Below are 108,677 nucleotides of genomic sequence, written 5' to 3'. Positions count from 1 at the left end.
TTTCTTTCTTTGTTTCTTTGTTTCTTTCTTTGTTTCTTTCTTCTTTGTTTCTTTCTTTGTGTCTTTGTTTCTTTCTTTCTTTCTTTCTTTCCTCCTTTCTTTCTTTCTTTCTTTCTTTCTTTCTTTCCTCCTTTCCTTTTTTCTTTTTCTTTCCTTCTCTCTCTCTCTCCTCTCTTTCCTTCCTTTCTTCCTTCCTCTCCCTCTCTCCTTTCTCAAGAATGACAGACAAAACCCCTAATACAAAAGTAACACAAGACAATTTGAAGTACAATTTATAGAAATTCTGAACAAGGAAAAGGTCACGATGCCATAAAATACAGTTTGAGGCTAACAGTTACTTAATATTTTCTTAAAACTACTCAATTCCATCTTTGTCTATTTCCTTCAAGAGTACTCTGTTAATAAGAGACATTCCCTTCGAACAATGTCCGAAGGCCTTCAGGAAGGGAATAAAGGGTACTGACCCCTCTTCCCTTGGCTTCTATGACTTTCCTCTCTTAGTTCTCCTTTTAACCTTTTAACTGTCTGATTTCTCCTTTGTTGCACCTTTATCTATTTCCACAAACCACCCCTACCCCTCTCCCCAGAAACACAATTCTGTTATTTGACAATATAACTATCACCTCCTGCCAAAGGAATACTTTCTTAAAAGAGAGTATAATTAAACAATAACAAATTAACATGTTGACCATATCGGACTGTGCATGTCTCATTCTGTTTCTGTAGGCCCCACTTCTCTACTGAGGTCCTCTGTCTTCAGTGCCAGTGCTGTCACCTACAAGGAAACCTGTTCTGATCCTTCTAGCTATGAGCTTTCTTTCTGTCCCTAGAACTTTGTATTTACTTATCTGAATGTGGAAGCATATTTAAAAACCTTTGTCTCTCTATAAATATTAAGCAATACCATTCTTTTCCAAAGGCAGCCAGTGGTGCAGTTGATATACTGCTCAGTCAGGAAGATCTCAGTTAAAATTTGGCCTCAGACACTTAAAGCTCTGTGACTCTAGACAAACATTTAACCTCTGACTGCCTCGGTTTCCTCAACTGTATAAAATAGAGGTAATAAGAGCACCTACTTCCCAAGATTATTATAAAGATCTAATGAGATAATATTTATGAAAAGCTTAACTTGGCACAATATCTGCTATATAATAGGTGCTTATTCCCTTCTCTCCATTTCAAGTCCCTTAGAAAGGTAGGTGATAGGAAAAGGACCAAAAGGTCTTTCTTAGAATTAAGGACATTCTGGGCAGCTGGGTAGCTCAGTGGATTAAGAACCAGACCTAGAGACAGGAGGTCCTAGGTTCAAATCCAGCCTCAGACACTTCCCAGCTGTGTGACCCTGGGCAAGTCACTTGACCCCCATTGCCCACCCGTACCAATCTTCCACCTATAAGTCAATATACAGAAGTTAAGGGTTTAAAAAATTAAAAAAAAAAAGAATTAAGGATATTCTCCAAAAAATTTTAACATAGAATAACTCTTGACTTATTTATATTATTGCCTTCCTTAACCCTGATGCCAATGGGTTACTGATTCATCCTAGGGCAATCCTGCTTATCATTAGACCCACTCTTCTCCATTGAGATAGTCTTAACTTAACAACTTCAGGAGTGCAGTAAATGGATGGAGACTTGGTTACTCAACAATTCCAGAATGTTAATCCAAACTTTAACACATCAATCCAAACTTTAACACATTTTTAACATATTTGTTCAAGATTCCTTTAACTATTGCTTGAAATTTTCTTGGGGCAGCCTCATGTCAGAAAGCAATTGAGTCCATGACAGTTTGGATAGCTCTCTTTCTAAGGGAGAAGTAGTTTGGATATGGAAAAATGGAAAATTAAATAAAATTGTTTCTGACAGATGAGGTTGAAAATACCCAGCATGGGTTTAGTATGAATGGTTTTTCTTTAATGTAAGCATATGTAGTATCTTCTTAGGATTCTCTGAAACTGTCCTTTCAGTCATTTCTTACAGTGAAATAATATTCCATTACACCAATGTACCCTAATTTGTTCAGCCATTCCTCAACTGATAGGCATTGCCTTTGTTCCCAGTTTTTGGTTACTGCAAAAAGAGGTGTTATAAATATTTGTATCCTTATGGGCCTGTTTCCTCTTTCTTTGTACCCTTTGGGGGTATAGTCCTAATAGTGGTATTACTAGGTCAAAGGGCATGCAGAATTTAGATTTTGGGGCTATAGTTCCAAGTTGCTTTCCAGAAGGGCTGGACCAATGCACAATTCTGCCATTCTCCTGATGTGCCTCCTTCCCCACAGATCCTCTAACAATTGCCATTTTTACATTTTTGTCATTTTTACCAATCTGATATGTATGAAATAGAATCTCGGAGTTCTTGAACTATTAGTGATTAGGAGCACTTTTTCATAGGTCTGTTGATAGCTTATATTTCAGTCTTTTATCTTTTGACCATATATTTCCTGAGGAATGGCTCTCTCTCTCTCTCTCTCTCTCTCTCTCTTTCTCTCTCTCTCTCTCTCTCTCTCTCTCTCTCTTTCTCTCCCCCTCTCTCTCTCTCTTTTTTTTTAAACTTTTACCTTCCATCTTAGAATTACTACTGTGTATTGGTTCTAAGGCAGAAGAGCAGTAAGGGCTAGGCAATGGGGGTTAAGTGACTTGCCCAGGGTCACACAGCTAGGAAGTGTCTGAGGCCAGGTTTGAACCCAGGACCTCCTGTCTTTATGCAATGCTCTCTTTCCTCCTCCTACCTTCTACAAGGGCCTCCTGGTCCCACCTTCTACAAGAAGCCTTTTCTGATCTCCTTTAATGCTAATGCCTTTCCTCTATTGATGATCTCTGCCTTATCCTGTATATATCTTGTTTGCATAGTTATTTTTATATTGTCTCCTTTCAATTGTGAGCACCTTGAGGGCAGAGACTGTCTTTTGCCTTTATAACCTCAGTGCTTAGCACAGTGCCTGGAACATAGTAAGCATTTAATATATACTTATTGACTGACTCTCCTTATCATTTTATCATTAGGTAAGTGTCTAAGGCAGGGGTTGGCAACGTTGAGCCATGTCTGGCTCTTTTGAGGGCCAGATATGGCTCTTTCTGCAGGAGCCATAAAGTCAATTTTTTTTCGGGCACTGTTACAGGAGCGCACTGTGAGCACTGTAGGGCTCTCACGAAATTACATTTAAAAAAATGTGGCATTTATGGCTCTCACAGCCAAAAAGGTTGCCGACCCCTGGTCTAAGGTCTCTTCTAGCTCTAATTCTCTTACTTGTATGTCACAGCTAAGTGAGACTGGTTCTCATCTGAAATCCATCAAACAATTAACCAACAAATTTTAAAAAATAAGCACCCATGATAAGGTAAGACCTTACCTAGGTCTTAGGAATACAAAGATAAAAATCAAACAGTCCCTGCCCTCAAGAAATGTATGTTCTGTTAGGAGAGACAGCACTAGAACAATAGAATAATTCTATATAAATTCTATACAACAAATCTATACAATAATAGGATAAATAATTCCATACAAATTATATACAGAATACAAATAGGATCATCAATCTAGTGGGAAAATAACCTCAGAGACTGTGTAGTCCAATGTTATGATTTTACAGACGAGGAAACTGAGGCCCAGAAAAGTTAAGTAATTCACTAGGCCAAGGTCACACAGGTAAGTGACAGAGGTGAGATTTGAATTCAGATCCTCTGAATATAAAGCTAGTGCTTTCCTTACCATGTTACTTAGCAATATATATTTATATAAGATAAATGTAAAATAAATAGAAGGTCATTTTGGGGTGGGTTGGGGCTGAGAAATACCTCACAGAGGTGTCAACTGTGCAATTTCGGAAGAAACAGGATTCTAGGAAGTGGAGGTGAGATGAAGTGAGTAGAGAGCATATGCTAGGAATGGGGGACATGGAGGAGCAGGGAACAATCAAGACAAAGGTGTAGAGGAAAATAGAGTGTCACATATAAGGTTAGTTTGGCTGGGCTTGAATAGCTTATATTTGACCCAAGAGGCATTATATTTGACCCAGCGAGTTTACTGAGTAGAGGAGTGACCTCATCAGACTAACACTTTTTAGAAAATCACTTTGCCAGCTTTGTGGAGGACAACTTGGCCAGGGGAGAGATTTGCATCAGGGAGAACAAACAACCGCTCAACCAACAAATATTCATTAAAAAATTTTAAAATAGTATTTATTTTTTCTCCAATTGCACATAAAACCAATTTTTAACATTTGAAACTTTTTCAATTTTAAAAGTTTTTCAATAAAAAAATTGAGTTCTAAATTCTCTCCCTCTCTGTCCTCCCTCCCCAGATGGCAAGCAATTTGATATAGTTTATACATGTGCAATCATGCAAAATATCTTTCCATATTAGTGATGTTGGGGAAGAAAACACAGACCAAAAAAATAAAGGCAAAATAAAGAAAATGAAAATTCATATGCTTTGATCTGCACTCACACTCTGTCAGCTCTTTCTCTGGAGGTAGGTAAAACCTTTTTCATCATTGGCTCCTTTGGAATTATCTTGATCATTGTATTGCTGAGAAGTCATTCACAGTTGGTCATCATACAATATTGCTGTTACTGTGTACCATCAACAAGTACTAAGTGCTTACTAGGTTCCAGACACTGTGCTAAATCTAGGGCCACAAAGATGAAAATGAAGCAGTCCTGCTCCTCAAGAAACTTAAATTCTAATAGGGTTGGCCAAATGTACATATATAATATATGCCAAATAATACATGGCAGTTTGGGGAGGCATGTTATTAGGAAAATCTTCATATAGAAGATGGCACTTGAGCCGAATCTTGCAGGAAATCAAGAATTCCAAGAGACTAAGATAAATAGGGGGCAGCTGGGTGGCTCAGTGGATTGAGAGCCAGGCCTAGAGACTGGAGGTCCTAGGTTCAAGTCCGGCCTCGGACACTTCCAGCTGTGTGACCTTGGGCAAGTCACTTGACCCCTATTGCCCACCCTTACCACTCCTGGGCCAAGGACGATCCCTAGCCCGGATGAAAAAGGAGGAGGGTTGGGCGTGGGGCTAGCAAACCCACCCTGTAAAAACTACATCTGCTAAAGAAACTGCAACCTAAAGTAGGGGCAGCTGGGTTAGCTCAGTGGATTGAGAGCCAGGCCTAGAGACGAAAGGTCCTAGGTTCAAGTCCAGGCTCAGACACTTCCCAGCTGGGTGCCCCTGAGCAACTGTGTGACCCATTGCCTACTGGTTGTGGTCCTATGCTCCTAGAATGGAGTCCCAGGATAAAAAAAAAAAAAAAAAAAAGATAAATAGAGAATAATTTCAGGCAAGGGGGAAGAGTAGGTGCAAAGGCAGGGAGACGGGAAATGAAGTGTCATATGAGAAGGAAGGAGATAAACATTTATTAAGCACTTGCTACGTGCACTTGACAAATATTAACTTGATTGATCCTCAAAAAAAAAAAAAAAACCCTGGGAAGTAGGTACTATTGTTGAGGAAACTGAGGCAGATAAGAGATTAAATGACTTGTCCAGGGTTACACAGCTAGTAAGCATCTGAGACTGGATTTGAACTCAGGTATTTTTTTTAAATTTAGAATATTTTCCCATGGTTATATGATTCATGTCCTTTCCCTCTCCCCCAAATCCCCTCCACCCATAGCCGATACGCAATTCACTAGGTTTTACATGTATCATTGATCAAGACCTATTTCCATATTATTGATAGTTGTATGAGGGTGATTGTTTAGCGTCTACATCCCCAGTCATATACACATCAACCCATGTGATCAAGCAGTTGTTTTTCTTCTGTGTTTTTACTCCCACAGTTCTTTCTCTGGATGTGGATAGTGTTCTTTCTCACAAGTCCCTTAGCTTTGTTCTGGATCATTGCATTACTGCTACTAGAGAAGTCCATTATGTTCAATTGTACCACAGGGTATTGTTGTGTGGAGATGGAAAGCATGGAATCCCTGCAAAGTTACAGGGACAGCCTCACCCAGAATTCCAGGGGACCCCCCCTGGAGAATTTTGGGTGAGGGGGCAGTTGAGAGGAATTGGCAGTTACTTTGTGGAGGTTGAAGTGAACAGACACCCTGCTTACTACTCCACACTTGGGGGTTCACTTGAGAGGCCATAGTGGCATAGCTAGTATGATTACTACATAAGGATTAGCCTGTTTAGCAGGGTTAGTTTATATCAACTTCAATACAACAATATTTAATGATTAGAGAGTAAAGATATTCATTAATAGCAAGAGAGCTAATTTTAGTTAAGTGCCTCATCCCCTCCTGTGAGGGGGCAAGGGCAGCTTCAAACTAACAGTTCAGGGTCACCTTTCATTATCCTAAACCCTTCATTAATCTCTCTAGTTTACCTTGTTATTTCCTAATACAACCTATACCTTCAAATCTGTGCCTGGTAATTATTTGGGGGAATACTCACAACTCAGTCTGGACATCTAGTTTGAATCCTGTCTGTTGCCAGTTTTAAGATCATCTCTGTCCTCAACAGTTATATAGCTAGCTTCTGTTTATTCATCTATCAGACCTGTGAGGAATATAAATTAAAGAAAGGGAACATCATTGGGGTTTCAGCCATAACAGAAACTTACCAGAAGAATCTCATTCCTGTCTTCATTACCAACTGAAACCAGCAACTGTTTAGGGGGGAGGGGTTTGAGAGCCAGGAGTGTTTTACCCCCTCCTTCCTCAATCAATGGCTCTTGACTTGAAGCTCTATTTGGCCCTGACACATTTATCTGCTTCTCCAAATTATCTGTTATTATCATCATAACAGTATCAGTTTCTGTATAACACTGTTCTCCTGAACTCAGATATTCTTGATACAAATTCATGGTGATTTCTTTGTTCCTCAGTGCTCTATCCACTTTGCTACCTTGCTGCTTATATTAGGAGTGAGAACAGGGAGTAGGTCAGTTAGGAGGCTATTGTAATAGTTCAGTTATATGTAGAAAAGAGAATGGATACGAAAGCTATTGTGGGAAAAGAAATAAATTTAAATTTATATTTGGCAACTGATTGGATATGTGGGATTAGGGAAAGTAAGGAATCAGGGATAATGCCAAGTTCAAGAAGGTGGGTGACTACGAAGGAGAGTGGAGTACTCGACAGAAACAGATGCCAAGGCACAGTTAGGTAGTAGACAAAGCACTAGGCCTGAAGTTGGCCTGGGTTCAAATCTGGCCTCAGATATTTCCTAGTTGTATGATTCTGGGCAAGTCACTTAACCTCAATTGCCTAACCTTGCTGCTCTTCTTTCTTGGAATTGATTCTAAGATATAAGGTAAGGGTTTAAAAAAAATAAAAGAAATAGATGCTGGTGGAACATCCAGTTTGAAATGCTTAATGGGCAGGCAGTAGGTGATGTGGGGATAAAGCTCAAGGGAGAGACTAGGGCTGGATATATGGACTTAGGAGTCATCGTTAAGGAGATGATAATGGAGTGTGGAGTTAATAAGGTCAACAAGAGAGAAAGAAAATAGAAATGGGTTCAGGCAGATGTTGGAGCACCCAGCATTTAGGGGGGTATGAAATAGAAAATGAACAAGCAAAGGAAAATGAGAAAAAGCAGAAAAAGAAGGAAGAGGAGGAGGAGAAGGATAGGGAGAGGAAGAAGGAAGAATGAGAAGAAAGAAGGAAGGAGGAGGAGGAGGGGGAGAAGGATGAAGAAGGGAAAGAGGAGATGAAGGTGATATCTAGGAATTCAACAGGATGAAATGGAGCAGAGGTCAAGAAAGAGTAGGATTAAGAAAAGGCCATCAGATCAAGCAATGAAACAATTAACTTTGGAGATAGCCATTTATATTGGATAGGGAGGCAAATATTTGAGAGAAGAGGGCGATAAAATGTTAAAATTTTTAACTATGGAGTCAAGACTGGGAAGGAAGGAAACGCAGGTTAGGGAATGGGAAAGTATAAGGTATGGGAAGGGTTAGAGTTTGAAGACTAGCTTTAGGATGGGGTAGGCCTAGGGAGAGACAAAATGGTAGCTGGTTATATGCCAAGAGGATTTAAGAGATGAAAGGTATGACCATCCTTCCATATAGCTGAGTTTAAGTACAGAAATAAGTTACCATAATTTTGAAGACAGAAGAAATAGGCGATTAAGATGTTTGAGAGGATGTCAGTATGAATATTGAGTCTCCTAGTCTAAGGGGAGCAGTTGGGGTACAGAGGAAGATTAAGCCAGTCACTGAATTTCTTAAGAAGGAAAAAAATGTTGAGGACCAATAGATAACAGCTACTAGAATCCTGATTGTTGTACTTCAGTTGTTTCAGATTCTTTGTTTTGGGGGGTTTTCTTGGCAAAGAACCTGGAGAGGTTTGCCATTTCCTTCTCCAGCTCATTTTACAGATGAGGACATGGGGACAAACAGGCTTAAGTGATTTGCCCAGGGTAAGTGTCAGGTTGGATTTAAACACAGGTCTTCCTGACTGCAGGCCTGGGGCTCTAGAGATTTACTGTACTATCTAGTTGCCAGAAAGGAAGAAGACCTGGGTTCAGTTTCCTTGTACTGACTCTGGCTGTGTGACCTTGGGCAAATCACTTAACCTTTTCATACACTAGATTATAAATTATTATAAGTTACTCAGAAGGTGCCAGTCTTCACTGGCATAGGTAATGTCCTCAAACCAGAAATTCCCTCTATCAATCAGTGAAATCACAGGTCCCTCAGGGTTATTCCCCCATATTCACTCTAAAGTTAGGTCCTCTATGGAATTATCCCAGGTTTAAGGTACTCTGTGAGTATACATTCCTAAAATTATAGCTCCCAAGCTTTTACTGGTGCACTTACTTTTAGTAGACAGTAAATTCTTGGAGTCAGGAAGACCTGAATTCAAATCTTCTCTCAGACATTTATTTGCTGTGTGACTCTCAGCTAATCATTTAATTTCTTTATGCTTAGCTTCCTCAACTGTAAAATGGGAATAACACTTGCCTCCTAGGGTTGTTGTGCGGATAAAATGAGAAAATATCTTAAAGTTTTTAACACAGTGCTTGGCCACAGTAAGCAAATTGCTTTCCAGTATGATTAGTTTCCAGCTACACCAACAATGCATCAGTAGACCTATTTTCCCACATGCCCTCCATTTTAGTCATCTCAGTCAATCTGATGGGTTTGTGGTGGTTATCTCAGAGTCGTTTTAATTTGCATTTCTTTAATTTAGTGATTTGGAGCATTTTTTCCTACTACGGGGATGACACCTTTGTTTTTTTCCTCTGAAGCCCAGAGGGGGTAGTGACTTGTCAGCTTCTAATGCTACGTCATCAGGCTGGCGTCCACACTAGGTTCTTTGTCTCCAAACCCTTGGCCCAGCACCGTTCTTTTAAGGCTTCAAAGACTGCGGAGTGTAACAACTTGGACAGCGAACACGGTAGCGTGCATGCGACTAGGCAGGCACGGCTTATTATAAGGGCGATGAGCCTAAAAATAGGCTACCGTGTCTCTCTAGCCACCAGCCTCGTTTCTCTATGGTCTCAATTCCAAGACGTTCTCCAAAGCCACCGAGAATGCAGCGAGTGGTGCCTAGAGGGGCGAATGAAAATCCATTCAGTGGCTCTTGTTAGCCGTGGGGGTGGGACTGACAACCGGAAGTCCAGATGACCCTTCTAGTCCACTGGTGGTTGGGGGTGGGACTGACAACCGGAAGTCCAGATGACCCTTTTAGCCCACTGGCGGACTCTATGACCTTGGAGGACCGCGCAGGCTGAAAGTCCCATGAGGTTGCTGATGACTTGGTGAAGAGCTGGGGTTGGGGAATTGCAGTGAAGGGCTAGGGGAGTAGGGGGATAAGGGGTTAAAGGGCGCGGGGTCCCTCTCATCCCACCCCTCTGGTTCCGTCTCCGCCGAGGCTACTTCGGTAGCCCCCCAGGGGCCATCGGTATGGCGGGAGCCCTAACACCTGCCTTCTATCCTAGAAGCCTTGCCCACCACCCACGAGCCTACCTGGGGTGGGGGGTAGACACCGAACTTGACCGTGACTTGGCTCCCCGTGACCTGCGATGACCGCTGATGGGCTGCAAGCTTGCGCTGCTGGGCGTGCTGTACCTGGTGCAGGGCTTGCCCCATGGGCTCCAAGCCGGGCTCCTACCACTGCTGCTCCGCTCCCATGGTCTCTCGCTGACCCGCGTGGGGCTGACCCGCGCCCTGCACGCACCCTGGCTGCTCAAGGTGGTCTGGGCCCCGCTGGTGGACCGGAGCGGCTCTCAGCGGGCCTGGCTGGCTCTGAGCACAGGAGCCTTGGGGCTCCTGTGCTCGCTCCTCGCGGCGCTGCCCCCTGTCTCGGGGTCTGCCTCCTCGGGGATGCCGGCAGGGGCGGCTGTGCTGCTGCTGTTGCTGAATGCTGGGGCCGCGGTGCAGGACGTGGCCTTGGACGGACTGGCCGTGCGACTGCTGGCTCCAGCTGAACTGGGCCCAGGCAACACGGTCCAGGTGGTGGCCTACAAGCTAGGAGCGGCCCTCGCTGGTGGGGGGCTCCTGGCGGTTGCTCCCGACCTCACGTGGGGGCCCCTCTTTCTTGGGCTTGCCGCAGTCTATGCACTGACTGCTGCTGTAGCCTGGTGGGCCCCTGCTCTGCAGTTCCCACCCCTGCAGGCCCAGGAGAGCCATTGCTACCCATCTCGAGGGATCCGAGCCCTCCTGGCTGTGCCAGGGACTCCTTGGACTGCTGGCTTTGTCCTTCTTTATAAGTTGGGTGAGTGTCAAGGTCTTATCCCTGGGCCACACAACTTTTGGGCTTTAGTTTCCCCATTTGTAAAATGAGCAGTTTGGTTGGGGACAAGTCTTCCACTGGTAGTCAAGTGACTAACCTCAAATTTGACTCTAATTTGCTGTGTGATAAGCAAATCCCATTGAGCCTTGGAACCTTGGTTTTCTTCTGTGAAATGATGAGTTCGACATATTGGTCTTTAAAAGACTCCCATCCCCATCCCTTAAAACCTTTACCTTCTGGGGGCAGCTGGGTAGCTCAGTGGATTGAGAGCCAGGCCTAGAGACAGGAGGTCCTAGGTTCAAATCCGGCCTCAGACACTTCCCAGCTGTGTGACCCTGGGCAAGTCACTTGACCCCCATTGCCTACCTTTACCACTCTTCCACCTATAAGTCAATACACAGAAGTTAAGGGTTTAAAAACAAAACAAAACAAAAAAACCTTTACCTTCTGTCTTAGAATCAATACTGTATATTGGTTTCAAGGCAGAAGAGAGGTAAGGGCTAGACAATAGGAGTCAAGTGACTTTCTCAGGGTCACAAAGCTAGGAAGTTTTCTAGGACAGATTTAAACTCAGGATATTCTAGGACTGGTTCTCAATTTACTGAGCTACCTAGCTGCCCCTCCCCCCAAAAAAACCCCCAAACTTTTCCAGGCCTGATTAGATGACCAATTTTGAGATTCCTTTTATATAGGCAGAAGCATGGTAGAATGAAGAGCACTAGATTGGCATCAGAAGACCCAAGTTTGGATCCTGGCACTGCCACTAAGTAGCTGTGTGCCATTGGGCCAATTTTGTAAAACAAAGGAATTGGCTTCTGATCTCCTAAATTCTGAGATTCTCTAGCAGTGAAGGAAAGGTTCCTGGAGGAGGCTGGACTTGACTGTGAAGGCCAGGCAAGTGCCAAGACCCACTTTTGGGGGGGGGAAGGCTTGCTCAGCTAACCTTGTCCCATGTCTGTCCCATGCCCAGGTGAACAAGGTGCCATCAGCATGTTCCCTCTCTTTCTGCTGGACCAGGGGGTATCAGCTACAGAAGTGGGGCTGTGGAATGGCATGGTGGCCGTGGGCTTCTCCATTGCTGGCTCTTCCCTGGGTGGTGTCCTTCTTGCCAGGCACAGGTAAGAGAAGCATCACGGAGGGGAGGGATGGAGGGGAAGTTGGATCAACGTTGACCTGAGCCCTCCCTCTCCCCCTCTACCTAGGCAGCCCCTGCCTCTCCTGAAGCCCCTTCTCCAACTGCGTATTGGGGCCCTAGCCTTCCAGATGGCTCTGCTCTTCTGCTTCCCTAGCTCCAGCCTGGGGAGCCTTTTAAAAGGTGAGCAGGAATGCAGGGTCTTGGCACAGGCAGAGGTGCTACAGAAAGGGACTGGTTTGTGGATAGTGGTGTCCCTCAGGGCAGATTTTGGGGAAGTGAAGGACAGAAGGGGACTGTTGACTGGCACTGACCTTTCACCTTGTCAGGAGCTGCCCTGGTGAGCCTTGGCCCCCAGCACTTTCTGAGTGGCACTGTGACTACTCTCACCTTTGCTCTCATGATGCACTGTAGTCAGCAAGCACACAGCACAATCCAGGTACTTGGCAGGGTGGTGGTGTGTGTATTGGGGGTAATCTTGGGTCCCCCAGCCTGATCAGGCTCCTTTAGATGGAGATGAGGGCTGCTCCTTCCCCCGAGATGGCAAAGGTTTAGTATAAATGGCAGCTGAGGCACTCCCCAAATGGCAGAGGACTCACTCTAGGAAGCATCTATATTCTGGGACTTTGCAGCACTCAGGGGAGCCCTGTCAATGTGGGAAGGAGAGATGCATGCTACGAATGGTCATTTTTAGGGGAAATTGTGGTGCATTGTGGGGCTTTAGGATCCCTTTAGGCTCTGCCCTCTCTTCTCCCTAGTCTACTCACTACAGCTTCCTGGCCACACTGGAGCTACTGGGGAAGTTGCTGCTGACCACAGGGGCTGGAGCCCTGGCAGATGGGCTGGGCCTGGGGCTATGTTTCACACTCTTCCTTGTCCTCTCCCTGGTAGCCCTGCTGTACTTGGACTTAGCTCCCAGTAACCTGGGTTGAACAGGGGGAGAAAATGAAGAGAACACTGTCTCATTTCCTGCTTCCCACACCCTAAACCAAGGCTAGACCCTGGGATCTATTTTCAGTATCAATAAAAATATTGAACCTTTTATTTTCTGCTTTGAAGATTGTCCTTTCTCCTTTTAGAAAGTAAATGGTAGTTGGGGTGTGTTTCCAGTCTGGTACCACATGCCTTTTTCCTGCAGAAAGCAGGAGGTGGGCATCTGATCAGTCAACTCTCACTGAGGGTGGCAGCAACTTTCTGATGGGAATGATGGGATGAGACCCTTTCAGATTCATTTCCAGGCAAGAATCTCTCTTGTGGCTAGGCGGAGGAGGCTGGGGAAGCTCACGTGCAGGTATTTCCGCCAGAATCGACGGTCCTTTCCATAAACCTCTGCTGGGTAACAGGGGCTTCCTGTGGGCATGAGATGGGGATACAGGGGCATGAGATCCAGGATGGAAAAGCTTAGTACCCTACTACACTGGGACTGGAAATGGTCCTGTCTATGCCAATGCCAGCAATGGGCCCAGAGAAAGTAGGAATTCCTCTCAGGGGAGTTGGGTGCTGAGAATGATCCCAGGGACGTTCAGTTGGGTCCTAGTGATGGGGAATAATAAGAAGGCAAAAAAGCAGGAGGCCCATCTCTCACCAATGCCATGAAAGATCCTGGCAAGAGCTCTGCCTGAGAACTTCTCCTCCTGCCGGATGGATAGCAAATGGCGGATGTCAGAGCAGATTGAACTCTCCCAGTCTTGGAGCTGTGTAACATGAGGGTAAATAGTGAGGAGGAGTTGGGCCAGGCCTACCAGGCTGTACCAGCAGCCAGAAGATTCAGGGCTCTAGGCAAATGGGCCAGGTCAAGCTAAGTTCTCATTAAAGAAGATAATGCTTAATCCACAATCCTCCCCAACTCTCCTCAGCTTGCAGCAGGGCTGAAGGTCAAGCAGATAATGGAGAGTATCTTAAAGAACAATCTCCAGCTTAATAATAACGAATGGCCCCAGTTTACCCAAATTCATTCTCAGTAGGCCTCTGGTCAGACAGGTCTCATGGTCACCTCCCATGGTTACCTCCCACTGTTTTTTCTTGTCTCTGCACCTGTGAAGTCTACCTTCTGAGATTCTCTGACCATGGCACACATTTCAAATGTCTGAAGTGGGTAAGTAATGTCTCTCGCTGAGGGGATGGTCTATGTTTCTCCCTTTTCTATCTCCCACAGTGCATCCAAGCCTGGGTTCTTTTCCAAGGGAGGGATGTTGACTTTGGAGACTAGTGACACTTACTCTGGCCTGACCAAAGTCATGATTCTGCTCACTCTCTTCCCTGAATTGGTCTTCAAAAAGTGCTTCTGTCCCCTCCTCAAAGTAATGGGTAAGCAGGGCCTTTAGTTGGTCACTCCTTTCTTCATCTGCATGTTCCATGCAGAGCCCACAGTTGGGGAAAGCCACCCTAAGAAGCAGAGCAGGACACATGATAAAATAATGCAGCCAAAGCGACTTCAAATGATGTCTGCCAGTATGTGCTGGGGGGGAGGGGGTTCTGCCTTCCACCCTCTAGGGTCCCAGCCTCATGAATTGTGTTGAAGGAGGTAGGCTTCTCCTTGTAGTAACTAGTAACAAGAAACCCACTTCAGCCTCCAAGGAGGGGAGAAGGCTTCCAGGAGAGGTGGGGGCCAACACCATCTTCAGTTCCTGGTTCCTAATTTCCCCATACCTTTGGAAGGCCTGGAAAGTGGCCCGTAGCTGAGCCAGAGCTTCTTTTTCTCGGGCTTGGATTCGCTGGTGCAGAAAGTCACAAATTTCATCCTGCTCAAAGGCTGTCAGGCCTGGGGATCGCACATGGAATGACAGGTCCCTAAACTCCACCAGGATCCCTGTACGACGAGGAGCTCCTGCATCAAGGAGGGAAGAGGGGTCATTCAGGTCACCTAAGAATGGTTAGACTTTTGCTCTTAACTAGCCAAAGGTCCTGTCCCAGACACAGTCCCTTTCCTCTATTCTCCTTGCCCCCAGGCCCTGCCAGGAAGTCTTTCTCATTGTGAGGTATACATATTTAGGGAAGAGGAAGCCTCATTGTAAGACACCTTTAACAGGGTTAGAGGCCAAGCTGTAGGAGAGGAGGCAGGGTATATATAGGGGGAAGAGCCCACATATACCCCCTTACCCTTTCCAGGAGCCACTTCCCATTGTAGCTGGTTCAGTGTTCGCCGGACGAGGGCTGATTCCCAGCCCATTGAGTCAGCCAGCTCCACCACGTTGAAGTCTAGGGAATTCCTGCCTTTGGCCTTGGCTGGCTGCTGTTGAGTCAGGCCCATAGCCACAGGGGGGCACCTGACATGGGGCAGAAGGGAGAAAGAGGCCTGCTTTGGCTCCTTGGCCCCTAAAAGACACATTCCTGGACTCCCACCATCACCTATAAAAAGGTGCCTGCCTTGGTCCTCAAGGTGATGCCAAATGTAGTGAGTAGGTCTTAGTTCTACCTTTTTTCAGTGTATCCTTCCATGCAAAGCCACTAGCCTGAGGCTGGATTTCAAGCCAGAGGTAGAAGTGATTCAGATCCATCCAACTCTTGTGGGATATTGGTCACAAGATCTCCTTACCTCTTGGCCAAGGCCTGGAGCTGCGGGGGCCCACCATAGCATTTCAAATGGCAAGTGGCAAAAGTCGGGGCCAGCAACTTCAGCCAACTTCTAGGGTGGAGCTCCAGGTAGCAGAGCAGTGTCTCAATGGCTGGCAAAGTGCAAAAGGGAAATAAGTCATGAGAGACCTGAGGCATCTTGACCCCAGGTCCTGCCCTTTCCCATAGGCTAGGGTCAGAGATGATGTGTGCTTCTAGTGTCTGACTGGTGGCCAGTTTCATGGGGAAGATGGAGGCTAAAGCAGGGTAAGAGATGGGATGACCAACTTCCTCATCTCATTTAATGCAAAATGAAGAGTTAGAATTCCAGTCTCCTTCATTGGGTCTCCCTTCAGGTTATACCAACTAACTGGGGGTGCCTTCATCAGTTCCTGTAGATTCAATTATCTCTGGGCTAATTATTCAGATGTACATATCTAGCCCTAATCTTCAGTCTTGCATCTTCAAACTAAATGTCCTATGCATAACTTAAACTCAACATATCCAAAACAAAACTCAATTTATCTTTCTTCCCAAACGCTTCCCTTCTTCCTGATGTTCCTATGTTGGGGGGGTACCTTTGATAGTACCATCTTCCTTGACACCCTAACCCTGCATCCTGGGTTTCATGCTCAGCTCCTCACCCTCAATTCCTATATCACATCTGTTGCCAAATCTTGTCAATTCTACCCTCATGATATCTCTCATCTCTCCTGTGACACTGCCACCAGCCAGGTGTGGGCCCTCATCACCTCACATCTGGATGCTAGCTAGTTGGTCTCCCTGCCTCAAATATATGTCTTCTAGTTCATCCTCTTCTACTCTGCTGTCAGATTGGCACAGATCTGACCACACCACCTCCCCTATTCATCAAAAATCCAGTGGCTCCTTTGTTTGATTCTAGGATCAAATGTAAAATCTGTCTTCATAACCTGACTCCCTCCTACCTTTCCAGTCTTATATCTTACTACACATACTCTGTGATCCAGTGACATCAGCCTCCTTGCAGGTTCTTGCACATGACATGCCATGTTCTCCATGTCTGTTTTCACTGTCTCCCATCATTTTCCTTCCCTGGCTTCCTTCAGGTCTCAGATTAAATTCTACTTTCTATGAGAAGTTCTTCCTGATTCCCCTCAGTACTAGTGCTTTCTTTTTGTTGATTATTCCTCATTTATCCTGAATATTTCTAGTTTGCATGTAGTCTCCCCATTAGCCTGTTGAGCTTTGTTTTTGTTTTGTTTGCCTTTTTGTTGTATCCCCAGTGCTTACTTAGCACAGTGCCTGGCACACAGTAGCTGTTTAATAAGTGCTTGTTGACTTGTCTAGATGATCCTCGGGGCCTTTTCCTGCTCCAAAATCTATGATCCTTTGAAATAATGAGTAAAGCTACAACGTGGGGATAAGAACATTGTCTCAGAAGACAAGAAAATGGGGAGTTTTGAGTCCTGTTTCTGACAGTAAACATGGGCAAGTCATTTAACTTTCCAAGCTAGCCTCCATTTTCTCATCTATAATACTGATATTAATTTGCACAGGATTATAAGAACTACAGAAATAGAAGAGAGAGCTAAGAGAAACCAGGGCCAGGGCTTGCTTGTCCAGCAGAAAGAATTTCAGGGTCTTACCCTCCTCGCGCATGTCCAAGGTCTCCACCATCTGCTGAATAGAGAAGGCACGTTCATGGCCTGGGCAGGCTCTCGGTACACTGGCAGGAACCTCACTTTCTTCCTGGGGACCAGTCTTCTGTGCACCCTCTCCTCCTGAGCTGGGTATTTCCTGCATCTCTTGACTGCAGTGGGTAGAGCTCTCTTTCTCCAGTGCCTCCAGGATCTCCCCATCATTCAACTCAGCATCCTGCAGAAAGACATCTCCCCACCCCAAAAAAGTCACCAGGGCTCCCCAAGTGAATATCCTTCCCCAGTGGGCACAACATATAGGACCAGGGATTGAAGAAGCTCCTGTGTTGACCCCCTAGTCCCCCACTCCACACTGATCCCTCTTGTTTCCAAAGGCTCAGCTTGGAAAGAGAGGGGTTATGGGCTCCTCTAATGATAGTCTTCTGTCCTCAAACCCACCAGCACCTGTGGCTGTTGGAGCTGCTTTAAACAGGTGCATGGGGGAAACAGCCTCTGCACCAATTTCTTGAGAGTCAGGTAGTCTACAGTGTCAGCGTAGATGTGTTTGCGCAGTTCTCGAAGGTCTTCTCCCTACAGTGAGGAGAAGAGTAGGGTCAGACATTTGTCTTTCCAAGGGCTCGTATTGAAGAGGAGCCAAGGAATATCCCAAATTACGAAATCATAAGCAGTGTTGTGGGTTGTGGGATGAGGCTCAGGTAGAGGGACTTAAAGGGGGAACCTGCCATCTCCATGCCCCCCAGGGCTTACGTGGAACTGAGGGGCAATACCAAAGGGTGCAGACTAATTCTGGAGAGTCTGAGCATTGGGGACTGACCTGGGGCTGCAGGAAGAGGTGGCAGTGGGCAGGCAGCCCATCTCGCCCAGCCCTCCCAATCTCCTGCACATAGCTCTCAATGCTTCCAGGAAGCCCATGGTGCAGCACAGCTCGTACATCTGGCCGGTCCAGTCCCATTCCAAATGCTACTGTGGCTACCACCACCCGAAGTCGACCTTGCATGAAGGCCCGCTGTACCCGCCGCCTCTCAGAGGCTGATAGGCCTGCATGATATGCCTCTGCCACAGCCTCTGGCAGGCGCCCTGCAAAAGGAACAGGGAAGCTGGGAGGCAGGTTTATTAATAACAACTCCATGCATACATGCAATAATAGCATTTACTTAGCTCTTTTAGGAAAAAAATTTTTTTCCACTTGTAAAAATTTTGAGTTTCAAATTTCCTCCCTCTTTCCAAACCCTCTTTGAAAAGTCTAGCAATTTGATATATAGCACTTTTTTTTTTTTTTTAAATTTTAAACCCTTTACTTCTGTGTATTGACTTATAGGTGGAAGATTGGTAAGGGTAGGCAATGGGGGTCAAGTGACTTGCCCAGGGTCACACAGCTGGGAAGTGTCTGAGGCCGGATTTGAACCTAGGACCTCCTGTCTCTAGGCCTGGCTCTCAATCCACTGAGCCACCCAGCTGCCCCCTGATATATAGCACTTTTGGGCAAATAGATAATACCATTTCCACTTAACATGGTATGATACAGATTTGGAGGCAGGCCTGGAATTTCAGAATTCAGAGACCCTGGAAATCATCAAGTAGAAGCTCCTTTTTTCACAAAGGGAGAAGGTGATGCCAGAGAAGTGAGGGGACTTGTCTATGGTCACATAGCTGGTAAGTGGTGAGGCTGGAATTCAAACTCCTGTCTTCTGATTGCAAGGGCAAGGCATCTTACAAGGTCACACACTTGGTGTGCTAAAACTCAGGCTTGGGTGCTTTGATTTGAGTTCTGGCACCTCTTTCCACTACATAATGGTGACTAGAGGCCAGACCCAGGAATAGGAAGGATTCATTGGGGTTCTGAGGAAGGATCAGAGCCCATGCTTTGTGGGAAATGCCACTGTGGGAAGTGAGGGAGCTCCCTTTCTCCAAAAAGACTGTGCTTGGGCTTTGGCCTAAAGCCCTGGTGGCTTTAACCTAAGGAGAAATGCTTGGGGGGGGGGTCCAGTAGTCAGATTAGGACATGGGGAGCTTGGGTTTTGGGATTCTATTCTCATTTTGTTGTGCATGTATACCTGGTTTCTCTTGAAGCAAGGACTGGAAGGACCAATCAAGGCTGATCCTTGTTTTCCCCATTCTTGACCTTAAGTTATCTTCCTTTTCTAGATTTTGGTTAATTGATCTGTCAAATTACTAGGTAGTTGGTGGTACAGCGGAGAGAGTGCAGGATCTTAAGCTGGTTAAGATCTGTGTTCATATCTGGTCTTTACATCATACTAGCTATGTGATACTAGGCAAGTCGCTGAACCACTTTCTGTCTCAGTTTCCCCAACTATAAAATGAGGATAACAACAGCATCTACCTCCCAGTATTGTTATAGGAACCAAATGAGAAATTTGTTAAATGCTTTGTAGATTGAGGCACCATTATCATCATTGGTCCAATTTAGTTCTAAATCCTGTGATTTCCTAATGCTGAGTCCCCATGCTTCTCTCAAGGCCTTACCTCTGGGTCCTGGGGAGTCCTTAGAAGGTTCTAGGCGCCAAGACTCTTGAAGACAAGTCCTGATTAGGGCAGCCACACGTACAGTCTCATCCCTCCGGTTACAGTACACGATGATGGAGCTTAAATCTCTAAACCGCTCTCCCTGTAGCAGACTCACAAGGGCCTATGAAAACAAAGGACCTTTCTCTTAGGGCGGGCTGGGAATTAGACCTTGGGAAAGCATATTAAAAACTCCTTTTTAGTTTCTCTAGAAATATGAAATACTACTTCTTTAACCTAAAACCCTTTCTAGGCTTTTTACACAATTGGTAGAACAAAAGCTAAAGCTTTTTTTTTTTTTTTTTTTTTTTTTTTTTTAAAGAGAAATGGCTTAAGGATGATGGCCAAATTTGACATTAGATAAGATCTCTGTCTTCCCCATCCATGAAGGGATAGGAAGCATGGATCCACTTAGGGGAGTTTCCGTCAGCCACTGAAAGGCAGTTTTTATTCTCAGTTTGGTTGAACTTGTACACTTGTCTTCTCTTGGGGAGGGGCTGAGACTAAGAAGGACCAACCAACATTAGTGAGAATAGAGTATTTTCCCCTATTCTTGACCTTTTTGTGGGCTGCTAAGGAGCCGTACAAAATCAAAAGGACATGGAAACAACAACTAGTTGTTTAGTATGAGACTCCCTTTCAGATAAGACATATGAGTTGCTTAGATTCAGAATTATGAGAAAACACGATTATATCCTAAATCAATCTTCAGGCCATAACCTAGGTCCTTGGCAGGGGGGCCTCTGAGTAGAAGGGCTTCAGTTTCCCAGTCACACACTGGATTAAAACAATGCTAATTTTCCATACTTGCTGCCTTCCTTAGAGACTGCAGAATCAGGCAAAGGTAACCTGAAGTTACCCCAGGGTGTTTAGCATATCATTAGCATTCTATTTACATTTCAGTTTGCTCCCCAGAAGTGGGCAAACAGCAAATCATGGGTAAGGCCACAAAGACCAAAGTGGATTGTGGGTAAAGCAATATCAGTTCCTTGAAGAGGACAAGTCAACAACCCAAATGTCCCCTTTCTTAGTAACTAATCAAGATAAAGACTCCACAGTGCCACTCAATCACCACAACCATACAACTGCCACCCCTCCCTAAAACAATAAAGCTTACTGGCCATGGAGATTGCCCGAGTCATTCATTCTTTGGACAAGACCTCCCTCCCCCACTCCCCGCCATCAACCATAGGCGAGTTATCTCCCTCCTCAAGGCTTTGGTTAACTGACCTGTCAAGTGAGAAGGTTAGGCAGCTAGATGGTTTAGTGGATAGAGCGCTGGGTCTGGAGACAGGAAATCTGAGTTCAAATCTAGCCCCAGATATATATTGTTTTGTGACCCTGGGGAATTCATTTAACCTGTTTGCTTTAACCCACTGGAGAAGGCAATGGCAAACCACTCTATGATCTTTGATAAGACAAGCCCATATGCATATGGACTGTATTTGTAGTATTTATCTGGTAGAACATGGAGGATGGATGGGTGGGTAGGGGAGATATTAGGAGGCTGTGGCCAGAATCCCAGGAAAGAAGGGGTCATTTTCCTCGGTAAGGTAGGTAGTCTAGTTTGGCTGGAGCACAGAGTAGTAGGAAATAGGCATTAGCTAGAGATGAGGGATTGGCCTTAGGAAGTCAAATAGGGCAGGGAGAGCAGCAGAGACATACATCATTTTTACTTTTGGAAGACAGCCAGCTGGCAGGCATATCACCTGTCCCAAGAGGAGCTCTGTCTTTTCTAGGCTGGAAGATCAGAAGACTGATCACAGCTGTACCAGTGGAAGAGGCTGAATGAACACTCTAAAGCAATTGGGACCAACAGATATGAAGGAGATTTACTACCTATAAGGTGATAGTAACTCCTGAAGGGTAAGAAGCAATGGCTGGGCGCAGCTAAATGGCTCAGGGGATAGAATGCCAGGCTTAGAGATAGAAGATTCTGGGTTCAAATTTGACCTCAGATACCCCCAAGCTGTATGACCCTGAGCAAGTCACTTCACCCCCATTGTCTAGCCCTTACCACTTAGTGTCAATTCTAAGAAGGGAAGTTTTAAAAGTTTAAAAAAAAAAAAAGCAGCAGCAATGGCTGCCAGTAGCAGGCATCCTGTGTTTCCCTCTTAATTGGAGTAGCTCATGTGCCTTAGAATCTGCAAAGTACTTGGTTCATCACTTCCTGGTCAGGTTGCTGCTTGTGTAAAGACTATTATTACCTCGACTTTACAGACAAGAAAGCTGGGGGTCAAAAGAGATAACTTATCACCGAGCAGAGACCCAAACCTAGGCTTCCTAACTCCAATTAAAAATATTATATAAATTTATGTAAAAAAAAGTTATATTAAAAAACCTCTGACAGAGAATGATACTCAAAAGGATTCTCTCTTAACGCCTTCCTAGAAAGTGGTGAATCTCACTGTCTGGGACAAATCGCAAGTAAAGCTGGGATGGGAAACAACTATAAATTGAAGGAGATTCCATCCCATGAGCCAAAGAGGTTGCCAAATGAGATCATGAAGCTTGTTACTATTCTGGGAAGCTGAAAAAGTAGAGAAGCCACAGACTAGAATGGGTGACCCACATGGATAGTAAGCCACACTGAAGGGTGAGGGAATCTGGGAGCATTTCAAAGATTAGAAAGTGTTCCTGGCTGATGGGGGCCAGAGTGAAGAAGAACAGATGCACCCACGGTCCTAGAAGGAAAAAGGAGAGTGCATTTCATGAATAGTTCCCAATCTAAGAAGGAAAGGAGTTTCTAGCTGGTTAGCCTGGTTATACTGTCCAGATAAGGTGGGGGAGGGTGTGTGTCTGCACGCGTGCACGCAGTGCATATCCTTTTCCCAAAGCTATGGTTAACATGAAATCCCAAGGAGTACACTTTAGTCGAAAGAAGAAACCTAGTACAGGGTCCTTCTTAGAAGAGCTTTTCTATCCTAAGTTTTTCTTTTCTATCCTTCAGTAGAGTTTTAAGTTCATACTGTGTACAGGACACTTTGCTAAGTAAACTCTGGGAATACAAAGGCAGACATAATACAAATCTTGTTCAAGGAGATCACAACTAATTAAGGCCCAGCATACAAATCATGATGATGCAAGGGACAGAGTGCTATGAAGAATTTGACCAGTGCCCCAATAATCACATTACCAAGGAGAACAAAAACAAAAAGGCCTCCCTTATATAAAAATATCAATGGCACTTTCTATGGTATCAAAAGACTGAAAATAAAAGGAATGCTTAATGATAAGGAACAGCTGAACAATCTGGATAGGGGAATGCAACAAAGGAAGGGCCTCAAAAAATTATAACTTCCCAGTGAATGGAGAAACCACTGGGCCCAGATGAAGTGAATATTTATCATACCATTACTCCGGGCTGAGATCTTAACTTTCCTTCCTTACCAATCTCAACCATATAATTAACAAATACTCCTCTTCTCTTGAAATCTTTCTTCTCTTGTCCTATCACTACTTATCCCTTTTTAAGATTGGATTACTCCTACCATCTGCATCTTCAGCTCTTACTCATGTGCTACTGAATGGAATTGAGGGAATCACAATTGAGTTGCCTGGGGACACCATTAGTTTATGGTTTCCATCTTTAAGTGGGCCTCTGTCGCTGCCAGGCAATACTTTTATTCTTCTTTAAATGATTCTCTATCTCATTCTCCATAGAAGTTATTCCAAACCTCTTTCCTCAAGTCTCCCACACCTTTCCTTCCCCCCACTCCCACTCTTAGTTGAGTTGGCTCCTTACTTTATTAAGAAAGTTGAGGCCATTTAACAAAAGTTCCTTCTTGTCTCAAAAGTCCTTGACATTCATCATTCCCCATTCTACTCTCCTTTTTTTCCAGACTGGTGAAGAGGTGACCTTTCTCTTTGCCAAAGTCAATCCCTCTCTTACATGTACCCTTGACCTCATTTCTTTTCTTCTCCAATAAGCTGCCCCCTCAATCACTCCTTCTTCTTTAATACTGAATTTCTATCTACTAGTTCCTTCCCTACTGCATTCAAACATGTCTAAGAATCCTCACCCTCAAAAAAATCTTTTATTAGATCCTACCATCCTGTTAAGCTAGTTTCCTGTATTTGGCTTCCCTTTCTCAGCCAAGCTCCCCCTGATACTTATCTTTGGGTGACTTTGGGCAAGTCTCCTGATCTCCTTGGGCCTCATTCTTCTTGTTTATAAAACAAAGGGCCCCTGAGGTCTATAATGGGGAAAAACCAGAGAAGGTGCCTTAAATATTAAATATGGGCTCTGTGGGGTGGATAGGAGACAGGAAGGGACAATGGGAAAGACTTTACAAGCCAGGGAACCAGGTTTAACTACAAGGGAAAGACCATTGACTGAAATGACAGTTAAGCCTGACCAACTGTCATTCAGCCCCACCCAGCCTGGAATAAATACAGATTAATACATACACACAATGAGGACCTAAACTTACTAAAACCACACAGGGAATCAGTTTAATAATAATATGAGGGGATTGGCAAGGGGGTTAGGTAAACTATGGCTAACAACCCAGGACTGGAGTCAAAAAGGGTAAGATCCCAAGCCAACCTGGCCTCTGCCAGGCTTTGACAGCTTGGCTAAGGACCTGGGGAAGAGGGCTTGAACTTGGGATCTCACAACTCTTCCAGGGATGTTACAGGATGCCAGGAACCAACTCCTCCAGAACTGATGTAGCTAGGTAGGGATTGAAGTCTGCAAGCTATCCACCAGATCACAGGCCACTTCCCTACTCAATGCTCTCTTGCAGGATTGATATCCTCTGCTTTCAATCGTCACCACTCTCCAGGATCCCAGGGAATCAGGGTGCAACTCCACTAGCTCTGAGGTCTCCCAGGGTCAGTTACAGCTTGTCCTAAACACTATGGAGTCTTTCTCAGAAAGAGAGCAAGTCACTTCCTGCTTCCCCATTCCATGTGGAATTCTCCAGCCCTTCCTGCTAAGTCTTCTACATAACAACTAAATAATCTTCCTCACCACAAGTCCCTTCCACCTCTAAATCTATGATTCTGTGGTCTTCTCTTAACTTAGGCAATGGTAGGCTAAAAATACTTCTTTAGAAATGGAATGAGAGGGAGTCAACTAGGTAGCACATTGGATAAAGTGTCAGATCAGGGACTAGGTGGATCTGGGTTCAAATCTGACCTCAGTCACTTCCTAGCTGTGTGACCCTCAGCACGTCACTTAACCGCAATTGCCATAGCTTTTAACACTCTTATATAACACAACCTTATAACTGATACTTGCATTGACTCTTAAGATAGAAGGTAAGGATTTTTAAAAAAGAAATATATATACTCATTGCCTCCACCTCCAAATTATTGCTTAAGTAAAACTGTTCCCTCCAAAGTTACCAGAGATCTCTTAATTGACACATCAGAGGATCTATTCTCAGGCCTTATATATCTAGATCTCTCAGTTCATTTGATATTGTTAATATACCCTTTCATCCTGGTTATTCTCCTTAAGGGACACTGTTTCTCATCTAATCTATCTCACTACTCTATCTCTATCTCCTTTGCTATCACATCAACCATATCACACATCCTGTGAGTGTTCCCCAAGGCTCTGTCCAGTAGCCTCGAATCTCTCTTTAAATTTTCTCTTCCTGATCTCATCTCAAACAGAACTCTCATGGAGTTAACTCCCATCTCCACAAAGATGACTCCTAGAACTCTCTCTTTTGAGTTCTAGACCTGCATCATCAATTGCCTGTTAGACATTTCAAAATAGTTATCCTATTGGCATCTTAAATTTAACATGTTCAAAACAAACTCATGATCTTTCCCTCTAAACCTAACCCTTTTGCAAACTTCTGTTAAGGGAACCACTGTACTATAATATCCCAGGTTTGGAACCTTGTCATATCATCCTCAAACCTTACTTTTTTACTTATCCTACATATTATCCAACTAGTCATCAAATCTTGCTAATTCTATCTCCACATCATCTCTTGTATCCAATCATTTCTCTTTAAAAAAATTTCCCCTATTGCATGTAAAAATAAAATTTTAAAACTTTTTTTAAAGTTTTGAGTTCCAAAGTCTCTCCCTTCTTCTGACCTTCCTTTACTTCCCTCCCCCATCTGAGATAGTAAGCAATCTTATACAGATTTTACATGTGCAATCCCATAAAACATTTTTCCACATTAGTCATTTTGTGGAAGAGATCTCAAATGAAAACCAGAAGAAGAAAGAAAATGAAATATAGTATGTTTCAGTCTGCATTCAAACTCCATCAGTTCTTTCTCTTGAGGACAGATGGCATTTTTCATCATGAATCTCTGGGATTGTCTTAGAATCCTACATTTCTGAGAATATAACTAGGTCATTTGCAGTTGTTCATCAAGAAATATTGCTGTCACCGTGTCTAATGTTCTTCTGATTCTGCTCACTTCACTTTGCATTAGTTCATATAAATCTTTACAGATTTTTCTGAAATCATCCTGTTTTTATTTTATAGCACAAATGTATTCGATCACTATCAAATATCACAACTTGTTCAGCCACTCCCCAACTGATGGACAGTCCCCCAATTTCCAATTCTTTGGTACCACAAAAAGAGCTACAATAAATATTTTTTGTATGAATAGGCCCTTTTGTCTTTTTAAAAATCCCTTTGGGATACAGATCTAGAAATGGCATTGATGGATCAAAGGGTGTACACTTTTTTAATATTCTTTGAGCCTAGTTCCAAATTGCTCTCCAGAATCTAACCATTTCTCTCTATACACATACAGCTGCCACCTTAATTCCAGCCTTCATCACTTCTTAACTAGATTACCAAAATGACCTCCTGACTGATCTTGTCTCAAGCTTCTTTCCACAACGATCTGTCCTCCAACAAAGTTGCCAAAGTGCTTTTTCCTCAAACACAGATCTAACCCTGTTAATTGTCTAATTCAATAAACTCCTATTGCCTTCAGCATAAAATAGAAATTCCTCTGCTTGTCATATAAAAGCCCTTCACAATATGCCCTCAACCCATTTTTGAGCATTATACATCATTCATCCTTCTGTATTCTGAGATCCAGCTAAAGTGCTTTTCTCTGTTTTTCATACATCTCATCCCATCTCCCTACTTGAGGGCTTGGCACTAGCTATATCTCATACTCACAGAATGCCATCCTCTTCATCTCCTCTTCAGAAAATATCTCACTTCCTTCAGACGGAGCTCAAGCACCATCTTCTACACGAAGACTTTCTTGACCATCTCTTCCCAATTTTCCAACAGCTGCTAGTGCCCTCCCTTCCTAACTGCCAGGTACTTACTCCCACATGTATGTGTTGTCTCCTTAGAATATGAGCTCCCTAAGAGGAGAGATTGTTTAATTATTTTATTTTTGTATACCAGCACCAAGCATCTTCTTGTCACCATAACAGTAGTAGTAGTAGTAGTAGTAGTAGTAGTAGTAGTAGTAGTAGTAGTAGTAGTAGTAGTAGTTGTTGTTATCATTCTGGCACACATTAGATACATAATAATTGCTTGATTAATAAATTATTCTCAAGCAGGAAGAGCACACTGATGAAGAATGTTATATAGCATCTGCTTGGAGGGAGGGCTGCCTGGGAAGTCCCCCGCTCAGTCCTCCCTCAGGTAGAGCACCCTGTAGCTCTCTAATGCACTCAGTACTAAAGGATGTAGTGTTACACTTCAAGGAAGTTGGGAGGCTACCCAAGGCTTTGAAGCATTTGCCAGAAACAGAGAAACCGGATCGAGGCTGTGAAAAGCTGAAAACGGAAGAGTGGCTGAAAAAGAATGACCTGCCAAGTTGTTTCTCCTGTCCAGAAACAAGCAAGGGAAGCCAGGAATGTGCTGGGAACAGTGCTTCCTTGTGAAGTGCAGAGATGCCTGTAGATGAATGGATTATATAGCTCAGGGCCAATCTTTCTTTGGACAGAGAGAATGCAGCAGCTTGAAGTGCTTGGATTTTCCAATTCCTATGATAACTATATTTTGGGGCCTGGATTTGAAAAATTCCTGACTATGCTGAGAAATGCTGTTTGCTGGAGAAATGTCCTGTCTTAAAAGATTCACTTGCCAGCACAAGAAGCAATGAGAATAAAACTCCAGAGGCAATTTGATCAGAAACCCAACCACGCCTGATCATCAGTCAAAGAAAGTAAAGTTCCTTCTCACTAAGGGGAGGTGGGAAACTGAGCTCTGCAGATTAGATTTATAAAAGATGAAGGATCATCATGGAGAGCTAGGGGGCTGTAATGCTAAAAAAAATTCCTAGAGACTTTGGGCTTGAGTTCGGGTTTTGACACATACTAGTTGTTTGACAATGGGAAAGTCCCTTCTTCTCTGAGTCTGTTTCCTTTTTATTTTATTTTTTAAAATCTTACCTTACCTATCTCTAGGCCTGGCTCTCAAATTCACTGAGCCACCCAGCTGCTTTCCTGTTTCATTTTTTAAATGTTTCCACTGCTAAGCACACATCCTAAGGAGGTCCTATTATACACCAAAAAATTCACAGCACCATTTTTTGTGTAGTAAAGGTAGTAGGTGGCCATTGGGGAAACCAATGGCTAAAGAAACAAAATACATGCATATTACTATGCCCTAAGACAGTGATGGGCAAACTATGGCCCTGCAGGCCAGATACCCCCTGAAATGTTCTATCTAGGCGGGACATTATTCTAATCTGACGAATACAACGAGTAGGACACAACACAATGAAACTTCCAAAGAGTTGCCTTAGAAACAGACTGACAGATGAGCATTTCCTTTCCTTTGGCCCCCTCTTTAAAAAGTTTGCCCATCACTGCTCTAAGAAATAAATACGAAGAATTCAGGGAGGCAAGGAGGCCTTCAGTGAATTGGTGCCAAGTGAAATAAGAAGAAACAAGATGACTATATATACAGTGATTATAACAATGCAAATGTGGAAAAAAAAAACAAAAACAACCCGAATACTGTGTATTTATAATGAATAGGATTGGCCCTGCAAGAGAGTTGAGAAAAATGCATCTCCATTCTGTCACTACACAGTTCCAGGAGGGGACTATGGGTCTGAGATATTGCATACAGAGGCAGTATATTGGCTAGTTCTGCTGAACTGTTTTTTTCTCTTTCCTTTATTATTCATTTATATTTATCCTTTCCATATCACAGGGTTTAGGGGCACAAAGTCCCTGGGATTTGAAAAATCTACATAAAATGTTTTGGCTTTCTCTTTGTATCAGAGAAGAAGTTTGATTTTTTTCTTTTTCTTTTATAAGGCATTTATGGTACCTTATTGTAAAATTTGGGTTAAGTATGTATTTCTGAATTTTTAAACTTTTTCTGTGTTGTCTGCTGGCCTTTGTGTGTCGTCTGTGGCTTCTACAAAACTCCCCCAAACTTCTCATGTAATTTCTTATGCCAACCTGTGATATATGGAAATTGTTATGGAGAAAGTAGAGATATGAAAGGAATAACCACACCCACATACCCACACCCACACCCACACTCTCACTCTCACTCTCACTCTCACTCTCTCTCTTACTCCTTACTTTTTGTCTTAGAATCAATAGCAAGTATCATTTCAAAGGCAGGAGAGTGGTAAGGGCAAGGCAATTGACGTAAAGTGACTTGCCCAGGCCCATACAACTAGGACATGTCTGAGGTCCCATTTGAAGCCAGGATCTCCCATCTAAAGATCTCTATCCGTGGAGTTAACTAGCTGCAATTTTTGATTTCTCTTAAAATCTCTGATATAAGGGATGATTTTCTAGGTAGGGCAGGGGGAGAAATATATTCTGAAACAAATGTGATATAAAAACAAAAGACATCAATAAAAATAAGGCAAAATTAAAAGAACAATTTTTTAAAAGATAGAATGAGTAGGAATGACTCCTAAAGTTTATTGTATGGTTATAGATATAGACACACACACATATGTGAATACATAAATATGTATATAATGTGTGTGTATGTATAATTCAAATGGAAAGATCCTTCCAATTCTCTTTGTAAATGTTTTTTAATATGAATAGCCTTTTATCAAAGGTTTATAAAAATATAGGAAGGTTTTTTTTAATAATGAGAATGAAAGTATATTTACAGATGTTTAAAAAAAGCTAGAATAGGATTGTCAATAACTATACTACTTACCTGACAGGGTTGTTATGGGGAAAGAGCTCTTCAAACCTTAAAGCATTAGAGAAATGACTATTGTTCAGGGAGGATGAGTAACTCCCTTGTCTTTGAGAGGAGGAATAAATGCTGAGATGGCTCTTCCTTCATCCTTGTTAGGAATGTTATGTGTGGACGGGCTCAGACAATCTTAGAACTGGAAGGGACCTCACAAAACCAGCTCTGGGGATGTCAGGGAGATGAGTTACAGACCTCAAAGCAAACTCTGGTCAGGTCCTGGGATATCCACTGCAGCAGCAGGTTCCCTCACTGTCTGGATTCTGGCTGGTGATGACTCCACATGGGTGGCTTAAACAGAGAACTAACTCTAGCCAGGTTCAGCCTGTCTTGCCTCTAAGAGGAACAGGGAAGGATCCTACCTGGTCCTTGTCTCTATCCAGGGAGACTGAGAGGTGTAAATTGGAGGGGATGGCGGCCAAATGTGCCCCAAAGATGGCTTCCTCCGGAATTCCCAGGTGCTCCCCCACATCCCTGGCAGTAGCACAGGTGGCAGTGGCCGTAAGGCCCAGGAAGCAGCGCACACCCAGACGCTCCCGCAACACCTGACCAAGGAGAGTGGGAGAGTGAGCAATGACTCGGAGGTGATCCCTTTCTCTGAAGCGCCCAGCCCTGGGCTCTTCGTCCAGTTCTGTGAACTGGCTTCTCAGGGGGACCCCGATCTCTGTAATTCTACACCCCCTCCCTTCTAGTCGCCTCTTTGACCCTCCCCTATTTCCCAGGGCCTCACCTTACAAAGCCGTAGATAGCAGGGCCGGAAGTTGTGGGACCACTGGGAGAGGCAGTGAGCCTCATCGATGCAGGCAAATGCCACAGGGGGCAGCCGGGCTGCAGGTGGGAGGCAGCTGAAGCCTCCAGCCCCAACCACTGCCTCTGGGGACAACAGCAGCACCTGCACCTTGCCAGTCATCACCTGCAAGGGCCCCCATTCTAGTTAGTCAGTCAGACAGGCAGACAGACACCAAGTACTTCTCCCCCTCAGCCCTCCCCCAGTAGGATTTTAGGAGCCTGAGCAAGGCAAAGGGCATGGGGTCTACAGGGTTTAGGGACCATGGTAACAGCACTCGGGCCAATGACCCTCAGAGTTTCATCTTCTGGCCAGGCTGGAAGCCTGGGAAGGGAGGCACCAGCCAGCAAAGAAGCTCAGGCCAGGTCCACTTGGGGCAGAAGGCTGAAGCACCTTTCCTTTCTAACTCACAGATTACTGACCTTCTCCATGGCTGTCTCTCTTTGCTTCCTGGTCATGTTGGAGTGAACACAGGCAGCTTTTAATCCTGGGGGCAGTCCTGACACCTGTTGGTGGCACAGGTTCTCAGTGGCAGAGTCCAGGGAGGGTCCTGCTTTATTCCCACCCTAGGGAAACTCAGAGAGGCAGGGACAGAGCCAAAAGTTCCTGGCCTTGTAGAGCTCAGTGCTTTGCTCTGTTCAGACTGACTAGCCAAGTCTCAGGTTCAAAGATCCTGGATGTGAAACAAATCAGTGGCTTGAGGCTTCCCAGCCCTCTCCCAGGCCATAATGGGGAAGCAAAAGAAATATAGAGACCTGGTCTCTGTCCTGAGGAGCCTGCTATCCAGGTGAGATAGATAAGATGAGGATGTGTGAAGAGACACATGCATATGTCCTGAGAAACGTGGAGATAAATGTGAGTAATGAAGAAATGACAACCAGAGGCTCTTAGCACTAGGAAGCTACTGCTAGAGAAGGACAGGCTGCTTGTAAAAGAAGGGCCTTGAGCTGGGTTTTAAAAGAGGTGAATGCTGTGAATTGGCCAGATTTGGGGAACCATGGGCATAGCACCAGTTCCTTGAGAAGTCCTCCCCACAAGGAGGGTCTAATTAAAGCTGTATAAGAAGTTGTCAGAGAGAGGAGAACCCTGGCATGGTGGAAGCTTTCAAGAAGTGAGTGTTTTGGGGGCAGCTGAGTGGCTCAGTGGATTGAGAATCAGGCCTAGAGATGGGAGGTCCTGGGTTCAAATCTGACCTCAGGCACTTCCTAGCTGTGGGACCCTGGACAAGTCACTTAACCCCCATTACCTAGCTTTTACCACTCTTCTGTCTTGGAACCAATACACAGTATTGATTTTAAGATGGAAGGTAAGAGCTTAAAAAGAAAGAGTGAGTGGTTTGGCAAGCAAGTGGAAAGACTGTGTGAAACTGGATCTGTCCTTCTCTTTGGAGACTATGTTGAGAGGTGGCTCTGTAGAGTGCCTCAAGTCAGGAATTCCTGGAGTAAGAGCTTTGGAGGCCATGGGTATCAGGATAGGGCAGGAAGCAGACAGAAATACAGGGAACTAAAGGACACAGAAACTTCTAGGGTCCTGACGTTGTCTGGGAGGCCTTTTTAGGACAAACAAGGTATAAGCAAGGCTGGACACCATGCAGTTTGGATAGGGGCCTGGCTCTGGGATTCTCCCACCTCAGGGATGAACAGTTTGGTGCTTGTGGCTTACCTGATCATCCATGAGTGACACCAGGGGTGACACAACCAATGTAATGCAGCAGCTGCGTTGGGCATAAAGAAGGGCTGGGAGCTGATAGCACAGGGACTTTCCCATGCCAGTGGGTAGCACGACCAGGGTGGAAAGGCCTGAAACAGACCACAAGGACCCTTCCCCCTGAGGGATTGGAAAGCAACAGCCCCCAGGTCCCTTTATCACAGAGGCAGCAATGTCCAATTATCTCTATCTGATGCCTCATCCCAAATAAGCCTCCCCTGAAACCATATCTTGTTTTCTGGATCCCCCAGTGCCAGTTTAGAGTATGGCCCCTTTCAGACCCAGTAAGTTGTACAACCTGCTAGGTCTAGGGAACATCTTTAGATCCCTTGGTTGCCTCCTCCCAATTTATCTTTCAGGCCTCTCTGTTTGGAGAGAAAGCAGCAAAATGAAGGACTGGGGAAGGGTCCTAGTGCCAATGCCTTCTTTGGTCAGTAAAACTGAAGGGGATGTTTCTTGAGGGATAGGAGCCCATGGGCCTATCTCAGTTCTGGAGCTCTCTGGTTCCAAGGAAAGGACTGCCTAATACCAGGGAGATTCTGCCATTGAAAAGTGCTCACCAGAGAGGATCCTCATAATGGCAGCCTCTTGTCCAGGGCGGAATGTGTGGTAACCAAACTGAGTCAGAGTCTCAAATACTTCCAATGGGGTCTCTGCAAGAAACATGACATCAACAGGGTTCAAGTAATTAAACCTGACAAAGCAACCTCACCCTGTAGGCACTCTGCTTTGAGGCCAAGGGGAAGAGGAAGAGAAAGGAAGAAGCATTTATATAGTATGTATTATGTGCCAGACACTGTGCTAAATACTTTTCAAAGATTATCTCATCTGATCCTCACAACAGTTCTGTGAGATAGCTACGGTTATTATACCCATTTTATAGTTGAGGAAATTCTGACAAACAAGGGTAAGAGACTTGGCCAGGGGAACATAAGCTAGAAAGTATCTGAGGCCATAGGAGAGAAAAAGAAAATGATAAATAGTGGAGGGGATGTGGGAATATTTGGGACCCTAATGCACTGTAGGTGGCGTTGTGAAGCAATCCATCCATTCTGGAGGGCAATTTGGAACTATACCCAAAGGGTCATAAAACCGTACATACCCTTTGATCCAGTAATATCACTACTAGGTCTATTTCCCAAAGAGATTTAAAAAAAAAAAAAGAGGGAGAAATATATTTATCAAAATAGTTGTACAAAAATATTTGTAGCAGCTCTTTTAGTAGTGGCAAAGAATTGGAAATTGAAGGGGTGTCCATCAATTGGGGAATGGTTGAACAAGCTGGGCTATATGATTGTGATGGAATATGATTGTGCTGTTAAGAAAAAACAAGTAGAATGCTTTCAGAAAAACCTGGAAAGACTTAGATGAATTGATAACAAAGTGAATTGAGCAGAACCAGAAGAACAATGTTACAGTAAAGCAATATTGTTTGATGAACAAATATGAATGACCTGGCTATTCTTAGCAATACAATGATATAAGAAATCCTAAAGAGTCATGATAAAAAATGCCACCCACTTCCAGAGAAAGAACTGATGGAGTCTTAATGCAGACTAAAACTTGCTTTATTTTAATTTCTTTCCTTGCCATTTTTTTTCACTTCTACATTTCTTTCACAAAATGACTCATCTGGTAAAAATACTTTACATGATTGCACATGTCAAATCTATATCAGATCTGAGAGGAAGACACCAGGTAATGGGGAACAAGAAAGGCTTTCAGTAGGAGATGCCCCCTGAGTTCAGCCTGTTATAGGAAACATAGATTCAAAGGTGCAGGAAAAAAACAGGGAAAGCATTCCAGGCATGGGGGCAGTAGAAAGGCATGAAGATCTGAGATGGAATATTGTGTGTGAGGGAGAAAGGCTAGCAGGGCTGAGGAGCATGAAGAACAGTAATGTGTAAGAAGGCTGGAAAAGGATGATGGGGTCAAGTTTAATCAGTTTTAAAATCTAAAGTATTTAATCCTAGTGGTAACAGGGAGCCACTGGAATTTACTGAGATGGTGGGTGGTTGGGTAGGGAGGACATGGTCAGAGCTGTGTTTTAGGAAGATCATTTTGGTAGCTATATCAGGGTGGAGAAGAGAGGTAAGAGGACCAATGATCAGGAGGTAAATAGGGCCTAAACTAGGTTAGCAGCTATTGAGTGGAGAAAAAAGGGCATGTGTGAGATGTAAAGCAACAAGATTTGATAACTTATAGGTGGTACAATGAATAGAGTACTGGGCTTGGAATCAGGAAGACTCTTCATGAGTTCAAATCCAGCCAAAAACCCTGGGCAAGTCACTTAACTCTTTTTGCCTCAGTTTCTTCATCTGAAAAATGAGCTAGAAAAGGAAACGGCAAATCATTCTAGTATCTTCGCCAAGAAAACCCCAAAACGGAGATCACAAAGAGTTGGACACAACTGAATGACAACAAAAATATTTGGAGTGAAGAAAAGAGAAGAAATGAGGATGATACCTTGAGAAAGTTAGGGAAAGGTGGGTTTGGAGGGAAGATGAGTTCTTTTGAACATGTTAGGTTTAAAATGCTTACAGAATATCTATTTTGAAATGTCCTATAAGTGGGTGGTGATGAGGGACAGAAGATTAGGAGAGAGACCAGGGCTGCATATGTCAATCTGAGAGTCACCTGAATAGAGATTATAGCTGAATCTATGGGAGCTGAGGAGGTTACTGGAGGAAACAGTAGAAAAAGAAGGGAAACCAGGTTGGGGGTACGGTTAGGTGGCCTGATGTGAGTAATGATCCCACAAAAAAGACTGAGAAGGGGCCACAAGAGAGTAAATTGGCAGGAGCTGAACCAAGAGGGAGTGATGTCACCAAAACCCAAAGAGGAGGAAGTGCCCAAGAAGAGAGGGCCCTCAGCAGTACTAAATGCTACAGACAATAAGAAGGATAAAGACTGAGAAGAGGCTGTCAGACTCTGCAATTCAGAGATCACCAGGAACTTTGGAGAGAACAGTTCCTGGCAGAGTGAAGAGGTCAGATGGCCCAGGGTTCTGAAGAGACTGAAAGATGATGAGAGAAAGCTTTTTTAAAGAAGTCCAGCTAAGAAAGAGAAGAGAGATACAGAATGGTAGATAAGGGGGGAGACAGGATCTAGTGAGGGATTTTTTAGGATGGGGGAAGAAAGGTCTATTCCTCTCAAAGAGATTTACTGCAAAGAGAACAGACTTGGACTCTTGGGTTTGAATATAATTCTTAGGTTCCTTCAATTAGCAGCCAGGCGGTTCTGGGTAAGTTACCTCACTTATACGAATCTTGGGTTTTCTCAACCATGAAAGGGAGTTAATGATTCTGGGTACACCAGGAAATTGCTAATAATAAAAGCTAATATTTACATAGTGACTTAAGGTTTGCAAAGCACTGTACAAATATTAACTCACTTTATCCTCACAACTGCTCTGAGAGGTACCCGCTGTTATTATTTCCATTTTATAGATGAGGAAACTGAGGCAGATAAAGTCACTTGCCTAGGGTCGCAGCTACTGTGAGCACAGTTGAAGCCACAGCCCATGGCGCCACCTAGTGGCCACTGTGGTTGTGACAATTGAGTGAGAGTGTCTTCCCAAGAGTGCTCATGAGTGCATGGTGCTGGGCAGCCATGAGCCCTGGATGGGATGCAGCCTGCCCTTTGGGGCCTCTGTGGCCCCTGCAGATGCAGGGAGAACATCACATCGTCCTCTCTCCTTTGCATCCAACGAACGCTATACGTCTTACCTGCCACTTGCCCAGAGGGTCCCAAGCTGTACAATGGCTCCACGGAAGAGGGAAGCTCGAGGGCCTCGCACTCAGGCCCTTTTGGGGGCACCGGCTCTTCCGGCTGAGATTGCCTGCTCTGCTTCTTACTCTCTGGGATAGAGGAGAGAACAAGAGAGACAGCTTTAAGCACCAAGCAAGCCACCTTTGGAAGCCAACTCCTCGAACCAGGGTCATTCCTTTAGGAAAAGTCACAGACACAGAGGCCCACGATTCCCAGAGCCCAGGATGTGCCATGGGGGGAAGGGGCACTGAGAGAGGGCACTCCCCTTAGGCTAAGAGCCCTCACAGCCCAGAACATCCCCATAGAGAAAGGCCAGCTCGAGAGCCGGGGAAGGACACAGAAATTCACCCCTCTGGTCCATGGACCCACAACCCTGGATCCTTGATAGGGTTGGAGACAGAGGGGGCACAGGGCTCTGAGTTCCTGAGTGAATCCTGATTTCGGGGAAGTAAAGGGGCCAACTAAAGTCTCCCTCCCCCTCCCCAGCCCTGCCTGTCCAGCTCCAGGTACCACAAACAGCTCACCAAGGTCCCTGCAGGCAGCAGAACTGACTCTCTGGGCCACCTCCTCCAGTGTGGGAAGGGGGGGCTCCTCCTCTTCCTGCTCTTCTAGGGTCTTACTGTCTCCCTCCTCAGAAGACTGGTAAGAGGTGAGAGCTGCACGGGAAGGAATGACCTGCAGCACCTCTCTCACCTTCCCTTTAAGCTCTCCCCCCCATACCCACCCACTAACACTGTGGTCTCCAAAAATGTACTTATATTTACAAATTAGACAAATATATATTGTGAAATTCACTCTGTTCTGTCCAGACCAGAAATGGGGGCACAGGGGTATGGGTCTTTTACCCATTGGTCACTGTCCCCAAGGGCAAAGCCTGCCCTGTTGAGGGCACCTGCCATAGCCATGAGGTGATGTGGGGCAGAAGGTGGGAAGGGGGAAGGAAGGAGATTTTTTCACAGTGGTTAAAACTGCCTGGAGGAACTGAATTTAAGGGAAGAGGAAGGAAGGATTTAGAGAATTCACAGCAAGGCAGGGTCTAGAATGGGAGGTGTGTGTGTAGGGGCAGTATAGGTGAGGGATGGGTGCAATTGTGTGAGACACTGACTGTTGCAGGGAGGGCAAGATTTAGTTCGCTTCCCACCCTCTGGTGGATGGCACACTGTCGGGTCAGGCCACTGCCACTGCTTGGAAGACAGCTGCTTTTTTCTGGCACAAACCCAAGGTCTGCTTCTCCTCCTGAAAACATTCCTAGGTAGGTCAAGACAGGACACAGGGCAGGGGTCCCTACAACTGGTGCACTGCCAGAGGAAGGAGGTGGCCTGCCTTCTGCCTTCTCTTCCATACGAGAGGCTAAAGAAAAGGTCCTTATATATTCCTTCTAGTTCTGGCATGCCGAGGACTTGTGTACATCTGTGTCTAATGCACTAGCCTATCATGTTCCCTGAATGAACTAGACTGTAAATTCCCCAAGGGCAGGAATCATGTCTTGACATGTGTCGCCTTTGCCTTTTATCCCAGAAACTAACACAGCAGTAAGGCAGTATAGTGTCCAAAGGAAAAAGGACTTGGAAATATGAGGCCTGGGTTTGAGTCCTGGGTCAGGACTAGCTATGTGACCACTGGTAAGCCATCTCCTCTCTGAGCCTCAGGTTCCTTTATCTGTAAAATGGAAAAGAAAATCCTAGCACCATTTGCCTCATGGGCTAATTTTAAGAAAAACAAAAATAAGAATTATTACCAGAATAGAACAGGCCTTCAACAAGCACTTGTTGAATTGAACTAGTTCAGCTCTGCTGATGCCCAGCTCAGAGCCAGCCTCTTCCCAGGACAGCCTCCTGTGGCTGGAACATAGGCTTCCTTCACAAAGAGCCTCTGCCCTTGGGCAGAAGAAAGGATGGGACGAGTGGCTATTCTAGACCAGAGTTTAACCAGGCCTGGCAGAGATACCTCTGTGCAGTCCTGCCTCGGCACTCCCTATTACCTCTTCCAGGGCACTGTGAAGCCCAGTGCCCAGCGCCTCCACATTTGAAGCAGGATTCTTTACCCCGACCTCTGGACCAGCCACCCCCAAACTGCTCGCCTTTCATCTGCCACTTCTTCTTCCATATCTGCAGGTGAGGAGACACAGGTGAGATAAATCTAAGCCTGTCATCCTGCCAATGCCTCTGGAACAGATATTCTTGAGATACACTAAGGTCAATCTCCCATTAGGTGGTCAAATACCCTTGTATCTCCAGCCTCTTTGAATGGGCCTGAACTGAGGACAGTGGCTTACCCAGGGTCAGAAATAGAGGCTGAGGACCCCTTACCTGCTTACGGAGGTGTTTACCCCGCAGAACAAAGCCCCTAGTATAACATTTCTTCTTTAAGTTGAGACGTACAAAGTTATCATTGGCCTTAGAGAAAGTCCTGAAAAAGACCCAAAGACTCAGGAGCTCCGCCACCTCTAGGACACAGTTTCCCAACCAATCTTAGTGGACTCTGCTTCCTGCTGAACTTTGGGCCCTGACACAGAGTGACCACCATGGTTGGAAGTCTGTCTCCCCAACCTAACCCGTGAACATTACCTTGGGGCTTTGGTCCCAGTGACAGTCTTGGCCATCCTCTCCATGACCATTTCTCCCAGAAGGTCTTCCTTGGGGATCTCCAGAGCTGCCACTCTCCCAGACTCCCTGTTACGCTCCCCATTAGACTCTGGTGAAGACTTGCTCCTGAGCTTCATCTTCTTGGTGCCAATTTTCTGGTGCTTCAGAGTTCTGTCTTGGCTCTCATCCCTCTGTCTCTTCTGAATGGGATTTCTCTGCAATGTTCTGACCTCACTCATTGAAGGGGTGTCTTCCTTCTCAGGGAGGCTGCCAAAGACTGGCTTTGTTGTCAGGATCTCAGGCAGTGAAGCACCACTGAAATCATCATCATCGTTAAAGATTACTCTCAGATCTGTCTCTGCAGGGTGCTGGGATTCTGTGCACTTCTGCTCTGGACAAGGCTCTTGGGCCCTTGATGGTGAGCTCAGGGAACTGGAATGTTCTATCCTTTCTGGCTTCTCCTTGGCCTCATCCTGGCACCTCTGCAACCAGCCAGGATCCAGGGAGCTCAGCCTCTGGCCCAGGGTATCTTGTAACTGCTTCAGCTTCCCAGGCTGGGGAATAAACTTTGGTCCACAGCCCCAGGTAGGTATGGAAGGCTTGAGCATGACGATGTCTCCTTCACAGGGACTGGGTATGACTTCTGATGGAGCAAAGGGAACTGACAAACGAGACTTGGCTGATGGGCATGTCTTTGGCTGTTGTCTGCATGGAAGCCGAGGTATTTGGCCTGAGGAGGGTCCTACCTATGAAAGGAAAGAAGTGTCTCAGTTTCCTTTCCATACCCAAAAAGAACAGTCCTTTGATTTCATAATCATACCAATTCCAACCCTTCTGACTGGGGCCATGACCACTCCTACTACCATCCTGAGAGGATTCAGGGACCTACTCAGGACCAGAGATATCTATCAAGAAAGAAACCAGGCCAGATACATCAGTGTATTTTTTTTTAAACCCTTACCTTCCGTCTTAGAATCAATACTGTGCATTGGTTCTAAGGCAGAAGAATGGTAAGGGCTAGACAATGGAGGTTAAGTGACTTGCCCCGGGTCACACAGCTGGGAAGTATCTGAGGCCAGATTTGAAGCCAGGACCTCCCATTTCTAGGCCTGGCTCTCAATCCACTGAGCCACCCAGTTGCCCCCTGATACATCAGTGTATTAACAATGTACTACAGGTGAAAATTTGGTAGGTGAAAAGTTTAGAGTACGCTGTGAAGACCCAGTTCTTGAAAAATTTCATAGCTTCCTTCTCTCTGGTCCAGTGTTTCGGCCAATCATTCCTCCGAACTCCCACCTTCTATAAACCTCTAAGTCATAGTATGTTGTCATAAGACTCCTTCCTTCCTGGGTTCCCCCAAAACACACCTGTAAGGCAGCTTTCAGGTTAGACTTAAGCTTCTTCCCATAGGACTGTGAAGGCACCTGGAGGGTGGCTGTCTGAGTAGGCAATGGTGGCTTGGTCATATTCCTGTTCAGATGTGCACCCCAGCAATCCAGCTCTGGTATCTGTTGAGAGGAGACAGAGAAGAAAACAGGCTGAAGCCAAAGCAAGGTGGATGGAGAAAGAGTTGGCAAGGTGAAACTGCAGAGTAGGCTCTCACCCTGAGAGACTAAGTGTGATGTGGAATGGCAGCCTGAGTAGTGGACAGTATGTACATTCCACCCCAAAATCACAGATCTGGGTCTAGCTTCTAGCTCTGCCACTCATTAGCTCTGGGTCCTTGGTGAAAGAAATCCTGAGACCTCTCTCTAAGTCTCAGTTTCCTCATATGTAAAACAAGATGGTTGGTTGTGATCGACACTTGTCTTTACTAGCTTGAACATTCTACAAATCTGTGGCTAAAAGGGAGACCTTTGTTTTTGGGAAGCAGGTCTATGCACCATATGAAGAAGGCAAAGAATGCCTTAGAACCTCACCCAAGACTACCACCCCTCTCCCCTACTCCTAAGCAGTCCTGAAACCCTCCTATAGGACCAGAGTCAGTCACAGAGGGGAAGAAGCATCTTAACAGAACCTTCCTTACTGCCATACTTAAAGGTGAGATGGCCTTGGAGGCTGCTTCTTAATCTGAGACTGAGATTCTACAATGCCTTTGAACACAGCAAAGAACATAAGAAAGGGGAAAGAAAGATATGATCGTGTTTGAAGGTCACCTTTTGCCTTTCTAAGATTTAGTCTCCTTGCCTATAAAATCCAATTGAATCAACACTTATTTAAAATAGGAAGGGGCAGCTGTATATAGCACAGTGGATAGAGCACCAGGCCTGGAGTTGGGAGGACCTGACCTCAGACATTTTATAGCTTGGTGAACCTGGGAAGGTCACTTAACCCCATTTGCCTAGCCCCAGTAGGGGTATAAAAGGATAGGTGAGACCAGGAAAGGAGGTCAGCTGAAAACAGATGGATTGCCTACCTGTTGTCCTTGTGTCTGCAAAATATTGAAAGAACTAGAGAGGCCTCCCATGTATTAGATTCTTTGTGACAGATTCATAGGATAGTCAAAAAACACATTTGATGAAAAGGTACAGATGGGTTGTAATCTGCATCAGTGGAGAGCATGGCTCACTCTACTGAAGTATCAGAGAACTCTCCCTATCTAGATCTCCAAGTGGTGTGGCGAGGAGCAAATGAGATCCTGAATGGAAAAGTGTATTATGAACTATAAAGGGCCACAGCAATGTCAGGAAGGAGGATTCAGATTAATTAGAGGGGCCTATGGTAGAAGAAAATGGAAGCCCAGGTGAGCTAGAAGTTTACACTGGAGTGGGAGGAGAAGGAGGCTATTAGAAGGTTGTTCAGTCCAAGCCACCAGCTGGGACACTTCAAAAGCATCAAGATGAATCCAAGGCCACAGCTGGCTGCCCATCTGCCAGTCTTCTGGGAGTCTGGCATAGACAGGGCAGAGAACAAATAAGTTGATTACTCACTGCCTTAGCAGCTCAGCACTCAACCCTTTTCTCAAACTCTCTCCATGCCTACAGTCCTCTCCCTCCTTGCCTCTGCCTCCTGGCTTTCTTTAAGTCTCAGCTAAAGTCCTCCTTTCTGCAAGAAGCCTTTCCCAGGCTTCATTCATTTTAGTTTAGCCTTTAATTTAGCCTTCCCTGCAAGACTATCTCCAATTTACACCACACATATATTGTTCATAGATAGTGGTTTGAATGTTGTTTCCCCAATTAGACTTCGAGTCCCTAGAGAGCATGACCCCTGTTTCTGCTTTGTATCCTCAGGCCTAGCCCAATGCCTAGCACACCGTAGATGTTTAATAAATGCTAGCTGACTAAGAAAGAATGAAAGGTCAAAAAGTTGTAGTTTACATGGAAGTCTTCTTCTACCTTTATACAATGAACATTTTCTTTGTGAAATGACACTGTACATTGGATATGATCAGCACTATAAAAGATAAAATGGATTATGTTTAAACAGAGAAGTAAAAACTTGCAGTTGATTCTCTGGGAGTTATTGTTATTATTATTATTATTATTATTATTATTATTTTTAAACCATTCCCTTCCCTCTTGGAATCAATATGGGTATTGGTTCCAAGGCAGAAGAGTGGTAAGGGCTAGGCAATGGGGGTTAATTGACTTTCCCAGGGTCCTACAGCTAGGAAGTGTCTGAGGCCAGATTTGAACCCAGGACCTCTCATTTCTGGGTCTGGCTCTCAATCCACTGAGCCACCCAGTTGCCAACCCCCCAGAGTTATTCTTGAATCAACTATATATATATATGTACTGATCTGTGTACTCAGATCACTAACATGTCAGAACTAAGATCAAGATTAGTAATAAACTAGCAAGTAAATAAACAAGAAAAAAATTAATGAGCCAAGACATATGACATATGACCAAAACAAATCGATCCTGAAGTATGTATCAAATATGTAATTTATAATCAGAAATGAGAAACAGATATGACACCAATGATAATAATTTTATCTAGAAGTTTAAACAACACAAATTGCCACAACAAGGAGACCAAGAGCCCAAAAAGTACCTCAGTCAGCACATATCTGACCTAACTGGCCAAATGGAGAGGAACGGCTGCCAAAAGCAACACTGGGTTAGAATAAAAAGTCTTACAAAGAAGAAAGATGGGCAGTTGTGATGCATGTCCTTTCATAAAGCAGAAAGAATTCTAGAGTTTAGCTAAAAAACAATTTAAAGAAAGCACAGCAAAATATCCAACTAAGCAAAGAAACCTCAAGAGATTTCAAACATGAAAATGGAAGGACTATAAAGAGAAGAAAAATGGAAATGTGTAGAAATCATTATAACATCTTCTTTTTTTTGCCAAGGAGGGTGGAAGCACTGTGCTTGAACCCTTATAAAGGAGATGTGGAAATAAGACTAAAAAGAATGAACGGGAAAAGCAGATGTTTTAGACCAAATACATATTAAAGAAATCTGTGCTGTAGGCAACATAATTCTGAAACCATCAAACAACTGACAGTGAAGGAGGGAAAAACATCAAAAGTGTGGAAAAAACTTTGGCTCTCATTAACAATGAAAAAAGCTGATGAGAAAAATAATACTGACCTTTTTGTTGGTGCAAAAAAATTTTTTTTAAACCCTTAACTTCTGTGTATTGGCTCTTAGGTGGAAGAATGGTAAGGGTGGGCAATGGGGGTCAAGTGACTTTCCCAGGGTCACGCAGCTGGGAAGTATCTGAGGCCAGATTTGAACCTAGGACCTCCTGTCTCTAGGCCTGGCTCTCAATCCACTGAGCTACCCAGCTGCCCTGGCACAAAATTTTAAAGAGTAGCATGGTGAATTGAGAGCACATTCCAAGAGGGCAGGAGCAGGGAGAAACATCAGGCTCTCATGAGTGATATTCAAAAATGGATACTATACATTGTAACATTTCACAATTAACTTAAAATGTAGGGAATAAGTTTCTATTATGCTTATTGTTTGTTGATTATGAAAAAACACTTCATTCAGTAGAACAAAATGTCACCTTAGAGGTTCTTTTTCAATAATGTGTCTCTCATCCTGATATCAAATTTATTCTTTTTTTTTTTTTACATTTTTAAACCCTTAACTTCTGTGTATTGGCTCCTAGGGGGAAGAGTGGAAAGGTGGGCAACGGGGGTCAAGTGACTTGCCCAGGGTCACACAGCTGGGAAGTGTCTGAGGCCAGATTTGAACCTAGGACCTCCTGTCTCTAGGCCTGACTCTCAATCCCCTGAGCTACCCAGCTTCCCCTCAAATTTATTCTTGAAGGATAAAACAGAAATAAACCTGTTCAGCAATCCTCTGGTCATAAACATCAGGAGAGGTATAAAATAGGGAGAATACCAAAGGCATTCATCACTGTGATGGAGAAGATTTTGTCCAAAGACCAAGTTGAAGAGGGATTGCCCATTTACGGTGAGATCCTCAAGATGTTCCTGTCACCAGTGACAACGTACTGGCTGCAACAAACCCTGGAACATTGTAGAACCTCCTGAAAAGAGATCTGACCGCCCACATAGGAAACACCAAGAAAGGCCCAGAGGATGAAGGATGCCTCCTGTTTAGATTCCAATAAACACTGGAGGTCCATCTATATCTGCATCTTTGACAGAGAGTAGAAATGGACAAAAGTTGAGCCCAGATTTGAACAAGAAGACAGTAGGGTTCTATTTTGTCTGATAAATTGCAAAGCTGCTTTGATGAACTTCAAACTTTCCATGAAAACAAAGGCTCATCTTTTTAAGATCACCTTTCTAGTGACAGCAACATATGGAATACAACTATCCCTTAAGAATTAAATTTGAATTATCACACAGAGGGCAATGGAGGTGTATGGTATACCTCTCTGGCACTGCTGATCGTCTTTTTCTCCTTGATATTTTCTTTCTCTCAACCCTGATCTTACCTTCTGTCTTAGTATCAATTCTAGGAAAGAAAAGTGGCAAGGGCTAGGCAGTTGAGTTAAATGACTTGCCCAGGGTCATACAACTAGGAAGTGCTGGAGAACAGATTTAAGCCCAGGTCTTCCCAACTCCAGATCTGGTGGTCCTTTATACTCTCTTGGTTCTTCTCTCTCCTAACTATCTGACTGCTCCTTCTTAATCTCCTTAGTTTTCCTGGACTTGAATATCACCTCTATGTTGAGACTTTTCAGATCTATTTATCCAGCTCTAATTTTTCTCCTGACTTCCAGGAGAAAATCACATCTCCACCTGACCTTTAGACACCTCAAATTGGATGTCAAACTTAAACTCAACATGTCTAAAACGGAACTCATTATCTTTCTTCCCAAGCCCTCCCCATTTCCTAACTACCCTATGAATGTTGAAGGCACCACCAGACCAGACACCCAGACTCCCAGTTACCCAAGTATACTACCTAAGAGTCATTCTGGACTCCTCACTCTCACTCCCCATATTGAATTTATTGCTAAGCCTTGAACACCTCTTGTACCCTGCCACTTCTCTCCTCTGACACCATTACCCTCATCACTTCATGCTTGCTGGTGGTCTCTCTGCATCTAGGCTCTTCTTGGTCCATTCTGTCCTTTACTGGGCTGTCAAAGTGGTTTTCCTAATGCAAAGTTCTGACCAAGTCACCTTTCTACAGGATAAATTCCAGGAGTTCTCCATTTCCTCAGGATCAAATATAAATCTTTTTTGGCTTTAAAAGCCCTTCATTAATCCAGCCCACCCTATCTCTTCAGTATTCTTTACTAACTCCCAGTGTTGTTATGAGGATCAAATGAATTAACAATTATAAAAAGCACTTGGCATGGTGGCACACAATAAGCATTAGATAAGTATTAGTTATGATTATTATCATTATTATTATGTTACTTCATAGTTAACCAAATGTAACTTAATTCCAATAAAAAGAAAAGGCTGAAGCAGCTAGGTGACTCAGTAGATAGAGAACCAGGTCTAGAGACTGGAGGTCCTGGGTTCAAATCTGACCTCAGACACTTAATATACAGATTTGATCCTAAGACAGAAGGGTTTTTAAAAAAGGGAGTAAATTTGGGAAAATTTTCATGTTTAAGTCAGACAAAAGCCTAAGACCTAGTGTTTATGGGGAATGGTATCAATTTATGAGGGAAATACACTATCTCGAAATGATATGAACAGGATAGTTCACAGAGGATACAAATATGGCAAATAACAACTTTGGACAACCTTCAGTCTTCCTAGTAATCAAAGAAAGTCAAATAAAAACTTTGGGGCCTGACCTCTGTACCTTGGTAATGCATGTACAAAGTGGATGGTATAGGAGCAGCCAAGGGGCCTAGACAGATGTGGTTGATGGAATATGAAGGGTAGGGAATCCCAAACCAAGGCTATATGAGAGTTGGATAACTTCTCACAACAGCTGGGTCAGGTCCCCTTTTAAACCCAAAGGTTCTCTGCTAATAGGCTCAGGGCTTGGAACCAAACCAACCAAGACAGTTAAAATGTCTCCAGGAAGCAGACTGAAACTCCCTGAAAGCTCAAGTTGGAAATGGATAACTGGCTTGGGATGACCTGCTCAACTAGGCTGTAACTAGGATCTGAAAGCTATTAAGGATGGTTGTTGATAGGTAAGCAAGGCTCCAAGATTATTCAGGCTCAAGGTTAAACAGGGTTTAATCATAAATAACTGAGGGAAGGAAAGGGAAGGTAGGTGGAATGAAGGAAAACCCTAAGACCTTGCCTAAATTGTTGATGTTGATTAATCCTGGAGCACAAGTTGATATTGTTTGTAATGAGACAGCCTTGAGGGCAAATCTCAACTCTGTAGCTTGTTGCTGAGCCCAGAGGCTGGGCAGCCCCTGGGTCAGTTGCAGATGCTCTTGGTTGTAGCTTTCTCACTAGCTGGTATGTAAGATGTTATCTATGCCAAAGAAGTATTGAATATTTGGCTGATGATTGAATAATTCCTACCAGCCTAACAGAAATCTCCCAGAAACCACCCTCAGGGCCCAAACCCTCCTCCTCCAGGTGAGGTCAGAGAAGAAGTGCCATTCCTAGGGGTTTGGAGACCTCCTTTTATACCTTGTCCTTAAATGACACCCTGGCACAGGGCCTGGGTGATCTGCCAGGTTCGGTGTTCTAAAGTGGCAACTGCCAGCTTGCACCCCCCCAGAAATATGGCTGTTCATTTCTGTACATAACACCTCACATCCAGCCATTGGGCAAAAATAATAAAACCTAACATCAGCTCCAAGAATGCTGATGGCTTTGCAATATGATGCAGTCTCTTTTGAGAACAAGCTGGCAGTGCACTCTAAGAGGTTGTGAACTGATTTCCGTGATTTAGTAATTCCATTTTGGGAAATGTATCCAAAGGAAATTGAAAGAATTATTTGTACAAAGGTGTGGATTTTTCTAGCCATACCCCATATTGTGGCAAAAAGCTGTTAACAACCTAGAAGCAGAGGGGCAACTAGGTAGCACAATGGATAGAGCAACAGGCCTGGAGTCAGGAGGATCTGAGCTCAAATCTGGCCTTCATCACTTCCTAGCTGTGTGACCCTGGGCAAGTCACATAACCCCAAATAGGCACTAGCCCCTGTTACTCTTCTGTCTTAAGAGATGACACTAAGACAAAGGGTAAGGGCTTAAAAAAACAACCTGACAGACAACCAACCTAAAAGCAGAACTAGGAATACAGCACATTCAGCAAAAGTGACTACTATTACAACATATGGTAGAAATAAATACACACACACACACATATATATGCACACACTGAACATGATATGCATATACACATACCTTTTCATCATTCTAAAGCTTATAAAGCGATTTATATACACTGTCTTATTTGAAAGGTAAGAAATTCCACTTGTCCCCATCATGCCAATCTCTCAAAAAATACCTTGGTCAGATGGGTTCACAGATAGGATTACTAAAACATGTCCCAGACTTGGTCACAACCTCAGTAAGACTACCCCCCCAAAATAGTATCGAATACTGGTCAAATTGACCACCATACTTTTTTTTAATGTAAAATTTTTCTAACATTCAAAGAACAAATAGCATGCAAATTATTACATAAATTATCTCTAAGTATACACACAAGTATATTGTACAGTTATAGGGATTGCACAATGAGATTTTGAAAGCTGCTGATATAAAATCTGTCCATTAAAACACATTTCTTATTATAAATTAGGTTAAGATTTAATGTTCATTAGGTTAATTTTTCCCATAATGTTATGTAAGTTTATAACATTCTTAATTCAAGTCTTAATCGTTTTATCAGTGTGGTTATTCCCTTCTAAAACATGGTCTTTGACAGTTGCTATGGCCCCACAGTCAACCTGGTCTTAACGAGGGCTGATCTCTGGATGACATATAGTCATCGTTAGGTCTATACTGTTATAGCTATAGGCTTTTAAAGTAGAAAAGCAGATTTTTGCAAGCAGGCTAGAGGAAAAACCTTGACTGTCAGCCATGGACATTCTAAATAGAATGAAGGAAATGAAGATAAAATATATAGGTTAACCCCAGTTTTTACCATAAGATACCTGAAGACTCTGCAGCGTGATCAAAATCTATACTCTTTTGAAAGCCTTTAAAATCCCAACATCACCTTCATATCATGAGGAGGCATCAAAGTAGCATTTCATTAGAGACACAATTTAAAGAGAAATAGAACAGATCATTAGACTAGAAGGTTTATCAAATCTAGAGCTAGAAAGGACCTCAGAGCTCATCTAATCTAACTCCCTTATTTTACAGATGAGGAAACTGAGTCCTAGGTAGTGAGGTGACTTCCTTACTTGGGACCATAAAGATCTAATCCCAACTTCTGACTTGACAGAAGAAGAAATCAAAGCCTTTGGAGAGGAAGATACTTATCCATAGCCACTAATGAGAGAATCTAAGACCCATGCCTCCTGATTTCCTGTTCAATGTTCTTTTCACTGTGTTATAACAAGAAGCTTCCCCAAAAAATATTCCATTACCCCTTTAGTCAGGAACTCTTTTTCTTTGGTAATAGCAAGTTTGAGCAACTTTCTGTGAGAAGATTAAAGGTTTATTTGCTGCAGTTCTGGGTCCCTTCCATTTACCCGTTCTACAGCTGGATCCTGCTGGCCTGAGTTGCTGGGCTGTGGAAGACCTGCTGACTCCTGGCCTCTTCTTAGGGTTCGGTATTCTCGGTAGAGTTCTGGTTGGGAGAAAAGGGGCAGTCAGGGTCATGTTGTAAGATGAAAGAGAGACCATGAAACACAGTATGAGTCAGATCTAGTCAGTAGCCAGTATGGTTAAGAACCCCCAGTTATCAAATACTCCAACTTGGTACCTGGCTGTCCCAGATTTTGTCTACTCCATCAGTGTTGTAGCTCATTATGTCCAATCTTACGACACATCCATGCCCATCCTATGCTGTGAATCTATGTGGGACAGCCTCTTTCCATCTCCCAAAATAAGTTGCTCTTGGCTGCTGCTTTCTTTTCTTTTCTTTTCTTTTCTTTCCTTTTCTTTTCAAACCCTTTCCTTTCTGTCCTAGTAACAATTCTAGGGCAAAAGGTTAGGCAATTGGGATTATGTGGCTTGCCCAGGGTCACATAGCCAGGAAGTGTCTGAGGCCACATTTGAACTCAGGTCCTCCCAATTCCAGATCTCTCTTTCTATCCACTGTGCCATTTAGCTAGCCCTGAAACCAAAGTTTTCTGATCCCCAAACAGGTGTCACACAAAATATGAATTTTGGCTTCTTCCTCTTTACCAAAACATTTTGAGTTATCTATCCAAAGTGCCCAGGAAATTTTACTAGAGTAAGAGAACATCAAGGTCCACACCACACAAACATTATATGAACAGAAGAGACAATCTTTACTCAATTCAGGGCATTAGCATTACAGCCAGATCAGACATCTGAATTACCAGTTCCCTGCTCTTATTGCTCTATATCTTGTTGAAGGATAATGCTTTTTCTGTCATCTCCTTATTGTTGAGCTCCAGGTCCATTCTTTATCTCAGATTGTTCTCCTAAAAGTCACCCGAATGACAACTTTGTGCCCCTGGATTCAGCTCACAAAACTTCTCAAAAGTAGAATACCCTTTTGCTGCGTAGACCTAATCTCTGCTCAGCAACTCTCTGAACTAATGTTCTTCTGGAGCTTTCTCATGTTTTCTCATCAGTCTCTTTAAAAGTACCAAGTTCCTTCCTGATTCCAACATTACCACATCACCCAAAAGGCAAATATAGTTTTACATTCACCTGTTTGAATATCTGCCTTCCTAAACTAGTATAAGATACAGGCCTGTCTACAATCTGCTTACATTTCAATGGCTCTGGAGCCCTACCCAGGCTGTGGTTATGCTCACTCCACACACAATTCTAGGAGGATTTTTTTTTTAAGACTGGATTCTCCTGGAGAATACTGTAGACAGTAATAGCAATAATAGCAAGGACAGGGGTAGATAGGTAGCTTAGAAGATAGAGAACCAGGTTCAAACCTGGTCTCAGACACTTCCTAGCTATGTGACCCTGGGCAAGTCACTTAACCCCAATCAGTCTTTAAACTCATGACATGGAACAGTCTCGGTCACGAACCAGCAAAGATCCCTCAGATCCCCTTCACCAAACCAGCTGCAGCCTCACTCACCCACCTCCCTCCTTGGAAGTGCCTTCCCTTAGCTTTTGTATCCAATCACAAAAGACGCTTTCAAAACGTAGGGGCGGTCCATTGATTCTGATTGTTACTCACTCTAGCACTCCTGGGTTAGGACCTTCCAGAATTGGAAGGTGCTCTCACCTTTTGTGATTAAATCTAAAGATGGGCAGTGTAGACTTAATCTAATTATCACAACTGTTCTTCTGCTTTGGAACTGATACTTTGTATTGATTCTAAGAGAAGGTAAGGATTTTTTTAAAATAACATACAGAGAATCAACTGTGATTGACTTAGTTTCTCTCTGTGACACAATGTTCAAAGACAACTCCAAAAGACTCATGATGAAAAATGCTATCCATTGCTAGAGAAAAAACTGATGGTGCCAAAATGCAGATTGAAGCATACCACTTTTCACTTTATTTTCTTCTTGGGTTGGTTTTGGGGTGTGTGTGTGTGTGTGTGTGATGTTTTCTAAATATGAAGAATATGGAAAAGCACATGTATAACTATATCAAGTTACCTACTCAAACGGTAAAATGGTTAAAAATCGTTTTTACATCTAATCGGGTAAAAAAGTATTACTGAACTAAAAAAAAAAAGAAAAGAAAAGATTGGATTCTCACTCTATTGCCCAAGCTAAAAGTGTAGTGGCTATTCATAGGGCCAGTCTATGCTGTAATCAGCAGGGAAGTTTTGACCCACTCCATTTCTGACCTAGGTTAACTCATTGTGGAGGATATTTTTTTTGCTATTCACTCACCTTTCATTTCCTCTGGTGCTGACTCCACATCACTCTGTAATAGACAATTCCTGATTAGTTTATCATCATGCAACACAATAAAACCAATAAACTATCAAGTCTCTACTTTGTGCAGTACTAGGTACTTGGGGAGAGACAAAAATGTGGGTCTATGTCTTCAGGAAACATAATATTGGTAGAGGGATAATACATTGACAGAGATGATCAAAATAGACAGTAGTATATATAAATGTATTTAGTTATTAATAAACATGTATAATGTGCTGTTCTAGGCCATTCGGGGAAAAGCATTCCGGGGACAAGTTCTGCACATAGGCTAACACCCCTAGTAATAAAGTTACCAATGATCTCTTTCATACACAGTGTAGCCCCCTTTTAAAATGGGGCATTTGTTTATTCATTTGTTACACTGAACTTACCTGAACTTATAATAACTGTATTTAGAATGTATTATGTGTGAAGTCTGTGTGGAAAGGCTGCTTTGTGGGGTCAGGAAGAGTTTCACAGAGAAGGTAGCATGAGACAGGTTTTAAAGTCTAGATAGGAATTTAACTGGCTAAGAGAGGAAGGATACTGGGTAAGGGATACAGCTATGTCTGGATTTCTAAGCTATTGTGTGGACATGACTTGGGACAACCAGAGAAAAAGATGGAACAAGAGATGAAAGATATCTTGGAGACCTTCTAGTCCATTTTACAGATAAGGAAACAGAGATCCAGTGTGAAGAAAGCACTGGTTATAGCTCTTGGGTCGTATCATAGTGAAGTTGGAAAGATATGGTTTAGGGAGGGAAGATAATGAGCTTGGTTTTGGTATCTGTTTCAGGAGAGTCAGAATTCCAGATAATGTTGTTTCTCCTTAGAGGAAGTAATGGTCGAAGCTCTGAGAATGGCTGAGGTTCTCAAAAAAGAGAGAATAAAATGAAGACAGTCAAATACTACTCTTTGGGGAAAAAAAATTTTTTTAAAGGGCTGCTGGTTGCCCAGTGGATAGAATGCCAGGCCTGGAGTTGGGAGGACTTGTGTTTGAATCTGATACTTCCTAGTTGTATGACTCTAGGCAAGGAACTTAACCCTAACTGCCTAGCCTTATTGCATTCCTGTCTTAGAACTGATACCAAGAAATAGAGTAAAGGTTAAAAAAAAAAAAGGCTACTATACATTAATTGAAAAAGAAGAGCATGAAAGACATAGAAAGGTAGGAGACTCAGAATATGGTGTTGCTGAAGCCAAAGAAGAAAAAGTGTCCAGATATGGACATGGGATGATAGTGTCAAAACAAGGAAATTAAGAAGGATAGAGTCCTAAAAAAAAGACCCTTAGATTTAAGAATTAAGAGGCCATCAATGACCAAAATACAAAGTTTCAGAAAAGAGGCAAGAGTAACTACAAAATGAAGGTATTAGTTTAGATGTTTTTTTCAAAAAACAAGAAAAGGGATTAGCCAGTACCTGGATAAACTAGGAGTCATGGGAAGGCTGTAAGATTAGGGAAGTCTAAGCAACTCTGGAGGCAGATGGAATGAAGTATATAATTTCTTTTTGAATAATATCCTTCCTTAGCACTCTATGCCTGGGCAGTCTTGGCCCCTATTCTCTAGATTAGTGATGGCGAAACTTTTAGAGATGGAGTGCCAGGCCCTGCCCCAACCCTACCCACCCAGACCAAGTGCTCAGCTGGCACTGGCACTGGCCCTGCCCCCACCCCTACCCCACACAGAAGAGGGAGAAAGTGCTTCTATTGGGCTGTTGGGCGGAGGGGTGGGTAATGTAAAAAAATGTCATCAGGCACAGTGGAGAGGGGGAAGGAAGAAGCTCTGCCCAAGCCCTCTTGCCTTTCTAGTAAGGGACTCTGGGGAAAGTGGGGGTGGGGGAGGGAGGGTGGCCAAGTATCCACAGAGAGCATTCTACGTGCCATCTTTGGCACCCATGCTATAGGTTCGCCATCTCTGCTCTAGATACATTGGCAAACCTACAGCACATATGCCAGAGGGAGCTGCTCTCTTCTACCTCTCTGCCGTGCCTGAGGACATTCCTCACTTCATCCACCCCTCTGCTCAACAGCCCAATGGGAGTGTGGCTTCCCTCCCTTGTCTGGGATACAGCAGCAGGGCTCACATGTGGCATGAGGTTTGCAGTTGGGGCACTTGATCTCTAGAAGGTTTCCCATTACTGATCTAGGCCTTTTCTATCTAAGAAACTCACCAGGACAGGGTATAGAGGTAAGGGTAGAACCTATGCTGTTCATTTCATTCCATCAAGTGAGGTCGAAATCACCCACTGTTTGTAGTGTACTTGTTTTAGGCTCCTTGAGGAAAATGGTTCTGGGGACCAAAAGTCCTACTCATAGGCCAATGCCATACTTACCGATGACCTCTTTCATATACATGGTTCAGCCTTTCTATTTAATAGGACATTTGTTTATCCATTTGTTGAGCTGATTATTGTATTGCCTTCTTCTCTTCAAAGATTCATATACATTAGGTGAGATCTTTTTTTAAATTAAAAATTTTATTATTGATTTTTTAAAAATTTTCCACCTTAGAATCAATACTGTGTATCAGTTTCCAGGCAGAAGAGTGGTAAGGGCTAGGCAATGGGAGGTAAGTGACTAGCCCTTGGTCATATAACCAAGGAATATCTGAGGTCACATTTGAACCCAGGCCTGGTTCTCAATCCATTGAGTCACCTAGCTGTCCCATGATTACTGATTTAATTATCAAAAAACATGAACATTTCAGTATATAAGTAACAAAAAAGGGACCATATGTGAAACCACAAACTTGTTACATTTTTTAAAAAAGTAAACATTAAATTTGACCCAGTAGTGATATAATTGCCCAGTAAATCCATTTTGAACTTTTTTGTCTTCTACCTTTTTTTTTTTTTTTTTAAACCCTTACCTTCTGTCTTGGAGCCAATACACAGTATTGGCTCCAAGGCAGAAGAATGGTAAGGGTAGGCAATGGGGGTCAAGTGACTTGCCCAGGGTCACACAGCTGGGAAGTGTCTGAGGCCAGATTTGAACCTAGGACCTCGCGTCTCTAGGCCTGGCTCTCAATCCACTGAGCTACCCAGCTGCCCCCTTGTCTTCTACCTTTTAAATGTTTTTTGATGATTTTATTTTTGCATTTCTATCACTATAAGGAAGCCGTTTTTACTTGATAATCTTTGGGAAGCCCGAGACTTGACTAAATGGAGTCACAGAATGACTGTAACATTGTCACTTATAATCCAATCATCAGTATTATTAATTTTAATTAAAATACTAATAAATGCCTTTGAGGGGGGAACTCTTGATTGGTGCTGTGGATGCAAAAAAATTTTAAATGACAGCTTCAGCCTTCAAAGAGCTTATTAATCTGATGGAAGAACATGGCAAATTACATAAATTAAGTATATTATAAAAAGTAATGGAAATCTGAAGAGTGAGTGAACATTTTCAGTTGGTTGTCAATATGTGTGCACATGCACAATGAGGCCTTCAATCTACTGAAGGTGCTGTCTGGTCCAAAGCCATTCTTCTAACCTACTTCTAAAGATAAAAAAATTCCTATACCTTGTTGGGTTTCCTTTTGTGTTCTTGAAAGAATGCCTTCTCCCAGGTTTTCAGGAGGGTCCTTACTTCCTGGCACCTCTCCATGGCTAGCTGAGAAAGCAGAGGAAAAACCATACAGAGATCAGGCTAGACTTGACAGACTTTATTAAAAATAAAAACAACTCATATTTATATAGCACTTTATCTTCATTTTATTCCAACAACAAATTTACATGTATGTTTTCCAAAGTTTACATGATTTATGTTGTCTCCCTCCTCTCTTCCTTCCCTTCCTCTAGGAGTTGACAAGCAATTCAACTGGGTTATACTGTGTCAAATGGGTTTTAGGGAACCCCATATCTCTTAGGAACTTACCTTAAGGGGAATCCCAGATTGACTTTGTTTAGACTGAACTAATAGATCTTAAAGTACTTAATGATCCCAGTTTAGGTGGGAGTAGTAGACATAATCAAATGTTAGGTACCCTTTTTGTCTTAGAAATTTCCCCTACTCTATCAAAGTCCTCTCCCAGGAAGCCCAGGCATCAGCCTCTCTCTGATAATCCTGTCCTGGACTCATTTCCTTGTGGCCATTGTAAAGTCAATCAATCATACTCCCCTGTCTTAGTTCCCCAAAAAGTATATAAGATCCCTATGTTCTACTGTTCTTGGGAGAATCATGTAGTGATTCTCTCCGACACTGTCCCCAGAGCCCTGAAGGTTGTAACTCTGTTTAGTATTTAGCACTTGGCTCTGTGTAACTGCCAGTTATTAAGGACCTGTCCCTTTCCTGATTAAAGATTTGGTTTTACGACTATAGTGGTTCTGTGTTTTTCCAAGTCAACAACATATTATATAGCTCTTTAAGGTTTAGAAATCATCATTTTCACAAAAACTCTGTGGGGAGGGAGTATAAGTAAATTCTTATTATACAGATTGGGGAACTGAGGTTCAGACAGTTGAAGCTACTTGCCTGTGATTACTTACCTAAACTAACTTAAAACCAGGTTATCCTCCAGACTTCCAGGGCCAGCCCTCATTTTAAGACAAGAGGTTGCCAGGTGGCTCAATAAAATCAGAGCGATGGGCCTGATTTCACATTCAATCTCAGATACTTCCTAGCTGTATATTCCTGGGCAATTCTGCCTCAGTTTCCCCAACTGTAAAACGAAGACATCAATAATAGCACCTATCTCCCCGGGTTGTAGTGAGGATCAATGAAAATACTATTTGTAAAAGCATTTAGTACTGTAGTGCTAAGCACATAATGGGAGCTTAATAGACCAATGTTTGTTCCTTTCTTCCCTTTCCCCGCCCCCCTTTTCTCGGCGCCTCAGGCAGGACTGTCAGAGCCCAGGAAGCTTTCCAAGGAGGGCCCCACTCTGAGCTTCCAGGGTTTATTGAGGAAGGGGTGATCATGGCCACACAGGCTGCACCAACTCAGAACAGCACCAGTGAGTTGAGGGAGTGATGTGCCTAGAGCCAAACCTCCAGAGGCTACCATGCGCAGACCCCCTCAGGACAAAGAGGGGCGAGGGGGTTCCGATTCCTGGGGCAAGCGATCCCAGAAATGATCTGACCCCTGGCAATCTCCAAGCACTTTTTAGTACAGGGAACTTCGGGATCCTTCCCCCAATCCTTCCCCCTCAAGACTCCTGAGGTTGGAAAGTTTGTTCCGATTCCGATAAAGCAGAGGGAAGAGGGGAGGCAAAAGCTGAGGCTCCAACCTTAAGCAGACCCAAGTTGCCCCAAACCCCCAAGGTTCCAGTAACTCACTCGGAAACACACCAGGAGCGGGAGAATTCCAAATCCTTTCCCTCCCGACAGTGATCGTAAATCTCCCGCTCTCGAAGTAGAGGCTCTGAGACTACAGCCAATCCGCGAGCGTACCACGGAGGCAGGGGCGGGGCGATAGGATACGTAACGGCAGAAGAACCGAGCCAACCAATACTTGGGGAACTAGAGAATTTTGACCAATGGGAGCCGCTAGCGTCACCAGCCCCACCCCGCGATCTGTGCCAAGCCGGATCTACTTTTCGTGGCGGAGGGAGGTAGTTTGTCTCTCAGAGACAGCAAGTACAACTGCTGGTGATCACAACGACTAAGACGGCGGCGAGGGTGGCAACCGCTCCCGGGTTGCCCCGGACTGAGGGACAGCTTGGCCCCGGGGCTCCGGGGTGACCAGGTAGGACCCACTGGGCTACGGCGCGAGGGTGGGGGAAGGGGAGTCGCGGAGGCCTGGGGATGGCGGGCAGGGGTAGCCTCGGTTCTGGTCCAGGGAGGGCGGATTGGCCGTCGAACCGCCTCGGGCGGGGCGAGCTTTATGAAGGGGAGGGACGGGCCTGGGGCTAGAGGAGCGCGGGGTGGGGGAGGAGAAAAGGGGAGACAGAAAAAGAGTGGGAAAGAGATGAAGACCGACGGAAACTGTAGCTGAATGGGGCGGGGAGGTCTAGACTGGGAGGAGCGCAGATGGGCGGTGGTGGTGGGGTGTAGCCCGGGTGCAGATTGAATTTGAGTGGGTACAAGAAAGCTGGACTGGAGACTGGGAGGAGGGAGCGGGAGTTGAAACGGCTATATTTGGATGGGGTGGGGGTGGGGGCTCAGGCCGGGAGGAATAGACTTGGAACAGATGGTGGGGGTTAAGTAAAGACTAAGTCAGGATGGCAGGGCTGGGCAGGAGGAGGGGGAGTCAAGAATGGAGACTGCATCGGGATGGGGAGGCTTCTCGCTTGAGGAAGTGAATTTGGAACCGATGCTGAGGGAGAGGGAAACCAAAACTATCTGGAGAGGGCAAGCAGGAATGGAGACTGCATATGCATTAATGGAGATTGCATCCAAATTATTAGGGAAGTCTGCATCCAGGGGGAATAGACTTAGAAAACAGATACTTGAGGTGAAAGTGAAGATTGCATGAAGGGAGAAGGGAGCAGAGTTTAGAGGCTACAATTAAAAAGTGGGGTGGGGGGGCAGCTGGGTAGCTCAGTGGAGTGAGAGTCAGGCCTAGAGACAGGAGGTCCTAGGTTCAAACCCGGCCTCAGCCACTTCCCAGCTGTGTGACCCTGGGCAGGTCACTTGACCCCCATTGCCCACCTTTACCACTCTTCCACCTATGAGACAATACACCGAAGTACAAGGGTTTAAAAAAAAAAAAAGTGGGGTGGAAGGGATTTTAGACTAGGGGAAATAGACACAGAGCAGGCTAAAGGAGAAAAGATGGGAGGGAGTTGCAGATATAATTTGCCATAGAAATAGGGTGTCTAAAGAGAGTAGTAACTGCATAGCAGTTTGAAGTTTGGTGGTTGCTGGGTAAAGCATGAAGGAGACCCATCTCCTCAGGTGATAGTGGAGCAGAAGCTACTTGAAGATTTGGAATCTGAGGCAGAAAGTGTGTGGAAGGGATGGATAGGGTACCCAAGAAGTTTCCTTTAAGGTGGTGGGAAAGTGAATGTGAAGAGGGAACTTTCTAGAGCAGTGGTTTGGTTTGAGTCCCAGGACCCACCCTTTTACACACTTAGAAATTATTGAGGATTTTCCCAAAGAGCTTTTGTTTAAATGGAATATATCTTTTCATATCTGCTCTGCTAGAAATGAAACATTTTAGTTTCACCACAAAAGTAGTTTTGACTACACATCCTCTTGAAAAGGTCTCAGGGACCATATTTTGGGAACACTTGTTCTAAGGAAAGAATGAAGATGGGGTATTGTCTGGAAAAGGTATGAGGAATGAAGCTTCTTGAATTTCTTGGGAACCTGGAAGGACAGTGAAGCTTGGAGAGCAATCATGGTTATATCAGCCTGGTTGGCATATGTAACAACTGAAATAAAGATGTGGCTTTCTATTTCTTTCCCTTCTCCCCTTCTTTCCCCATAGTTTTGTTCCTGAGGCCAAATGGCAGCTTGAGTTTTTTGGTCTCTTAGCTGATGGTGGTAGCACCATAACCCTTGTGGTGTTTGAGCTTTGGAACTACCTCCTGTACATCTTGGAAAATACTTATTTTATGTTGAGCTCAGAACTAATCCCTACTCTAACACTAATGCCATATGACTTTGGGCTAAAATCACCTTCTCCCTGGACTATTTTTCATATTGTAAAATGATAGACTGAAATCTGGTCTGTGAATCGATTTTAGAGGTTCACGAACTTGAGGAAAAATTGTATTTTTATTTTCACTAACCTTTTACTGAAACTTAGTATTTCCTTCACTCAAAAACATTATTTGGATAAGGATAGGTTTTACTAGATTGCTACAGTGACACAAAAAAAGTTGAGAATCACTGGACAAGAGGATCTCTAAAGTATCTTTCAGCCCTGACTCTGGACTATGGAAGTTTTGGGAAAAGGTTGGGACATCTGTCAGATGATTTGAATCTGCATGATGGGAAAGGATGGTACATGATGAAATAAATATGGAAGAGGGTATAAGTAAATGTAAGTGTAATCATAAAGTCTGAAAGGACTTTGGAATAGTCAGTTCTGCTGTAACATTTGTTGTTCACACATTTCAGTCATTTCTAATTCTTCATGACACCGTTTTGGGTTTTCCTGGCAAAGATATTGGAATGGTTTGCCATTTCCTTCTCCAGCTCATTTTTACAGATGAGGAAACTGAGGCAAATAGGATTAAGGGATTTGTCCAATTAGTAAGTGTCTGAGGCCAGATTTGGACTCAGGAAAATGAGTCTTCCTAATTCCAGGCCTAGCATTCTATCTACTGTACCATCTAGCTGCCATAAGATAACAAGTATTCCTAAAAATCACTTTGCTATGCAAAATCAAGCAATTAAAACCACTAGGCTTATGGGGAAAATGGGGTTGTGACACAACACTCAAAAATTTAATCAGTGACACAGAAAAAAAAGAGGAACCAAATAAAAACAATAGTATGATTTTATACATGTTGAAAAACATAACAAATACATATGTGCTATAATAAATAGTGTTGGTATCCATGGCCTGTGGTTACTGTGGCTTGCAAAGTTAATGGCCAGAAGGCAGCCCAGTGACTGCAATTCCAGGATTCAATAGCACTTTACCTTGAAAAAGATTTCTTATGGAAGAGGTTATTGGAAGGATTGCAGCTTGTAATTTTTTGTGAAGCAGTGTTGTTTTCTGCATTCTCAATGTTGATGACAAAATCAAGCATGAACAAATATGGAGTTAAATTATTCTTAAATGATTCCCTAATATATCAATTGTCTTGGAAAAAATTTGCATTTTTAACTTTGTTGATTGCCAGGAGCCATCAAAGCCACCCTGTCTGACATGGTCACGGGTGGGAATCCGAGGACTGCAGATACCCACTCAGATTCCCCAGTGTGACCCCTTTCTTACTAATACACTCTATTATTGGAATTATAATGATCAATGACACTATTCAACCCCAGGGAAATACAGAAGAATAGCTGAAGGCTGCCTGGGGCCACTATAGACTTCCAGGAAAATCTCACTCTTACATGTAATGATACAGAAATTCCCTAAACTCATTTCTTAACCTTGCAGAAAGTGATCCAATGTTAAAGACTTTTCCTGGTTATAAAAATGGCATAAATAAGAAGCAAATGCCTGCAGGGTTGAAACAAATATTTTCCCAACCTACTAAGGACCCCTATGCACCAGTCTGGATAAGGGGTAATATAGGAGATATAACTAGGCATAAACCCCCCCAACAAAACTGTACCCCACCAAACTGTTTCGTTAACCCCATAGCCTAGGAAACATGTTAAACATACCTTTGAAAAATATTTAAAGTTACTGGAGAATGAAAAGTTGTTAGTAATGAAATTAATGTATGACTTATTCATTATCTTCAAGAGAAGATGTATGTTGAAAATGAAATTCCATGCCAACCATATGTGTAATCTTTAAAATGTATAAAAATAAAGACAGCCCAAGCCTGATCAGAGTAGTCTCTGTGATGCCTGACTGAAACTGACTGTCTCTCATCTCATTTCGCTGACGCCATCATCCTACCAGAGACTTCTGATCTTGGGGAGGTGGACTCCTGCAGTTGATCTTCTTTCCTGCACTTAGCAGTGCTTGCAACATATTAGGAACTTAGTAAATGCTCCTTGACTTGATCCCACAGCTTCTTGTCACCTCTTATTATGATAAATATGCCATCCAACTGCCATTCATCTATCTGTGCCTTCCAAATTTGTCTTATACCTGTTAGGAGTTTGTCAGTAGTACCAAAAGAGGAAAAGACCTTGAAGGCACTTTGTGTATCCCCTTTGTAAGTCATTGTTTCCTTCATTGGTGGAGGATAAATAAAGGAGATTCTGGCAGTATGGAGATTCAGAAGGAGAAAGTTGGAACAATTCAGTTGTGGCTTAACTGTGAAAGAAGGCCTTGAGAGTAGTAATAGTAATGGTAAGGAAGGGATAGGACCCTAAGGTATTGCTGGGTTGTACACATTGTAAGTGTCCAATAATTCATTTTTTGGTGTTCCAGGACTATAAAATGGCAGCTGTTTGTGGCCCAATTGGGTGGATTTTATGGACCTAGAGCTTATAGACCTGTAAGACTGATTTTAAGTGTTGAATATCTTTTCTCTTGGCAGGTGCTTCCTGATTTGTATCTTCTGGGCATCTGATGTACATTGCTTGCAACCATGCGTTCCCTAGTATTCCTGTGTGCCCGTCAGGTAATCCAGGACCAGGTCTTCGCATGCCAGGCCCTGGCATTCCTGCCCCAGGAGCTGTATGCAGCACTATTCAAGGCAGCCTTCTTAGACAGGAAAACATTGGTGCTGCAGAAGCTGGTACAGATGTGGCCTTTCCCTCTCCTTAGTTTCCAGCAGCTACTACGTGAAAATTCAGATGGCCGTCGGATTCCACTACAGGAAAGACCAACAAAGGAGAGTGTACAAGCTGTGATCCTGGGGCTTTCTGCACGACTAAGGGAGCCACCCCCCCGCAGGTAACTTGGGCTTGGGGAACTTAATGTGTAGGGAGGCCAGCAAAAAAATCATGTAAAATGTGTGCCTAGAACTGAAGGATGAATGGCAGAAGCCACTTAGAATAATTTTTTTCTTTTTTAAAAATGAGTATTTTATTATAAACTTAACTTTAATAAAGTAACTAGACTTTCAAATACAACTAATTAAACAATTTAGTCATTACTTTTTTTTGTCTCCTTTCATTATCTTTATCCATTTACCTTATATTTGTATGTGTGTTTTTCTTTTATATAGTTTCATCATTATGTATTGATTCTTCAGTTCTGCTTTCTTCACTTTGCATTTTTTCATCTTTTTATTTTCCCTTACATTCCATATTGTATTATCCATTACTTTGATTTACATCAGTTTGTTCAGCTGTTACCAAATTATAGGAGGTTACAATAATTTTCAGCTTTGCACAATTATAATAAATGCTATTAGAAATATCTTTGATAAAGAAAACTACATTCCAGGTAGTTCTTTTTTATTTTTTAATTTAATTCATTAGGCATTATAAATATTAAAAATGATAAATGCTGGTATAAATATATAAATTAGTATTTTAATTAAAGCCATGCTGATAGATAAAATCATTAGACCACACGCTTGTAAGCATTCAAAACTGCCGCCTCCATTACTGTCTCCTGTTTCCTGGAAGCGCCTACTCGCAAAAGAGACCACTTCCTCCTAACCCAGGAGATTTAAACCCTTCCCTGCGTCAAGACGTAAGCCTTCCCAAGCCCAAAAACCGGAAACGGAAACCCGTTGGACCACGGGAAATGTAGTTTGATACATTTCCCAAATTTCACTTTTACAATTCCCCGTGAGGTCCGGCAAAAAAAAAGGTTAGTCCTTTTTTCTTCGCTGGACCTGTAAAAATAAACAACTTCTAAATTTTTCAGGAATTTTGGGGATAAAAGAAATAGATGAACAAATGGTTAAAATTAGACGCGTTGACAAAAAACCAATTTGGGGGCTGTCCCCCACTGGCATAACAGTGTACAATTAAAACAATACATACAACTCAATTTCAACTCCCCATAGTTCAATCAACTGCACCCCAAAGTTCAAAGTTTGGTCTTCATGGTACAGTGAAGGCTTTTCAGACATCTTCATGTGTCCTCACCAAACAAGTTCGTCGTCTGGATTCTGGGGAGATGGCAAGATCCTTATTCTGAAATTATTCATTTCACTTTTACAGCATTTATTAAGTACCTACTATGTGCTAGGCTCCATTTTGGGCACAGAGGATATAAAAACAGCCCATCATTCAAAGAGTTTACATTCTTGGGGGGAGGGGGGAAATAGCTTAAAAATGCAAAATGGCCTTTAAGACTGTATGCTCTCCTTCTACTTCATCATTACTGATGGTAGTGCCAAAAAAAGGGAACAGATAATGTCACAAACATTGTTTATTGGTAGCCTTTATCTATGATCTTTATCTGAAGACTAATGAGCTGAGTTAATGAAGGAACTGTACTATATATCCATATTGACAATTTTTCTATAAATGAAATCAAGATATAAAAACTCACAGCTTCAATGGAAGAATGATTTATACATTTTCTTCAGAGAAACAAATTAATGGATAGAGTGTGCAGCCATAGGAAGTATAAAACAATAGAATATTTGGCCATCTTGCCTGACAGTGTTCACAAATAGTATATGTAAACAATCTACTTGTTATAACCTATGAACTTCAACTATTCAGTACAGTAGCCCAAACCACCATAGTTATTAAAGCAGAGAAAGACTTAAGTAGTGAACTTGGGTAGTGAGTTTGAGACTTTTTTGTTCATTTTTACACCTATCATACCCATGAACAGTGTCAAAATTTCTTCTCTGCTCATTCTGGCTAACCCATAGAAACCAAATCCAAAGTAGAAATAAAGATAGTTTGTAGTTCTTTTCTAAGCTTTCCTTTTCTCTGATAACACACAACTATCATCCCTCTTTCCTGTTGCCAAAGGCCCCATTGTCCATAGACCATATACCCCTCCACTTTCCACAAATATGCATTATGGTCTTATAGGCCTGAGGAATTAAACTCCTTAGAATGGCCTTTAAGCTTTTTGTTATATGGCTCTACTGTATATTTCCAGCTTTATTTTACATTGTTCATTTTAATGTATTCCAGGTTCTAGTCAGTCAAGGCTAATTAGCCATTTTGCAAGTTCCATATGCCATTTCTTGCATTTGCACAGGCTGTCCCCTCTGTCTGGAATGAATTCCCTCCATATCATTGTCTTTCAGAATCTTTACTTTCAAGGGGCAGCTTAGGTTCCAACTCTTCCATCCACCCTTCCCTGATTTATACCCCTGGAAAATCTCTTTAGATTTTCCTAAAATATATTGGTTTTTTCTTTGCCCTCATCATGCCCTAAATTGTATAAGATTTATCTGTGTGTATCATCTACATACAATCCCCCATTTCAGTTGCCCTCTCTCCTATATGTTATAAACTCCTTAATAATAGATTCTGTATTATTTTTAGTGTTGTGTCCCCAGTGCCTCTTATAGTACATTTGATAAATATTTATTAAATAAATGAAATTTATTGTAATGCATTTGAGGTTTTCTTCTCTTCTACTGACAGCCAACTTCTATTTATTCCTTAGCAGCTAGGTGGTACAGTGATTAAAATGCTACACTTAGTGTCAGGAAGACCTAGGTTCAAATCTTGCCCTCAGATATTTCTTAGTTTTATAACTCTGGGGGTTAAGATGGAGGCAGAGTAAAAAGCAGCTGCTTGACCTCTCCTAACCCACACATATAGGACTCCTCATGAAGACATAAAATCAAATCCAGATGAACGAAGGGACCCCACAACAGGGTGCAGCATTGAAGGTACATGGAATTGGGGCATTTCCATGCTATAAAGGGGTGAAACAGCTCTCACTAAAACGTGAGCTGAGCAACCCCCTCCCCACCCCCACACCACGTACAGTGCCAAAGCCAGCGAAAAAGAGTTAGAGCAAGTTTGGGGCACCCATTAAGTCATTGGCAGCTACCTGGGGTCACTAGGACCTGCTCCTGAGAGCAGCAAGACTTAAGATCCCAAGAGGCTAAAGAATGTGTGGACTTTGAACACAGACCCTGAGCGCAGGCGCAGACCTTGGGTGGGGACCCAGTGCAGAGGGGTGCACAACTGTGGAAGCAGCGTCCTGAAACTGTTAAAGGAGCTTCAGGCAGAGGAACAAGCAAGGGGACTGACCACCAGGAGGCTTGACCCTGAGAACAACTAGACCTGAGACCTCAAAGAGCCTAAAGAGTGCAGGCAGACCCTGGGCGTGAAGATAAACCTGAGAGGGCATGCGGCTCACAATGGCACGCCATCCACAGGAATCCCAAAAGAGAAAGAGATCAACAAGAAGAACTCAACTTTTTCACAGAGAAAATCCAGACAACAGAGCAAATAGCAGAGGAGAACAAACAATCATATCCAAACTTTCCCAAAACAATGAAAACTGGTCACAAGCTATTGAAGAGTTCAAATCTGAGATGATGAGAAAGATGGAAGAGATCTGGCAAGAAAATAACAGTTTAAAAGGCAGAATTTTGCAATTGGAAAGTGAGGCAAGTAAATTGAAGACCAGAAATGACTAGATTGAAAAGGAAAACCAGTCTCAAGAGGTTAGAACTGGGCAGTTCGAAAAAGATGCCCCCAAATCAAAAGAATTGATAAGCAAATTGGAGACCAGAATCAAACAGCTGGAAAACAGGATAGACCAAATCAAAAAGGAAAATCAAAAAATTATAGCAGAAAGTCTCTAAAGATAAGAATTGGGCAAGTAGAAGCCAATGATCTCTCAAGAAAGCAAGAACAAATAAAACAAAGTCAAAAGACTGATAAAATAGAAGGAAACATGAAATACCTCAATAAGAAAATGACAGACCAAGAAAACCGGTCTAGAAGAGACAATTTGAGAATCATTGGTCTTCCTGAAAAAGCAGAAATTAATAGAAATTTGGACTCCATACTAAAAGAAATTATTCAGCAAAACTGCCCTGAAGTTCAACAAGAGGGCAATATAGACAGTGAAAGGATCCATAGATCACCCTCTACACTAGACCCTGAAAAGACAATCCCCAGGAATATAATAGCCAAATTCAAGAGCTTCCAAGTAAAAGAAAAAATTTTGCAAGGAGCCAGAAAGTGAAAATTCAGATATCAAGGAGTACCAATCAGATCACACAGGATCTGGCAGCCTCCACACTAAAAGACCACAAGGCTTGGAATATGGTATTCAGAAAGTTTTGTAACTCTGGACAAGACACTTAACTGGTTATAGAGATTAATACTCTATAACCAGAGACTAATCTGAGTGGCCTGGGTGGTCGTCGGATGCAAAGAATGAAACAGATTGGAAGCATGGCTTGTTAGCTCATTGTACTTCAAAAAATACTGAAGTAGCCACTTTATTATAAAGGAAATTAAAGATCCCCTTCCCCCAAAAGCCAAGAAAGTTTCCCACAGTTACAGAGAGCAAGATTTTTACTATAGCCAAAACAAAAGCCTTAGAAGCCTCCAAGTCGTAGACAAAAACCTATGCTAACCTATCAATTATATGTGTTATCTTTAAGTGGAGACTGGGACATCTCCGTTAGGTCGGAAAGCCCCATCAGTTTCTCAGCCTTGATGGTATTAAACAATTTTTTGAGCCTCATTATTTTACTTTAATTTTGGGCAAAATGCCCTGCCAAGGGTTCGGCCTTGGCTGTACCAGCCATCTGTGTTCTCGGGCAAAGGAGAACAGAGTTAGCCCCCCTCCTGCTGGAGTGCTGAGAGCCCAAAGCTTTTTCAATAAGACTATAATGTATTTTGAAGGAAGGTGAGAATTATGAAAGGAATCAAAAGAGGAATCTCAGATTTTTATCTTAGATATCCCACACCTGTCTCGTCCTGTAAATAGGGGCAGAAAGATAATACGCGGCTTTGCCGGTCAGTATTGATCTTTTGAGGGAGTCCAGATAAAAATATCTACTTGAGATTCTAATTTCTCTTAATAGCTCCCAACAAATTTCCTCATCTGAAAAATGGGGTAATAAACTCTGCTTTCCAGAGTTGTTGTGAGGTGAGGTTGAAATTGATGATATTTGAAAAACAATTTGTAAACCTTAAAGCACTATATAAATGCTATTGTCTTCCTTATGTTGCTGCTGTTATGCAATGAGAACTTTTCTTTTGATTGTTTTTTTCTAACTGTATGTGATATTTTATTTATTTTTAAATTTTTTTCCCTAAAAACAAGAAAAATTGCTTCAGTCTGTACTCAAGCAATCATCAGTTCTCTCTCTTGAGGGGGATAAGATTTTTTTCATCATGAGTCCTTTGGAATTATCTTGGATCATTATATTGATCAGAGTAGCTAAATCTTTCATAGTTGATTATCATTAAAATGTTGTTACTGTGTACAATGTGTTCTGGTTCTCTTCACTTTGCATCATTTGATATAAATCTTTCCAGGTTTTTTCTTAAACCATTTCCTTTGTCATTTCCTAAGCTATTTCCCACTTTATGGACATCTTCTCAATCTCTTAATTCTTTGCCACCACAAAAAGAGCTGCTATATTTTTTGTAAATATAGAACCTTTTCCTTTTTCCTTGATCTCTTTGGGATACAAATCTAATAGTAGAATTGCTGGGTCAAAGGATATGCACAGTTCATCCTTTGGGATTAAAAAAAAAAAGTTAGGATCTATATTGATGGAGGTAATACCTTATACTTGTAAGGAAGGAGGAAATATATTCTAGTTCCAAATTATTCTTCAGAATGGCTGGATCAAGTCACAACTCTAGCAACTGTGTGTTAGTATCCCTCCTTTTTTTTTTTTTTTTTTTAAGCTCTAAGTTTTAGTGTCAATCCTATAGAAGAGTGGCCACACTAGGCAATCAGGGTTAATTTGCCCAGGGCTGTACAACTAGGAAGTGTCTGAAACCAGATTTGAACCCTAGTCCACCTCACTCCAGACTATATGTACTGTACTACCTTGCTGCCCCACCAGAACTTGTTATTGTAGCTAGTCTGATAGGTGCGAGGTAGTACTTTAGAGTTGTCTTTTTTTAACCCTTTACCTTTTGTCTTCAAATCATTACTAAGATTTGTTCCAAGGCAAAAGAGGAGTAAGTGCTAGGCAATTGAGTTTAAGTGACTTGCCCAGCATCGCAAAGCTAGGAAGTATCTGAGGCCAGATTTGAACATAGGACTTCCTATCTCTAGGCTTGGCTCTCTATCCACTGAGCCACTTAGCTGTTCCTGCCATAGAGTTGGTTTACATTTTTCTAATTATTAGTGATTTTAGAGCACTATTTCACATGACTATTAATAATGTTGATTTCTTCTAATAACTGTCTCTTGTCTTTTTGCCATTTATCAATTGGGTAATGGGTCTTATTTTTATAATTTGACTCAGTTCCCTGTATATTTGGGAATATATATATTTTTTCTATGACCTCTTCTTCAAGGTTAGGGAGGGAATGGGAGAACCATTCTGGCAGCTTCCCCCAGGCCATCAATGTCTCTAAATCTTTGAATCCAAGTTTCTTTTCTTTTCTCTTTTTAAACCCTTACCTTCTGTCTTAGAATCAATACTGCATATTGGTTCCAAGGCAGAAGAGTGGTAAGGGCTAGGCAATGGAGTTTATTTGTTTTTATTTCTTTTTTTTAAACATTTGTTAATATTTATTTTTTTGAAAAGTTAACATGATTACATAATTCATGCTCTTACTTTCCCCTTCACCCCCCAAACTTCCCCCCATCCCCCCATGGCTGATGCGTATTTCCACTGGTTTTAACATGTGTCATTGATCAAGACCTATTTCCAAATTGTTGATATTTGCATTGGTTAGGTAGTTTCAAGTCTACATCCCCAATCATGTCTGCCTCAACCCATGTGTTCAAGCAGTTGTTTTTCTTCTGTGTTTCCTCTCCTATAGTTCTTCCTCTGAATGTGGGTGCCGTTCTTTTCCATAAGTCCCTCAGAATTATCCTGGGTCATTGCATTGCTGCTAGTACAGAAGTCCTTTACATTAGATTTTACCACTGTGTATTGGTCTCTGTGTACAATGTTCTTCTGGCTCTACTCCTTTCGCTCTGCATCAGTTCCTGGAGGTCTTTCCAGTTCACATGGAATTCCTCCAGTTAATTATTCCTTTGAGCACAATAGTATTCCATCACCAGCATATACCACAATTTGTTCAGCCATTCCCTAATTGAAGGGCATACTCTCATTTTCTAGTTTTTTGCCACCACAGAAAGGACGGCTATAAATATTTTCGTACAAGTCTGTTTATCTATGATCTCTTTGGGGTACAAACACAACAATGGTATGGCTGGATCAAAGGGCAGGCATTCTTTTATAGCCCTTTGAGCATAGTTCCAAATTGCCAGCCAGAATGGTTGGATCAGTTCACAACTCCACCAGCAATGCATTAATTGTCCCAGTTTTGCCATATCCCCTCCAGCATTCATTACTCTCCCTTTCTTTCATTTTAGCCAATCTGCTACGTGAGATGATACCTCAGAGTTGTTTTGATTTGCATTTCTCTATTAGAGATTTAGAACACTTTCTCATGTGCTTATTGATAGTTTTGATTTCTTTATCTGAAAATTGCCTATTCATGTCTCTTGCCCATTTATCAATTGGGGAATGGCTTGATTTTTTTATACAATTGGTTTTTAACTCCTTGTATATTTGAGTAATTAGACCCTTGTCAGAGTTTTTTGTTATAAAGATTTTTTCCCAATTTGTTGTTTCCCTTCTGATTTTGGCTACATTGTTTTTGTTTGTACAAAAGCTTTTTAGTTTGATATAATCAAAATCATTTATTTTACATTTTGTAATTTTCTCTAACTCTTGCTTGATTTTAAAATCTTTCCCAGAGATCTGACAAGTATACTATTCTGTGTTCACTTAACTTATTTATAGTTTCCCTCTTTATATTCAAGTCATTCAACTATTCTGAATTTATCTTGGTGTAGAGTGTGAGATGTTGATCTAAACCTAATCTCTCCCATATTGTTTTCTACATTTCCCAGCAGTTTTTGTCAAATAGTGGATTTTTGTCCCAAAAGTTGGGCTCTTTGGGTTTATTATACACTGTCTTGCTGATGTCACTTACCTATTCCACTTATCCTCCCTTCTGTCTCTTAACCAGTACCATACCGTTTTGATGACCGCTGTTTTATACTACAGTTTAATATCTGGTACTGGTAGGCCCCCTTCCTTCACATTTTTTTTTCATTATTTCCCTTGATATTCTTGATCTTTTGTTATTCCAGATGAACTTTGTTATAGTTTTTCCTAATTCAGTAAAAAAGTTTTTTTGGGAGTTTGATAGGTATGGCGCTAAATAGGTAAATTAATTTGGGTAGAATCATCATTTTTATTATGTTAGCTCATCCTACCCAAGAGTAATCAATATTTTTCCAATTGTTTAGATCTAGTTTTAATTGTTTGGAAAGTGTTTTGTAGTTGTTTTCGTATTATTCCTGTGTTTGTTTTGGTAGATAGATTCCTAAGTATTTTATATTGTCTAGGGTGATTTTAAATGGTGTTTCTCTTTCTACCTCTTGCTGCTGTGATGTGTTGGAAATATATAGAAATGCTGATAATTTATGTGCATTTATTTTGTATCCTGCAACTTTGCTAAAGTTGTTGATTATTTCTACAAGCTTCTTAGTTGATTCTCTAGGATTTTTTAAGTATACCATCATATCATCTGCAAAGAGTGATAGCTTAGTCTCCTCATTGCCTATTTTGATACCTTCAATTTCTTTTTCTTCTCTGATTGCTACTGCTTGTGTTTCTAGTACAATGTTAAATAATAGAGGTGATAATGGGCATCCTTGTTTCACTCCTGCTTCTAATTTATCCCCATTGCATATGATGCTTGTTGATGGTTTTAGGTATATACTATTTATTATTATATATACTATATACTATTATATATATATACTATTTATTATATATTATTATTTATTATTTTAGGTATATACTATTTATTATTTTTAGAAAAGGTCCTATGCTTTCTAGTGTTTTCAATAGGAATGGGTGCTGTATTTTGTCAAAGGCTTTTTCAGCATCTATTGAGATAATCATGTGATTTTTGTTTGTTAGATTGTTGATCAATTGTTGGTCAATTATGTGGATGGTTTTCCTAATGTTGAACCATCCTTGCATTCCTGGTATAAATCCCACCTGATCATGGTGGATGATCCTCTTGATCACTTGCTGGAGTCTCTTTGCTAATATCCTATTTAAAATTTTTGCATCTATGTTCATTAGGGAGATAGGTCTGTAGTTTTCTTTCTCTGTTTTTGATCTCCCTGGCTTTGGAATCAGTACCATATTTGTGTCATAAAAGGAATTTGGTAGGACTCCTTTTTTGCTTATTATATTAAATAATATGTATAGTATTGGGATTAGTTGCTCTTTGAATGTCTGATAGAATTCACTTGTGAATCCATCAGGCCCTGGCGATTTTTTCTTAGGGAGTTCTTTGATGGCTTGTTCAATTTCTTTTTCTGACATGGGATTATTTAGGTATTCTATTTCTTCTGCTGTTAATCTAGGCAATATGTATTTTTGCAAATATTCATCCATATCTCCTAGATTGCTATATTTGTTGCCATATAATTGGGCAAAATAGTTTTTAATGATTGCCTTAATTTCCCCTTCATTAGAGGTGAGGTCTCCCTTTTCATCTTTGATACTGTCAATTTGGTTTTCTTCTTTCCTTTTTTTTATTAAATTGACCACTACTTTGTCTATTTTATCTGTTTTTTCAAAATAACAGCTTCTAGTCTTACTTATTAATTCAATAGTTCTTTTACTTTCAATTTTATTAATTTCTCCCTTGATTTCTAATTTAATTTTCATCTGGGGATTTTTAATTTGCTCGCTTTCTAATTTTTTAAGTTGTATGCCCAATTCATTAATCTCTGCCCTCCCTAATTTGTTTATATATGCATTCAAGGATATAAATTTCCCCCTGAGTACTGCCTTGGCTGCATCCCACAGAGTTTGGTAGGTTGTCTCTTCATTGTCATTCTCTTCAATAAAATTGTTGATTGTTTCTATGATTTCTTCTTTGACTAGCTGGTTTTGGAGAATCATATTACTTAATTTCCAATTAGTTTTTGATTTGCCTATCCAGGTGTCCTTACTAATTATTATTTTTATTGCATTATGATCTGAGGTTACATTTATTATTTCTGCTCTTTTGCATTTGTTTGCAATGTTTCTATGCCCTATTACATGGTCAATCTTTGTGAATGTACCATGTGCAGCTGAAAAGAAGGTGTATGTATTCCTTTTTGTTCCTATTTATTTTTCTCCACATATTAAATGTAATTTTTGTAGGACTTCATCTCTCTTACCTCTTTCTTATTTATTTTTTGGTTTGATTTATCTAGATCTGAAAGAGTGATATTTAGATCTTCCACTAGTATGGTTTTACTATTTCCTTCTTGAGATCTGCCAGTTTCTCCTTTACGAATCTGGTTGCTATGCCATTTGGTGCATACATATTGAACAATGTTATTTCCTCATTGTCTATACTGCCTTTAATCAGGATGTAATGACCTTCCCTGTCTTTTTTACTCATATCTATTTCTACTTTGGCTTTGTCAGAAATCATAATTGCCACTCCTGCCTTCTTTTTCTTATTTGTGGCCCAAAGGATTTTACTCAAGCCCTTTACCTTAAACCTGTGTATGTCCACCCGCCTCATATGTGTTTCTTGTAGACAACATATGGTAGGATTTTGGTTTCTAATCCACTCTGCTATTTGCTTCCTTTTTATGGGTGAGTTCATCCCATTCACATTCAGAGTTATAATTATTAGTTGTGTATTTGCAGACATTTTAGTATCCTCTCCTAGTTCTACCCCTTCTTCTTACACTATTTCCTTTTAAACCAGTGGTTTGCTTTAAGCCAGTAACCCTTGTCCTCTCCCTTGATTTACTTCCCTTTCTACCCCTTCCCTTATTATTCCCCTCTTTTTATTTTTAAGGCCTAATGAATTCCCTCCCCCTTCTTTTCCCTTCCCTTTTTTGACCTCCCCACTTCCCTGCTACCCTTGGTTTATCCCTTCTGACTTTCTCAGTAGGGTTAGATAGAGTTTTATATCCCAATGGATAAACTACTCTTCCCTCTCAGGGTTAATTACACTGAGAGTAAGGTTTAAATATTACCTCTTAATGCTCTCTTCCTCTCTTTCTTATAATAGTATTCATCCTTTCCCCTTCCCATGCCCTCTTTGTGTGTAATAGAATATCCTATTTTTCTTATTCATTCAAGTTTCTCTTGGTGTCCTTTACTATTCACCCTCCTTTTTCCCACCCCCATATCATCTTAGACCATTTAGTATTCCAACTTCTCCCTATGAATAATTCTTCTAATTATTATAATAGTGAATACTATAATAGTGACTAGAGTTCTTTACAGAGAATTATACATAACATTTCTCCACATAGGAATACCAATAATTAGATCATATTGAAGCCCTTAAAAAGGCAAATTTAAAAAATATGAGTTTTCTTTCTTTCCCCTCTGTTTCTTATTTACCTTTTCATGTTTCTCTTGGTTTTTGTGGTTGGATATCGAACTTTCCATTTAGTCCTCATATTTTCTGTGCAAATACTTGGAAATCTTCTATCTTGTTGAATGCCCAAACTTTCCCCTGAAGTATATAGTCAGTTTTGATGGGTAGGTGATCCTTGGTTGTAGACCCAGTTCTCTTGTCTTTCTGAATATCATATTCCAAGCCTTGAGGTCTTTTAGTGTGGAGGCTGCCCGATCTTGTGTGATCCTGATTGGTGCTCCTTGATATCTGAATTTTCTCTTTCTGGCTCCTTGCAAAATTTTTTCTTTTACTTGGAAGCTCTTGAATTTGGCTATTATATTCCTGGGGGTTGTCTTCTCTGGGTCTAGTGTAGAGGGTGATCTATGGATCCTTTCACTGTCTATATTGCCCTATTGTAGAACTTCAGGGCAATTTTGCTGAATAATTTCTTTTAGTATGGATTTCAAATTTCTATTAATTTCTGCTTTTTCAGGAAGACCAGTGATTCTCAGATTGTTTCTTCTAGACCTGTTTTCTTGGTCTGTCATTTTCTTATTGAGGTATTTCATGTTTCCTTCTATTTTATCAGTCTTTTGACTTTGTTTTATTTGTTCTTGCTTTCTTGAGAGATCATTAGCTTCTAAATTGCTCAATTCTAGCCTTTAGGGACTGGTTTTCCTTTTCAATCTGGTTGTTTCTGGTGTTCAATTTTATTTCTGAGCCTCACTTTCCAATTGCAAAATTCTGCCTTTTAAACTGTTATTTTCTTGCCAGATCTCTTCCATCTTTCTCATCATCTGAGATTTGAACTCTTCAATAGCTTGTGACCAGTTTTCATTATTTTGGGAAGGTTTGGATATGATCACTTGTTCTCCTCTGCTGTTTGCTCTGTTGTCTGGATTTTATCTGTGTAAAAGTTGTCAAGTGTTACAGATTTCTTCTTTTTTTTTTTCAGATTTCTTCTTGATGATCTTTCTCTTTTGGGGTTCTTGTCTCTGGCTTGCCCTTGTTAGCCCTGCGCTCTCTCAGGTTTATCCTCACACTCAGGGCCTGTCTGCACTCTTTAGGCTCCTGAGGTCTCAGGTCTAGTTGTTCTCAGGGTCAAGCCTCCTGGTGGTCCCCTTGCTTGATCCTCTGCCCGCGGTTCCTTTAACAGTCTCAGGACGCTGCTTCCACAGTTGTGCACCCCTCTGCACTGGGTCCCCACTCAAGGTCTTCGCCTGCACTCAAGATTTGTGTCTGGGCTTGCGTCCGCGCCTGCACTCGTGCCTGAGCTCAGGGTCTGTGTTCAAAGTCCGCACATTCTTTAGCCTCTTGGTGTCTTAAGTCTTGCTGCTCTCAGGAGCAGGCCCTGGTGACCCCAGGTAACTGCCAAGGACTTAATGCATGCCCCAAACTTGCTCTAACTCTTGTGTGCTGGCTTTGGCACTGTAGGTGGTGTGGGGTTGGGGAGGGGGTTGTTCAGCTCGTGATTTAATGAGAGCTGTTTCACCCCTTTATAGCATGGAAATGCCCCGATTCCACATACCTCCAATGCTGAGCCCTGTTGTGGGGTCCCTTAGCTCCTCTGGATTTGTTTTTTGTCTTCTTGAGGAGTCCTTTACGTTTCGGTTAGGAGAGGTTAAGCAGCTGCTTTTTACTCTGCCGCCATCTTAACCAGGAAGTTCCTGAATCCTTCGGCAATGGGGTTTAAGTGACTTGCCCAAGGTCACACAGCTGGGAAGTGTCTGAGGTCGTATTTAAACCTAGGACCTCCCATCTCTAGGCCTGGCTTTCAATCCATTGAGCTACCCAGTTGCCCCCCAAGTTTCTTATTGCCTGGACCTGCTCTTTTTTCCAGCACTCTGGCATTAGTTATTGTAATAAAAACCATGAAATAATTGCAGTTTACGTGCCACCATCTGTTTCTGAGAACGAAAAAGGGGAAAAAAGTTCCCAACGATTAGAGCTATTCAAAAGTATAATGGAGAAGTTCAGCTTTCCTGTTGACCTTGAGGCAGAAGATACTTGTTGGGATTTTGTAGTAGAAATTCTGGCTTAGATAAGTCTTTGACTAGATGCCTTCTGAGGTCTCTTCTAGAATTTGTGAGATAGAGAAAGTTGGAGGTAGAATTAGGATTAGTACTGCTAAAAGAACCAGAGAAAGACCTCGTCCTGAAAACTTAGAGAAAGACACATAAGAATAACACAAAGAGAAAATCTGTGGAAAAGTTGTCATCTGACCAATGATGAATCATGTTATCCACCTCCTGACATTAGTGATGGACTCAATGAAGAATGAAGCATACATTTTTTGACATGGCCAGTATGGGAATTTGTTTGATTTGACTATTCATATTTGTTATAAGGGTTTTCTTTTCTTTTCTTTTCTTTTTTTTTATTGGAGAAGGGAAGGAAAAGAAATAAGTAATTATTAAAGTGATTTTTAAAAACAAGTTATGATCTTTATTGATAGAGGTAATACCTTATACTTATAAGGAGGTGTTATTGGAGGGAGGAAATATATTCTAGGCATTCACAGAGTGATAATATAGAGCCATGTATGAGGAACAACAAGTAGGCCAGTGAAACTTGATGGTAGAGTATGTAGAAGATTGTAAAATAAAAGACCGGAAAGGTGGAAAGGGGCAAGGTTCTGAAGAGCTTGAAATGCCAATGAAAATTTTATAATTGATCTTGGAAATATTAGGGAGCAATATGCACTTGAAGAACATTACTGGCCACAGAGAGGAGGATGGTTGGGTAAAAATGATGTAGGGACATCAATTAGAAGGCTCTTAAAGTAGTGTAGGCAAGAAAGTAATTAAGGCCTGTATTCAAGTTATGGCTGTGTGAGGAGAAAGGTCAAGACATGCCAGATTAAGTTTACTTTTAATTTAAAAATAAACTTAATGTTACAACTGCTTGAACACATGGGTCGGGGTGGACATGATTGGGGATGTGGACTCGAAACTACCACACCAATGCAACTACCAACAATTTGGAAATTGGTCTTGATCAAGGACACATGACAAAACTAGTGGAAATGTGCATTGGCCATGGGTGGGGGGAGTGCGGGGGGCGAAGGGGAAAGGAGGAGCATGAATCATGTAACCATGTTAAAAATGAATATTAATAAATGTTTGGAAAAAAAATAAAATAAACTTAATGTTGACTCTGTACCTATGGTGAAAAGAACACTGTTTCAAGCTTCAGGTTCTTTGTGCAGCTGCCTTCAGAGCTAGCTGTGGGGATTTATAAGTTTTCAATTCTTCTAAGGTGATATGATGTAAGAAGAGGTGTGTTTAATACTCTCCTGGCCTGGGCTCTGGACACAAGCTCTCTTTTTCTGCCTGGGAACTGTGACCAGGGTTTCTGCTCACCTGTGGTTGAAAGTGCTGGTGTTTACTTGTGCTCTTCAACACCCTGAAACTGTGACTTAGGACTTCAACCTCGTTCTGCATATGGGCAGTTCTACAAGGGCCTTGCACCTAGAGCCAGTAAAGGGACCCCTGTAATCTTCTTCTGAACAGTTGTCCAATCTCCCCCTTACCTTCTGTGGTTGAGAGCTCCAAAAGCTTTTGCTGCTGATTCAGCTGCACCCAAGGCCTGTGGCTTGGTGTACTGCTTCTCGTTTCACTTCTCCCTGGTGTGCTAGATCTTCTGTGCTGGTCTTCTAAGTTGTTTCAGGCTGAAAAATTATTTCACTTCATTTTTTTGTTGTTGTTGTTGGTTATGCTGCTCTACAATTCATTTTGAGGTGTTATGTCATAGTTTTGGGGAGAGTAATTTGGTAGAGATCAGGTGGATCTGTGTATCTTCTCCACCATCTTGGCTCCAGCCCTCCAAACTAACTTTACTCTCAGGGTTACTTAAGATCAGGTGAATGCTGTAGATGTAGTTTACATAGATTTTTGCCAGGTAATATTGCTCATATTGCTCTTGTGAAGAAATTAGAATGCATACTGTAGACAACTCTTAATTGTCACTTTTCCCACATCAAGTCTAAATTTGCTTCTCTGCAATTCCTGTCCATTCTACTATATGATAACAAATCAAATCCATCTTCCATATGATAGCCTTTCAAGGGCTAGGCCTCAGACACTTAATAGCTGTTTGACTGTAGGCATTTCACTTAACCCTCAATTTCCTCATCTGTAAAATGAGCTGCAGAAGGAAATGGCAAACCATTTTTTTTTTTTTGCCAAGAAAAACCCCAAATGGAGTCATAAAGAATCAGATACAACTGAAACAATTGAATAATAAGACAAATTAAGAAAAAGATCAAAAAGACATTCCATTTCCAACAAGAAGTCATCAGATATTTAGGAATTAATTTTCCTAGATACCAGTTTGTTCTTTTATAAAAATAGGCATAAAACTATTTTTTAAAAAGCCATAGAAAATTAGAGGGGACAATTATTATTTACAATTAGGTAAGATTAACATTGAAAAAATGACTATTTTTGAAGTTTTATAAATTTAATTCAATGCTAGTCAAAATGCCAGGAACAGTTTATATGAAGAAATAAGAGAGCAAGAATATTTAGCTTAGATGTAGGAGAAAGTGATAGAAATGGCCCTACTATAAGGCACTTATCAACACTACCTAATATTTAATTTCAGTATTTTAAGGAATCTTGATTTCATCATTATATGCCCACCTTCTTATCTTTCCCAATTTGTGATGAAGATCATCACATTTGTTTACAGTCTTATTAATCATTTCATGAATTTTAGCCAAAGAAAAATCTGGTAGCCATATTTTTATTTTTTTAATCCAGTTTTATTTTAAAATATTTAGTTTTTATTTCCTTCCCTCGACACCCCCCCCCATCTTCCATTGAAAAAGCAAGAGAAATAAAACTCATTAAAAATATTTGTACTTTAGCCATGTCCAAAAAATAAATATGCTTAAATTTGCACTCTAGTTCTATCACTATCTGGAGGTGGGTAACATGTTTCATCATCATGAGTATTTTATTATGTTGATGAGAATTTTTTTTTCAGTTATTTTTTTTAAGTTGTAAAATTTTTCCCTTTGGTTATATGATTCATGTTGTCTCCCTCCCTTCTCCCAGAATTTACAAGCAATTCCACTGGATTATACATGTATTATGTTGACAAGAGTTTTAAAAAATTGTTTGTCTTTACAGTATTATAATAGACAAATTCTTCTGGTTTGAGCACTTCATTTTTCATCTGTTCATACAAGTCTTTCCAAGTTTTTCTGAAACTGTCCCCTTCATAATTTCCTATAGCATAATATCATTCTATCACATATATAGCATATTCCAATTTGTTAAGCCATCCCCCAGTTAATGGGTACCTCCTCAGTTTCCATTTCTTTGCCACCACGAAAAAAATCTATAGCCATCTTGTTTTTGGCCAGAGAAAATGCCTGGAGTCAAAAGATAAGAGTGTCTTAAGTGTGAGGAAGAGCAAGAAAGCCTGTGTCACTGAGTCATAGACTGTGTGGGAGCATAAGGGGGAGAGGAGCAGGGGTGATTGGTGGGAAGATGGAGAGACAGGCTATATTTGATTCTGGAATTAGGTACTTAATAAATACTTGTTGACTTGAATTGACTTTTAAAAAATACCGTTGAAATGGCGTGTGTACCATTCCCTTTATAACTTCCTTTTTCCTTTCTTGACTGTATTGCAATCCTATTTAATTTCTTCTTTTTAGTAAGTCAGGTACACACTACGATAAATTATTCCATTTGAGGTAGAGTAAACTTTATAATAGTGGTGTCTCAAACTGTTCTCTCCTTTCCTTAGGAAGCTGCAGTTGCAGCTGTTGGACATGACAGGAATTCTGGATTCTGGCTATGAGGAAGATCTCACAACCATGACCATGTGGTCCCGCACTGTATCAGTGATCCAGACCTGTATCATGGGTCAGCTAAATAAATCTTTAAGACAGAGGCGTCGACGGGCCAAGCGCAAGAAGGCAGTCCCACCCATCTATACTCCTACCCCTATAGAAGTTCGAGTAGATCTCCGGGTGACCCATAGCTCCTATGGGTTTCTAAAGGATACATTACAGACAAGTGCTTTTAGCCCTCTGCGCCTTTGTTGTCGAGATTTCCGAGCTGAAGAACTCCCTCTGAACAGCACTGTAGATATGTTGGAGTTACTGGATCCCATGCACTTGCGCCGAGTGGACCTGTGCTTCAATAGCCTGGAGTTATCTGGCCTGTGTGAACTCATGGCTTCTGTTGTGAAGTTCACCAACTTGCTGAGCCTGAAACTACAGTACAGTTATGTGGACCTGTGGCAGCTCTCAACTGAGTCAGAAGGTAGCTTCCGTTTATTTGTCTCGGAGCTCAATAAGTTGAACCGCCTCAGAGAGCTCAATATGGGTTCCTCTTGCCTTTCTGGTCGACTGTGCCAGCTGCTCAGGTAAGTGAACCTGGGAGTTGTCCTTATGCTCTTTTCTGTTCATACACTTGTACTCACATATAGTCATTCTTGCCATTGGCACCTACTCTAAAGCAAAGGTCACCAGCTCAGTTTTTGGTTGCTTCCATGAAAAATATTCCATGATTCACTCATTGTAACCATTCAGTTTTCTAGAAATCTGTTTTGATGTCAAAGTAACTTTTTTATTTTTAAATCCTTCCCTTCTGGCTTAGACCCTAAGAATCAGCTCCAAAGCAGAAGAGTGATAAGGGCTAGGCTATTGGGGTTAAGTGACTTGCCCAGGATTAGCTAGGCAAAGTAACTTTTCTAAAAGTTACTTTTAGAGAGAACTTTATAACATTAAAGAGAGAACTTTATAACATAAAGATTTTTATCCTTGTTGTTAATCTGTTCTTTCCTGCATTCTTCCCAATTCTTTCAATGTCTCTGTGGCCAGAGCCTGCATCTGCCTACAGTGTGGCAAGGCTATTTAGTAGAACCACCATCTGTCTTGTCCCTCTGGTAGTGTGGAGTGAATCTTTGGAGTTTAATGGCAAATAATACTATGTCTTTGTCTCTTTGCAGCAGCCTACAAGGCCCCCTGGAGAGCCTGGAACTGGCCTTTTGCTATCTCCTTCCCACAGATTTAAGGTACTTGGCCCAAAGCCCACATGCTACCCACCTTAAGAAGTTGGACCTCAGTGGCAACAATCTTTCAGGTGCTCTCCTGGGCCCCTTCCAGTCTGTGCTGAAGGCGGTCTCCACTTCCTTGAAGCTCCTGAATGTGACTGAGTGTGAGCTCATGGACACTCATCTTATTTCCACTTTACCAAGCCTGTGCCGCTGTGTCCACCTCCGCTATCTTGGTCTCTATGGCAATCCCCTCTCTACCTCTGGACTCAAAACCCTGCTGCTTCGGTCAGAAGTACTGCCTGAGCTTCAGCTGGTAGTATATCCTTTTCCTGTGGACTGCTATGAGATTTTGCCATGGCCACCTCCTGCTGCCATCCTCCTGGATGAGGAGAAGTTTGCCCATGTTCAGGCTGAATTACGCCAGATGTTACTGTCAGCTGACCGAGCTAACGTGCTGTGGACCACTGACGTCTATGGTCCCAACATGCCTGATTACTTTAGCTTATAACTGGTGGGCTGCCTGGCAGGGATGGAGAAGACCTCATTGTCTTCCATTCTCCCTGGCCTTGAGAGGAGATGCCCAGTAGCGCCTGTGTTGATTATTAATGGGGCACACAAGGAGTCTTGAGGCCTTCTCTCCTGCTGCTTGTTGTCTTTAAATACTAGGAATTCTAGCTTGTCTAACAGGGCATGGAGCGAACCTTAGAGTTTGGGGGGTGGGAAGGATTGGGGAAAGTATATCTGTTGGAGTAATAGTTATGAGAACCCACCAAGTTTATGAAAATCTAGGAGGGTTAGGTTATTTTCTGATATATATCTAAAGAGGGTCAGAGGGTCCTGTCAAAGACACCAGATAAACTAGGCCAGGTGTTCAGAAAAGCTTGTCCTTACATGTGTCTCTGGTTTACTCTATTTAATCCCAAGGAGGTAGAGATAGCCTTCATCGTTTCTCTGTTTTATGAGGCTTATTCCTATGTCTGCATGACATTCTGGGATGATTTAGACCAGATGAGCATTCAGTTTTATTATGGTGCTCAGCTGATGATTGAGTATATCAAGGAGACCTATGAGTTTTCCCTGCCAATATAGAATGATGCTTTGGGTTTGGTTTTAGTCACTAAGGATCTAACAAGCCATCCAGTGGGCTCAATATGCTTGCTTAGTTCTAAACTGTAGTGACATTTTTTTTGTGGATAAATGACTAATATAAGCAAGTAGCATGAACTTGCTAGGCCTTGTTTGGCCTTTAAATTCTGTGATTGAACATTGGAATGTTTTGGAATATTTGAATTGATCATTCAAACTATTGAGTCATCACCCAGAGTAGAGGTCTCTCTAGATCTTTTTTGATATGCAGTATTGTCTTTAGAGTGAGTGAGGTCTCTCTGTTTTTTTATGTCTTTTTGGTATATGCCTTCCTATTGTATCCTCCAGATGATTGTGTGAGATCTGGAAAGTTCTCCAAATGGGCTCCTTATTGTCTTTTTCCAAGTTATTGTCTGAGTTCCTGCTCATTTTAGGAGTGGCCTATGTTTAATCCCATGCACCCCATGGGGTATATATCATAGTAGTTAGAAGTGAATTCCCCTTCTTGGTTAAAGCTCTCTTTCATTGTGTGCCCCCTTTTTATTTAAGGTGTCCATTCCACCATGATGGAATAGGGGGCCACTATAGTGAGGGTCAGGTTCTTTGGGTTTTTTTGTATTCTTTGTGTAACCTCCTTTGACACATTACATACAACAACATTACACCTTTCCAAATTTCAAAGCTTAATTCCAATAAAACCCAAATGAATTTCTTATTGTTTGGATTTGATTCTGCAGGCCCAGTAGCTTGGCAACCATTTGGTGCAGATTCAGATGGCCTTGTCTCAATAGAAGCACTCCCTTGGTTGCTATAGGGAATGTTCCATTTCTTGAAGGAACAATCATGCTTGACAAGTAAAATTAGATAAGACCTGCATCTCCTGCTGTTCTTTCGAAGGGTATATTTGCTATTGCTTTACAATGACATTTGTATATGTTGTATACCCCTTGCCAATTACAGCATATTCCTTGGGTAAAAATAAGTGATGACAATAATAATAAAAATAAGCCAGCTAGGATTTTTTATCCTGAAAGCAGTTCAGTGATTAACAATAAAAAAAATTTCTACATATACACCTATTCTTACCTTAGCATGGTTCACAATTCATGTAGTTACTTTTTAATCTTAAAAGTCTAGTTTTTAGCTCTAGACAGATGAGAGCTCTTAAATGATTTTAAAGCCAAATAAGTCTCCAAGCTATTACTCTCCTAGGATAACAGTGCATACCTAAGTAGCAGATCTATCAATTGACAGAATACTTTCTCATACTTTAAACTCTCATCTTGTTTGAAAAATTATTTTCCTACTTTTGGATACATGTACACATTTAAAATTTACTAGGTCTTGAATAATAGATTGCTTTTCAAGGCATTCAAAATACTTGTTTGCTTAAAGAGAGAAGTCACAAATATGACTATATTTCCTTCCTATGCACAGTTATTTTTAAGATTATATCTCTACTCATAATCTATGGCTAGTATGGTACATAGTTGGTTCATCTTTAATATTTTTAGATGGTATTGTTTTTCTGATTTTAAATATCTTAATCTCTTTGATGCCTAATTTCAAAGATACTGGCATAGGTAATTCTGTTAGAACTAAGAGCCTTTGTTATCTGAGGACTAGACCTAGGCAGAGGTTCTTAACATTTTTTGTGTCATGGACCCTTTTGGCACTAATAAAGCCAATTGATCCCTTTTCAGGATAATAATGTTGTTGTTTTTAATTTAAACTCTTCGAATTGATACCAAGTATTGATTCCAAGACAAAAGAGTGGTAAGGGCTAGACACTAAGGTTAATTGTGTCCAGCCCAGGATCACACAACTAGGAAGTATCTGAGATCACATTTGAACCCAGGACCTCATATCTCCAGGCTTGCCTTTCTATCCACTGAGCTACCTAGCTGCCCCTGGAATAAAGTTTTTAAATGCAGAGTAAAATACATAGGATTTCAAAGGAAACCATTTATATTGAAATACAATTAAAAAAAATTTTTTTAAACAAGTTCATGGATCCGAGGTTAAGATCTAGGCTAAAGGGAACAACCTACTCACACCATGGAGGATAGTAGTAAAAAAAATATCTGCCATTGTAACCCAGGAAATCCATATATTTAGATTTCATTGTAGTTTTTCTCACTTGAGGGATTTATGCCTTTTTGATAGATTTGACTGAGTTAGACACATACATTATTATGGGTTATTATGGGAGCTTTGAATTTTCTTAGGTGTCCACATAGAAGAAATTTTTTATGTAAACAATAGAATGGACTTTAGCACCTACCTATAATTTTTAAAAGGTCTTGCTTCAGAAGAATTTGACCCAAACTTGCTATTTGAAAGGGCAAATCAACAGGAAAGAGTCCTTCATATCTCCCTTGAAATATGTTAAACTATGAATAAGCTAGGAACAGGTTTAAAAAGTATCTTTTAAACTAAGGGGTCAAACATAAAATTTAGAGTTGGGAATCTTAGAAATTGTCTAGTCTAACCTCTGGTGTTACAGATTAGGAAATTAAAACCTAGAGCAGTTGCAGAGCATGTGACTCTTATGGAGCATTATTCCATTGCCAGGGGCATAGCATAGAGTATGGGAGGATTAATTATGCTCACTGGGTAAGAGGATGCAATGACCTAAGTCCTAGTGGCTGTAAAGGGTTTCTTATCCTTTTTTTTTTTTTTTTTTAATATATGAAAGGACTCCTAAGAAGTAAGTGGGGATAAGGAACTGCCTTCTTCATAATGGAAGTAAGTGGGACTAGATATTAGTTTTCTGTTCTTTGGAACATTTCCTAGAACAGTGATGGCAAACCTATGGTATAGATACCAAAAGATAGCACACAGCGTGTTCTCTGTGGGCATGTGGCCACACCTACCCCTCAACCCAGAGTTCCTTATTAGAAAGGCAGAACTCAGGCAGAACTGCTCCCCTCCCCTTTTCCATCATGGCTGATGACATTTTTTTACATCCCCTGTCCCTCTACCAGCAGCCAATGGGAGCACACAGTTGGCAGAGCTGGAAGGGAGCGGAGTGCCAGGGCAACTCCCCTCCCCATCTCTACAGTCCCTAAGGACATTCCTTACTTCACCTACTCCTCCAGCTAGCAGCCCAATGGGAGCACTTCCTCTCTCCCCTGTGTATGTTGGGGGGATGCAGGGTGCACCTGACTCTTGGGGGGGGGGGTTACAGCATGCTGTCTTTGGGAGAGGCAGGCATAGCACTTGGTCTGTGGGTGGGTGGGATGGGGGCAGGGCCCGGCACTCCATCTCTAAAAGGTTCGCCATCACTGTCCTAGAAGGTGGTAGGGTGAAAAGTAGTATGGGGATTCTGGCCCAGACCAAACCTACTATTAGAAATGAAAATGTTAAAAACAAATGTAACCAGAATATTTAAAATTAACCTGGAAGTAAAAAGGAAAATGGTAGTGGTTGATCAGGGCACATTTTTTTAGAATTCTTCTGTACGAAGACTATCAAAGCACTAAGAGTGTTACGGAGGAAATGTTATGAAGACTGGAGCAGAACTAACTTGATAAGTGATGGACAAGAAAGATCAGATATACATCTTTAAAGAAATAAAAACAAGGATTTTTAAAAAGCTTAAAAAGAGGAAAAATTTAAGAAGCTCTACTGAATAGTTCTGGGTTTTTAGCAATAAAGCATAGTTAAGAGGGGATTAAATTTGGTATTAGGAGTTTGAAGGATAATTCAAAATTAAAGTCAATAGAAGCCAAATCTAGTACTTGGAATGTGTATTACCAAGATTAAAATAGGGCTAAATGAATCCTGAACTTTTTTTGCTAAAGGGTTTCTAGGTTTTTAATTGGGCTTTGCTTAACATTAACAGAACAAAGTGAGTATAAAAAATTAACCTTGAGATGGTTTTCAGAGAGTTAATTGGGAAAATATTCCCATCTCTAAAAACAAAACCAACTTTAGAAATTGAGAGAATTCATTTGCTCCTATTTAAAAAAAAAAACCCTCACCAAAAAAATCCATGGCACATAGAGGTGAAATTCTCAAAAAAAGGGAGATTTCTCTAAGCAGTAAAGAGTATATATAGGGTATTTCAGATATTTCAATAAAGTCTAAAGCTATAATAATTCAAATTTTTAGTGCATTAGCAATAGCATTAATACTTGGCACACCCTGTATAAAGGATTCCAAATACAACTGTAGTAAATTGAATGCCATAGAACAAAATAATATTTTTTTGAAGTCATTCATACTGATTGAACATACTGAAGACCACTCAGTAATTAAAAATTCATATGGAAATCATTATGAAAAGCTCACATTTATATGGATATCTGAAATGTGTTGGGGCAACAAATTTAAAGTTATAGCATGTTAAACTATTAAGGCCGGAGGGGTTCTTTAGGTTTGTTTAATTGTATTAGAAAATAAGATTTAAGTGTGTAAAATTAGAAAAATAAAATCAAACATTTAAGTAATATGATGTTTGATGTTAGAGTTTAATTTTTAAAAGGGAGATAGTAATGAATTACTTGGGGAATTTAAGACATAACAAAAAAGAATGGAAAGGGAAGAAGTGAACAAACCCCAAGGCACAGCTTTATAGTCTCCACTAGAAGGAGAAAAGGTGGATCCAATGTTATAAATGTACACAACTAGATAAGAGTAAAATAAACAATACAGTTTGGTTTAGACAGGTTTTAGGAAAAGTTGTAAAAGAGACTCATGATTATGAAAGTCCTGCCTCAAAAAAAAATTAATTTCTAATTTTCAACAGAAATAGATTTTTAAAAGGATAGAAGATATGCCAAATTTTATGACAGTAAGGATAAACAGACTACCATTCTATAAATGTTCAAGTTATAGCTTGGTTAAAAATTAAATGTCAATAATATGTCTTTGTGAAACTCTTAAAAAATGAAAGTAATAATAGCAATAACTCACATTTCTATAATGTTTTAAGATTTATAGGGCTCTACCTTCACAACAACCCCATTTTACAGATAAAATACATTGAAGCCAAGAGAGTTTAAGTAACTTGCCCCACATCGCATAAGTAGTAAGTGTTCTGATGCTTTTATATATTTATACATAGAGATATTTCTATAATCACTTTTACCTACCTCTGGCTAGTACTTGAACTCATGCCTCCTGACTCCAAGACCAGTGTTTGTTTGTTTTTATGATACCATTGCCATTTTGTAAAAATCAATAATTTAGATGCTAATATAAAAATACCAGTTAACCAGTTCAATAATACATTTAATTTTTCTGATTTAAATTCTGTTTTGAGATAGGGCAGGAAGTTATATGTAAAATTTGTAATGAATAACAAAATTGGAATTATAGTGAATGGATATGCCCCAGTAATATACTTTGTAGAAGTAACAGCACTATAAGAACAAAGAGCAAATTATTATGGTGTCTCTCATCAGAATATGACTACCAAATAAGAAGACGCACATGCTTAAGCAATGTAAAGAAAACATTTTTGTGTACTCTTCAGAACTGGATTTGTTAATAGCATTTTAAATTTACCACCTCATTTTATAGGCAGAACTGAGAAAAGATTATAGAAGTTTAAAATATCAGATCATACTGTACATAGCTATAATGTCAGAAGTTAAATGAAAAAAAGGACAGATACATAATGATAAGTACCTAAATTGACTCAGCTGGACATAAATAAGGTTGAAGGGATCATTTCTTGGGAAGATACCTGAAGATTATGAAAGAAATCTTTGCCTACTGTCTTGCATGTAGTTTTTTAAACCAACAAAGAATAATAATATCCATCACAATTCTTTTTCTAAATATGTGAGTATCTACTGCCTGATTTTCTTTAAACAGGCTATATGAAATAGTGGATAGCTAGCCTTAGAACTAAGAAAACCTGTATTCAAATACTGCTTTTGACAGATGAGGTGTTTGACCTTGGTTAGGTCATTTCACTTCTCAGTGTTTTAGCCAACTCTCTAAGACTATGAGTTACAGAGAAAGTACTTACCCTCAGGAGAAGTTTCTTCACCAGGGAATTTCCTAAATCAGTGAAATCCAAGGTCTAGTTCTTTATCCCTATAATCTTAGCCTCAAAGAAAGAGAAAGGCAATTTTTAAAAAGTTTCAACATCAGATTATTCACCATGATGAAATAGGATTTATCCAAAGAATGAAAAGTATTCTTAATATAAAAGGCAAGGAATATATACTCAAAAGAGACAATATTTTATGCTTTTTATAGTTTTCCTAATATTGAACCAGCCTAGCATTCCTGGCTTAAATCCCACCTGGTCGTAGTGTATGATCTTTGTGATATATGTTGCTGTGGTCTCCATGCTTGTATTTTATTTAAATTATTTTTATTTTTGGTAAATTCTTACCTTTGTCTTAAAATCAATACTGTATCTTGGTTCCAAGGCAGAAGAGTGGTAAGGGCTAAACAATGGGGATTAAGTTATATTTGCTCAAGGTCACATAGTTAGTACCTGAAGTCAGATTTGAATCCAGGACCTCCCATCTCTAGGTCTGATTCTCAATCTACTGAGCCACCTAGCTGCCCCTATTTCATTAAAAATTTTTGCACCACTGTTAATTTTCTAAAAAAAACCCCTAACTATGGCAGATGATAAGTGACTTGCTCAGGGTCAAACAGTTAGGAAGTGGCTGAGTCCAGATTTGAACCCAGGACTTCCCATCTCCAGTCCTGGCTTTCTGTCTACTGAAGTATCTAGTTGCCCCCATCACTGTTACTCTTGAAAGAATCATTCCCATTAAAAACTGTAGTTAAATGTCCATTAGACATTACTGTGTGACAAAGTACTAGAAATATTAGTAATTGAAATAAAATTGAAAAGGAAATTGGAAGGGAAAATATTGCAAAAGAAGAGATAAATCACTGAATGGTATCATACACTTAGAAAAATTAAAAGATTTTATTAATAATTAGTAGAGCAAATTAACAAGTTATATGGTAAGATATACAAAAATTATTTATATTATGTGGCAGCAATAGCAGAAGAATCAATAAAGATCCCATTTAGAATAGTGAAAAATATTTGGATGTTTGTTATGATAAACACATGAAAATTTTATTTTGGAAACTAAAGGAATAACAAAGGAAGACTTGAAATATAGCAAGAGATGGGGTGTATGGAAAGTGATTTTATTAAAACCCAATTGATTTGAAGATTTAATGTGATATGGCTAATTTATGTAGAACTGGTTAGTGTGCTTTACTTAGAAAACAAGAGGGCAAGTAAATACATCAGATGTACTTGGGGCAAGATGTAAAGGAATTCACAGAGAGTCTTTGTATGCATTAAAAAACAGTTCAGTATTGTTAAAGTTTGTGCTGTGCAAACAAAGTAGTATAGAATATACATAAAAGGTTGTTAAGGGATAAACTTATTGATTTTTAATAGGAATAATTCAATAATTGCCTGAGAAAATAACAAATATGGAAGAAAATAACCTCAGATCTTTATCTCAAAAGATATACAGTAACAAACTTCTGCTAGATTGCATTTTTAATCTCATTTTCAAAAGAAGTTTAAAAGAAAATAAACATACTTATCCTAAATGTGGAAGACAAATTCTTGATATTAAGGTAGATTACTTGAAATAAAGTTACCAGGCTTGACTATATACAAACAAAACATGTTTAGCATAAAACTAAGAAGGGCAACATCAAGAAACGTTTTCACCTTGGATACGTCATGAAAGGGTAATACCAAATTCCTAATGAGCAAATGGCCAAAGATATGTACAGATAATTTGTAAAACAGAAATCCAATATAGTGAATATTTGAAAAAAATGTAAAGTTACAAACAATTATAGGTTGAAGATATATATATATAGTGATCATTGTTCAAATGTTTGAAGGACAATAGGTTAGGAAGATTGTTCTTTGTGATCCCAGAAGGATCAGGAGAAATGGCTCGAAGTCATATAGAAATAAGACATATTTAAAGTTGATATAAGGAAATACTTAACTAATTTGTAGAATGGACTCTTGGGAGGTAGTGTTTTCCAAAGCCAGAGGTCTTCAGATTTGATGGTCACAACTGGGCATGCCAAAAAGGCTGTTTAGGTATGGGTTGGACTAGATACTCTCCAAAGTTCTTTCTGACAATATAATACTATATCATGTCCATCAATATTGGGAAAACTTAAAAATTATAAAAACTCAATGGTGGGATGGTGGGGAAAAAATGCTACTGCTCTTATAAATGAATTATTTTTTCTGAAGAATAAATTGGTGGTTCCCAGAAAAATTACAAACTTGGCCACAATCTGTGACCCATTGATCCTAATATTGAGAATATACCCTCAATGAATATCCCCAATAACTTTAAAAGAAAACCTTGTTTAAAGCTATATTATTTGTAATAGCAGAAAAACTGGAACTAGACTAAATGTTCAACTGTTGAGGAATGGATGGAGGTAACTGAGGTTGAGAGAACATGGCACACCAACACGAAAGTGACTCTTGATGCAATGTAACAAATACTAAAAATATGTGGAAGTAGAAAAAGTACAAAATGGAGTAATGCAATATGAAAAAATCAGTACTGAAGTGCCATTTTTTCTTATAAAGTGTGTTTTGCAAGTGAAATAACCACATCCATGGAAAGAATATAGTATATGTGCAAGTTGGTGTAGTAATGTAGAGAATTTTAAGGATTAAAAGGAGAAATGAAGTTATTGATATATCAGTTGCCATTGCTGTGTGCATGTTTAAATATACTTTTTGTTGTAAAATTGAATAGACACCAAATAAAATTTTTGAAAAAAAAAATCTTATTCTTGAACCATAAAAGAGCACTTTTAACCATCTTTTGGGGTTTGTAGATTCTAGGATTATGTAGGAACCATGTCAGGGCTGAATCTTCATTCAGCATTCCAAAATTACCCCTTTAGTAAAGGGACCTAATCCCATTAGTGCCTAAAGTTCTGAATGGAAATACAGAGATTCATAGAGGTCAGGAGTTATACTTTTACCCTTTGCTGTCTTCTCCATCGAAGATTGTTAGATACTGACTAAATTAGCTGATAGAGAACTCCCATTTCAATTTGATGCTGAACCTTTGTCCACGCTTCTCAGTGATTGTGGACCCATGGACCCTCTGTTAGGAGCACAACAGTTGTTTGCCAGTGGGTAGGGCTATTCCAGGATGAACTGGTTAACCTTTAAGAGGATGTGCTCTTTAGAAAGGAAATTGTCCAACTTTCTCTTCTAGTATGCTGTGCTAATGGAGAAAAAAATGTGACATAAATAGTGTCATCCAGTGGGAACCGGTAGTTATATGCTGTCACATAGAATCAAAGAAGAGATTTGTGAGATATATATATAGATATAGATATAGATATAGATATATAGATATATATAGGATAAATACAGATAAAACTAATACTTTTACTGAAAAATCTATCTTCCAAGCAATATGTTACAGTGATGGGCAAACTACAGCCTGTGGGCCAGATGCAGCCCCCTGAAATGTTCTATCCAGCCACGGGGACATTATTCCTAATCTGACGAATACAATGAGTAGGATACAATACAATGAAGCTTTGAAAGAGTTGCCTTAGAAACAGACTGACATGATCATTTCCTTTCCTTTGGCCCCCTCTTTAAAAAGTTTGCCCATCTTATAGCATTTTAAGGTTTTTAAAGCTCTTTACAAAATATTCTCATTTAATCCTTAGGCCCTATTATCTCCATTTTACAGATGGCAAATGTAGACACTGAGAGGCACTTTATACACATATTGCCCTGAATTTTGTCAACATAAATATGAGTCACTCCTCAATGTTTGTTACATTCTTCAAACACATTGGTTTTAATCTCTAGTCTAGTCAAAGGGTTAAACTTATTGGAAAACTGGAAACTATGTTACAAGAGCCTGTTATAAGGTTTTGCTTCCTGGGAGTGGGAGGGAAATATTAGGAAACAGGTAGCCATTTTTTAATTTAAAAAAATGAAAGAAGATGGTGCCTAAGAATGAGACCTTGGTTTTTCAGCCACAGGTTAAAACATGGGAATGACCAAGTGGTGACCTGGTATGAAATGCCCCTAGTTGGTCTAGTAAAAATATACTTTATGAGTATTTGGAAATCTAACCATCAGGACTTTAAATAAAAATAAAGAGGTTGGGGAGAAAAGTTATTTAAGTATGTACTTCTGGCTTCTGAGGGAGAAAGGTCTTGAGTAGAATAATAAGAAGGAATTCAAGTAAGTGGTTTGGGAGCAGTTTAGGCTAGTAAAGTAAAAATTTGAAGAAAAGAAATTTGGCTAAATTTTGGGGAAATGGAGAAAAGTTGAAAACTCTCTAGGACCAGAATCTGGTTCAAACTTTATTTCGGGGTTATAAGAGAAGCAAGATCAATAACAATTAAGGAGGATATAAAATGTTCAAATGATGGTTAAGAAGAAAACCTGAAAAAGATGTACTCAAGATTAAGAAAAATGTTGTTGTCAAGACAAGGTAAGTAAGAAAAGGCAAATGGAACAAATAGGGGATTAGAGTAGGATTAGGGGACGGGATAGATTGGTGAGTAGGGCAAATTACAAGTTAATGGTTTTAACTTTCAAAAATTAATAATTATTTATAAAAAGTTTTAACTCAGTATTTAGTATTGTAGTATAAATACCTACAACTTATTTCAGGAAAGGAGAAAATTTTTGAACATTATGGATAATAGGACAACTGTATAACGTGATAATTAGATTAAATCTATCTACACTGTCCATCTTTAGATTTAATCCCAAAGGTGAGAGCACCTCCAAATTCTGGGAGGTCCTAACCCACGTGTGCTAGAGTGAGTGACAAATCAGAATAGACTGACTGCTCCCTAGGCGGTCTATGAGAAGCGTCTGTTGTGATTAGACACGCAGGCTAGGGGAAGGCACAGGAAGTGACGCATAAGTGACCCCTTTAAAAAGAAGGAGTTGAGCGAGTGAGAGATCTTCTGGTGAAGAGAGCAGCTGGTGAAGGAGGTCTTCTAGTTCTTCTGGTCCATGGAGGTGGTGAGTTTAAAGATTGAATCTTCCTGAACTTCTCTTAAGGAACTTCCTTAATAGACTCTGTGAATAAAGCTTTGCTTCATTCACCTGCCGGCCTCTGGCCCTCTGACTCTTGGCTGAGGGTTAATTAGATCTACCTGGATTAATTAGAGGATCGTAGCAATTTACCTACTGTGTTAGATTCTTATTTCCTTATTTCCTCTCTTCTTAATTGTAAATAAACTTCCATAAAAGTCAATTTTGACTTGAGGTTATTCCTAAATTGGGGAAATTTCCTCTGGCGACCACCTTTTAATATATTGAACCCAAAAACCCCTTTTCCCCCTTACAGTAATGACTTGGCTTATACAATGTTTGTATTTCTGCTGCAGTTAAATGTGTTCAAATATAGGCAGATCTTCCTAAAGATGAGCGAAGGGACTAGAGGATGCCTTTTTATATTCCTTATTAGGGAGGATGAAGGACTCCCAAAAGAAACGGGAGCAAGACCAAAAGGGAGGATAAAAAAGGTTGAATGGAGATCACCCTTGTCAAAGTGTTAGAGAATAGAAGAGTGTCACATGGAGGTGAAGAGGAAGGAAAAGAGAACCTTTATGTTCAATTGGAGATTAAAAACAGATTTAACACAGGACTTTTCCTAAAGACTGGACTGGGTGCTCTGAGGAAGAAGAAGCTAATTATTCTCCCAAGAATAGGTGAGAAGTCATCCTCTAAGGGGGAAAAAAAAGAAAAGAAATATTAATTACTAATTCTCTGCTCAGTGATTCTGAGGCAGCCAGGTACTTATTTGATAACAATAATACATTGTCTTTTTGGAGCATGTATTCAGAATATAACGGAGAACTTCCTAAGACTATTGAAATGGGTAACAACTCTGCACTTCTGATAATGATTCATGTAGCTGCAAATGTCAAGTCCAGAAGGAACCCAAAAGGTATTATTGACAGTGATTATGAAATCTTAGTCAAGCACCCGGATACCATGATGGGTTGCATTTTCCTCACTTTTGCCCCCTATGGGCAAGAAGGACAAATAAAAAAAATTAATTTATGACATGAACAGCTAGATAAGAAGGTGATGTCTGAGAATGGGATTTGAATTTTGGATCACAATTTAGAATGCAGGATTGACAAATTCCTGGCTAGAGATGAAGTACAACCATCAAAAGCTACGAAGAATGTATTTACTAAATAAAGCTGCATACATTATCAGCATTTCTGTATATTACCAATAAAAAGGAAAAGAAATTCCATTTACAGAATGTGTTAAAACACCCAGCAATCTGCCTACCCAGATACAACTATGAAACATTGGCAATACAGACCTTGATATTTAGAAAAATATTAATTTTTCATGGTTAGGACAAATAAAAAATGACTACTCCCTAAATTAATTTACTTATTTAGTGCCATACCAATGCAACTACTAAAGGATTACTTTATAGAACTAGAAAAAATAATGAAAATCATCTGGAGGAACAAAAGGTCAAAAAACTCAAGGGAAATGGTGAAAACAAAGGTGGAAAGGAAGAGTCCTACCAGTAATCAAAACCATTTGGTACTGCTTAAAACAGAAGTGGAGGGGCAGCTGGGTAGCTCAGTGGAGTGAGAGTCAGGCCTAGAGACAGGAGGTCCTAGGTTCAAACCTGGCCTCAGCCACTTCCCAGCTGTGTGACCCTGGGCAAGTCACTTGACCCCCATTGCCCACCCTTACCAATCTTCCACCTATGAGACAATACACCGAAGTACAAGGGTTTAAAAAAAAAAAACAGAAGTGGATCAGTAGAACAGAATAAATATATAACCTACAGAGTAGTCCAGTGTTTGGTAAACTCAAAGACCCTGGATACTATTTGGGAAAAAAAAAAAACTGCTAAGAAAACTGAATAACAGAAATTTGGTTTAGACCAATACTTCATACTATACAACAATGAATAATACATGATTTAAATATGCAAGACCACATCATAAATTAGAACGAGGAAGAAACTACCTTTCACGTCTATAGTTCATGACTGATAAAAGAACAATGCTTGCAAGAGATAAAATGGATATTTTTGATTACATAAGAATTTTGTTTTTGAAAAAAAAAATGAAGCCAAGATTGGAAGGGAGATAGCTAATTGAGGGAGAAAATCTTTGCCAGTTTCTCTAGCAAAGGTCTTTTTTCTGGAATAAGAGCCTATTCTCCAATTAATAAATGTTCACAGAATACAAACAGGCAATTCCCACAGGAAGAAATCTAAACTATCCAGAATATTTTTAAAATGCTTCAAAAATTAGTAACTAAAGAAATGTAAATTAAAACAACTCAGATTTCACCCCATACCTGGGTGCAATTTGCAAAAAATGAAAATGTGCAGGAAAACAGGCACAGCAATGCTATTGGTAGAGCCATGGATTGGCTTAGCTATTCTGGAAAGTAATTTGGAACTATGCTTCAAAAGTTATTAAAATGTGCAAACCCCCTAACCCAATGATACCACAAGTAGTCCTATAAAGAGATTTTTTTAAAAAGGAAAGAGGAAAAAGTCCAATATGTACAAAAATACTTAGAGTAGCTCTTTTTGTATCAGCAAAGGATTGGAAACCAAGGAGAGGCTCATCAGTTGGGAAGTGGCTGAACAAAATATGGCATAGGAATATAATAGGATCCTATTATGCTGTAGGAAAGGAAGAAAGATAGTTCCAGAGAGACTCAGGTAGATTATATGAATAATGCAGAGTGGAGTGAGCAGAAGCTAGAGAATAATTTATACTGTAATACCAATGGTGTTAAAAAACAAACAATACTAATAGAACTCTTTTTTTTTTTTTTTTTTTTTTTTTTACCAACTTTTATATTCTTTATTGTAAGAACTGCTTCACTGGACCCCTCAGGGTAATATATAAAAACAAGATATCAACAATATTTCCTTAAAAGAAAAGTTTCACTCTAGCTTTATTCTCACTTTTTGTAACTAGGAAACACTGCACAGCTCTGAGCCTAGAGTTAGGACAATCTGAGTTCAAATCCTGGACAAGTCAGGATCTACCATCTGCCTCGGTTTCCTCAACTTGTTTTTATTTTTTTTTAAAACCCTTAACTTCTGTGTATTGATTCCTAGGCAGAAGAGTGGTAAGGGTAGGCAATGGGGGTCAAGTGACTTGCCCAGGGTCACACAGCTAGGAAATGTCTTGAGGCCAGACCTGAACCCAGGACCTCCTGTCTCCAAGCCTGACTCTCAATCCACTGAGCTACCCCGCTGCCCCAGTTTCCTCAACTTTAAAAAGAATGGCACCTATATTTCCCAGGGTGGTTGTGATAATATTTGTAAGGCATTTTAACACAATACACATAGTCGGTGCTATAGAAATTTGATGGGACAAGCATTCTGCCTTGATGATCTTGATGATTGATAAATCACTTTATCTCCTACGCCTAGTTTCCTCATCTGTAAAATGAGAGAATCAGACTATAGCCACTGAAATCCCATCTAGCACTATAATCTTATATTTTAAGACAGAATTTCTCTTAAGAAAACATATTTGCTATTAACATCTGGAATTCCAGTGACATTTTTATACTTGTCTTTGGGGGTTAATATCTCCCAAAAAACATCTAATAGCTTCATCTTAAAATGTAAGGGAATGGACACATGGTTAGGAAAGTACTTGTAAATTTTCTTGGTTAACAGAAGATGAATAAGGCAAGGCTGAACAACTGGGCAGAAATTAGAATGATTCTCTACAATACTGTTTTCAAGTAGGAAAAGTGGAACCAAGACTACTTCAAGAAAATTATTGGGGGCAGCTGGATAGCTCAGTGGATTGAGACCAAGTCCTAGAGACAGGAGGTCCTAGGCTCAAATCCAGCCTCAGACACTTCTCATTGCCTAGCCCTTACTGCTTTTCTGCCTTGGAATCAATATACAGTATTGATTCCAAGACAGAAGGAAAGGGTTTAAAAAAATCTTTTTTCTCACACTCATCCTTTACCATTTGTAATGTTTTCACCCATCCCATTTTATCTTTGGTTTACTTAAGGTCTCAGAAACTAGAATTTCTTGGACATTTACGGAACTATTACATTTTTGCATGTAATTTTCTTTTCATTGGCATAATTTATTGTTGTGATGAGTAAGGGTAAGATATTAGACTGTTCATTCATCTAGTTAGACTTAGTAGGCTACTGAAAACAGTCTATTTACAGCAGATCTGTGACCTCTCTGGTTTTTATATGCAAGGCCCTTCTATGTAAAATTGTTTTCCTTAATATATTCCTACTTCCCATATATACATTTAGTTTAGCAGTTTTGTTTTGTTTTTTAAACCACAATTTCCTTTATCCTTATTCCTTGCTTGCATCTTTTTGAGAAAGCTAAATGGACAGTCACCTATAATTCCTCAGAAATGCAATATGTGGAAACTGAATCCTACTTCTAGCACACCCCAAAAAACCTCAAGAACCATTAAATTGTTTTGGACTCAAGGCTCAGGTAATGATGCAAAAAAAAAAAAAAATAATACAGACACAAACTGAGTTATAGCTGCACAGAATATTCAGATCCTAGTGTTAAAAGTGACCAGTTTTTAGGAAGGCATTCTAAAATCCCCTTTATTTATATATATATATATATATATACTTATATATATATATAAAATGACTTTTTCTCTCTGGTCTTAAGGCTATTCAATTGTGCCTTAGTCACAATTTTTAAGGTTAGTTATGACAATGAATTTGTTTTAACAGTGACTACAACAGTGTAAACAATGACAAAACCAAAATGCAAGAAAACTCGGGTCAAATATAACACAATTTTACACAATCCTTGCTTTTAATAGCTAATGAGCTGCTAAATGGAAAGTGACACATACTATTAGTTACAATCTGGTTTTTGGGTGTTACTTTGTTGGAGGGAGGTATTCCTTGGAATGTGTTTGGAAAAAACAAAGTAATTTTTTATTCATTGAAATGTTAAAAGGAACTGGTAACTCATCAAAATTAAGGTTATAGAAGTTTTAAGAGAAAGCCACAGAAACTACACTAAAATGAGAATCTAGGTACAATTTTTCCTAATGAACTCTAAAGACTGAGCCTATCCTACTGGAGATAAATTCATCAAATCCCATTGGTCTTAATTTTTTTTTTTTTGTAAGTAGCCAGAGGAAAAAAGTCCCAGATTTGTGTTAGCTGCAAGTTGCTCACATGGATATCCATAATTTCAAGGGTTCAGAACCATGATCACCTTGGTGGTCACTGGTGGGATGGCTTAGAGGAACACAGGAGAGTTTGCCTCTGAAATTCAGATAATGCTGCTCTTCCTGCTAGCTACATATATTTCACACCTTGCTGCTGGCACTTGAAATGGCACTCTGTGGATAAAATCTAGTGGCTTATGAGATGGACTAAGTTGTACCATTGCTCAAAGTTCTTGCTTCTGCTTCTTTGGCAGTGTCATTCACAGCTGTGTAGATAATTTTCGTTTTATCCTTGGGAGTCTTGATTTTATTGTAGCACTTAAAGATGGCAATAAGGAGAAGCCCTTCACCAAGCTGGAAAATCATGTAGAGAAGAGGAAAAAAGAAAAGGGGTCCAATCACTTCTGGAGGAAAGGCCATGTTGAGGATGGTAGAGCATAGCTGAACATTCTGGCATCCGGTCTCCATGCTGATGGTACGTCTGCATCGTTCATTGAGGCGTAAAATGCCTGAGAGGATATAACCCAGGGCAAAGCCAATGAAAGGCATCAGAGCAGAGGTAACTAGAAGATGAAATGTCATGACGTACATGATGCTTCGGCCAACATTGATGGCAGAAAGGACAGCAACAGCCACTGATGAAATAAGCATTATGATCATCCCTCCCCTGATGATGTAGCGTCCATACTGTGGCCTCTTGGAATTGATGATGATTCCTATGGTGCAGGGGATAAGTATCAAAACCATTGAGATGGTAATATGCCCATAGGGCACCTTATTCTTGAGGTCCCCGTCATAGATCCCCTTGGAGTAGATAAACAGGAGGAGAGGCATCAAGCCCAAGGCTGAGAAAGTGGAGCAAGTAGTCATCACAATGCTCCGCCACCATGCTGCTTCAGCTGGAAAAGAGCACTAATAGAACTCTTGATTAATGCAATAGTCAATCATGATTCCAGGGAACCAGTGATGAAGAACTTCTTTCATGACAGATGGAATGTAGGAATGAGACACATTTTTGGTCATGACCAACATGGGAATTTATTTTACTTGATTGCTTATTTGTTACAAGTGTTTTGTATTTTTTTTCCCAATGTGAGTGTGAGGAGGTGGAGTGTATTTGTGTGTGTGTGTGTGTGTGTGTGTGTGTGTGGACATAGAATTGTAGGGGGAAGAAGGGAAGAAAAAATAAATAATAATTGGAAAAATGCAAAGAAAGCAGGAGAAAGTTCAAAAAAGGACATGAAATGTGGGTCTAGCTATGTTAAATATGTGTGTGTGTATTATATATGTATTTAAAACCCTATATACAACAGAGAGGAGCAGCTAGATGGTGCAGTAAACAGAGTACTAGGCTTGGAAAATAAGTTCTGAATTCAAATACAGCCTCAGACATTCACTGTATGACCCAGAGAAAGTCACTTGACCCCATTTGCCTCAGTTATTCATCTATAAAATGAGGACACACTAGAGAAGGAAATGGCAAACCACATCCCATGGATAAAGTTGATGGGTCACATAGAGTCAGACATGAAGGAACAAGAACACAATAGAGATGAATAATTTCATAATATAATCCTTTCTGCTCATCTTTGCATGTGTAATTATTCGTGTTTGTTGATATTTGTCAAAATTGTGATAAACTTTAAAGCAAATTTTAAACCAAAAAATTTAAAATTTAAAATTATTTTCTAGGTGTCTTGCAAATAAGATCAAGATAGCTTTAAAGTTAAAAAATTAGAGAGGAAGAAGACTCCTTAGGTATGTTTTGCTAAATTAGATATTAAAGACTGTGGCCAAAAAGAAGCAAGATCAGCAGCTGGGACACCCGCAACTTCATAGCAAACAAAATCCAAGAAAGGGCCAACAGTTAAAACGAATGGCCTCATGTGACATTTCCAAATACCCAAAGTTGAGGCAATTAGTAAAAGGAACCCGAGGTCCTAATAAAAGGGGCCAGATTTGACCTCATCACTGGGTCTTGGTGGGATAAAACCCATGCCTAGACTTTGGCTCTGGTTAGACATACTTTATTCAAAAGAAACATGAGTGTGGAGCCCAGAGATAATAGAGGTCCTAAAGCCTTGGGTGTGTGTGAGATTGTAAAATGTAAGGCAGATACTTCTGTTGAGGGAAGCATCCCTTCTCACCCCACAACTCTCTTTATATACACCTGCTGCATGAGGATAATGAACTTGAAATCTTTTAGCTCTGACAACTGTACATTTTGGAAGATTGTACCGAATAATTCACATGATTATTTCTTTAAAAACAGGGGTGTATGTTTATTAAACATACGTAATTCAAACATACACTGATCAGTGGGAGAAATTTTAGTTAACTAACAAACTACTGTTCAACAAGAGAAGGATTATCTTAGACAACTCCTTTAGAACTAGGAACAGTGTCTAAATATCACAAAACCATGATCAGACAGAGAAAATATACAGAAAGGAGATTGCAACACTAAGATTTCTGAGATGGAGAATGCACATACAACTAGAATCCTGGGAATCAAGAAGGAAGCTACAACTCATAGTGAAAGTACAGTATCTGAAGGAAAATAGGACAGAAAATTACAAAAGCCTTTCCTCTGAGTCCCACTGGGACATTTTTGCAAGATGTATTGGAATTCCAAGTTGGGCAGAAAAAGAAAGAGTTTCTGAGATCTTCAGAAGAAATTGAGAAAGAGGAAAGGGGGCGGGAGTGGTAAAAGCCAGAGAAAGCAACAAAGAGAGAGAAACAAATGTCCTGTGAGCCCTTCTTTAAACCAAGAGAGAAAAGAAGGCCAACATAAAGTCACATTTCCCAAGTTGAGAAGCAGAATTAAAAGAGAAGAAATGGAGGGAAAAAAACTGACTCCAGACCTTGTACTCTTCAGTATATATACATACATACATATTTCATACTGCAGAAATCATAGATATCGTTGGAATTCCCTACTTTACCATGGAAGAAATAGATTAAAGTATTCTTTGTTCTTTCATGCCTCTTTCTATTTTAGATTGGCCTTAAAAATTTATTTTTTCCTTTATGTACATAATTTAGATAGCTGTAAAAATATTTTTATAAAGATATATTTCTCAAGTACCAGCCTTACTATGAAAGATAAAGAAAGAGACACTTGTGCAGAGCTACTGTACATTATATGCTACTGTTTGGGCCCCATGCAAACTGACTGACCTTTCATAGTTTTTCTTGTTCTCATTTCTTTTAAATACAGTAAACTTTTGGTTCCAGAAGTGTTGATGCATGCAATATGTTTTTATTAGTTCCAAAGGGTTTATTGATCAGAACTGTAGGTTACCAAAAAGTGGCATTCCTTTTTAAATGGAAAAAAATGAGATTAAAAAAATGTTTTATAATTTTTAAAAGAAAATCACTCAGAAATCACTGAAGTATAAATCAGGGCTTAATTTATTGCTTTGTTGATTGCTCAGACTTAAGAAACTGATAGACTAGATTGTTAAAAATGCAGTTTCAACTCCAATATATGTTGTGAACACATCTGTTCATTTTTCAAAGAGCTGGTTGTTAAACATTTACTAGTACATCCTTGCGTAGTGCCTTTGCTTATAATAAAGTATAGTTAGGCAAAGCAAACCAGCATTTTGAACATATCTGACAGCATCCAATTTATTCCTCATCTATAACCTATCACTTTTATACTGAGCAGAAGATATGCTACATCATAAGTCCACCAAAACCAAGATTGGCCATTACATTAGTATATGTTATGATGTCTTAGTGTAAGGGTTAAAATAAGGGTTTCAACAAAATAAGAGCTGCTTTTAATAATTTAAGTTTTAATGAGAATATAGTAGAGTTGTAAATTAATATTATCCCTTTAAGCCAGAGGGGGAAAAAACTAGCAGCTTTTACTAATGAACAATTTAGTTTAATTAAAATAGAAATAGTAAAATGAATATAGTAAAGGAGGGAAATATAGGAAAGAGGTAGAGAAAGAAAATTTCCTAATGTGTATACTAGTTATCCTATAACTGCTTATAACTCTAAAACTGCCTATATCTACCTATAACTTCCTATAACTACCACTAATAACAGCCACCCCACAAAGTCCCAACTCAATCCATCACAATCAAAACTGACCCAATTAGGCCTATCAGTGAAGACCAGCCACCTTCCAAAAAGTTCAAGGAAGGGAAAAAAATCTAACAGCCCAAACCAGAATCCACAAACCCAAAAGGCAAAAAGCCCTCTAAAGGCTAAAGCCAAAAGCCCTCTCAGTAAGTTCAGGCCTGCCTTTATATTCCAGCAACTAAACACCAACCACCAACTAATCACCAACCCACACCACCAGCAACCAATCCCCAGTGACCAATTCACACCCAGCAGCCAACTTCCCACAACTGCCAGTCCTGTCAGCAATTGACCCCCTTCAACTGTCAGCAACTGACAGGCCCAACAACTCACTTTTGGCCTCTTTTATATCCTCTTTTCTACTTCACTTCCTGTATTCATGGTTCCTCCTTCCTGTCACTGTGGGCTGGTTAATCTTTACACATCTCTATGGTAAAAGAACCTCCAGGTCTCCAGTTAAATTAGAAGAAAGGGATTAAGAATTCTCTTTTACATTAGTAATATCTTCCTTTACATTATTGTGGTCATTGTATGTATTGTTCTTTTGGTTCTAATTACTTCACTCTGCATCCATTCATAGAAATCTTTCAAATTCTCTCTAAATTCTTCATTTTCATCTCCTTATTGAGCAATTTTATTTTATTACAATATAGGGTTATATAGTATGACTGGTTCAGCTATTCCCCCCTATCAATGCACATACATTTAGTTTCAAGTTTTTGCCTGCATGTAAAGTGCTGCTATGACCATTTTGTTATATAGGACCTTTCTTCTAATCATAAAAGAAGAGAACAAAGCCACATCACCAAATCATTCCAGAAATCAGACAAGGTAGATCACTACAGGGGCAAAATAAATGAAGAAAATTATCACAAAATCATAGATTTAGAGTGGGAAGAACTTTAGAGGTCAACAATTCCCTTCATTCTCATTTTCAGATAAGAATACTGAGGCTTGAGTGACTTGCCCAAGTTAAACTGGTAGTTTAACACAGGCAAGATTTGAATCCAGTTTTTTTTACTTCAAATTTAAGAATCTTTTCATTATATGATGCTTCCCAGTACCAGAAATTACTACATAGAGCTCTATGCTAATAAATTTGAGTATTTAAAAGAATTAGTTGTGGTGTAAGCACACATGAGTTCTACGCAAAGCAAATGTCCCTTAAAATAGAACATTCACTTAAGAATCATGAGTTCCATAAGAATATGAATTTAGAAGCCTGAATATAATGTAACAGGAAATAATACAAGGAAATTATACAAATATTTAAAACAAGGAGCCAAATTATGGATGTATAGAATCTACAAATCCTGACAAAGAAATCCCAAATTTAAATCACCATGAAATGTAGTGGTTAAACTTCAGAAATTGAATGTCAAATGGCAAATATTGCAAGCATTCAAAATAAATGTCTTTGGCTATTTGGGAAAAATTACTTTTAATATAGCTTAGGTCTACACTTTATCTGCAAAACATCAAAAACAAAATTGTAAAAAATGATGAATACTAGAATGACTTTGTTACTACTTTATTTGTAATATAAGAACATGGGTAAAGGAAAATGCCTGCAAAATGTTATTCACTTGGAATATTGTCTCCTGTGTGTGGTTTTGGAAGTAAAAATCCAGCTAAGAGTTTTAAATTAACTCAAAATGTAACATCTGAATTAGACACTAGGTGACACTCTACTCAATCCGTTCCTCTAGGTCTTCCAAGCATGTTCTTTTGTCTCATTTTTCAGTAAGACTGAAAGCTTGAACAGGTCTTTCCTAATCACATTTGAAGATCTTGGCTTAAGTGGCATTTTTCACCCATCTCTATGTTCCAGGTTTGTTTAGGAGATGGATTATTACTTGATTCTTAAAATATATAAGCTATTATTTATATAAAAGCTTGCTGCCACCATCCTTCAGGAATATTTCAGTCTCTCAGGCTTTTCTCTTGGTAGACATTAATACCTAGCATATTGTGAATATGCAATTTTTAATAATAGCACTTATTAATAGCAATTTAAATAACATAATTAAATATACATGGCAATATAAAGTCATCCTGTCATTCTTGAACCCTTCTGGTTTGTTAGTACAGATGGAATTTGTTCCTAAGTTAGTATACCTACATTTTTTAAAGATATTTTCCCAATTACATGTAATAACAATTTTCCACATATATTTTCTGAAATTATAAGATCTAAATATTGTCTCCCTCTCTCCTTTCCTCCCCTCTATGAGATGATAAGCAATTTGATCTGATATTATCATGAAAAACATCCTTCCATATTGGTTATTGTAAGAGAACACTCATATAAAACCAAAACCCCCAAATAAAAATGCAAATAAATTTAAATGAAAAATATTATGCATTGATTCTGACCCCAGCAGTTCTTTTCATGGAGGTGGATAGCATTCTTTGTTATAAATTCTTCAGAACTGTCCTGGATCATTTTATTGCTGAAAGTAGCTAAGTCTATCACAGTTGATCATCAGTATTGCTGTTGCTGTGTATAATGTTCTCCTGGTTCTGCTTATTTCATTCTGCATCAGTTCATGTAGGTCTTTCCAGATTTTCTTAAATTATCCTGCTCATCATTTCTTATAACAGAATAGTATGCCATCACTCTCATATACCACAATTTGTTCAGTCATTTCCCAGTTTACAGACATCCCCTCAGTTTCCAATTATTTGCCACTACAAAAAGGGCTGCTATAAATATTTTTGTAGAAGTAGGTTTTCTCCCCACCTTTTTTAAAAATCTCTTGGGGATACAGACTGTAATAGGTAACCTCTGGGAAGAAGATGGAGACCAGCTTGAGTGACAGATTGTCAGATATAGAACTTAGAATTTACCCAGATGGCATGAGACAGGGGCAAAAGACAGTTGAGACCACCACTATAAAAGCTCAGGGGATTCTTAAATAATCCCATATCAGAAAAAGAAATTGAACAAACCATTGAAGAACTCCCTAAGAAAAAATCCCCAGGACCAGATGGATTCATAAGTGAATTCTATCAAACCTTCAAAGAACAACTAATTCCAATATTACATAAACTATTTGACACAATAAGCAAAAAAGGAGTTCTACCAAACTCCTTTTATGACACAAATAATGTATTGATCCCAAAGCCAGGTAGATCAAAAACAGAAAGAAAACTCCAGACTAATCTCCTTAATGAACATAAATGCAAAAATCTTAAACAGAATACTAGCAAAAAGACTCCAGCAAGTGATCACAAGGGTTATTCATTATGATCAGATGGGATTTATACCAGGAATGCAAGAATGGTTCAACATTAGGAAAACCATTCACATAATTGACCATATCAACAAGCAAACCAACAAAAACCACATGATTCTCTCAATAGATGCTAAAAAAGCCTTTGACAAAATACAACACCCATTCCTACTGAAAACACTAAAAGTATAGGAATAGAAGGGCCTTCCCTAAAAATAATAAATGGTATATATCTAAAATCATCAACAAACATCATCTGCAATGGGGATAAATTAGAAGCCTTCCCAATAAGCTCAGGAGTGAAACAAGGATGCCCATTGTCACCTCTATTATTTAACATTGTACTAGAAACACTAGCATTAGCAATTAGAGAAGAAAAAGAAATTGAAGGTATTAAAATAGGCAATGAGGAGACCAAGCTATCACTCTTTGCAGATGATATGATGGCCTACCTAAAAAATCCTAGAGGACCAACTAAAAAGTTAGTGGAAATAATCAACAACTAAAGCAAAGTTGCAGGATACAAAATAAACAAACATAAATCATCAGCATTTCTATATATTTCCAACACATTGCAGCAGGAAGAGTTAGAAAAAGAAATTCCATTTTAAATCACCCTAGACAATATAAAATACCTAGGAATCTATCTACCAAGACAAACACAGGAATTATACAAACACAACTACGAAAGCCTCTCCACACAATTAAAACTAGTTCTAAACAATTGGAAAAACATTGAGTGCTCATGGGGAGGACAAGCTAACATAATAAAAATGACCATCCTACCCAAATTAATTTGCCTATTTAGTGCTATACCTATCAAACTACCAAAAACCTTTTTTACTGAATTAGAAAAAACTATAACAAAATTCATTTGGAAGAACAAAATATCAAGAATATCAAGGGAAATAATGAAAAAAAATATGAAAGAAGGTGGCCTAGCAGTACCATATCTTAAACTATACTATAAAGCAGTAGTCATCAAAACAATATGATAGGGGGCAGCTGGGTAGCTTAGTGGATTGAGAGCCAGGCCTAGAAATGGGAGGTCCTAGGTTCAAATCTGACCTCAGACATTTCCCAGCTATGTGACCCTGGGCAAGTCACTTGACCCCCATTGCCTACCCTTACCACTCTTCTGCCTTGGAGCCAAAACTCAGTATTGGCTCCAAGATAGAAGTTAAGGGTTTAAAAAACAAAACAAAACAAAACAAAAAAACAATATGGTACTGGTGAAGAGACAGAAGGGAGGATCAGTGGAATAGACTAGGGTAAGTGACCTCAGCAAAACAGTCTTTGATAAACCCAAAGAACCCAGCTTTTGGGACAAAAACCCACTATTTGACAAAAACTGCTGGGAAAATTGGAAAACAATATGGGAGAGATTGGGCCTAGATCAACATCTCACACCCTATACCAAGATAAACTCAGAATGGGTGAATGACTTGAATATAAAGAAGAAAACTATAAATAAATTAGGTGAGCACAGAATAGTATACTTTTCAGATCTATGGGAAAGGAAAGATTGTAAAACCAAGCAAGAGTTAGAAAAAATCATAAAATGTAAAATAAATAATTTTGACTACATTAAACTGAAAAGTTTTTGTACAAAACCAATGCTACCAAAATTATAAGAGAAGCAACAAATAAGGAAAAAAATCTTTATAACAAAAAACTCAGACAAAGGTCTAATTACTCATATATACAAAGAGATAAATCAAAAATCAAAGTCCAAAAATCCCAAAAGTACAAAAAATCAAGCCATCCCCCAAACAATAAATGGGCAAGGGACACGAATAGGCAATTTTCAGATAAAGAAATCAAAACTATCAATAAGCACATGAGAAGGTGTTCTAAATCTCTAATAATTAGAGAAATGCAAATCAAAACAACTCTGAGGTATCACCTCACACCTAGCAGATTGTATAAAATGACAACAAGGGAGAATAATGAATGTTGGAGGGATGTGGCAAAATTGGGACATTAATGCATTGCTGGTAGAGTTGTGAACTGATCCAACCATTCTGGATGGCCATTTGGAATAATGCTCAATGGGCTTTAAAAGACTATCTGGGGACAGCTGGGTAGCTCAGTGGATTGAGAGCCAGGCCTAGAGACGGGAGGTCCTAGGTTCAAATCCGGCCTCAGACACTTCCCAGCTGTGTGACCCTGGGCAAGTCACTTGACCCCCATTGCCTACCCTTACCACTCTTCCACCTATAAGTCAATACACAGAAGTCAAGGGTTTATTAAAAAAAAAAAAGACTATCTGCCTTTTGATCCAGCCATAGCACTGCTTAGATTATACCCCAAAGAGATAATAAGGAAAAAGACTTGTACAAAAATATTTATAGCTGCACTCTTTTTGATGGCAAAAAATTGGAAAATGAGAAAAGGTCCTTTGATTGGGGAATGGCTGAACAAATTGTGGTATCTGTTGGTGATGAAATACTATTGTGCTCAAAGGAATAAAGAACTGGAGGAATTCCATATGAACTGGAATGACCTCCAGGAATTGATGCAGAGCAAAAGGAGCAGAGCCAGAAGAACATTGTACACAGAGACCAATACACTGTGGTACAGTCGAACATAATGGACTTCTCTACTAGTAGCAATGCAAGAATCCAGAACAAGGCTGAGGGACTTATGAGAAAGAAAACTAGCCACATTCAGAGGAAGGAAGAACTGTGGGATCAGAAACACAGAAGAAAAACAACTGCTTGAACACATGGGATGATGGGGATATTATTGGGGATGTAGAAACTAAACGATAACTCTAGTCCAACTATCATTAATATGGAATTAGGTCTTGATCAATGATACATGTAAAACCCAGTGGAATTGTGCCTTGGCTAAGGGGAGTTAGGGGGTTTTGGGGGAGAGGAAAAGAATATGAAACATGTAAGTATGGGAAAATATTCAAAATTAAAATTAAAAAACTAAAAATAAAAGCCCAGGGGGAGAAGACTTCTGGGTCTCATTTTGGAGAAGGGCTCGTAGGTGGTGAAGGGTAGGTAGGCCTATAGACCAGCATATCCAGCTCCTGTAACTGATTGTCTCATAATATCCATTGACCTATTACTGAACAAGGCTGAGAGATAAACATCAACATCTGCTACAAAAAAGAATATCACAATCCCTTCCTTTCACTTGGTCTAGACCATGGCTGGGTCTGACCAGGGTATGGGAGGGAGAGAAGCATCTCCAGTTGTCTGCCAATCTGATACTTATTGATTAGCCTAATCTAACTCCCATTAGGTTTAGCATAGCCATCCTCAACACCACTTTCTTTATCCTGAATCCTACCCCTTTGAGTTATAGCATTAAACCTTTTGAAACATAGCTCAAGTGAAGACTGATTTCTTTTTAAGAGCAAGTGAATAACTACTGCCAAAGGGGGAAGGGGATTTTACCAAAATCACAGTCATTCGGCATTATCCAAACCAATATCAATAACTATTCTTACTCTACAAACCTTTATCCATTAACCTAACCCCAAGCCAAGTAACCAGAGGAGCTGTGTGAACAACATACAGCTTCTCACTAGATAACTTTGGCTTGGGCACTGTTTACAGGGTCAAATGCTTGGCTGAGCTAAACATTCATAAACCCTAGTGGTTATCAGCACACTTTGGTGGCCACTCAGGCATCCCTATCCTCACTCAGCCTAGATCCATTTACCATCTAGAGATCTTGGGCCAGCTTGTCAGGCCCACCTTACAGAAGCACCATACCACCTTATATAACAAGACCTAGTAGTGTTATTATTGGAACAAAAGGTGCATATAGTTTTTAGCCCTTTAAACCTGATTCCAAATTGTTCTCTAGAATGATTGAATCAGTTCATGACTCCACAAACAATGCATTGGTGTTCTAATTTTGCCACATCCCCTCTAACATCTATCATTTTCTCTTTACTTTTATATTGGTCAATCTGATAGGTGTGAGGTAATACTTCAGAGTTATTTTAATTTTCTCTACTGAAGAGTGATGTAGAACATTTTCTCAGATGATTTTTTTTTTACATTTATTAATATTCATTTTTAACATGGTTACATGATTCATGCTCCTCCTTTCCCCTTCAACCCCCCCCCCCGCACCCCCCCTACCCATGCGCATTTCCACTAGTTTTGTCATGTGTCCTTGATCAAGACCAATT

At 40.6% G+C, this 108,677-nt stretch overlaps 4 protein-coding genes across 4 annotated transcripts in view; 2 read left to right on the top strand and 2 right to left on the bottom strand.

Moving 5' to 3' along the window:
- Positions 1-9,664: 9,664 nt before the first annotated feature.
- On the top strand, positions 9,665-12,880 carry MFSD3 (major facilitator superfamily domain containing 3). The gene is made up of 6 exons (XM_044658326.1): positions 9,665-9,730; positions 9,911-10,686; positions 11,675-11,822; positions 11,907-12,019; positions 12,166-12,275; positions 12,595-12,880. Exons 2-6 carry the CDS (start codon positions 10,005-10,007, stop codon positions 12,766-12,768), a joined length of 1,227 nt encoding a protein of 408 aa, XP_044514261.1. The 5' UTR covers positions 9,665-9,730; positions 9,911-10,004; the 3' UTR covers positions 12,769-12,880.
- On the bottom strand, positions 12,875-55,438 carry RECQL4 (RecQ like helicase 4). The gene is made up of 25 exons (XM_044658325.1): positions 55,380-55,438; positions 54,415-54,504; positions 50,858-50,891; positions 48,548-48,645; positions 39,904-40,074; positions 38,519-39,282; positions 38,261-38,360; positions 37,933-38,059; positions 36,476-36,607; positions 35,909-36,040; positions 32,741-32,833; positions 32,136-32,272; positions 30,896-30,979; positions 30,417-30,599; positions 30,049-30,231; positions 19,513-19,675; positions 17,843-18,105; positions 17,467-17,598; positions 17,017-17,245; positions 15,372-15,501; positions 14,936-15,102; positions 14,486-14,663; positions 14,056-14,221; positions 13,422-13,530; positions 12,875-13,186 (listed from the first exon to the last, which is right to left on the bottom strand). Exons 2-25 carry the CDS (start codon positions 54,496-54,498, stop codon positions 13,065-13,067), a joined length of 3,981 nt encoding a protein of 1,326 aa, XP_044514260.1. The 5' UTR covers positions 54,499-54,504; positions 55,380-55,438; the 3' UTR covers positions 12,875-13,064.
- Positions 55,439-56,452: 1,014 nt separating this feature from the next.
- Positions 56,453-80,457, top strand: LOC123231997 (leucine-rich repeat-containing protein 14-like). The gene is made up of 4 exons (XM_044658324.1): positions 56,453-56,577; positions 60,953-61,311; positions 78,663-79,286; positions 79,872-80,457. Exons 2-4 carry the CDS (start codon positions 61,004-61,006, stop codon positions 80,425-80,427), a joined length of 1,488 nt encoding a protein of 495 aa, XP_044514259.1. The 5' UTR covers positions 56,453-56,577; positions 60,953-61,003; the 3' UTR covers positions 80,428-80,457.
- Positions 80,458-96,801: 16,344 nt separating this feature from the next.
- LOC123255959 (sodium/bile acid cotransporter-like) overlaps positions 96,802-108,677 on the bottom strand; it is a 69,994-nt gene continuing 58,118 nt past the window's right edge. Inside the window, exon 2 of the mRNA XM_044684668.1 lies at positions 96,802-98,096. Within this exon, the coding sequence (XP_044540603.1) occupies positions 97,392-98,096 (705 nt within the window). The 3' untranslated portion in view covers positions 96,802-97,391. The remainder of the gene's footprint in view (positions 98,097-108,677) is intronic.

The sequence above is a fragment of the Gracilinanus agilis genome, chromosome 1, assembly GCF_016433145.1.
Source record: "Gracilinanus agilis isolate LMUSP501 chromosome 1, AgileGrace, whole genome shotgun sequence".
NCBI classification, from domain to species: domain Eukaryota; kingdom Metazoa; phylum Chordata; class Mammalia; order Didelphimorphia; family Didelphidae; genus Gracilinanus; species Gracilinanus agilis.
Note: the sequence above shows the minus strand (reverse complement) of the source record. Positions and strands in the feature narration are given on the sequence as shown.

Bases quoted from the DNA above. Each gene is read 5' to 3' on its own strand.
- RECQL4 (XM_044658325.1), bottom strand. From the start codon at position 54,498: ATGGAGAGGTGCCAGGAAGTAAGGACCCTCCTGAAAACCTGGGAGAAG. The intron at 19,676-30,048 runs GTAGGATCCTTC...TTGTTTTCATAG, and splicing joins TGGATAGAGACAAGGACCAG to GCCCTTGTGAGTCTGCTACA. The intron at 13,531-14,055 runs GTAAGTGTCACT...CATGTTACACAG, and splicing joins ATGACTTTGGTCAGGCCAGA to CTCCAAGACTGGGAGAGTTC.
- MFSD3 (XM_044658326.1), top strand. From the start codon at position 10,005: ATGGGCTGCAAGCTTGCGCTGCTGGGCGTGCTGTACCTGGTGCAGGGC. The intron at 10,687-11,674 runs GTGAGTGTCAAG...TCCCATGCCCAG, and splicing joins TGTCCTTCTTTATAAGTTGG to GTGAACAAGGTGCCATCAGC. The intron at 12,276-12,594 runs GTACTTGGCAGG...TCTTCTCCCTAG, and splicing joins AAGCACACAGCACAATCCAG to TCTACTCACTACAGCTTCCT.
- LOC123231997 (XM_044658324.1), top strand. From the start codon at position 61,004: ATGCGTTCCCTAGTATTCCTGTGTGCCCGTCAGGTAATCCAGGACCAG. The intron at 61,312-78,662 runs GTAACTTGGGCT...TCCTTTCCTTAG, and splicing joins AGGGAGCCACCCCCCCGCAG to GAAGCTGCAGTTGCAGCTGT. The intron at 79,287-79,871 runs GTAAGTGAACCT...GTCTCTTTGCAG, and splicing joins CGACTGTGCCAGCTGCTCAG to CAGCCTACAAGGCCCCCTGG.